This window comes from Tursiops truncatus, chromosome 16 (genome assembly GCF_011762595.2).
Source record: "Tursiops truncatus isolate mTurTru1 chromosome 16, mTurTru1.mat.Y, whole genome shotgun sequence".
In the NCBI taxonomy this organism is placed as follows: domain Eukaryota; kingdom Metazoa; phylum Chordata; class Mammalia; order Artiodactyla; family Delphinidae; genus Tursiops; species Tursiops truncatus.
Genome location: NC_047049.1, coordinates 80,601,274 through 80,714,545, shown reverse-complemented (window position 1 = coordinate 80,714,545; position 113,272 = coordinate 80,601,274). Strand labels below are relative to the sequence as shown.

Below are 113,272 nucleotides of genomic sequence, written 5' to 3'. Positions count from 1 at the left end.
ACACCCGGTTTGGTTACTTGTTCTCTTCTCATGCCATGAATATATGTGTTGAAGACTAAGGTGACTTTTATCTACTTTGAGACCTGTTTGTAATGCGTTTCAGGTTTGGGGACAAAGACCTTGGAGTTTGGGGTGCACGTGGCTATAGACTTGTCTCCTGGCCAGCTCTGGCATCAGAACCACACAAGCAAGCAGACAGGAGAGGTAGGAAAACGGGGTGCAGCCCAAAGCAGATGAGGCCTTGCAGCAGAGGGAGACAGCTGTGGGAGGTGGCGGGGGCACTTTTCCCCTCTAGTCTCCTCAGACCCTCCCAAGTCACCCAAGTCAACCTAAAGTCTCAGTCAAAGAACAGCACGCTTCATATGCTGTCAGAGCTTCAAAGCGTGCATCCTGTGCCCTGCCGCACAGGAGCTCCTGCACACACCGCAGTTACAAGCCACACCGCTGTCCCTAAGGCCTTCGCCTCCACACCCCCGCCCGACCTATAGATTCTGGAGCTGCCCCTGCTTCGAAGCAAGTAAAAAGAAAGACCCTTAGCATCTGGTTTTCCAGGACAGTCTCCCATCCAAACAGTATAATGTAGCAGCTAAGAATGCAGGGTCCAAAGCCCAACTGGCTATGAAATCCAACTCTGCCGTACAGTAGCCCTGTGTTATGTGTGATTTGCTTAGACTCTCAGAGCCTCGGTTTCCTTATGCATAAAATGGGGATGATGCTAATACCTCTTGAGTTGTGAGAAACGTGTGTCAGTGAAATGTTTCAAAGAGTCCTTGGCAGCAAGTGTAACCTGTTATTACTGCTACTCCTGACTGGGACAAGCCCTCCTTGGCTTCTCAGAGTAAATGAGATTGGGTGCTTCTGGAGTGGTCATTATGGCCATAGGCACTCGCATCCCTGACTTAGAGCAGGTCTCAGCCCAGCTGTTCAGCCCAACAGCATTATGGGGTGGTGCATTGCTCCATCCCTCTCTCTCGTCTCTCTCTCTCTCTCCTCTCTCTCTCTCCCTCCCTCCCCCCTCCTCTCTCTCTCTCCTCTCTCTCTCTCTCTCTCCCTCTCTCTCTCTCTCTCCCCTCTCTCTCTCCTCTCTCTCTCTCTCTCTCTCTCCCTCTCCCTCCCTCCCCCCTCCTCTCTCTCTCTCCTCTCTCTCCCCTCTCTCTCTCTCTCTCCTCTCTCTCTCTCTCTCCTCTCTCTCTCTCTCTCTCTCTCCCTCTCCCTCCCTCCCCCCTCCTCTCTCTCTCTCCTCTCTCTCCCCTCTCTCTCTCTCTCTCTCTTTCTCTTTCTCGATATCTCTCTCCGCTCTCTCTCTCTCCTCTCTCTCTCTCTCTCTCTCTCCCTCTCCCTCCTCTCCCCCCTCCTCTCTCTCTCTCTCCTCTCTCTCTCTCTTTCTCCTCTCTCTCTCCTCTCTCTCTCCTCTCTCTCTCTCTCTCTCTCTCGTTCTTTATTTAAAATCACCATCCTGGTGAGACCCGGTATATATATGTGCTATATACACATGTGGATGAATATTTCTCGATGTTTTAGTTTTTCTCCTTATGTGTTTTTCTTTTCCTTTTTCACCGCTCAAATAATCAAGCTTCATTTTCCTTGTCTTGGGGGAAGTTAGCAGCGGGGTGGAAGGCAAAAACATCACCCACAAAATGTCTCCCTCTTAGGCTTTTTGGCTTTTGTTTTCACTGATTTAAACCCAAGGCAGAAAATGGGATTTTCAGGAAGAAGCAGGGCCCCAGGAAAGGAGCAGGGGGGAGAGATGCCTGCTTCCTGCCCACTGCCTCTCGCCTCCTGCACCTGGCCCTGAAGTTCTTCAGAAAGAAAGAAGGTCTTGGGGCCGGGGGAGTTGGGAGCGGTTTGTCCTGAGGGACTCCATCTACTGTTGAGTCCAGAAATCGACGCTGGGTAGGGGCCGAGGGCGGCAGGCGGGGTAGGGTGGGGAGAGCCAGCATGGAGAACCCAGCCCCTGGGGTTTGCCCGAGGGCCACCTTCATAGTGACAACAAGGAAACCACATATTCTTAATAGCCTCCACGCGATAAAAGATACTCTGTAAACGGGACAGTCAGACAAAAAGAGAGCTCAGGGAAAATAAACATGAAAACGGGAAATGAAAAACTCAGTAGAAGGTTGGAAGATGAAGACATTTCTCACAAATTAGGGCAAAAATAGATGCTGAGATTCATTTGATAATTCAACATGCATTCCTGACCTAAAAAAATTAAAACCACAACTCTTAGTTAACTGGAAGAGATGATCACTTCCTTAACATAATGATCAAAAGCCAACATCAGGCTCTGAGGGAAAAAAAACAGGAAAAACACTTCTAGTAGATACATAGCTGGTATAATTTCTAATTCCTTGATATTAATATCAAGCAAAAACTATGATTTAACATAGTTTTGGATGTTCAACTTAATATAGGATATGAAGAGAACTCCATAAGATGTATAAAAATTTGAGAGGCAAAATTATCCTTATTTGGGTGATGTGATTATATACTGGAAAACTCTTCAAGATTTCATTCACAAAAGCATTACAGATGAAGTACCAAGGAATAAGCTCACCAAGAAACGTGCAAGATCTACCTGAAGAAAATGTGAAAATGCTGCTGAAATATGAAAGTACACGTGCATAAATAAATAGGAAGATTCAAAATTATAAAGGTGTCAAATTTCCTTAAATTAATCTACATTCGATATGATTTCAATCAAAATGCCAACTCTTTTGGAGGATGGTAAGGAGTGTCATTAAATTATTCAAAATGCAATTTGAATAACAAACATGTAAGAATACTTAGGAAAATACTGAAACAGCAGAAGAATGAGACCGGTCCTACCAGTTATTAAATTATAAATCTACAATTAAAACAGGTTGATAATGGCACAGAAATCAAAATATCAGTGAAACAGAACATAGAGCCAAAAATGTACCCAGATGCACATCTAGTACAACTATAATAAATTATTAAAATGGCATTTCAGGGCTTCCCTGGTGGCGCAGTGGTTGAGTCTGCCTGCCAGTGCAGGGGACGCGGGTTTGTGCCCCGGTCCGGGAGGATCCCGCGTGCCGCGGAGCGGTTGGGCCCGTGGGCCGTGGCCGCTGGGCCTGCGCGTCCGGAGCCTGTGCTCTGCAACGGGAAAGGCCGCGGCAGTGAGAGGCCCGCGTACTGCCAAAAAAAAAAAATGGCACTTCAAGTAAGGGGGGGAAAAAGAAGGATGATTCAAAATTACTGCAGCAATTTGCTAATTATTGATAGTTGTGGGAAAATGGGATTCTTACATCATTCTTTAAAACAAATTACAGACGGAGCAAAATTTCAAATACTACAATATACCAAATTGCTAGAAGAAAAGCATGAATGTTTTTGGAATCCAAAAGCGAGTAAGGCCTTTCAAAGTCTGACCGAAAACATAGGAATCACACAGAAAAAACACAGATAAGTCTGGCTTCATAACAGATTAACATATACTGTACTCCAAAAATAAATAGATAAATGAATAAATGACAAACGAGGGGAAAAATATCTGTAACACTTAGTACACATGAAAAATTAATTTCCTAAATATACTATAAACTACAAAATCATAAGACCAAGATCATCTAAGAAAAGAATGGCAAAGGACAGACGTAGGGAGCTTAATAAAAAAAATACAAGGTTGCTGAATGTCACTCATAAAAATTACAAGCAAAACTTGGTAAGTTTTTTTCACAGATGAGTAAATCTTATTACAATCGGAATATTCTGGAGGCCGCAGTCCCGGTCCTGGGTCCTGGCTTCGGGCCCAGCGCCACCATGAGGACGCTCGCTGAACTGCTGGCCGCCCTCCTGGCCACGGCCTCGGGCTGCGTCGTCAGCATCGGCGGGCATGCCAAGGAGTGCTTCTTCCAGCGGGTCACCTCGGGCACCGAGATGGGCCTCATCTTGGAGGTGGCCAAGGGCAGCTTCCTGGACATCGACGTGGAGATTACAGGGCCTGATAATACAGGAATTTATAAAGGAGACCGGGAGTCCAGTGGGGAAATACACATTTGCTGCTTACATGGATGGAACATAATAAGTTTTGTTTTAGCAATAGGATGTCCACTGTGACCCCCAAGACAAAGTGATATTCACAGTGGTAGTGGGGAGGCTCCAAAAGGACAGGACATGGAAACAGAAACTCAACAGAACAAGGCAGACGAAATGATTAATGAGCTCACAGTGGCGACGATGGCTGTAAAGCGTGAACAGGAATACATGGAAGTTTGGGAGAGAATACACAGAGCGATCAATGACAACACAGAGAGCAGAGTGGTCCTTTGGTCCCTCTTTGAAGTTCTTGTTCTAGTTGCTATGACACTGGGACAGATCTACTACCTGAAGAGATTTTCTGAAGTCCAGAGGGTTGTTTAAAAAGCCTTTTCCTCAAGATCCCAAATTCATAATTCACTGTTTACCAAACATCCTGGTCATAATAATGTCATTAGTTTCTCCGTTTTTATTTTCTGAACTGTACATTCACAGCTTCTGTTTCTTTGTGATTAACAGATATTGGGGGAAAACACTTTTTTGGGAAAGTTATAGTGAAAATTTGACATGTGATTGGCATGATTTCACATTTGAATTCTTCCTTCATTATACAGGTCCTTCCAGAACTCAAACACTGTGAGTGGAATATAGGTGTATAGTCCTTACTATATCTTCTTTCCTTTTGTTTTCATCATAAAGTGCAGTTTGTTCAGGATAGTACTTTACTGATAGCACTTTACTAAAAATGACTACATTCTTGGGATCCCTTATCCTGCAGTTCAAGTCATTAAAGATTCCTTTTGTTGAGTCCTTACCAGAAACAACAATCTGAATCTTGACATTTTCTATCCAGCCTAACCTTTTTCCCCTTTAAAGTTTTACTTTGAACCTTAGAACTCAATCACCTCCACTTAAAATTGTTGACACAAGCAGCTAATAACCATTTTTTGGTTTCTGCCTAACCTTGTGAGAAGTCTCTGTTAAAGCCGGTTCTCTGGGTGGTGCAGTGAACGGTGGTTCTTTTTCTTTCTATGACGGCACATACACTTTCTCTATTCTTGGCACGTAGGAGGTATGCATTCACGTAATTGGAAAAATTTGGATTTCTGATGCCAAAGGGTTAAAAGCCTCTTGGATTTCTTTGCCACTATTTTATTTTTGATCGGTGGCATTTTGGCCACTAATTAGTGTACTGAACGTTACTGTCAGTACTAGGGTTTTTGTTTCTGTTTTTTTTTTTGGCTCTTTCTCTTTCGGCACATGTGAATCTTGTTTTGTATGAAACGAAATGATGTTCTCTTGGTCTCTGATGATGGGTTTAAAATTAAAGGATCATCCAGTTTTGGTGTGGGGTGATCCAGGACCATGTTGTGACTGATGTATATTAGTTATTTGGACATTTTCTTTTTGGATCTTTGCAAGGGGAAAACTACAAGTAACGAGTTTTATATAATTAATTTAAATTTGTTACAGGTTTTCACGTTCAGGATAAACAATTTTTCAACCTTGGGTGAAAATACTTGCAACAGTTTTAAGGTGACTGTGTTTTACCTTGGGACAACTGTTGCATGCCAATTTGTGTGCGTGTGTGTGTGTGTGTGTGTGTGTGTGAAAACACTTCAAAATTGAGTTAAAAGATGTAAATTATTTGCTCCGAGGCATGTGGGATCTTCCTGGACCAGGGCTCTAACCCGTGTCCCCTGCATTGGCAGGCAGATTCTTAACCACTGCACCACCAGGGAAGTCCCATTTACCTAAATTTAAAATGTACGGTTTGGCCGAGCAATTTCTAGAAATGTGTCCTAAGACACAGTCGCACAGGTAAGCAAAGATACATGCACAGAGAGCTTTTTTCGGGATTTTTGGCAATCCTGGAAAAAACCTGAAGACAGCAAAGTAATTGGAAAGCGCGCAATCCTGACAGATCCATTCATTGTGATTGAGTGCTCTTCAATCACAGAAAAATCCAGCCCGGTGAGGTACTGATGTGAGCAGTTCTGAGAAATATTGAACTGGGGGCACTCGAGTAGGAGCAAGAGGCTCAACAGTAGGTGCCGTACAGTCCAATTTCTGGGGAAAAGATGTATGAGAAACTCTTACAAGTGGCACCTATGCTGAGGGGGTCACCGGGGGCTCAGGCAGGATGACGTGGACTTTTTACCTCCTGCCCTCTGCATGATGGAAGCTTCCTTAGTAGGGATGAGTTACAGACACAGCGTTCCTCTCCTCAAATCTCTAGCACATCTGCAACGGCGCTGTGACAGTGACATTACTCCACAAGACTGTCCCAAGCACGCACGCGCTCCTGCCGCATGTCTTTGCTCACGCTTGCACGCCCATCTTCCTTGCACACCTAAATCTCTTCCCCTCTTCCAGGACCTGCTCCAAGGCCAACAATTCCACAAGGCCTTTCCAAACTCCTCAGAATAACACTGCTCTCATCCTTCTCAGCATTCCCATGGGACTTAAACTGCGACACGCAGGTTTTTTGGTCGTTTTTTTTTTCCCAACACGGTTTGCAATTATTCAATTATTTATTGATAAACGAATTAATTTTGCTGAATTTAATTTGCAACAGTTTTGCCTTTAATTTGCTAATTTATTTTTTCCAAGTTTTTATTCTCTATTTTCACCAATTTTTAAGCATATTAAGTGAAAGCATGCTTAACTTTCTTTTGTCCTCCCCACCCGCATTTTAGTCAATGTGAGGCATAGCATTCGTTAAATACTGTTAAATCAATTATACATGATAGTTCCCGCAATATCCACGTATTATTTAAAAAAAAAAAAAAAAAGAAGATCCTTGTCATTTATGATCCTAGTTCCTAGGTCATATAGCCCACATTATATTTTCTTCACTTAAAGATGTGCAGATGGTATGAAACCCACTTTTTATATTTTTATTTTTACTTATTTATTTATTTTTGGCTGTGCCCCGTGGCGTGCGGGATCTCAGTTCCTTGACCAGGGATCAAACCCACGCCCCCCGCATTGGAAGCGTGGAGTCTTAACCACTGGACCGCCAGGGAAGTCCCTAACACCCAGTTTTTAGAGTAAATTCACATTTTGTACATCTGAAATCTCCCACTCAAGGGAATCCTAAAAAGTTGCCATCTGACTTAATTCACTTAATTCTGATAGTAGCAGAACACTTACTTAAATAAGCTAACAGTTTTGTACCTATTACTCCTCATATAGAAAAACAAAAACTAGAAAACAACCTAGGCTTTTAAAACATTTCAGTAACATGAACATAACAATATTAAATCCTCATTAAAGAAAATAAATAAATATAACATTGTAATATCAATCGATTTTATCCAGTGTAAGAAAAATGTTCAGCTTTATTTTGGTAAAACATCTCAGATTCCCTCAGATCACAGCATACCAATAAGCAAAATGTACACATACTGATTTTATAGTACACGTCAAGTCCCGAATTCCCAATCCCAGGAAAGCAAGTTGCAAAGTACAAGTGCTGATGACAATGATAGGTAGTGTTTTAAACAAAAATAAGTGAGTTTTCAGCACTTAAGTGAAATGAGGCTTTTATCGAAAACAGACTTAATTCCACAGGGCATCTTTCTTCAACACTAATTAATTCAATCAAGTCTGATTTCAAGCTCAAGTGACAGTGTTATCTTCAAAGCAACCGAGACAAGGCAATCAACACTTAAGTGGTATAATACCGTATGTACGATATTTTTGGGCAATCTCTAACCGCATTCCATTTTCAGACCTTGTTTTGGTGTCTAACTAAAGAGAACTAGAGAGAAGAGCTCTGACCCCACTTGGAGGAAATGCAGCGAAATGCTCTGTCCTGGCACAAAGGCACGTTGCAACATCGATGGTCTTTAATCAACTTCCCACACGAACTGATTCACCAACAGCTTAATTCCTCCCGCTACAACTTTGATTAAGGAGCACACAACTTTTAACAGAAGAAAGTTCTGTACTTCCAGTTTTAAAAAGCAGACAGTTCTGTGAAAAGGCTACCATTTAAATAGCATCTGAGAGCATACGCACTGAGGTTTTTAACACTTCATGCCGTAAGAGACGTTTTCATTTCAGAAGTATCATTTCATGGACCCAGCATCAAATATTGACACAATACATGTTTCATACAATATAATTTTGGAAACTTTAAGTGGCACAAAATAATCATAAAATTTTTATCAAATTCAAGTTTCCAGTGATCTTAAAAAACAAAAAGGCAGATTATAGCTGTTTTTGTTCAACTGAGATATCCAGTTATGGTTATTATCTAGCAAATGCTAAAGTTATGTGAAAAAAAGGTCAAAGAAAATCTTTAACTTTGATAATGTTCAACCTTTTAGATATGCACAGCTAAATATAAAATGAGAGGCTCGTCTGGCATATGAGTAATTAAGTCAAGGAGCTTTACAACCCTAGCCTGCTATTAGAAGCTATTTTAGGTTTTACATAATTCCCAGAGTCTTAATACCACTATTTTCCTTCAGATAAAAGAAACGACCTTTTGAAGTCATCAGCATCAGAAATGACACTTAGGGACAAGAATCACAACCAGAGTTAGGGGAAAAACGGGTCTTAGCAGTTTCTCTCCCAGTATGAGGAAGGCCAGATAATCAAGATACAATGGATGCAAGTTTAGAAACCTAGGGAAGCTCAAATTTCTTTATTTTTGTTTACTAAACAATCTGAAGTAAGCATTATATTCAGTTTGAAAAACAAATAAAATTTAAAAATAAAACAAGAAATATGCAGCCTGGAGCATTTTAGGAGTCACCAAAGGTTTTTCCCCTCCTTCCTTTGGGCACACTGTCTCACTTATCTGTGAGACGAAAAAACACTTACCCTTAGCCATGAAAAGCTATCCACTTAGCCACGAAAAAACAAAAACAAATCTCTGCTCAAAGCAGTCATACTTAAGAACACCGTGGGGTCTGCATAGGATTTTCCCTAATTTCCCACCCACCCAGACCCTGAAATCTGAAAACTTTTCTTCCACTTGCATGAAGTCTGCGCCACTATGTGTAACCCACACAAAAAGCGCTGTCAGGTTCTTCAATGTGTCTTGTTTATTTTTTTTAATATGATAAAAGGGAACTTCAGACAACTCAGAAATATGTTTAAAAAAATTTGATGATAGTTCTTAAGATTTTCAAGTAAATGCTCCCAAATCAAGTGTTATCAACCTGCTAATTGGCAGCTAAAAATGCTGAATCATTTAAATTACGTTGGAACTGCGTTTATGACAGCTTCCTCTTGTGCTCTGTAAGGATTGGAGTACTCAAGTCCACACACTAGCTACCTTCATGAAGGAATTCTTTTGACCAAAGTTTACCCTAAAACCAATGTCCTCAACTCCTTTCTTTCCCCCAAATTGTTCAAACACATTTTAAGGTGTGTAAGTATAGGGCACAGGGTGTTTTATACGGCACAGTACCCTTTAAGAAACCTAACATTTTTGTGAACGGGGAGACATTCACAACATACTTAAACTCTGTATTTACAGAAACTGTTTATTGGCGCTGCACAATCTGCACTGTGAGAACGTGTGTCGTGAGTCAAAGGATAAGCTGAAATGCTACAGTGTGACGATATATGCATTAGAGAGCTGCATAATTTAAAAGGAAAGCATATATTTTAATAATTCCAATGTTTTCGTCATATGGCCTTAACATTTTTTTTCTTTCTCCTTGTGATTTTGCACTTCTATCCGAGAGGGCATCTTTTATTTTTAAGACATGTTTGAGACTATAAAGAATACGCTACTGCAACTTAATATAAATAATCCATAAGCAATATACACGGATACACATAAACAGGTCCAGGCATCAGACCACTGACGTTGTACTTTCGGGATTCACACGCATCAGTCTCGATGCATTTCTCAGGTCCTGGAGTTGCTTGGCGGGTTTCCCCACACCCTCCTCAAACCTTTTCTCCACCACGGGGAGGACAGTTTCATACAGAAAGGATGCATTCTGCCTGATAAAAGCCTTCTTCTCTGGATCCTGCTCACATCGAAGACTGTAATCCACGTGCTGAACAGCAACCAAAATGATTTCCACCAGGCTCTCCAAAAGCACCATGTGCAGCTCCGGGAAATACAGCTTCAGGGCCTCTTCCAAGAAGCCCATGGTCTGTTTGGTGAAAGCAACCACCGTGTAACTGAGGTTCACCCAGCAGTCATCCCCCGTGTACTGCTCGAAGTTACCCACTCCACAGCTCTTCATCTCCTCTTTGAGTTTCCCCAGGGCCTCTGGAGTCATCAAGTTCATCCTCCTCCACATCTCCTCGGAGTTGCGATGCTTCGTGGCTTCGATGATGATTTCTTTGTAACTGTGTAGGGCCCCTTGGATGTCTTTCACCAGGAGGGCGTGGATGATGAAGGTGAGGTCTAGTCCGATGTCGCCCAGCTGCTGACAATGCTCCTTTGCCACTTTTACACACTCAGCCGCCGTGGAGAGGCTCTCCTTACTATCAAACACCTGCTTGCTAAAAGCATCCACAAACATGCCCATGGCTGACCTCGCCCAGACCACAAAGGCAGAGTAGCAGCCGCTGTCGGTGCCCGCGAAGTCCGTCTCAAATTCCCTGGCGGTCTCCAGAAGGCTGGTAAAGAAGACGTGGCAGAGCTTATGAATGTAGAGTAAAGTGGCACCTTCAATGCGAAGCTGGCGTATTGCAGTATGCACAGCTGCTGCCCTGTTTCTCAAAAACAGCTCACAAGCCTTCGTGCACTGGCCAAGCCGGATTAGCTGAGAAACCGCCCGGCGGGTAGCCTTGGGACCACCTCTCAGGGACCGATCCGGGGAGAGTTCAAACACTAGCACCTCAGTGAGCTGGCGGACACGCTCATCCACTCTGGCCCTTAGTTCTTTCACAGGAGGTGGGCTGGGCTTATCTTCCAGGTAACGGTTCAATTTATCCAGCAGGTCGACGGCCCCTTCAAAGTCCCTCTGGGCAATACAGACATCCAGGTCTTCAGGCAATTCCTGGATCCATTCCACTGAGAGGTCCACCTTCTCTTCTTCTGCCTCGGGAACAGCTGGTTCGCCGTCGTCTTCGTCCTCAAATGGGTTGCCAGCCTTGGAAGTCACCTGGGGTGGCCCTCGAGGGGCAGCTGCCTCCTCCTGTCCCCTGCGTCTTTTTTCACTGAGGGCCCTCTTGGTTTCCTCCAGCACTTCCAGCCACTCTCGTTTGATTTTTGCGTTTTCCGCTTGAAAAATACGGCTCTCAGGAAACATGAGCAGCTTGAACATGTCCTTCATGGGCGGGTTGTCCTTGACATTGACCACGGCCAAACCATCCAGGGGATAGAGGGCGTTGTAGCGATACATCCCCCGCCGCTGTGGCAGCCAGGTGGCCACCAGCAAACAGTCGTTCATGAGAAAGCCGTGCACCCGCTGCAGCTGGGCCATGTGGTCCGCCTCGTATTCCACCAGGTCCCCGTTGTACACCAGGTACTGTCCCGGCGTCTCCAGCAGGTGCCTGCAGCCTTCCACCTTCTCAAGCAGGGTGGTGAGAGTGCGCTGCTTTCCTTCCTCGCCTGGCCCAGAACTGTCGCGGGAGGCGCCCCCGGGGCTGGGGAAAAAGCCAGCCTGGCCCCGGAGGTGGTCGCGGACCCCCGCGCCGCCTCCCCCCTCCTCCCCTCCGGAGGCGGCGGCGGCCCCCGCGGCGGCGGCAGCCGGCAGCAGGGTAAGCGGGATGCTCTCCAGGCTGCTCTTCTGCTCGGTCAGCAGGTGACTGAGCTGATACATCTCGCTCTCCAGGTAGGAGATCTCGCGGGCCGTCTCTATGAACTGCCGGTAGTTCTGGTAGACGTTGCGCTTCAGGTTCTGCGCCGTCTCCTCCGCCAGCGCCTGGATGCGCTGCCGGTGCTCCTGCAGGTCTCGGTCTCCGTCCGACTGCTGCGAGAGCTGCTTCACGTACAGCCGCGCCTCGAAGCCGCCCGACTCCAGCTGCCGCCGCAGGCGGCTCGCCCCGCTGTCTGACATCGCCATCGCCATTTCCGTCCGGACTCACGCAGTCCCTGTCACTATCGCCGTCGTCCGTGCCGCCGCTGTCGAGGCCCACCCAAGCCGGGTCCAACTCCAGGGCTGCGGAAGCAGGCTGCAAGAGAGACGAGTACGCCTGCGCCCGCGTATGAACTTCAGGCACTGCGCCTACGCAAGAGGCCGGGCGCAGGCGTTGCGCCTGCGCAGCAGCGCCAGCGGCCTAGGGCGCATGCGCCGGAGAAGCTATTGCGGAAGCGAGTGGAGGGCGGGGCAGAGAGACGTAGGTGCTGCGCCAGAACCGAGCGTGACGTTAGTGTTTGACGTTACTCGCGAACCGAGAAGGCGGTAACCAGGTTTCTGAAACCTGCCTCCGGCTCAAGCCCTGGGAACCCAAGTTTTGAGCCCACTGGGACGTGCTGTCATGGTGAGTTCTTTTTTCTTTGAGCCCCAGAAGCTTTACTTCGGCGTCTGGGACAAGTTCCGTTCTCGTTGTCGGGGCAGTTTGTCTGAGTCTCGCGAGATCGGTGGGCTGACCCGTGGGCCGGCATCTCCTAGGAGGAGCTCGACCCGGCCGTCCGAGGCTCCGGTACGTGGAGTCCCCCGGCAGCCATGGATGAGGACCTGGTTTTGGCGCTGCAGCTTCAGGAGGAGTGGAACTTGCAGGTCTTGGAGCGCGATCCGGCCCAGGAGCCTCTGTCTCTGGTGGACGCGTCCTGGGAGCTGGTGGACCCCACCCCCGATATTCAGGCCCTGTTTATGCTGTTCAACGACCGTTTCTTCTGGGGCCATCTGGAGGCGGTCGAGGTGAAGTGGAGCATGCGAATGACGCTGTGAGTCCCGAGCCGCGCCGCGGGCGGGGGGCGCCGGCGGCCTCAGCTGGCGCTGAGGAGCTGGGGGCAGGCGGCCCCTCGGTCCTGTGTCCCTTCCCTGCCCTTCTCTGTCCCGCCCAGACAGCGTCAGGGGAGCCCTGTGGCCCACCCCGCGGCGGTTTGGCTGGTAAGGGGACGTTCCTTGGCGTTAGAACGATGAGCTGACCGTTTTCTGATGGGGCTTACGGGAGCGCTTTAGGAGCCAGGCGGGAGAAGCAGCCGGAAGCTGACCCCGGGAAAGGAGGCCGGGGCCGCGGCTTGCTTTCTTCCCCGGGACGCGTGCAGTCTCTGCTGGGCTCGGCGGCTACCGCCGCTGGGCCGCGAGCTCGCGGGTCAGGGTGGGGAAGGGGCGGCGTTTCCCTACTTCTGGGTCCAGGGGATCTTCGGGGCGGGGGACGGCGGGGTGCGTCTCAAAGCAGCCCTTTCCGGCACGCCGAGTCCGGGAAATGCCGGCTCCAGGTAACTTGCTGCTGCGTACGAACGGAGTTGAGAAGTTGACAGTGCGGTTCGAGGCCACCGCGCTTGCTCTTGGATGGAGGCGAAGCGCCCTGAAGTAAGAGATGAAGGTACGACACGGAAGTGTGTTTCTAGTGCCATGCTGCTGCGTATGTGGGTTTCCTCGACACTTCTGGACACAGGCTGCTGGAGACCTGGCCGTTACCGCCACCGACGACTGACCGACGGTGGCGTGTAGGGAGGAGGCAGGGAGCGGCAGAACGGGACGGCCTTCTTCGAGCTCTTACGGCCCGGCTGGGGTTCGGGGAGTTCCTGCTGCTCAGGTGCCTCCCTAACTGGCGCGGAAGGCAGGGGCCGCCCCTCCGAGCGGCTGCGCGTGCGCTCTCGAGAGAGAGCCCCTCCCCCGCGCCCGAGAGCCCTCTCAGTCTGGACCGTTGGAGAAGGAACCGGCGGTTGCCCTTTCCCGTCCGCTTCCCTTTCGCGTATCTTTGCTAAGCGACCGTTTTGTGGTGGTTGTTTTCCAGGTGCGCTGGGATATGCAGCTACGAAGGCAGGGGCGGAATGTGTTCCATCCGCCTCAGTGAACCCCTCTTAAAGTTGAGACCAAGAAAGGATCTGGTGGAGGTATTCTTTGCGTGAACCCGATGCTTAGCTCAGTAATTTAGAAACGCTTGTTACTGGTTTAGACTGCTGTAAATTAATTTGTGCACGTGAACAAGAAAAAACCCGTTTTCCCTCACTGCGAACTTTTATTGTGGGGCACATAATAGTGATTACCTTATATTCTTATCGTGTTTCGAAAATAGAGGCTTTCAGGTAAGTCACCCAATGTGATCTTTACGGTAATCCTGTTTATGTTCACGGTGTGTTCTCATTTTATAAATGAGATAATCAAGGTTCAGAGAGGCAAAGTGGTTGGTTTAGAAGCAGAGAAAAACTTAGGATCCAGATCTTTGTATTGAGACACACAGATTCTCCTGTGTTCAGCCACCATGGTGTCCTCCCAGGACGTGTAGCTGACTGGCAGAACAAAGCAGCGTGACGGCACGCTGCGTATCTAGAGCTAGTGGTCACTCCTGCTAGCAAAACGGAGCCGTGGGAGCTGTCCGAGTATGTTTAGTGGAGTCGAATAGTTGCCTGAAGATCCCCAAGACACAGCCAGTGTGAGTGGTCTTGCCCCAATTATATCACCTGCAACATACGCAGTAGAGGGCATAGGTGGTAGAGAAATACCACCTGTGGTATAGGTGGATGGGAAATAAGTTAAAACATGCTTGGAAATATGTTTTTAAGGGTAATAAAAGGTAATGGGTTTCACAACAATGTGAATGTACTTAGCACTACTGAACCGTACAATTAAAATGGTTAAGGTGGTAAATTTTATGTTACTTTTTTTTTACCACACTTTTAAAAAGGTAAATAGCCACTAAATGTAAAATGGTACAACAGAAATAACCCAATTAATAAGAAAGAAAGGAATAAAGGAACAAAGCCCAGATGAAATAAAGAGAAAGGTGGACATAAAAACAGCAGTTATTATGTTAAATGTAAATGGATTAAACACTCCAGTTAAAAACATGAAACGACGTCCTAGATTAACAGAGACATGCTTAAGATAAAGACACACATGTTAAATATAAAAGGATGAGAAAAAGCATATCATCTAAATACTAGACAACAGAAAGCTGCTGTGGCTTTATTAGTATTAGTTTAAAGATTTTAAGGGAGGGAGTTCTACTAGAAAAAAGGGAGACATTTTATAATGATAGAATAATCTATTAAATAAAAACACATAATGACCCTAAAAGTAGTAACATAGCTTTAAACGACATGAAGCATCAATTAGCAGAAACAAAAAGAGAAATAATCAATCCACATAGTTGGAGATGTTAACACAACTCCGTTGGTAATTAAATGAATAAGCAGAAAAAAAAATAGTGAAAATGAAAAAACAAAAGTTGAACAATATGATTAACCAGATCAACCTTACCAGGAGCCCTAATTGGAACAGCCCTAACTGAAAACTGCTTCATGAATATTTGTTGCATAAATGATTAAATTAACACGTGAACAGTTTTTATCTTTTTAAGGTAATGGGCAAGAAGAAAATGGGAAATAGGTGCTAATGCTTCAAGTGAGCATTTGCTGTTGGCAGAAAGTTCTAACATCAGATCAGGAAGGTGGACAGAGGAAGAATAGGGGGACTCTGGCCCGTATTGAAAGTAGCTGCCTACATTATAATCAGTAGGACTCAGAAAAGGAAAAGACTTAAACTGCTTGAGGAGGTCAAGAAAAGCTTCAGAGATGTGGATTTTATTACTAGTAACATCACCACGCCTACTGCGTGCCGGACTACCCTGGTTATTGTAGCGTTCGCCTTTACCACAGCCCTGCAAGATTAGGGTGAGGGGCAAGTGTAACTTGTCCAGGGTCACGTGGATCACGAATACCAGATCCTCGCTTTAGGCTCTGGATTCCCTGGCCCTAAAGCTCTTGTCCTGTCCCCTTAGAACTGTTACCACTGCAAACTAAAACATGGGGGTGAACCTGACAGGACAGGTTGGATTCTCACATGTACACATAGTAGAGGAGACTATCTTGACAGAAGGAACGGGAGTGCTGTGAACAGAAGCGAGGCCACTAAACTTACGGCATGTTTAGGAGCAGAAGTACTTGTTTTTGGCCAGATATAGAACAGTGGTGGGAAATAGAGGTATTTGGGGACCATGCTGTGTAGAGCCTAAATGTGGAAAATGGTAGATATATAAAAATAGAAGTGTTCAGTACAATGCCATGTCCCATTTTCGAGATGTGTTTAAATTGGACCAAAAATCAGGAACCTAAGTAGTTTCTCCTTTCTGAGAATAGTTATCATTATTTTAGAATGTTGAGAGACATCTGAAATGTAGAATGGCCTTTGACTCTAAGTCTCAGTAGAGTGGCATTTTCTTGAAAAGATAGAGTTGATAATTTTAAAGGGATGGTTTCATAATGACCAAGTTAAAATGTTTGATTCTCCCATTTTGCTGTTCAGCATAATTTTGTAAGACTAAAATTCATTAATGCCAGTCTAGTTCTTCTGATGGAAATTCTTTTTTTCACAAAACTATGGAGGATTATGAAAAAGGTATGCTTTTGAAGACCTTTATGATTTTCACTTTTTGTATTCACTTTTTTTTAGAATAAAGTATGAAATAGCAGCCTTAAGTGCTTTTGTTAACTTCGCACCTAAACTGCTGCATCCTTGGTGTGGAATGAGCAGGTTTTACTGTTTGTTTTAAATTTTTACATGATTCAGAATCCCAAAACTATAGAAAGCTGTACACAAAGAAATCTTGATCTCCCCCATCCCTCTATTCTGAACTCTCTACCTACTAAAGGATACTGTTATTAGTTTCTTTTTTCTATCGTTGTTCTGTTTTGCCAATATTTATATCCACTCTTATGCCCTCCCCACCACATAGCATACTTCTTATACAAAATTCTGTGTATACTCTTCTGTACTTTGCCTTTTTTCATTAAAATGATACAGTCTGTAGCCTCCTCCAGATCATTTCATAGAGAAATTTTTCTTTCTTTTTTATGGCCGCATGGAATTCCATTATGTGGCTCTTCTTTCAACAAGGCCCCTATTGCTAAACACTGTTCTCACTCTTTTGCTTTTGTAAGCAGTGCCACCGAGAAAATACCTCATATGTGCGGCCTTTCATTTTAGTCTGGGTATTGCTGAGTTCAACGATAAATGGATTTGTAATTTTGTTAGATGTTATCAAATTCTCCTCCCCAGGGAGAGGAGAATTTGTACCATTTTGCACTCCTACCAGTGATATATGGGAGTGCTTATTTTCCCTTAGCTTTACTAATGGTGTCAAACTTTAGGAGTTTTACCAGTCTTGATAAGCAAGAAGTGGTATACTAATGTATTAATTTGCATTTCTGTTTTTATAAATGACATTGAACGTTTTTCACATGTTTATGGATCATATATGTTTCATTTTCTCTGACCTGTCCGTGACATTTGCCTGTTTTAAAATTGTATTGTTGGTCATTTCCCTGTGGACTTTTAGGAGTTCTTTATATTTTAGGAATTAATAGGCTGTGAGACGGTTGCACATATATTTTTCTGAGTTTCTTTTTTCGCTTTACTTATAAAATTTTTTCCCCATACAGAATTTTAAAATTTTCATGTAGTTGGATTTGTCAGTCTTTTCTACTGGATTTTTATTAATAATTAAAAAGGCTTTCTTTGAACAAGAGTTCTTAGCCTGGGACCTACAGAGCTTTGAATATTATAGAGACAAAGTTTTGTGAATGTGTGCTTATGTAAGTTTTCTAGAAAGATCGTTCATGACTTTGTTCAGTATCTGAACGGAGTCTGTGATCCAAAGAAGGTTAAGACCCCAGGTAGAGTAAGTAAATGCATTTTTATTTTCAAAAGCACCATAACAAATTAATTTGACTGTTCTCTGTTTCAGACCCTCTTGCATGAAATGATACATGCCTATTTATTTGTCACGAATAACGATAAAGATCGGGAAGGGCACGGCCCAGAGTTTTGTAAGCATATGCATCGCATCAATCGCCTGACGGGAGCCAATATAACGGTATATAAAGCCACACACATTTTCAATATTCAGCAGTTACTCATTCAGCACTTCCTGAACATAGAGAACTGGGTAGAAACGAATACTATGTTTGAGGATTTTCCACAGCAAGTGAGAGGCCCAGAGAAGCTGCCTGGCCTGTCGAGGACCACGTAGGCGAAGGGCGGCCGCACCAGCGGTACGCTGGTGCCTCCAGCCCCAGCGAGGGCAGCACGTTGCACAGGGTTGCTGCAGGCCTGCGCACCTCTCTTCTGGACCACTACAGTCCGCTCCTAATTTGGTTGCCTCGTCGTGTCCTCCTCCAGTCTGTCCCATATTCTGCCACCATTTCATATGTCATTCCCTTCTTCAGAAGTCTTGATTCGTGTTTCTGCATGATATTGTAGGAGATGGCAGAGCCTGGGGTCAAAAAAGCAGGAAGAGTCAGGTTGCTTGCGTCCAGACGCTGGTGCCACTGATTCACTGTGGGACCCGCAGATTTCTTCTGCGCTTCAGTTTACTCGCGTGAAAGGAGGGTAGTGACAGCACCTACCTGTTGGGTCCCGTGAGGCTTAGAGGAAGTACGTGCAAAACGTTTTAGCACAGTTTGAGTACTCATTAAATATAGTTGTTTTTGTTATTACTGATGCATTTTTTCAGATAACCTTGCTCTTCCCTTTCTCTTACCTTCTGCAGCCGCCCTGCTTATGTCTTAACGTTTCTAACTGGACTTTGCACCTCCGTGCCTGTCCTCATATACCCTCTTCCTAAAAGATGCCACTTCTCCCATTTTCTGTCAACATGATCTCCATCTTTACAGTGAGATGCAGCTTCTCCCTCCTTGGAACCTGCTCGGCAGATGTTTAACCTTTTACACTCCTTTATTCTGCTTTCACACCTCTCACGGGGCGGCTCTTGCCTGTCCTTACATACCTCTGCATGAGATGTGTAGTGCAGTGTCTCTACAGGCGCTTAGCAAATATGGAATTGAATGGAACCAAACAGAAATATTAATTCCTACAAAGATTAAATGCCTTGGTGTGTTTAGATATTTCCTTCCTTTAAAAGGCAACAAAGGCCAGTGTGATGGAAAGCGAGAAGTGCTGACCCTCCGTGTAGTATTCTCTAGCCGTCAGTTTAATTTTCTAGAGAGCTCATTTAATTACTGGACAGAGTTCCTTCAACATCGGGGAAGTGGCTTGCATTAACACAATCACATAAAATCCAGATTAGCACAAGAATTACGGAGTTGCTAGTGTAAAAGACTTAGTTTCTTCATCAGAATTCACACTTTAAGCAAAATCCTAGTATACTTCCTGTTGTTCAGTTGGAAGAGGATATGCCCTTTTATCTTGGATGTCTGTGTGTTTTCATCTAGGAGGTTTTATCAGGTGGACACCCCTTGCTTTCACGGGTTACATCACATTATAGCACACTCCACAGGGCATCCACATTGAGAACAATTTTATTTTAGTGACTACATTGTTAAAAAGTTACATCCCCAGGCTATAGGAATTACGGAAGCTGCAAGCAAAACAGATCCAGTTCGCTGTGGTCTTTGCCACTGAATTGTTAAGCGGAGTGTTCTCAACATGAGAGAGCGGGCAGGGTCTTACAGGCCTCCTCGCTCCCGGACCCTCTGTCCTTCAGTCTCTTCTGCACCTACCATAATTTGCGTTGTTGGCGTGCTTGCCAAATAATAGAGTTTGTTTGCTTATGATGGAGAGATGGTGATTATGAAACTATTTATCTGTAGAGTTATAGAAAGCTTAGCATTCTTTCCCACAAGGGGACTTTACTAAAGAGTTAAATGCCTTGGTTTAAACAAACAAAACTCATATGCTGTGCTCCTTATATAAACAGTAACGTTTCACTGAGAGGACAGGAGGAAAAGGTGCTTAGTCCTTCAGGAGTATCTGTTTCAGACGGTGCCCTGCTGTCCTCAGTACTCCCGAGGTGGGGGGGCTATAGCCGTCCTGTCTGTCTCCTGCTTAGGTTCTAAGTAAGATTTCATCTAGAGGGTGAAACAGACGGATCCTGTTGAAGGACTGAAAAGCACATTTACAGAGAATTTTATTTGACTTGAAGCTTTTCACTCAGCAAACACTGAGCACCTTCCCTGTGCCAGGCGGTAATAGCCACTAGGGGTACAGGCTGAGAACTTTCAAGTCCTGGAGAGCTTTTCTCCTATAATCAGATAAAATGATAGCCCGAAGCCTTATTATGAAGAAATGGGCGGAGCCGGGCGCATGTGCGGGGCGGGTTTGACAGACGCTGCACGAGGTTTGGGTCCAGCATTTACAGGAAACAGTCCTCAGGACCCTTTGTTTACTTACAGGGGAAGATTTCAGCTTGGCAGTGGGAACAATTCTTATTTATTACAGCATTATATAAAATCTTGTCTTTATCCTAGTTTTTCATCGTTTAGAAATAGGGGTTCTAAAACTTTTAGCATTTATAGAAGCTTTTTGGGTTTTTTTTTAATTTTCTTCTAGTCTCACCTTTTTCTATCTTTACACAGTTTATGAAGCACTAAATTAAGTGCTGCTGTTTCCCATTAAAATGAACTTTTGAAGAGAAGCTAAATATCGTTACTGTCTTTCCCAAAACACAACTTCAGAAAGCTCTGGGAAACTGGAAAGTTGAAAAAGGGGGCGGGGGGCTGCTTATATATTGCTTGTATATTCTCTTACACTTGTTAACCTGCCTGCTTAACGCTGACAACTTCGTCTCGACCCAGGTGTACCATACTTTCCACGACGAGGTGGATGAATACCGGCGACACTGGTGGCGCTGCAATGGGCCGTGTCAGCACAAGAAGCCATATTACGGCTACGTGAAACGCGCCACCAACAGGGCACCCTCTGCCCATGACTACTGGTGGGCTGAGCACCAGAAAACCTGTGGAGGCACCTACATAAAAATCAAGGAACCAGAGAGCTACTCAAAAAAAGGCAAAGGAAAGACAAAACCAGGAAAGCAGCCAGTATCAGAAGCAGAAAATAAAGGTAACTCTGCTTATATGCTCCCAACTTTTCCGCGGCTGTGGCTGTAACGCAGACAGTACTGTCCATCAGGGACCTGGCATTAGGTAAGCTTAAGGATTGTTTCTAGTGTAGACGTTTTCAAGTGTGGACTCAAGGGAAAAAAAAAAATCCCGTTGTCCATGAAATGGTGGTAGAAAACTGTCCTCTGCTGTATACACATGTGAGTAAAAGTAGAAGTAGTTTCCACTGCTGAAATTTGAGGGTGAAGTCCCTTTCCCTGTCCTGACTCACTGGGTCATTAGGATAGAAACAGAAGGCAAAGACTGTCCGAATCAAAACAGTAATTCAGATAACAGTGCCCGGAATAGAAGTCCTAGCTACACCCCTTCCTATCAGTTGGAGTCTATCCAGGTGACTTCTGTTGATGTATGTATTTTCATTGGGAGAATGGGAAAAGGATATGACATGTATTACGCTAGTACTTCATCTTCAGGATTTATCCCTTTCCTGTGCAGTTCAGAGTTACTGCCTTTTTTTTTTTAACTTTTTTTAGCTCTGTAATCTCACTTTTTTTTTAAAGTCTTTATTGAATTTGTTACAATATTGTTTCTGTTTTGTTTTGGTTTTTTGACCTGGAGGCATGTGGGATATTAGCTCCTTGACCAGGGATCGAACCTGCACCTCTTGCATTGGAAGGCGAAGTCTTAACCACTGGACCGCCAGGGAAGCCCCTAGAGTAACTGCCTTTTGAAGGGGTAACAAGGTTACTAAAGTTAATGCTTCTTCCCTTGGGAAGTTGTGGATTTGATGTGATAAGGACTCACAGACATAAGCTATATTTCTCATATCTGAAGTGTTCATTAGTAAGTTGAGAAGCTATAGAAGAATTTATGTGGAGAGATTTTATGCCCTCAATTTTGTGAGTTGGGAAGATAAGAACGTGGTAGCAGATTTTTCGCTTCTGGAATGACACTTAAGAATACTAAAAGCAATTTTCAAGGTAAAAGTTACTTTGCTGTTGATGTTTGTGTGATAGAACTGCTTATCTAAATATGAGAGGGTGTTTTTGTCCTTCATGTTTTCTCAGTACCACAGCTTTCGGACTGCTGAGGATTGTCCGTCTCCCGTCAGTAGATAATTACAACATAGTTCTAATGCAGAACAGAAGTAGTATTTCTTCATTTGGAAAAGCTATCCATTAGCTTATTATTTGTTATGGTATTGATTTTGAGCCAAGGAAGAATCGTATTTGCTTCTTTTGCAGGTAAACCGAACAGAGGGGAGACACAGTTGTTAATCCCTTTCAGTGGGAAAGGGTATGTTCTAGGGGGAACCAGCAATTCGCCTTCATCTGGGAAATGTCTCACTTCACATGCTGTTAAAACCCAGGATCTTTTAAATCAGGACCATTCAGCAAATGCCTTAAGACCCAATTCGAAACCTGAGGTGACATTTGAACAGAACGGCTCAAGTGGGAAAACTTCCTTAGTCTCCGCTGCTCGCAGTTCCAGTCACCAAAGTGTTTTAAGCAACTACTTCTCGAGAGTATCGGTCTCCAAACACAAGGCTTTCAGAAGTGTGAGTGGGTCTCCGATGAAAAGCCTCACGGTTGGTGACATCGCTAAAAACTCGGTCTCTTCTAGCTCTCAAAGGAGGGTGACATCTTCTAAGATATCCCTAAGAAGTCCTCTAAAAACAGTGGAATCGACATCTGTGACTGCACCCCAGGTTGCAGGTGGGCCTGAAGATCAATTCCCAAGTAAACGCCCCAGGCTCGAAGACAGGACTGTTTTCGACAACCTTTTTATCGCGAAAGAGCAAACACAGAGTGGCGGTAACGATCCAAAGTGTGGTTCACGTCCTATAGCTGCAACGCAGAATGCCAACAGTTCATCTAGTCAGAGCAAGATGGTTCACTGTCCTGTTTGTCAGAGTGAAGTTTTGGAGCCTCAGATTAATGAGCACCTGGACTGGTGCCTTGCAGGTGACAGCCTCTAAGTCAAAAGCTGAAAACAATCTCTGAAAACTGAGTGGGTCTCACGCCCCACCCGCATTGCCTCACAGCACAGTGCCAGCCGCTCAGGAGTTCCCGGTTAGTGCTAGGATTTGCAGATTATAACCTAGCTCACCCATATTAGATGTTCTATTTTATATACACATATATGAGATTGTAACTTAAACTGTTTTATGTCTGAGGGTGCTATACTCACTCGTAGGTGTACTGTAGCCCAGAGTTGCTTCTGGGTGCATACATGTATAATTTTTAGATACTTTTGTTCTTTCTTTTAAAAGTATTTAAATCTGTTAATCTTTTTAATTTGCATATTTTCCTTAAAATAGTCAGTGAGGAATCCTGTCAGGTGTTTGGTTAAATTCCTTTATTAATATTAAAACTCATTCCCAGAACTGGTAATATTCATAGTATCGGACATATTGACCAAAAATACAACCTAGTTGTTTTCCGGTACTCAAGGCTTTTGGTTTTTCTTTTTTTTTTCTTCAAAATTTTAACAGGAAATACATTTCCTATATTATAAAGATTTTTATTTCTCTGTTTCACTAAAAGGTGGCAGCAGGTTTAAGGTTAAAGTAGGTAAGCAGAGTAAAATAAATGCCTTTTGGAACATTGCTGGTAACAAATAGCCAGTGGAATTCTGTGGGCCAGGGTTGAGCTTTAGCGAAATGACTGGTTAAAACTCAGTACTAAGTAACGGCGTGTAGAACATAACCAAGTTGCCTAGTTTATGTACAAGTGGACCATCATCTGGAAACAGTATTATGAACCTTAAGCCAAAGTTGAAACCATTTAGGAATACCATTTGTGTATGTAAAAAATTATATTTCTTTTAAAAAGCATTCTTTTCCACGTCCCAGCAAAGGGACAGAGATAGTTTGGTCAGTTTACTTTGTCTCATGGCTCTGCCGCCAGTGTGTTGGCATATTTTCAGGGCCTTAGTTCACAGGTTTTCTTTTTCTTAACTTTGTTGCAACACGACTTTACATCCGTAAGGTGCAGCTGGGTTCCCCGCTGAGTGACCACTACGCAGGTGCAGTTAGAGAGCATTTCAGTTGCCATGAAGTGTCCTTATGGGCAACTCTCGCCAGCCAACACCCACCACCCCAGAGTAACCAATGTTTTCGTCTGTCACCACGGTTAGTTTAGCTTGTTTTTAAACACTATGAAGTAGTACCTTTGTTGCTATGGGTAGCAGAAGTTCAGTCTTTTCATTGCTCTGTAGTATTTGTATGAATGTGCCCGAGTTTATCTATCATTCTGATATTAATGGACATTGCAATTATCTCCAGTTTGGGGCTGGCCATTCTGAATAACGCTGCTAAGAACGTTCTTACTCATTTCTGCTGAGCATATCCCCAGTCGGAATGCAGGGTCACCAGGTGCATTTATGTTTAGCTTTAGTAAATGCTGCCAGTTTACAGTCCTGCCCGCAGTGTATAGAGCTTGTCGCTCAGCAGTCTTAACGCTGTTGTCAGTCCTTTTCATTTTAGCCTGTCTGGTTGAGTGTTTACAAGTTTTGAATTTCTTAAGCATGAAGTTAAACAATAGTATTTAATAAATATTTATAGATAAATGACTTAAAATGTGTATTATGTTGAATATATACCGTTACACTTTCATAGAGGATCATTTTCTCTACTTCAATTTAACAAATTTTGTGCAGTTTAACACGTTTTGGGGGCGGAGGGGTGCAAAACCGTACAAGGTTCTGGGGCTGTGAAGTAAGTAAGAGCCCGAGTCCTCAAGGAGCTTTACAGCCTAGTCGGGGAGTGAGACAAGCAGAGGTGGTTTCAGCGCAGTAAGTGCTCTGACGGGCTTCTGCCGGCGCTGCGGGAACTTAAAGACGATCAGCAGAACAGCCCAGGGCTTCAGGGGACGGAGGGACAAGTTCTGCATCAGGCTGAGTCTCCTAGGGCCAGTCAGGGTCGCCTGGGGTCGGGGTGGGGGATAGAAAGGTCCTTGCAGAGAAGGAACACGAAGGCTTGGAAACAGACCGGCACGTTCGACTGGGAGAACGAAGCTGTTCCAAGTGGACGGAGTGTATGTAAGATGTGAGGGGTAAGATGGCAGGAGAAGGACTGCAGACAGGACAGGTGTACGCAGAGCCTGAGGGCAGAAAGACCCATCCGTCCGTCACGTTCTGCGCTTTACATCCAGTTTGTATGGCCATCTGCTGATTCAGGTAGGGCTGGTGCAGTGAGGGTTGGGAAGGCTTGTAAGCCAGCCAAGAACATTCGAGAAGTGTTTTGACCAGTTCTCCGGGGGCAACAGAGACAGGAGGAAGAAAGGGGGGCAGTGGCAGGGAAGGAGAGAGGATGGGTTCGAGAAATACTCAGGTTGTAAAATCAAGAGCTGGTCAGTTTTAAGGGATGGGAATGTTAGTTGGCAAGAAAACAAGTTAATTTTAAATTTGGGATTAAATAAGCCTTCGCGTCAATCGCTCAGAATGCTGATACTCCCCAATCTGTCATTTATATTAGAAAAATAGTTTTCTGTTCTGTTGGTTTGTTTTTCCCTTTTAAAGCAAGTTTCCTATCCTGATAACAGTCATTTGGGGTCAGCCTTTAAATGTTGTTGCCCTTCATGTTGGAGAGATGGGGTGGGAGAAGGGGAGCAGACTTGACTTCTGTAAAAATTCGGTGTTTTTTAAAGTCAAGGTTATACAATATCTAGCAAAGCAACTTTAGACCTAGAAAGTATAGTAGACTTTCACAGTAGACTGTAAATGCGTGTCCTAACTGGAAATTCTAAGGTGGGTGGGAAATGGGACAGACATCTCGCAGAGTATCCCGTCGTCCTAAAGCGCTGAGCTTGTGGGTTTTTTTTTTTTCTCCCCCAAAGCTTAGAGGAGTTTTAAGTAAATTAGAATGTCAAAGTGAAAGAGGCGCTGCATCTCCCTGCAGATTAGTACCCAGCTGGGATCGCGTGCCTGGGGCACACGCGGTATCTCCTCTCACTGGGCTGCTTGGTGAAAAAGCGGAAGTCTTTTTGCAGTTAGTCCTTATTGAGGGGCAGTGGGTTCCTGTTGTTCTTTGTCTCAATTTTTTGTCCTTGAGGCTATTGGTGCCTTAGCAGTTTGTTGTGTGTGTTGTTGACTAAGTAGCTTATCCACCAAATGAAGTGAAACTCTATTGGACAATTATTATTACAGATTAAATTGCCTGGGGAGTTGAAATTAACAGAAGAGGGTGCAACGTGGAGATCAGCTCTGGTTTTCCTTTATTTTTCTAACATTCCACTAGAATGTTAGAAGTTATGTAATTCCATACACATCATCACACACCTTTTGATATGAAAAGTGAAAGACTTGATCTTCTTAAGTGACTCAGGAATCTCAATATTAAAATTTACACCGTTGTAGACTGTAATACAGAAACAAGCCGCTGTTTGCTTTCTTCAGTTCTGGTGCTAATAAACCTACCAAAAGATTTATACCCTCTGGCTTAACTGAACACCAGATGGCGCTCTTAGTAAATTAAATTTCTCTGAAAAACCGAAGGCAAAAGCAAAGCCAAAAGGATATAAGGGAGAAACTTCAACGGGCATAGTAATTGCTAATTTTGACCCATAAAGGGAAACGGTAGGTTAGGATCTCAAGTCCTGAGAGAGGAGGGGACACAGCATGGCCAAGAGTGTGTGCTTGTTCAGACAAACGAGGACTGATCTACAGGGCACTGTAATCTCCCCAGCCTTGTTTTCATTTCACCTTCCACTCTGAACACTTAACAAACATATGGCAAAGCATGGTACTCCCCAACAGAATGTCTTCCAGACGCGGTGGGACCTATACTTTCTACTGCTTTCAAAATCACAGCACTCTTCCTTTGAATGTCTGGTACTTCTTATTTTGTTGTGTATCATCTAGGTTAGTCTGAAAGCTTCCTAGGACATAATGTCCTTTGCCCCTGTGTCAGAGGTCTAGAAGAAAGAAGAGGGGCCTGTTAAATTCTTGGTGTTTCTCAACTTCCACTGTTACCTGCTTTTGCAAAAACATCTTAATGTAACACTGACTCGTTCCCATACTTCCCTGAAGAATCAAAGTTTGTATTTTCAAGATAGGATATTCTTAAGACCCAAATCATTCCAGGTTATAAGCATGCTTTGCAAACTAAATACATGAAAATCTGCATCTACATGAAAGAAAACTGGATTTTTTTAACAAAAGATTCCTCACAGGGTTCCTTTATGTATTTGTATACATTTAAAATAATTCCACAGGGAAGGTAAGATGCACCCAGACACCTGTTCAGTTGCATTCTTACCATCAGATACTCAAATAGCCACCTCCATAGGATCCCCGAGGGGAGGATGGAGTCTAGCTTCTTGGCATGTCTGTGAGAGCCACCGTGGTTATTTGTAGACTGTTCATTCTCATTGGTATGGCAGGCGTGTATGTGTCCATCCGGCTTTCCAACTCTTTGTGCCTATTTTATTTTGTACTTTGGGCTGCTTTCCTACTTTTTTTTTTTTTTTTAAATGACCATTATATATTCAGTTGAATCTATTCTTCCTGGGGTACCTCACAATTTAATCTTTTTAATTTTGTCATTTTCAATTTCTCTACTGAGTTACATCAGCTCTTGTTTCACAGCTTCCTGAGGAGTCTTTTGGACCATTTTTGTTCTGAGGTTTTGAATTTCGAATTTCAGGTGTTAGTTTTTATTTCCTGCCAAGTTCTGTTGGAGGATATTTAATGCACACCGAATATTGTTGCAGTTTTCTGCCTTATGGTTGAGGGGAGAATTTTCAGCAGCTATACTTCTCGTTTTTTTTCTTCTTATAGATAGTAGTGTTTGTAGGTATTTTCTTCCCTTTTCGGCTCATTTTGAAAGGTATTCTTTTCCTGGACTTGCAGAAACAGTTGGTTCGATGTAGGCAAGGATGAGGGGTTTCTGATTCAAGAGTGTTTTCTTCTGTTGGAACAGTGAAATACGGTATTTCTCAAGAGATGACACTTTTCTTTGTGAGGTGTGTTGGGGCTTGGAGTCTCACCTGATTCTGTAATTTTACTTTTCTAAGACCCTTACTTCCTCCTTTCATTTTATCATCAAGCCTCCAGGAGACATCTCCCCCTGTCCCAGACACGGTACATTCCTCACACAGCCCCCTTCAATCTCATTCAGACTTCCCCTTGATGATCCCGTGGGCAGCGCTGTGAGGCACTGGTGTGAGGCGTCAGCATCCCCATCACTCGTGCTGGGGGCCCTGTGTTCTTGCCCTGTGTACTGCCACAGCTAGGCCCCCTGCCCTTGTCTCTTTACCATATAGTTTCCACCTGACTCTGCCTTCATAGGAATTCTGATGCCGGCTCTAGATGAACTTTTTTCTGTGTCTCACAGTTACGCTGCAGGTATAGGTTATAGGTGACTTTGTTGGGAAGACAGTGAAAGAGATTCAGATTTAGGCAGCAACTACTATTCCTTGGAAAACCAGAAGCTCAGGTACTCCCCCCTTAAATATGAACACACAAGCAAGAACTATCAGACCTGGGAGGAAAGCTTCTAACCTGACAGACAAAAATGAAATCAAACAGAAAACAACGTTCAATACTGTGTCTATTCAACAGAATAGGTTTTTCTATATTTTAAAAATTTAGAGAACATAAAAGAGAGCTCTTGAAAATTAAAAACGTGAGAGCAGACGTGAAACCCTTCCGGGCAGAACTGAAAAAGACACGTCTCCTCGGTAAAGGACAAAGACGCAGAGGAAGCAGACGACAGCAGCTGGCTCAAACCTGAGGTGCACTGTCTGAATGACTCGGGTTCAGAAAGAGCAGAGAGGGTGGAGGGGAGAAACAATTTAAGAAAATGTCCCCGAATGTACGGCACGAATTTACAGCTTGCATACCTAGCGTACTGGCGGAGAACGGGTGACTGTAAAACGGTGGAGCCCTGGGGACAAAGAATTATTCCGTGAGCTTCCACAGAGGAAAAGCAGATGGCATGTAAAGAATTAGAAACAGGAACGGCTTCAGATTTCTCAGCATCCACACTGCGACTTAGAACCTGGACAGTGCCTTCAAAAGTCTGAAGGGTAATTATTTCCAAGCTAGATTTCTAAACTCAGGCAAGTTACCAATTAAATGTGAGGGTCAAAAAAAACCAACAGACATTGGTCTCAGGAAACTGAGCTCTCACATACTCTTTCACAGAACGCGTTGAAGGCCAGGCCCACCAGATTGAGGAACTAAACCAACATGGAGGAAGACATGGGACCCAGGAAATGGGAGACCCAACGGAGAGTGGTGATAGGATCTCCAGAACAATGTGGAAGGAGGTCTAGGGAAGGCAGCTGTGCGCCAGGCACAAAGGGCAACCACTCCAGGTTCCTGCAGGTTAGACGCCACAGGGGAAAACAAAAGATCAAGCAAGACATAAAGAAAAAAGTAAACTGGGAAAGTCATCATGGTTTATTCTGCGTCTCACCTTTGAATTAGCACAAATAGCCTTTCCCCCCTCCCCCCCCCACCGGCTGCGCCGCGCGGCATGCAGGATCCTAGTTCCCCAACCAGGCATCGAACCCGTGCCCCCTGCAGTGGAAGCGCAGAGTCCTAACCACTGGATCACCAGGGAAGGACCGCCAGGGAAGTCCCAGATAGTCTAACATTAATGTGACCTAAGTTACAATGTAATTATGTAAGGAGATCGGGGAGGTGTCGCAGGGGCAGTGGAGGAGGGCTGGAGAGACACCTGTATTCTTACCTTCCATGTGGGGAAGTTAGGAGATAAATGTCGGACAATGAAGAATCAAGAATGTAGCGACGCGGGCTTCCCTGGTGGCGCAGTGGTTGAGAGTCCGCCTGCCGATGCAGGGGACACGGGTTCGTGCCACGGTCCGTGAAGATCCCACATGCCGCGGAGCGGCTGGGCCCGTGAGCCATGGCCGCTGAGCCTGCGCGTCCGGAGGCTGTTGCTCCGCAACGGGAGAGGCCACAACAGTGAGAGGCCCGCGTGACGCAACTGTATTAAGAACCGGGCACACACCCAAAGAATCACTTAGAAGAGGTGAAATCTTTTCTCAGGGGAAGGACACAAGGGGCTGTTTTCCTTAACAACCCCTACAAAACAAGCTGACTTAGCTACGTGTGCATTTATACCTTTGACTTTCTAACTGTAAAGGCATTTTATAGAAAAGCATAGAAATATAACAATTTTGGCAGAAAAAGGCCTAATCTCAATGAAAGAGAGGTCTCATCCAGTAACTCCCTATCCAGTAACCTCTACACCACCTGTTCAGAGCGCAGAAATTATCCATTCGATACGAAGAGCTTTAGCCGCCTGCAGCTGCGTAGGCTCTCCCTGTCTTATGAACTGGTTTATATTTAAGTGTTTTCTACTTGTAAAGCTCTTCCCGGCTCATGAGGCCACGCCCTTTATACATATCATTGGTCCAATGGTCCGTCCTTGAGCACTGCCATGGTTCAGGTGAAATTTACTTGCTGGTCAACATCATGAGAAGACTCTGCCTTAAAATCAACGGCAGAATCTGGAGAACGCATTCCTGGCATTAAGATGTCTAAAAACCTATTCTTGAAGCAGTGGAGACTGGGTACTTCTGAAAGTCCATGTACAATTATATGATCAAATATATGGTATAAATACATATAACTGCCACCCACAGCCGAGATACACTCTCATCCTTGAACCCTGTGTGTCTTGGGAATAACGTGTTTCATTTAGGTCGCGCACGACTCTTAAGATTGGAGCTACTGTGCTTGTTTCAGATGAAAAGGGCTCCGAAGGTCACGCAACTAAGTGGCTGAGCCAGAACTAAACCGATTTGTCAATCCTGGCTGTGCTCTTTTACCACACTACCAAATTTAACTAAGTCTTCATCCCTAGCTCATCTGCCCTCTCCTTTAATCCACGCAGCTATATTTCAGCACAACTGTCCAAATGCCCCAGGATAGGTTGGGATATAACAAAAACACCATACCGAAAAATATTTTAAATAAGAGATAAATGAACTTGTATATTGACCTCATATTGTGAGAGCTCTTCAGTTTCTTGCATACACACATGGGACACCTGTGACGGCCAGCGATAGAACCTAGTGGCCCTTCCTTTTTGCAGCGGAGAGGTGACACAGATATGCTCGACAGCATAAAAATCCTAGTAAAAGGGCAAGAATCCAAATGTTGAGAATCCAGCCAGAGGTCATGGAGCCCGTGGACCCAGTTCAGCTACTCCCAGGATGTTGCTGAAATTGTCGGACTCCCATGTTTACTGTTCTCTCTCTTCCCCGTTATCATTTATAAAAAGCAATACCAAACGCTCTGGACTGAACCAGAGATGTGTGATAGAAAAGCACATTATCTGACGGAAGGGCCCATTAAGAAAGTCAGTGTATGATAAAGGATTAAAAAAAAACAAGACAGGCGGAAAGAAGCATAATTTTTTCAAGAACATTTATACATCTTTTTAATTAGATTAGCTTTACAAGCATCTGGAGAGCTTTTTCATAATGAAACGCCGCTTCTCAAATTACATGACTTTATAGTCTATCTGTAGATGAATCCTCAAATTCTTTGCCTGCTGTGGATAAAGGTCTGTGTTTTACGGCTGGTTAATATGGTGAATGAAAACAGCATTAGAAGCTTTATCTTTAACCAGGATTAAACACATATAGGCCACAAAAAGTTTTAAATTTTGTTTTATATAGAGTCCTGCTTGGTGACAAGTTAACGGTCCCACTAACATGAAATGAACAGATTTTAAATGGATATTAAAGGAATGGCTATCCCGATTTCTCAATCCTTTCACAACAATCTCCAAGAACTTATATAAACTTTTCCAAAAACAAAAAACAAAAAAACACAAAAAACCAAAACTTAAAACCTGTCTGGTGAGCAAAACCCACAGGTAGTAGAATCTGACACTTTGCACAACTGCAGAGAAACACATCTGAATGACACAGGGGCTCCCAGATTAAAAGGCTGTTGCTGTACACCTTCACAGACAAGCCTCCCATCCGCATCATACGATTTCTACTAGACCTAAAAATAACAGCGCTTTTTGAGTTGTGGCCTCAGGCAGCGCACTGCACCGCAGGCCGGGTGGCAAAGACAACTTGCGCTCCGGGAGTGTGGAGGGCAGGGGGCAGAGGCACTTACTGTCGAGACGCTCCGCTGTATTCTATGGAACTAGGAGAGGAAGCGGAACGAAACTGCACGCGGGCGAGGAAAAACAACAGTCAACTGTAATTGTCTCCTGCAAGTTCTCCGGAAGTGAGATCACAATACTGAATATTCAATCCCACCCTAAGTCCACACTGTCAGTTCACTAAACAATTTTTTTTCATGTTTTACATGAACAATAGCAATCTTTTAATAAAAATTACTGAGCTTTCCATAGAAAAGGTCTCTAATTGAGTACAAACTATACAGATGCTAAAACTGTCATAGGTTGAAATATACAGAAATATTTCTGTACACTCACATTATTTTGGCAAAGAAGATTAAGGATAGAGATAGAAAACTGAAGTGGGCAAAGGTCTTACACCCATAATTCACGCAAAATACAGATACCACCCTTAGGGCTTTGCTGAAGAGCCTAGGAAACTGAAGTCTAAGACACCCATCCTAATTCAGGTGTTAAATGACAGAAGTCTGGGAGGCCTTGTGTGATTTTGTAGTATTCCCTCTTTTTTTCCTGAAAAGTGAAAAAGCAAACTCATGAAACATAAAAGTATCTGTTTTTCTGCTTTGTGTTTCGTGTTTGTAAGCTAAACATCCATCTTTCGGTACTGACGAAGAGCGTCATGTCTGGGGAGTGTGTCAGCAGTGGTCTGAGGCGTCACTAACGTTAAGTCTCTACCAACACCGTTCAGTCTGAATGCGCACAGCCTCCCCTTGACGCTACCCAACAGGAACGAGGTGCTGATCTGCTGACCAGATGGGCACAGGAGTAGGAGGAAAACGTTAACAGCAAAATTGAAAGTACAATCAACTTGACGGGAAGCAAAAGGAAAAGTCTTAGGAAAGGGGACAGTATCTTCTACATCTATAGGATATATATACCTGAAAGCATAAGAACGCCCTTTATCTTGGGAACTTGATGCTGAGGATAACCTCAAGTTCATTTAGTGCCAGTCACTTTAGTTTTTTTAAATGTAACTTAAAAGATAAAACCTTTTTACTGTGTATGTTTTCTTACAAAGCATGAACTAAAAGTTATTGGTAGTAAACGGTGATGGTTTTTACTGTTATGTTTCACTACTAACAATGTCAGGAAAACAACAGCAGCAATTTCTAAGAGTCCAAATTAGTGTAAGACAGGACACAAAACAATCGGATTTTTCAGCTGGTGATTAAAGTGCTCCTTTTCTTATTTTAAGTAAAAAGAAAATTAAAGTAATCATTAGTCACTGGCAACAATCATTATAAGAGGCCTCTTAGGGCAAAATTTAATAGTACGAAGAGGTTTACAAAAATAGATTGATGCTATTTGGGGGAATAATACTGTAATTTTTTTCTCAATTCAGTTTTGATAAATTGTACCTGATCATATAAAAATTACTTCAAATTCAAACTTGACTATATAAAAAAGGGAGCGATGCAATGCAGTCAGCTAGACGACAGACCTGGCAAATATAAGAATGAAAAAGTTCCACCTAGGGCACTTATCTCATGTCCAGATGTAAATACCACTTTCAGCTGATAACTTATATTCCTCCCATCACAGGTTTGGAGTCAATCATGCAGTACAAAGCCACACAGTCAAAATCTTCGTTTTGATGCAACACAAAAAAGTTGTTGGTTTCCTTAAATTGCCAACTGGTGGTCTATTTTCTTTGTCCCATTTATTCGTATTCACAAGTTAACAAACAGCGTCAATAATTACTGTAGATGAGTGGGGTATTGCTGGATCAAAGGCTCTATAAGACGTCTTTACTGATTGAATCAGAAGGTTTATTGAGTTCAACCCTCACACCTTTTTCACCTGCAAGGTAAAAAAAAAAATTCATTCATTCAGTAAGCACCAGAGTACTGCTTCCCACTAAGTTCCTAACAGTATGCACAGCGTTTCAGCTTTGCAAACACACATCATCTGAAAATGATCATGCTTGCACTTCCAAAAGTTACCCTCAGGACTGTATTACGAGGCATGCACAGACGCTGAACTAGTAAACCCTCAAAGGGAAAAATCATTCTCTACACAGAGATAATGATTTTTGTCTCCTTTTATTTGAAAAGCAAATCAAACTGCTGTAAGAGCACAGTGTGTTCAGCATCACTGAAAGCACAGTACTAGGCTTCTGTCACAAATAAACTTTAAAAATACACAGAAAATGCGTGAACATTCAATTTTTATAGTTTTATAAAAGGCTGATGTGGGATTATCAACGGGCTCATGAATATACAGCTAGTTAAATCAGTAATATGAACGAACTTGAGCAGGTTTGTGGAGATACAAGGTAGGGTTAAAGACAAGACAGGTCAGTGGTCCATCCGATGGAAACCTCAGACCCAACCGCTCCAGGAGATAACCCGTAACTGGGGGTGACCTATGGACGCCACTGGCAGACGTGGACTCCACGTGCCTGTCTGCTTTACTGGTTTCAGCATGTCAATTCATCCCCTTTGTATTAATTTTCTTCATGTCCACATTTTACATGGCAGACCTGGAGTACTCTTCAGAGCACGTACATCTAACACGGAAAGGATATTATTACCTTTCCTCTGCGGGGAGAATGAGAGGAAGCCAGCCTGTGACTGAAAAGGATTACCACAGAAAAACTCAGCTTGGACTCAAATGATTTTCCCAGACTTCTTTGTCTCAAACTTTCCTCATCTTTGGGCAATTGTGACGGTTCAAGATAACAATGAAGATGACTTAAGAGCAGCCCTCTTCAATAGGGGAATTAAGAATCAGACGGAAACAAGGAGCCAGTCTTCTGGCTCACGGAAAGCCCTGCCTGGCTGCGGGGTCTCTTCCTTCCGGTGTACCCTGGCCCCAGATGTTTACCTGTTAGATATTTTACTTTAGCTCGTGCTCTCTCATCTGCATCAAAATACCAAACAGTTATTGCGTACCTAAAAGAAAATTCAGAATAGGGTAAGAATGATCACACTGGGGAAAACAAAGGGTATTCTGTTGCAAAGGTCTACTAAAACTTGTAACGCCAAAATAATGCCTAACTTGGGGTGACATCAGATGATAAGGGAGCGGAGCAACAGCCCACTCACTTAACCAGTAGTCCCAGTGCTCAGGAGTATGGCAGAGAGCCAGGAGTAGCTAAAATTCATGTTGCAGAGTTGATGAGTTTTTATGACTTTCTTAACACCTACTTAACCTACTTGATTATCTGTTTTGCAAGCCCACAGCAGATCAGAAACAGACAGTAAGAAGGTAAGAGTGGCTGTTACAGAAGAAGCACGCTATCAATAGCACAAGTTCTAAAAGAAAAACAGAGAAAGACTCAAGGCCAGGGGCCCTGTAGAGCAAGGGAGGGCTAAGTCTCCACCACTTCTAAGGACATCACTACACACATACCGGCAAAGAATCGTGATGGGGGTTTACAATTTTACAACCTGGAGTCATCAAGAAAGTTACATTATGCTAAGAATGTTTTAGGATTTTTATCAAAGCAATTATACTTTGTTTTGTTTCATTTTTCTGAAAATTTCATCACTCACTTGGAATATCTCATTTCACAAATACTGAAGAATCTCTGGTTTATTAAATACCACTTAATTACAGCTTTTGGTACCAATAACGTGGGAAACGTGCACACACCACAGGAAGTGGAAGCCCGCTGCACGTGACCAGCGCCTGAGTAGAACGCAGCCATCGGTCAGAGTGTCCTGCGGCTTCTGGCCAGTGTTCGCTGGGGGCAAAGCAACACTGACTGATCAAATGAAGAGCCAGCAAACGTGGCAGAACTAAATCCTGTAACAGGTCGGAAGCAACGAGTCAAAGGCAGAGTAGAGTGGAGGCTGGGAGTCTGGGCAGCGGGGAAGGCCGAAGCCCCAGGCCACTCAGCTGCAAAGGGGCAGAGCTGAGCTCGAGGTCTGGCCTCCCGGCGTCCAGAGCTCCAGCCCCTCCCCTGCCACGCAGCCTCTTCTGTCCTGTCAGGCGGCCGTGGCAATAGGGAAGTGCACGCACAAACACTTCGGTATGTCTTCCGCACCTGCCCTGCACTTTCAGTTACGTAGTCATCAGAGTTCTAACACCTGCCCCAAGGCCTTCCCAGAAGACAGCTGCAGAGCAGCAGGCGTGGCTCTGCTTCCCCTGCCTCTCCCTCCAGCCATCTGTTTAGAGGCCCGTCGTCCCCACGTCCCCCTCTGCTGGGACTTCCACAGCCGCCCCCGCTCCCGGCAGAGGCCGACGCTGCCCTACTCCCTGCTCCCCACACTCCAGGCCCAGTGGTGACACTGGACCCATCGATTCCAATTCAACAGGCCTGTCTCCCTCCTCCAAACCCCTGGAGCACTCCCTAATCGTCTGCCATCTATTTACCACCTAAAATGTCGGTTCTGTCTTCATCTAGAAAGGCTACAACCACACCGTATCCGAGATTCCATAAAAAGCAATGTCTGTGAAGCGGTCTCTAGGGCAGAGACGGGCACCGGGGGCACGGGAGGCGAGGCGGGGATTCAGGACGGCGCGCCGTGTGATGTGACGGGACCCCCGGCCTCCACCCAGGGATTCTTTTGGCCGCTAGCCACACCACTCAGCCGGCACTCACTACGATGAATTACGGCTGAGGCGACATGGCTCGGAGAGAAGCCAGAAGGAGGGACAGGTGACAAAGTCTCCAGAGCTTGAACCTCATCAACTGCTGGCCCGTCTCTAACATCATTATCAAGAGGCAGCTCTTCTCCCAGTGTATCTAAGGGACCTAGGCAAACGCGTGCCAGTGATTCACTACTGTAAGGTTCAAAGTCCCTTCTACAATGAAAAATAGGTATTTAAAAAGTAGCACTTTTTTTTCCCAAATATTCATTTTGATAACAATGTCTGTAACATCTTCCATTTTAATAAACATTTTAATTGGGTCATGGTAAATGGTAAAAGAAATGTTTTTAAGAATACGTTAAACATAATAGGTTTAGAAAACTAAACTTTGTAGGAAGAGAGTGTAACGTAGAAAATAATGCAGAGGAGCGTGTAACAAGCCTCACAGACGCTTACTGTTGAAGCTGAGGGTGAGTTTTCTAACATTAACTCCCAAATACCTCTTCTCCACTTGCCTTTGCTCTACTCTTCTTCCTCTGTATTTCTACTCTCTGGTTATGTGTTTTTCTCTTCTGTATCATTTTTCTACGTCATCCCTCTGCCCCCCACCCCTGCCGGACCACCTTTAACAAAGTTGCCCTTTCCCTTCTCTATCTAATCTTTATTCCCCAAGTGAATACTCTCACCAGATCCGAGAATGGATCATAGTTAAGGGAAGACGGGAGCCCCGTGCTCCCCTGACTGACCCCAGACACGGAGTGGCTGTGCAAAGAGACTCACAAGCATTTGGTACCAACTGTGAATCCATCTTACAGAATTATTCAAATTAAACAGTTACGACCGAGGCCCTCTGATAAAGGCAGGTGAAGAGCAGGAAAGTACGCATTAGAAAATGTCCATGTTCACCCCAGCCACCCCCTCCTACCCTACGTGCTCTTGACCACTTCTTCCTGAAGGGGAGGAGTACTACCTTGTAGCGTATGCTGGCTGCACTTCATGAGGGTTGCGACGGTCGGACCAGAAAAACAGCAGTCTATCAAACCTGGGTTCAATGTCGGCAAACTGGGCCTTGCCTTCCGGGAAAATTCGAAGTATACCTCCACTTACCTAGGAAAAGGGCCAAATATGTAAGCGTGAGTGACCAAGAATGCTACAAAATTAAATTTAGGGGGGAAAAGACCAATTCAGGATATCCGAAGTCTTAAATCAATTATTCACAAACATATCTCGGTTAACGAGGTGGGAAGGTGAGCTGAGATTTCAAGTACATGCACCAATCAATACAAGGAAACATTCGTTCCTTCTTTTAGAGAATTTTGTAAATACTTGATGAGACAGATGTATATTATCTGAACTCAAAAGTCTTAAAATGACACTTGAAAGCCTGGAAGAGTAGTAAGCATTTCTTATTTATGTATGGTGATGATCTGCTTAACCTACTCTTAAAAATGTATCCGTATCTAGTCATGTTGACTAAATTACTACAAATGGTTAAGTATGTCAAAGAACTAGTTCTTTGCCCTTGCCAAATCTAATGCCTCTTATTTAAGGAACTCACTAAATCAGTAGAAAGTGTCATTTATCATCAGCGCTGCAGTCATTATTAGAAACTGTAGCTCTCCCTCCCCAGACTGGGCCTGACACAGGGATGACTCCCTGCCTATACAACTGGACTCCCCTCACAAAGGATCATTACTATTTACCCCAGCAAATACCCTTCTCTGTTTGGACCAGATGGACTTACCTATTCATTCCAATACTGACTGGATGTCTATTGTTCTGGGCCCTGTTCTGGGCCCTGGGAGCAGAGTAGGAAATAATTCAGACAGATGTGGTCCTTGTGGTAATTATAATCTGGGTGGGGGGGCAGTAAAGCGAGGTAAACCCGACCCAAGTGAGTAGCTCTTCACCCTTGGAAAACTCAACTCCTAACAGGTAGACTCTTCAACTGAAAGGCACATTGATACTTGATCAAGACACCATGGAGGCGGAGCCTATTCCTCGGTTCCACTACAGCCAGAGAAGCTGTTTACAGGCTCACTGTCAAGTAAGGTAGATTCAGGCTACCCGGTTCCCTTGCCTTCCTTCCTCAGGTTCCAGCGTTGTTCCGAGCGACTGCCAAAGCACTCGTGCAGACATCTTTTAAAGGAGCTCTAGACTGTGACCGAGAACATGCCTCTTTTCTCTCCCCCTGCCCTCCGCCCTTTCACCGGAGTCGCCGGGAATAGCACAGGCCATCTGCTGAAAATGTTCAGAAACACGTAGTTGAAGCTACCAGTCTTCCTCTGGGAAACGTTCCCTGATCCCTGAATTAGGCGGGCTCCCACGTGTTCCCACAGCAATCTGTCCTGCACTTGGCAGCGCCAACTGTAATCGTCCGTCTACTGATCTGTACCCTCCACTCCAGCCCAAGCTCTAGGAGGGATAGTTCTATTTCTGCTGTTTCCAGCACCCAGAATAACTTCTGCCACAGTGTACATATTCAGTGCAATCTTGCAGTGAAAGTTTTCAGTTTTACATATAAAAATACTGAAGATTTTTTTCTGCTTATATGCTAATTTAAAAACAACGTATTAATGACCTTGGACAGGTCACATAAAAATTAAAAGATCAGCCTAGAAAGAACCTAGATTCTAACAAAATGTAAAATTTAAGAGTTGATCAAACATATTCATAGTTTTCTAGATATTCACAAAATCGGGAAAAAAATTTTAATTCTAACCAAATTTATAGCAATTTGTTTTGTGCGTTGGGCTCAAGGTGAATTACCAATTTTATGTCTCTATTTCAAACTTTAAAAGCTATAACAAAAAACCATGTTTGTTGACATAATGCCTCAAAATATACTTAGCAGTAAAACTTACCTCTACTTTGAACTTGGAGTAGGACAGAGGAAATTCTTTTTTTTTCCCCAGAAAAGTAACATTTTTTACTTTTAACTACTTGTCACACTTCTATAATACTTTCTATTCTTGCATTTGTTTTGTTACTTGCTCTTTTTAATTCTAAACTTTATTCATTTTATTGAGGTATAGTTGATTTACAATATTGTGTTAGTTTTAGATGTACAGCAGAGTGATTCGGTTATACACATATGTGTGCATATCTATATTATTCTTTCTTAAAAATTCTTGTCGATTATAGTTTATTACAAGATACTGGATGCGGTTCCCTGTGCTATACAGTAAATCCTTGTTTCCCGATTCTAGATATAGCGGTGTGCGTCTGTTAATCCCATACTCCCAATTTATCCCTCCCCACTTTCCCCTCTGGTAACCATAAGTTTGTTTTCTATGTCTGAGTCTGTTTCTATTTTGTAAATAAGTTCATTTGTAATATTTTTCAGATTCTACATATAAGTGATATCATATAATATTTGTCTTTCTCTGTCTGACTTACTTCACTTAGCATGATAATCTCTAAGTCCATCCATGTTGCTGCAAATGGCATTATTTTGTTCTTTGTTGTACCTGAGTAGTATTCCATTGTATATATGTACTGCATCTTCTTTATCCATTCCTCTGTCGATAGACCCTTAGGTTGCTTCCATGCCTTGGCTATTGTAAGTAGTGCCGCTATGAACACTGGGGTGCATGTCTCTTTTTGAATTAGAGCTTTTGTCTTTTCCAGATACATGCCCAGGAGTGGGATTGCTGGATCATATGGTAACTCTTTTTAATTTTTTAAGGAACCTCCATACTGTTCTCCATAGTGGCTGCACCAATTTACGTTCCCACCAACAGTGCAAGAGGGTTCCCTTTTCTCCACACCCTCTCCAGCATTTATTATTTGTAGACTTTTTGATGATGGCCATTCTGACCGTTCTGTGAGGTGTTACCTCATTGTACTTTTGATTTGCATTTCTCTGATAATTAGTAATGTTGAGCATCTTTTCCTGTGTCTGTTGGCCATCTGCATGTCTTCTTTGGAGAAATGTCTACTTAGTTCTTCTGCCATTTTCTGACTGGGTTGTTTGTTTGTTTTGTTATTGAATTATATGAGCTATTTGTATATTCTGGAAATTAAGCTTTTGTCGGTCGCACTGTTTGCAAATATTTTCTCCCAGCGCATAGGCTGTCTTTTCTTTTTGTTTATGGTTTCCCTTGCTGTGCAAAAGCTTATAAGTTTGATTAGGTTCCATTTGTTTATTTTTGCTTTTGTTTCTATTGCCTTGGGAGACTGACCTAAGAAAAACATTGGTACGATTTATGTCAGAGGATGTTTTGCCTGCGTTCTCTTCTTGGAGTTTTATGCTGTCATGTCTTATATTTAAGTCTTTAAGCCATTTTGAGTCTATTTTTGTGCATGGTGTGAAGGTGTGTTCTAACTTCACTGATTTACATGTGGCTGTCCAACTTTCCCAGCACCACGTGCTGAAGAGACCGTCTTTTCTCCACTGTATATTCTTGCCTGCTCTGTCAAAGATTAACTGACCGTAGGTGTGTGGGTTTGTTTCTGGGCTCTCTATTCTGCTTCACCGATCCATATGTCTGTTTCTGTGCCAACACCACACTCTTTTGAGTACTGTAGCTTTGGAGTATAGTCTGAAGCCCGGGAGGGCTGTGCCTCCAGCTTTGTTCTTTTTCCTCAGGATCACTTTGGCAATTCTGTTTTTTTTGTGATTCTATATGAATTTTAGGATGATCTGTTCTAGTTATGTGAAAAATGTCATGGCTAATCTGATGGGGATTTCATTAAATCTGTAGACTGCTTTGGGTTATATGGCCATATTTTAACTATATTAATTCTTCCAATCCAAAAGCATGGAATATCTTCCCTTTTCCTTGCATCACCTTTGATTTCCTTTATCAGTGTCTTATAGTTCTCAGCATATAAGTCCTTCACCTCCTTGGTTAGATTTATTCCTAGATATATTCTTTTTATGATGTGATTTTAAACAGAATTTTTTTACTTTCTCTTTCTGGTATTTCATTGTTAGTGTAAAGAAATGCAACAGATTTCTGTATATTAATCTTGTATCCTGCTACCTTGCTGAATTCATTTATCAGTTCTAACAGTTTCTGTGTGGAATCTTTAGGGTTTTCTACATAGAGTATCAAGGACAGAGGAAATTCTTTAAATCAGTATATGATATGGAAAGATGACTGGATCACCGTGAGCATACTCTAAGTTTTAGGATTTGCTTTTAGAACAGGACTAAGTTTTTGTACATTTAAGACCTCATGATTTCCATTTATGTGCGTATGCATGTGGTGGAAGAAGGTGTTTTAAAGGTTATTTGATTTTTTAAAAATTACCTTAGCTACACAAGTGTGTTCACTCTCTGAAAATCCACTGGGCTATACATTATGTTCACTTTTCTATTTAAATATTTTGCTTCATTACATGTAAGTAAAAAGAGATTTTTTACAAAAATCAACCAAAAATTAGTTTATACAACCTCCAGTGCAATAATACATGACACACTTCTAAAGTTTAAATCATTTAAACTTAAGTGAAACTCAGGCTGATGTTAAGGGAATAAATATTTGCAACACGAGAAATTGGATACGCTGCACATTCTAACTGGTTTTACAGGATTTTTCAGTACCGATAAACTAGCTTTTCATAATCCGGGGACAAAGAAATCCTGCCTCCTATATCCCATAGCCCAGTGCCAGACACCACCTCTGCAACAATGCAAAGCACGAAATGCAGGCGCTAAAGAGCAAATAACTTCATAATCATAATACATAATCTCCTGCAAAAGTCATGATAAAACAAACACTCTCAGAAGTGTTTTTATAAAAACTACTAGAAGGGATATTATTTTAATAAAAGATACTTTTGTTAAAGTTAAATTTTGGATATGAATGTTTCAACATCCGAAATAAGGGAATCTACTTTTTGAGCTCTATGAGGATCTGTTTCATGTTAACAAAGACCCACTCCTAATACCTGAGTGAAACATACCTAAGGAGGAATGTTTAACTGTGCCACGTTTTAAAGACAGTCTCACCTATGAGGAGTATGAATCTTAACACTACTTGTGAGGAAAAAATACCTGTAAGAAAAAAAAAATGCTCAATGAGGTGGCATACCTTGGCATCCCAGTCTTTATTAAGATAATATATACATGTCACACATCTTCCATCTCCATTTGGATTATCGACATGACGTACATAACCCGTTCCGTTGCCTGGATAACAAGCAACCATGGCCTGTAATAATAATAATAATAATAATAATAAATTTTAAAGTCCACATATGAATAAAAAGGGAAAACAGCTTACAGCAAAGATCTCTGATTTTTGGCTACTCTGACTTACGCTTAAATTCTTTCTCTAATAAAAATCATGTTTGTAAATAGAAGAGGTAAAAATCTTCTATGTTGACATTAAGAAAAAACACAGGGTAGGCTGGTGAACAATGCAAAGTGCGGTGAATTCTGCCTCACAGCGATGGGAAAAGCTGATGTGGAAGGATGGGAAAGCCTGCAGGACCTCTTTCGTGATCGTCACTCATGCCGATAACCAAGATCAGGTGGGCTTTGTCCTGCTCCACGGGAGATGGCCACCCTCCCCGAGCTCGCCACAGAGCACCTGCGTTACCGTCCGACACTCACACACGTCCTCTGATACCATCTCTGAGTGGTACCAATTTGGATAGACACAATTTAGAAGATCAACTCCAAACACTAACTCATTTAATGTCAGTGATTTTTTAAAAAAGGCTAAATGACAAATTAGCATGTGACGAACCCCTCTTCAAATCAGAAAGTCATTTTTCCACTCAGATTATAACAAGATGTAGTTCAGAAGACTGTTGCGTTTAAGTATGAAGGCGTAAGAGAGGCCCAAAATAAAAAGCACCAAATAACTTGCATGTCCTAGAAATGTAGTACATTATAATGAAGTGAAATTAGTAAGGGTAATTTTTTTTAAATCTCAGGAATTATGAAGAAAGCAAAAACAAAGATGCTCAAGATTACCAGTTATTCTTGAAATTCTTTATTTCTCTAATTTCTCCACGTGTTAAAGTTAATGGATAAGTATTAATGTCAATGAATTAGTATAGTCATCAAACAGTAATTAAATTACATCATTATTTAAGATAAATGGCAAATGCTAATTTTTAAAATTCCTAAGTGAACAAATAACTCTGTTCTATCTCTGAGGTACTAGAAAGCATTTTAAACATGAATGCTTAAAAAAAAAAAAAATCACATTTTCATAGACACCTGGACCTACTGCTCTTTATCAGAAGAAGAATTTTTGGTGAAGATTACTTATGTCTCTATTTTTCGTAATACTAGACAGACTTTAAATCCCTCTTCTTGTGACCTGAGGTTGTAATAAGAGGGAGAATGACATGTTTCTTGCATTTAATAATGCTCAATAAAAGATAAACCCAATTTCCTTGTCATTAGCTGCAAAGGAAAGGCATATGTAGCAGACCTTGAACATTAACTATAAAAAGGTACTAATTTAATAATGCAACTAATCCATATATGATTAATTGAGACAATTATGGTAAATTACTTGATACATTCTTATCAACAAAAAAGGAAAAAGAAAAGAAAAGAAAAGAAAAATCAACCTGAACTCTTCCCTAAGGAGTTTTCATCTCGAGAAAGTTTACTCAGGCCTCCCTCCAACTATCTGGTTTGTAACCTCAGCATTTCTCGGGTAAGAACAAATGGGAAAATCTTTCTTCGATCGTCCACCCCACCCCACCCCACCCCACCCCATCCCTCCATTTACAAACACCTCTTGAGCACCTACTATGTACATGAAAGGGCCTGGGGCTAAAATGATGAACGAAGTCTCTTGCTTTCATTTGTTATGGAACTCAGCATAGTGGGGTAAATAATCAACAAACAGATATATAACGTGATGTTAGGTAGCGATGATTTTCTTCATATCTTATGAAAAGATAACACATTATTGACTGGGGGATTTTCGCAGAAACTAACGTCTGTGGTGTTAATACATCTCCGGTCAATAATGTGTTAAGTTGAAGGATACAGAAAATGACAGAACGATACTCTGACCGCTCTGAGGATCTATCACTGAGCAGAGATGAAAGGAAGGGAGTGGCGAGTCGCGTGTCCGTGTGCGGGGTGAGCACGTCCGGCAGAGGGCCCACGGGCACGGAGGCAGCAGTGGCGTGGCAGGCGGAGGGCAGCAGCAGGACAGCTGCAGGAAAAGGAGCGAGGGCAGAGGATGGTCGGAGGGGGTCCTGCAGGCCATGGTGAGGACTCTGGATACTGCTCTAAAAGTGACAGGAGGCCGATGGAGGACACATCTGATTCATGTCTGAAGGCGGTCAGTTTAGACTCTGTATGAATAAAAAATAACAACTGCAATACCCTCAGTGTCACCCACTACCTAACATTCACTGGATGTTTACTATTTGCCAAGCGCTACTCTAAGTAATTTCCATACAATAACTTATCTGACACAACTGTATGAGGTAACTAGTACCGTCCTCCTCCTCGTCATTTACCTGTTAAGGAAACTGAGGCCCAGAAAGGTTAATTCACGTTCTTAATGACATAGACAGCTGACCCAGGTATGAATGCAGGCAGTCTGGTTTAAGAACCCGTGTAACTGACCACTGTACTAGACTGTGGTGTGTGTGTTGGGGGACTGGGGGTGGAGAGTGAAAAAAGAAGACTGCTAATTGGCTACTGCAGTTTGTTTCTAGGAGAAAAACAAAAAAGAGGCTGACCAGCGTGGCAAGGTGGGATGTATTCTGAAGGCAGAAAAGCAACATGGTGTGCTCAGGGACCGGAAGCGGAGAGTAGGGAAGAGACAAGGATGACTGCAGGTTTCGTTTCAGCCTGTGTAACTGAACGAATGGAGCTAACTATTTACCAAGATGGAAACACTAGGTGAAAGAGTGGTTTTAGTAACATGCACAGGGTAGGAAAGGAGTTTCTCAGCAACAGTCACGATGAGCCAGACATCCCAGAGTAGAACAGGATTGAAGACACCAGGATTATGCCTCAAGATGGCACCTGTTTGTGTCAGTCACTTCTACTCCGCTTTCCTTAGGGTTACTGGAGGTACCTGAGGGTGGCCACCTGTGGCGGGGGGTCCAGTGAAATGAGAAGAGGCCAAACATTTGTTTGGTCTTGCCCCAGCCTTCAACTAGGGGCAGCATTTATCTGTGTCCTTTGAATTCCAAGTGAGACTTTTGGAAAAAATAAAAGATGCAATAAAAGCTTTAAACAATTGTATTAATTAAATTCTGTAATCCCTGATATAGCTCACTCACGCCCACCTAAGTGTATTATCTGAGGTGCCATTACCACTTTAGCCTGGCCTGCTGTCCCCTAGATCCCTTTAGCTCTGCTCTGGTGGCAGGGACGCTACCAAATGTAGAGAAAGGAAGGAAGGAGAAGGGGATCAGTGATACACAGGGCCTGCATTTTATCTGCCAGCTTGACCTGTCAATACCAGCCGCAGGAAAGGCAGCAGTACATTAGGACAACTGTAAAAGGATAAAATGCAAAACACCAGCGTAACCCAGCGAACTAGACGGCCTATCAATAATTACAGCTAACTGCGGCTGGCTATAAAATAAGAGTGATGTGTAAAGGAGAAGGAAGCAAGGCGACCCTGACCCCAGAGCACAGACGAGCCCTTCCGTGCCTATAACTAGAGACTCTAAGAGGAAAAGGGAGAGCCAAGCATACCCAGAAAGAGCAGATCGTCACGGAAAACCTGAGACCCGAAAGAGCCACACTCCTAGAGGTTCTGGGGAAAGATAAATTTTGTAGGAAACATGCAAAGATTTGGAAGGATCATAAATTCATTCAAGTATCTGTGTGGCCTAAAAATGACACAGTGAAACTGCACTTAGCAATTCATGTGTGTCCTGAAACTCCTCCCCACTTGGATTCTAGAAAACATAAAAAGGTATTTCTATAACGTCTCATGAAATCTGGAAGCTGTTATATTTAAAATAAGTATTCATATTTAAATAAAGTTATCCTTAGCTATGGTTTGGATTATCAAAATTTAAAGTTCCTTAAATGTAACATAGTGCTTCCAGGTTTGAAAAAATATTTACACTTTACGTCTTAACTGGTAATTTTGTTTTCCTGGTGTATATATATATTTTTTTTAATTTTTTAAAAAATTTATTTATTCATTTTTGGCTGTGTTGGGTCTTCGCTGTGATGCCTGGGCTTCTCACTGCGGTGGCTTCTCTTGTGGCGGAGCACAGGCTCTAGGCGCGTGAGCTTCAGTAGCTGTGGCTCGTGGGCTCTAGAGCGCAGGCTCAGTAGTTGTGGCACTCGGGGTTAGATGCTCCACAGCATGTGGGATCTTCCCGGACCAGGGATCGAACCTGTGTCCCCTGCACTGGCAGGCAGATTCTTAACCACTGTGCCACCAGGGAAGCCCCTTCCTGGCATATTTTACATGTATTTGTGTAAAAAAGACTCTTGATAGTGCTGTTCTTGTTTTGTTTGTTTTTAATATGCAGATTCTTATTCACAATACTTATAATAAATTCAATTTATTTTCTCTTAATCTCTTGACAAAGCAACTAATAACAACTCATTCGACACCTGATTTCACCTGCTTGAGCATGTTATTAGTCTAGAAGTCATTAGCAGTATTAAAAAATATTTATGGAATACCTACCATATCACACTACAAAAAGGGTCAGTGTGATATCTGTCTGAAAGGACTTAACTGGAAAGAAAGAAAACACCAGGCAACTGGAAAGAAAGAAAACACCGGGCACTTACAAATCAACTGATAAAACTGAGTAGTGCAAATAATAAACAGGAAAATAATTCTGAAAAAAAGGAATTATTCATGTGGGATAAAATAAAGGGACAAGGCTCTGAGCTACACATGACCCCAGCTTATCTTTAAAGGACAGATGTGATTTGGAAAGGTGAAGGGATAAAAAGCAAACAGTATAAGCATGACAAATACAGGAAACAGCTGAGGGGACAGTGGGGTGTTTTTATAACGGTCTGCTCTGTCACTTAATTACTTAAGTAGTAAAGTTAATTTGGTAAAAATAGGATGAAATTTTGAAAATTCAGCAAAGGAAGAAGGACAGGAAAGGTCAGCAGCAGTGAGCCACTGTGGTCCTTGGGTGGGGATGGCCACAGCAAAAGCTTTTAAGAAGGCAGCTTCCGTATTCTGGGATTTATATGAAAGATTATTGTAAGATAATGCACACTGCTATGGTCTGAATGTTTGTGTCCCTTCCTAAATTCACATGTTGAAATTCTAACCCCCAAAGACTTAGGAGGTGGGACCTTTGGGAGGTGCTGAGGTCACAAAGGGGAAGCCCTCATGAATGCAACAGTGCTCTTACAAAGGGGCTCTGGAGGTAACCCTGCCCCTTCCACCATGTGAGGACACAACCAGAAGTCGCTGGCTACGAACCAGTAAAGGGCCCTCACCAGACAGTGACCCGCATGGTCGCCTTGATTTCGGACTTTCCAGCCCCTAGGGCTGTGAGCAATACATTTCTGTGTTAATAAGCTACCCAGTCTGTGGTATTTTGTTATAGCAGCCCACAGGGAGTAAGACACACCTATGAAGGGTAAAACTGTTCCAAGAGATTTACACCGTATGTACTGGTCCTAAGGATAAGGAAAGGCATTAAAGTCGACGAAGAAAAACTGAAGTATCTCTATCCCTAGAGAGTTGTTGGGGATTGGAGCGGTACTCCCTGGTCATCCTTCTGTCCTTTCTGAGGAGCAGCAGACACGACCTCACACTCCTATAAGGGTTGGGCTGGAAGACAGTGGAAGAGTCTAGACATTAGCCTGAAAAAGAAACAATGCGATTGCCTACTATATCATTCTGAGGTACATTCCTAATCTGACATCTCTTTGAGACACCAAGTTGAAATATTTCAGTTTCCCATTAGGAAAAGTCTATTTAAACATAAGCAAAACAATTAAATACTATTTTTTTCCTTTTTGATATGAAACTATACATGATTGAGGACGTTCTTAAGATAAGAAACACCATAAATTTGTTTTTTACTCTAAGAATAAAAGGAAGGGAGAGGTTTGCGATACCTCTTTGGAATCTGAAGACATTTATTTCTGGCACTGGAAGGCTTGTATTCAATATGAAGTTGAACCAGGAAACTTTTTTCCTTTTTCCTTTTTGAACTGAATTGTTTTAAAACATTGATTCAAAGGCAAGAAAAGTAAAATTTTACAGGCTATCAAAGTACTATATTTACCCTGAATGGGGGGAGAAGCTTTACTATCTGAAAATGTATTCTATTAAACTATATTGCCCCAGGGTCGCCAGCCCTCTGCCCTTTGTAGATGTTGACAGTTAACATTCAGTAAGCACTTACCTTGAGCCAGGCAAGGATTACCGTCTCACCGTGTCTTCACAAGTTTATGAGGTTAGGTACAATTAATGTATCCATTTTGGAGATCAGAAAACTGAACTATAACGAGAACAGAAAGCCTGCCAAAGGCCCCAGAGACCTTGAGGGGCCCAGAGGGAAAACCGGCGGCTCTGCAGCCTCCCCAGTTCCTGGCTCCAGTGGGGTCCTGTTCGGCCTGACCGCCTACCTGACACAGCGATACGCACGTGCGTAAGGCTCGGTCCTCCCACGTCCAGATGTGCTTCAGAAGGTTTCCTCCAGCCCTGCAGTTACAGCTTTTAAGTCTCTTCCTCCTTCATTCCCAAAGCACACGCACCCACCACTATTCACTACCTCTGGGGTCCACAAAATCTAGCTCAAATACGGGGAAAACAGGTCATCAAGAGAACTAGACTAACAGCAAGTTGGTATTTACTATAAGAATAATCTAGTTTTTAAAACTGCAGATTTCAATTACACCTGCTTAGTTAATCTCGTTTCCTAAAAGAGACAATTAAAAACTTCATAAAGTTATGAATTTGGTTCACTGCATTAATTAGCATGTTAAAAATAGGGGTAATGAGGAAGGGCAATCCACAGGCATTTAAAATTTTAAGGCTCTTGACTTATTTCCTAAACTTTAATGTTATAAATAACATATCTCACCATAAATAAACAGACTTTGTGTTTGGGGAGGTGAATTTTTCAAATCTATATCATGGAAAAAATAAAACTAGCACAGAGAAAAAGGACAATAGCAATAAGAACCAGGGCAGTCTCTCTTGGCACTAGCCTCTAGTCCACACAGGGCAATAAAGACCATTCAGAAGATCAGTACTGGATAAAACTTACTCAACTAATTCCAGGTAGAAAGAGAAGATTGTAAAAGGAAGTACCAAGACAGTATTAGGACAGATCATGGCAGACTTTAGGGAAGAGGAGGGCACTTCAATTCACAGAGTGAATTAACTAAGGGAAGGTTTAAATGAGAAAATAAAGAACATTACTCAGATTTGCTGAAGTCCAGGGTTCATGAGAAGAGGGAAGAAAACGGAAAAGGTAAGATGGGCCAGACTCAGGAATAAGGGACCTTTATACTACAGGTAGAGGGAAGCCATCATTTTGGGGCAAGGGAGCAACATGATGAGAGGACTGTGCTTCAGAAACACGACAAGTAGAATACAGGGTGGATCTGGGAAAGGGGGCAGGAAGAAAAACGACACGGAGGAGACCAATCATATCACAACTGCAACAGACAAAGAAAAGCAAGGAGAGCCTGACAGAGAGGAGGGAGCTGGTGAAGGGTGGGGAAAGAGGGAGCAGGACAAAGGATCAACAGCATGGGGAGGGGTAGAGACTGAGGAAAGTGAGAGGCCTTAGTATGCGCTCTCACCGATAGAGCAAGGGACAGGCTGGAATCAAAGACGGTTTAAGAGGGTTTGTGTCTGGTTGAGATGAACAGACCACTACTGGAAGTAGGAAATATGGGTTTGGGAAAGATGAGTTCCTTTTTGTGGACATACTGAGTTTGCCATGCTGCTAGGCCATCTGGGTGCAGATGTTCAAAAGGCAGTTGGGAATGCGAGTCTGGAACGTCAAAAAGAGGTCATGGCTGGAGATGCAGGTTAGGCGCCATCTTCACAGGGGACAGGGGAAGCGACGCGGCTGCCACTGAGTGCCACGGAAGGAAGAGCGTGTAGGGAGAAGAGAAGGAACAGAGGACACGTTCTTATGGAATAAACTCATTTAGAGTAAGAACTCATTAAGCTTTGTTGCTGTCCTCATCACAGGAAAACGGTTAAACAACTAGCCAAAGGTTGACCAACTGTAAATGAATTTTGACTAATTATTTCACTTATTCTTTTTTGACTAATTGTAAATGATTAAAGATATATTATAAAACAGGACATACGCGGGCATTTACGTTGTTTCCTTAAAACGTTTTTAAAAACTTTTTGTTATTATAAACAATACTGTGATTGAGAACAGTTTTGGAGCTCTAATCACTGTAAACATCCTCAATAACTCCCTAAAATCAAATTCCTGGAAGTGAAAATATAAATCTTTAAAAACTTTTATTGCCAAAATATCCTTCAGAATCCTATACTTTGTATGAGTACATATATATTCCCACCCATTTGCCAACCCCGGCTGTTAAGTTTCATTCTTTTAAAATAGGTAAAAACTTGTATTATTAATGTTTTAATCACATCTCAATTTATGAGTAAACATTTTTCACATTTTTACTTGCTATTTAATTCTTTTGTTGACTGCTTACTCACATCCTTTATTCACTTTCCTATTGGGTTATTCATCATTTCTCTACTGATTTTTGAGAGCTGTTTATTAATCTTCTATCATATAATACAAGAACAATTTCAACATTTTTACTATGCTCCTATAGAATATTTTAATACCAGCTAGTTATAATTTGTGTAGTAAGGCAGAGTATAACCATAATAATTACTAATATAAGTTAAAGTTTTAAAAAGTCCAAGAGACTCTTCTCTCCATACTCACAGGAATGAAAAATGCAGGGAAAAAAAAGGAAACATAATAAATTGAATTGCTCCAAATTACTCCTCAAATGGCCCAACAATGATGGACTGTTTAATCCAACACCAGACACACTACTTTCCTTATTGGGCCCTAATTCTAGCCCCAAAGAAAAAAAACTTCAATATATATTTAAAAATCCACCTGCTTAAGAGCAATGTCCCAACAGGCAGTGTAATCTAGAGATACATAATGATGCCTTACTGCACTCCTTTTCCCCTTTAGCAAGGAATTGATGAAGTCCTACTGTACAAATCACGAATCGGTCTGGGGGAGCAGTTTATATTTGAGCTGCCTGGCTCTGCTGTCAGAGGAGACCTATAATTTGTTAGCCTCGGCTGCAACCTCACCAGCTCTGCACAACCCTTCCTCAGGTTCCTAAGCTGGGCTCTGTTTATGGCAGTCACCTGCAGCACCCCAAGATGAAACCTGAGGAGGACAGAGCAGCCTCTCTGCACAAGGAGGTGGGGATCCCGGGCAGGCCTCAGCTGGATCTCCAGGAGCGACACGACTGCACTGCATTCCAGCCCATGCAAGGAGGTGCACAGGTAAGACACAGTGTCTGACAGCTATGGCAAACCCGTTTTAGTATTGATAGAACTCTCCGGCAGAGTTTGCAATGTAGCATTCAGACAAACAAACAAACAGAACCCCCAGCCGCTTAACATTACAAACGTGCACTTCGGCACCTCGCTAGGCCTGGGGATACAGAGACGGAAGTTCAACACCTGCTTCCTGAAATTCCAGAGTCTGGAAGAGAGGTGTGATTTAAACTATTTAAATTATTTCAGCATAGAGAGTGCTTATTTGTTTTAACGGACTGGAGGGCTTGGATCAGAGGGTCCTGATATTCATCCTGGATTGTCAGTTAACATTTGCAAAGCCACTCCCGGATAGAGACAGTCATTGGTTAATGCTGAAAGCTTCTAATCAGAAACCTCAGGTAAGCCCAGGATCTTTCTCTCTCTTCAAATCCAGAGAGTTTGGTGATTAGCATAATAGATATTAGAAATGACTACAGTATTAGAAAAGAGTGGTGAGTAAGCTATGTGGTTTGGCTAGATGTCAAACAGGAACCACTGCTCTTACATGAGCACGTACATAGAAGTCTAGTGAACCCAGTGGTCTATACTCTTTGGGATGGTACCCTAGGCCTTAAGGTTCCCGCTGGTTCTGCGATTAGTCCCCTCTAAGGGAATTCTGTTGTCTGATCTCATGTAGGTTAAAATGAATACTAAAACCATATTAGCACTTCTGCCTGGAATAAACCTTTCATAAAAGGTGCTTGTCAGAGTTTCTAAATGAATGGAGAGTAGAGATTCCACCCAGTTTAGAAAACAGTCTCTAAGACTATTTGTGTGTGTGTGGCAGAGATCAGGCTGAGTTTTGTTTTCATAGTAACATGCCATCTGGAAGCTCAGTTTTGGGGGAGCAGATCAACCGTACTCACTTATCTGTAGCTGCAAACGTAAGCAGTGTCTCTCAGAAAGAGCCTAATACCTAAACAACTGAATTGGCTCAGGTGGGTCATAACAGGGAGACAGTCACACAAAGGCATCCGGGACGGCGTACTGAACAAAACAGAGCCTTATATGAGGCATCCAGACAGCAAAGATGATCAATGCGCTCATGGGAATGGGGCGGCAGAAAATACTGTATGGAGAAAGTGACAAATGAGCAGAATTTTGAAGGATAAAAACAGAACTTTTCCAGAGCAGGGGGAGATTCTGAGTAGAGGAAACACAATATTTCGAAAAGGCGGCACCCTGAGAGGGCCACAAACAGGCGAGCACCGCTGGAACACGAAGGGGCGGGGCGGGGCGGGGCGGGGGGGAGATGAGGCAGGATAGACGGGCAGGGGCCGGCAGAAAGGCTCTCAACGACTTGCTCAGGAGTTTGTTTTACAGGCCAGTGAAGCCAAATGTGCTCAGTAAGAATCACGTGGTCTGCTTCGTAGAATATGGCTCCAAACCCCATACCTGAAATCTTGATTTCGTAAGCATGGGATGAGGCCTACGCTCAGAATTCTAAACAAGCGTTCAGCAGGATTCTGATTATCAAGGGCCGAATGTCAAAGCATAGTAGCAGAAGAATCGTATTTCAACTTTCCAAGCACCACTCAGGCTACTCATAGGGGATGGAGTGGAGGACCTGGGATTAGAGGTTACTGACATGCACGTGAGAGATGCGAGCCCGGACGAAGGGCCACAGGACTGGAGAGGACAGGAAAACTAAGGCAAAATTAAGACTGTGAAACAGACAGGATTTGGTGCAGTGACAGAGAAGGAAGAACGCGTTAAAACAACAACAACCACCTTAAAAATATCCACTGTTTGTTCATTCATTCAACAACTGTTTTCTGAGCATTTACTATATGTCAGACACTGTTCTAGATCTTGGGGGTACAATAATGGACAGACAGATTAAAAAAGTGACTGCCTTCAGGGAACATATTCTGTTAGGAGGAGAAAGGACAAACAAAATAATTAAGTCAACACAGAGCACAATAAATAGTACGTGAGAAGATAAGCACTGTGGAAAAAAAAAACAGGAATGGGGAATACAACGCTGGGCTTATAATTATTAATGGGGTGGTCAGGCAGACCTCTCTGAGAAGCTGACGTCTGAGCAAATCTGAAAGAGATGAAGAACTGAATGTTCCAGGCACAGTGTGCCTGGCCTGTCGGAGGGAAAGGAGCGTCAGTGTGCCTGGAGAGGAGAGAGCAAAGCAGGCGACAGTGGGAGATGAGGTCAGAGGTGAAGAGCTGGGGGCTGTAGACATCACTGAAAGGACTAACTAAGAGAGAGGTCGCTGGAGGGCCTTGAGCAATCTGGCTGCCATGTGGAGCAATGGCTGGAAAACTGCCGCCCACTGCCCGTTTCTGTGAGTCAAGTTTTATTGGAACACTCATTTGTTTACATATTACCATCTGTGGCATGGCTGTGTTCATGCCACGACAGGACTGAGTCGCTGCGACACAGACTGTTTGGTCCACAAAGCCTAAAACGTTTACCATCTGGCCCTTTGCAGAAAGTCTGCAACCCCTGATGTGGAAAATAGACTGAAGGCTGGCAAGAGTGGAGGGCAGGAGGTGAGTTCAAAGGCTACTGCAGTAACAGGTGAAGTGCGCTGACGGCCTGGATCACGGCGCTAAGAAGTGGCTGGACTCTCCTTCTGTTTTGAAGGCAGCACAAGCAGAATCCCCAGAGGGACTGGTACGGGGTAGAACATGACTCTAAGGTTCTGGCTTGAGAAGCTGGAAAACTGTAACTATCCTAAATGAACGGAGACAACAGGTGGCATGGGCTTAGGGCAGGGGCTGCAGGAGATGAGGAGGCCAATTTTGGACACGCTGAGACTTAGGGTTCACGAGACGCTGGTAGGAAGACAGTCCCTGCTCCTGAAGAACTTGCAGTCCAGAGGAATCAAAAGGAAAACTAATCATTTCAACACAACCAACAATTAAAATGACCAGACTAGGCACTAAGCATTATCCCACGGGGGGAAGTTGGGATCAGGGAAAGCTTCTTGATAAATGTGTCTTGAAAGAAGAATACAAATTAGCTAGGCAAAGAGGAGAGGGAGAACATTCCAGGAAAAGAAAAAGTCACAAACGAAGACAAGGAACAGCACGGTGTTACGGGCTCAGGCGTGTGCTGTGTGTAAACGGCAAGTGGGGGAGCCAAAGTGTGAGCACGAGGCTGGACACGTGCAAAGCCCCTTCCTGGAAGGTGAGTGCTCCTTGATAATGAACTTGATTTTATCTGGTGGGTAATAGGGAGCCACCGAAGAGCTCTGAGCTAGGAAGTGATACAATCAGCTCTGAGTTTTCATTCACTTGAGTAGGTGATAGAGTAGCACCAAAGCATAGCTGCAAAGTAATGAGTCTGCTTTTCTTACTGGAGCTGGCAAACAGCTAGCTGTTTCCTCTTTTGGGTCACTCTATAGAGGAAAAAATGATGGGTGGTTTTTTTTTTTTTCCTTTGGCTGCGTTGGGTCTTCGTTGCTGCGCGCGGGCTTTCTCTAGTTGCGGCGAGCAGGGGCTACTCTTCATTGTGGTGCGCGGGCTTCTCATTGCGGTGGCTTTTCTCATTGTGGAGCACGGGCTCTAGGCGCGTGGGCTTCAGTAGTTGTGGCTCGCGGGCTCAGTAGTTGTGGCTTGTGGGCTCTAGAGCGCAGGCTCAGTAGTTGTGGTGCACGGGCTTAGTTGCTCCGCGGCATGTGGGATCTTCCCGGACCAGGGCTTGAACCTGTGTCCCCTGCATTGGCAGGCGGATTCTTAACCACCGCGCCACCAGGGGAGTCCCTGGGTTGTTTTTTCTGTTTTGTTTTGTTTTGCGATTCCAAATCCTGTGTTTTTTTTGAATTGAAGTGTAGTTGATTTACAATGTTGTGCCACTCTCTGCTGTACAGCAAAGTGACTCAGTTATACACGTACAGACATTCTTTTTTTATATTCTTTTCCATAATGGTTTATCAAAATGCTTGTTTTTTATTTTTAATTTTCTTGATGTAGAATCAATGCAACAGTAACAACAAAAGTCATATTTTTAAAAATATTCCCAAAATGAATGGGTTCAAATGCATTACTTAAAAGTTTAAACTTAGCCCTAGCCTCAATGCTTGGAGAGAAATTCAGTAGTCACTAAAATGCTTTTTTCATTAAGATTTAATAGACAAAGTCAGCACTCTTTCTTAGTTCATAAGAACATATAACTCATGGTCATATAACTCAAGACTCTTAAGAAATCAATAATTCCAATAATGAGCTGATTCTTTTTTTTTTTCCAATAATAATAGCACAACTCTCTTTGTAGGCAGAGAACCAAGCACTTCTGAAAAGCTTTTGTGGCGTGACTGACAGAGATTCAAGTCGCAGCATTTGTGAGAGGACGAGTTTACTGGGAGAGAACTCCAGTTTACAGGACTTGCATACAGTGCATCTCATTTCAGTCCTGCAACGGCTCCATGAGTCATGCAGGAAAGCGACTATCTACATTTTACAAATAAACCTATCTGGGCCTTGTTTTAAGTGCTGAAGGGTTTCATATGCTTCTCCATACCACTGCACGGGAATGTAATCAATCTTATAAGAGCCAGATCTGGTCTTAGAAAATAATTATGGCCCGGTTCAAATAAAGTTAACCTCTCCTCTACTTTTATCACTTTGAGTGAGCTTAATGCGCTTTTAACGTTCTTTGCTTTTCACATCATCCTTAAGGTACTTGCTTAACTATAAATTGCCATATCTAGACACCTTTATAATACTTACTTTATGGGTTTTCCGATCAGATTTTGGACTCCTACAGGGCATGAACCAGGCTTTACTAATCTGTGCCAAACACAAGTGCTCAACTATGTGCCGAATGAATCAATTAATGACTAAGGGGGGAGGCTGGGAATAATGTAAACAACTTTAATACATTTAAAATAGAAGCTGAGTTTTACTAAAGGTTGACAGAAGTATTATTAGGTCATAAGAAATAAATTTGAAGTTCAACAGCTTTCTACTTGCAAGGGATGACAAAAATAACATACACACCACACACACCACACACACACACACCACACACACACACACACACACACACACACACAGGCAGGGTTACTAAATTAAGCCTACAGACTGGTTTTCATTCAGTACCATGTGACTTTATTTTGGCCCTAGGCGTAGCTTATTTTTAAGAATGTTCAAGTGTACCTAGCGAGTGGTTTAGAAAAACGGTCTAAAAGGAGTACAAGATTTCCATAACAACTATTAAGAACTCAAGTTCTCTAAACCCTTACGCCTAGTGACTTCCAGGCATATTGCCAGTAACTAAGTACTGACATCCAGAATTTCCAACCCTTGTTCCCACTGCCCTCCAGAACAAGCATCTGTGCCACTCTGCTGCTTCTCCCCTATGCCTCAGAGCCACCTATTTCTTTGAGCTACAGTTTTCTGCTGGCCCAGGTTAATCTTATGTCACAATGTTTACTGAATCCTGTTAATAACAGATCCATCCAGCTCATCTGATCAACATCATTATGTGTAAATCTACTGTAGGCAGAATTTTACCAACTGTTATTCAATATTATCTCTACATACGCTGCTGATGAAAGAGGAAGTTTTGTTTTGGTTCTGGAGGGTGATGGGGCCCAGTGACTCTAACCAAAGTGACTGATGGGCTATGAGGTGGGCCACTGCTATAAGGATGTGATTAATGTGCAGAGAATGTTGCAAGAAGTCTTAAGGTGAGGCTCCACTTTTGTATACAATTTGAGAGAATTTTAAGTAAATTAATTATGAAGAACCAACCAGATACACCTTGAAAACATTCTCATATATTTGATTGATAAGATGGTGAAACAGGAGCTGGACAAACTAACAGGTTGCTTCTCTATAAATCCCACATCTGGCCCCTGTCTGCCTGGAGATTCTATTCTGTCTTTAGCCTCTACCTAATCTACCTTTTCATCAATTTTTTTTTTTTTTTTGGTGTAAACATCTCATATCTTAAAAGGCTTTGCAGAGGATAGTATTGCAACAATACAAACTTTTCTTCTCCCAAACACTTAACATGCAAACCAAACCACAATGGTTAAAATTACCTAACAGAATTTAAAACAAACAGCAGAAGCGTGAGAATAGTTTATATGATTCTCAAACGTTACTTCCCACTCTACAACCCTTCCCTAAACTTAACTTCAATTACATTTATTTCTACCCAAATGTAGCCACTCAGCATCCTGACCACAAATTTTGATCACTACCAATGATCTTGAATCACAAAAATAGAAGAATCTATCAGTGTAACTTTTCTGAAGGGGAAGAGTTTAGATAAATAAATATAACAGGAAAACAACCACCATTTATTGAGGTATTACTACGTGCCAGTCACTGTGGCAAGAACTTTATACTCATTCTTTCATTTAATTCTCACAACTCCTGGGGGGCAGAGTAAACTATAAAACGGGGATAAGACAGTTTAGAGAACAGATATCTTAAAAAACAAAAAACTCCCCAAATCTAGGAGTTTGGGTTGACCATAAACTTAAACGAGCCACTGTGTTACTAAAAAGCTACTGCGACATTAAGCAACATTAAACAGTTCCTAGATTCTGTACTACTCAGGCCATACCTGAAGCCTGTATCCATTTCTGGGGACACATTAGAGGAAGCATACTGACAAGCTGGAGTATTTATTAAGAAAAAAAAAAAATGGCCAAACAACGTCCAGTAAGTAACAGTGGTAGAAGTGAGCAGGTTTAGCATGGAGAAGACACATCCCCAGTGGACTGTCATCTCCAGAGTGCAGGGCCCAAGTCAGATAAAATAGCACCCCATCTTACGTAGTGCTTTCCAGTTTGCAACATGGCTTTTACATCCCCAAAAGGCCACATGAAATAAAGGAAGGACACAGACACTGCCTGCACTGTATGTGCTGGGTCACTGGGGAGGTTATTTAACTTTGCTGTGCCTGATTTCTCTTGTCTATAAAGTGAAAATAACAACGGTATACCTGACCTGCATGGCAAATAAGACAGGACACAAAAAGTGCTTAAAACACAGCCTGGGAAACAGAGAGCGTTAGCCGTGTTAGCTACTACCAACAGCTACGGGGCGTGGGAGAAGTCTCAAACCTTCAGAGCTGTCTCCTCATTTGAGAAATTAGAATTAGCACTATTTCACACGAGGATGTGAGCTAAACAAGACAACAAAGGAAAGAGTTCTGTACATCTTAATTCCTTTCTTCCCTCATGAACGCCTTCATTATAATCTCTACAAGAGCCTACTATGCACCAGGCACCTTGCGAAATATTGATATAATCTTTATTATCTCATTTAATCCTTACAACAGTTGTATAGAATGCTAATGTCCTCATTTTACAGACAAGGCCACTGAGATGTGGAATGGCTAGCTTACCTGAGGCCACAGAACTAAGCAGCCAGCTAGACTGTGAACCCAGGTTTGCTGGACTCCACAGCCCAGTTTTGAGACTCCACACTATGTGCCTTTTCATGCACATTCCCTCGTTTATGCATCTTGGCAGCTAGCAACATGCCTAATAAAATGTTTCTTTAATCAAATAAACGCATGCTAGCTGTGCTCCCCTTGGCACAACTGTTCTGAGGAAAGAGGAGTGCAGAGCAGCAGAGGCAGAAACCCCCCTTCCCTGCTGCATCTGCCGCTGAGTGGCGGAGCTCATGGACCACGTTGTCTAGCCAGCTTTCTCTGGCTCTGAAACGAGGAACCTGGACTACATAACCTTCCAATCTAGCTCGAAGACTATACGTTCCATCTGGCAGTACTTCAGATATAGCAGAAATTGAAAGTAGAAACTCTAGAATTTTAAAACTGGAAGAGACCATAAAGGTCTGGCCCAAACTCTTCAGTTAAGAGACCCCTCCAACTAGAGATCCAAAGGACAAAAATCTGGGTCTCCCAATTTCTAATCCTACACTGCTTCCTTTATAATGACACAGAGCAGACATTTCAAACCGACAGGATTAGCAGAAATATAACTGGCGTCACAACGCATGTAATAACAGACGCCAAAATTATACAGTACTTGGTAACTTTTATTGGTCTAAAAACTCAAACTTTATTAGTCAGCCCAGAACACTCACTGCTTAAAATAAACATCTCAAATGAGGACACATTAAGATATCGGCTCAGTTTTGTGAATATCCAATTCTAATAAATAAACGGGGTGACCTCAATAAATTACTCTGATGACAAAAGCCTTGCAGAAGCACTATTAGCTTTATTTTGTTTTGTTTTCTTGAAAAAAAATTTACAGAAATACTGGGTAAGATTCTGAAACTACTGTTATAAAGGCTCAACCAAGATTAACAAAAAAATTTTCATAATCTCTAGAGACACAGTAAAATGCAATAATTCAACTAGAATTTTACATATTCAAGGATGGTATAAAAAGTCTTAGAAAAAAAGAAAGTGTTCTGTGGCTAAATATAAAAAGCCACTTGTGAGATTAAAATATAAAGCACAGGGAATTCCCTGGCGGTCCAGTGGTTAGGACTCTGCGCTTTCACTGCCGAGGGCCTGGGTTCAATCCCTGGTTGGGGAACTAAGATTCCACAAGCTGCGCGGCATAGCCCAAATAAATAAATGGCGCAAAACATTTAAAAGGAGAAAAATGAGAATTTAATTTTTAAAATAACAAAGAATTTCCACTATAACATTTAAGGTAAATGTTATTTAAGTCACATTAACAAATGCTTATTAAATGCATATTATATAGAACAAATGGTAACCTAGGTCTGATTCACTATGCTCTAAACCGCTGTAACTCCCCAACTATAATAGACAAACTGTGAAAAATACAATGAAAAAAACACAAATAAAATGTTATGGCGGGTACTTCCCTGCTGGTGCAGTGGTTAAGAATCTGCCTGCCAATGCAGGGAACACGGGTTCGGTCCCTGGTCTGGGAAGACCCCACATGCCGCGGAGCAGCTGGGCCCGTGAGCCATGGCCGCTGAGCCTGCGCTCTGGAACCTGCAAGCCACAACTGCTGATCCCGCGCGCCTGGAGCCCACGCTCCGCAATGGGAGAGGCTGCCGCAATGAGCAGCCCGCGCACCGCAGCGAAGAGTAGCCCCCGCTCGCCACAACTAGAGAAAGCCCGTGCACAGCAACGAAGACCCAAAGCAGCCAAAAATAAGATAAATAAAATAAAAATAAATAAATAAAAGGCCCTTAAAAAAATGTTATGGTGGTATAGAAATGTTATGGTGGTACAGAGGAGATAAAGCAACTTATAGTACAATGGTTAAGTAAGTATATTAAGATTTGCAGCTGGCCAGCCTGGATTATAATTTCAGCTCTGCTACTTACTAGCTACGTGTGGGGATACCTACAGTACAGCTGTCCCGCAGTATCCACGGGGATTTGTTACTTGGATACCAAAATCCATGGAAGCTCAAGTTCCTTATATAAAATAGCACAGTATGTGATAATAACCTACACACATTCTCCATATATTTAAAATCATCTCTAGATTACTTATAATACCTAATACAATGTAAATGCTATGTGAATATAGCTGAGCCTTGAACAGGGGTTGGGGTACTGACCTGCCACGCAGCCAAACACCTGAGTATAACTTATAGTTGGCCCTCTGTATCTGAGGTTCCTTCAGATCTGTAGTTCCGCATCCACAGATTCAACCAACTGCCGATAGTACAGTACTGCAGTATTTGCTAATGCAAAAAATGTGCATATAAGTGGACCTGTGTTGTTCAACTTGTGTTGTTTGGGGGTCAACTGTAGCTGCCAGCATTGCAGCAAATTTAAGTTTTGCTTTTTGGAACTTCCTGAATATTTTTCCAATATTTCTGATCCACAGTTGGTTGAATCCATGTATGCGGAATCCACGGATAAGGAGGGTGGACTGTATGTATCTCAAAGGGCTACTGTGAGGATTAAAAAGAGAATGCATATAAAGGGCTAGCATTGCACGTGGTACCCAGTAAGCATCCAATTAATGTTAGCTATTACCATCATTCCTGGTACACTCCTCACACAGTCACAGGGGGACTGCAACCCTGCCCGTGTGTGGACATCTGCTTTGGTTTGCGCAGCATCCATTCCCCCTCTTCTCGTTCCAGCAGCCTCATTTCCTAGGGCAATGCTGATCTGTCATCCTCAGTGCCTATGTCTGGGTGAGGCTCACTCTTTACCCTCCAGGTTCAGCACATGGTTCAAGCCTGGCCAGAGACTGGTTCACAAATAAGCACACAGGCCAAGCCAATTTCTGTCAGAGCCCCTGGTAAACAGAAGCTCTCTTTCTATGTACAGCTGACCCTTGAACAATGCCGGGGTTAGGGACAACACCCCTCCGAGCAATCAAAACTCCAAGTATAAATTATAGTCTGTCCTTTGTATACACAGTTCCTTCATATCTGTGGTTCAGCATCTGGGGATTCAACCAAAAGCAGATCACGCTGTATTTACTTTGAAAAAAATCCTATAAGTGGACCCCCCTGCAGTTCAAACCCCTGCTGTTCAAGGGTCAACTGTGTATCTCCAGGATGTAAGGCTGAAACTACTGGCGAGAGAAGAGGATGAAGAGAGCTTACAAGAGAATAACTAATATAGAAAACAAGGGCTGAGAGATCAAGTTTTGATGATACCGCTTGCGCCCTTGGTTCCAACTGTGCGCCAGAAGGTCAATTACTAGACCTAGAGTTCTGGGAAGCAATGCATTTCTCTTTCGGCTTGCTTAAGCCCATCTGAGGAAGTTTTCATTTTCTTTTGTCATTTACACCTGGTATCAATCACCTCCCAGAATGCAGTAGAAGGGCGTGGATTTGGTTCTGCCACTTACTAGCTGTGTGACCATGGACATTTGTGTAAGCCTACTTGATGAGAGGGTGAATGTGATAACGCATATAAACTGCTCAGTCTGCTGCCTAACAGTGAGCAAACACTCAATTAGTAGAAGCTATTATTATACCACTGACTCCCAAATTGACCTTCATACTTGACCTCTCTCGAGTAGCATGTCTATATTACCAGTGGGCTAGCCATCTCCACCTAGATAGTCCCCTATCCAGCCTCAAATCTGACATTTCCAAATCAGATCTTACCCTGCCTCCACACTTCCCATCTACAACAAAACAAAACCCCCACAGGAGATCAATTCCTCACTGATTAATAATGTACTCTAAGCAGTCTCTAAAACCAGAATTCTAGGAGTCATTCTAGACTGAGCCTTCTTCCCTGTTAGCCAGTCAATCACTAAGTCCTGGTAAATCTCTACAGCCTGACAAAAAAGAATTTTCCTCTTCCTGGTAGATAAGAACAAGGGCAGAACTCCTCCAGATCAAGGATGTGTGACCTCATAGGCTTTCAAGAAGACCTCCAATCCTTCTACCCCTCCTTCTCATATTCCTCCTTGTGGCTTCATTTCTTTCTTTATCCAGGATAGAGTTTTTGTTAGCCCTCTCATTTTTCCCTTAACCTCACCCTGCAAACTAACAAATTTACAGCCAAGCTACTCAGCACTGCTGGAAAAAGTTATTACCATGCAGACTAACACCTAAACAACTGAAAGTGGTCTCTGACCTCAGCTGGAACTTCAGATTTGCTTGGCAATTTCATCCTAGTCAATTTATTTGTACTCCTCAAAACGATTATTCCAAACCTCCATCACTCACCTCTTCCAGCCATTATTTCAGCTCCAACTCTTTAATTCAATAGATGGAGATGTTTCCTACTTCTCTGAGGTAATTAAGGCAATCGGGTAGAAACTTCTTCAACTTCTTACTCTCAGAACTCTTAATGTATCTAAGCTATAGGCCTCATCACCTCATTTCCCTCAATCGGAACGGCTGGCGCGTACAAGATTACACAACACAGTGACGGAATAAACAAAAGGGGCATTCTTTCTCCTATGGAGGGATAATCCTGCCTATACAGTGCTTCTGAAATTTTAACACACATTTATAATCACCTGGGAATCTTACTGAAAATCCACATTCTGATTCAGGAGGTCTGCAGTGGGATGTGAGATTCTGCACTTCCTTCCAGCAAACCAATGCTGCGGGTTTGCAGCAAGGTTTGGAAAAGCAGGGTCTAGATTCCATCCTGTCTCATCTCCTCAGAGACCTCTCACTCTAAGTCAACACCTTTATCTGCCATATCTTCACATCTGTTTCTCTCTCAGCTGTTCCCTCCCCCAGCATGTAACATACCTGTCTTTTCTACTTTAAAATAAGCCCTTTCTCAGTTACCATCCAATCTTCTCGGCCGCTTTGCTCCACAGGTAAGTTTCTATGAAGAACAGTTATGCCAATGGTTCCCAGACTTTCTTGGTTCACACAGTAATTAGTGTCACAGTAGTTTTTTCATGGCACTCCTAGGCCAAAAGAAATACCTGATTGTTCACTTTATTAAGTCGTATGGGCCAAACCACTTGGCAAGTATTTAAATCCTAATAGTTTAGCGTCTGTTGGGCACTGCATAACTTTTCAAACCTTGGAATCGGCCTCATTTCTGTTTCACACTGATTTTTAGGAAGTACTTGGTTTTTTTTTTTTTTTTTTGCGGTACGCGGGCCTCTCACTGTTGTGGCCTCTCCCGTTGCGGAGCACAGGCTCTGGACGCGCAGGCTCAGCGGCCATGGCTCACGGGCTCAGCCGCTCCGCGGCATGTGGGATCTTCCCGGACCGGGGCACGAACCCGTGTTCCCTGCATCGGCAGGCGGACTCTCAACAACTGCGCCACCAGGGAAGCCCAGTACTTGCTTTTCTAAAAAAATCAGAGTAAGCACTGAAAACCCAGCTTCACAAAGGTATGACATCACCAAAAGGAATACAGTGACCTAATGGTGTGGTGTCCAAGAGATGTTGCTGTATTTCCCTTGAAATTTTTAAAATATTCATGGCACCCCTGTGAGTTTGCTACAGTGCCCTGGGCTGCCTTAACGCACAATTTGATAACCGTGGGGGGTCTACATAGTTCTCAGAATAGCAGCGTTCGCTGCTCGGAAGGTTGTTGAAAATGCAGAATCTTGGAATTCACCCCAGGCTTACTGACTCAGAATCTCTACTTTAACAAGATCTTCAAATGACTCCTAGATACCATTAAAGTTTGGGCGAAGTCCCAAACTATGCCCGCCCCACTTTTCTTTTCTTTTTTTTTTTTTTTTGCGGTACGCAGGCCTCTCACTGCTGTGGCCTCCCCCACTGCGGAGCACAGGCTCCGGACGCGCAGGCTCAACGGCCATGGCTCACGGGCCCAGCTGCTCCGCGGCATGTGGGATCCTCCCGGACCGGGGCACGAACCCGCGTCCCCTGCATCGGCAGGCGTCCCCTGCATCGGCAGGCGGACTCTCAACCACTGCGCCACTAGGGAAGCCCCGCCCCACCTTTTTAATAAAAGCAATATATGTCTCAAGTTCTAATCCTAATTAACCCTCTCTGCTGTGGTTGATACTATTGATCTTCTTGCACCTCTATTCTCCTTGGTTAAAACACCACTGTCCTTTGGTTTCCTTCTTTTTCTTTGAATATGTTTTCCTCCCATGCCCTTTCTCCACCAATGAAGTTTTCTTTCCCATAGGGCTTCTGTAATTAGCACTACCGTTGCTATGCAAAATTCCTTCTCCAGGCGACGGCACTCAATCCTGTGGCTTCAGCTATGATCTATATGCTGACCACCATAGTCCAGATGGCTCTCTGCAGCCTTAGACCTATAAAACCAATTTCCACTTGTACATACACAGGCATATTAAACTCAACGATTCCACAACAACTTATTTGCCTGTCATCCCTGGTCTTCAAGTTGCTGTTCTTCATATATTCTTTCCTTTACCAAGTGGCAACCTTGGTCAATTTCCCTAGAGAAGCTTAGAAATCATCCTCGACTTACCCTTCTCCACTTCCCTTGCCCTATACAATCAATCAGATCAAATATCCCTTGCTATGTATGCCTGGATCTCTACAGCGCTAGTACTTCTATCTTAAAAGAGGTCCTTATCTTTTCCTTGGATTCCTAGTAACAGCCTCCTGACCCCTCTCCCCGCCTCCAGGACTGCCATGCCCTGCTCCAAACCATTCTCTGTACTCCATGCAAGTTAACTTTCTAAAATCAAAATCTGATGTCCCTGCCTTCCTCCGATCCTTCAATGGCTCCGAACGCCTAGCAGTGCTTTTCAAAGTTTTCCAGCAAACAGTAGAAGGGTCTGCAGATACACATCTAAGAAGCTCCCTATACACACGACATCTCTTGCAAGGCTCAGTTTTATCTTCAATAGTCATTTCAATTTTACATTCTATTCCATGGTTAGCCACTGATGTTATGGCAGATTCGAGTAGTTGCAACAGAGACCATGTAGCCCACAAAGCCTAAAATAACTACTACCTGGCCCTTTGGGGAAAAGTCTGCTGACCCCTGCATTACACCATGAGTACTGTGAAGGCTAGGATCGTGTTTTACTTGTCTTTACGTCCCCAGCACGTGCCTAGAGAAAGTACTAAAAAGTACTAACTTAAGGAATTAGAATGCTGCTAGGAAGAGCTCCAAGGGCTCATAAGGGAGCTCCAAGGGGCTCACGTGTCCACCAGGTTGATACAGAATGTCCCCAAGCCCTAGGGAAGATATACAGCATCCAACAGAGATTTTCTTCAGTAAAGGGACAAATCAACATCATGTGCTTCCTGGTAAGAGGCACTGAGAAGGACACAGCAACACTTGAGCGATATTCCTGACAAAGTCAAATAACCCTAATCTAATGGTTAAACAATGTCAGACAAACCCAAACTCAAGGACATTCTACAAAATAATTGGCCTGTACGCTTCAAAAATGTAGGTGTCATAAAACACAGGCGATCTGAGGAACTGGTTCAGATTAATGGAAACTTCAGAGACATGATAACTGAATGCAATGTATGATCCAAGATTTTCATTTGTTATAAAAGACATTATTGGAATAACTTGCCATATCAGGATAAGATCTGTATATTAGATAACAGAATTATCAGTGTTAATTTTCTGATTTTGATTATTGTTGTGTGATTATATAAAACAATGTACTAAGGTAGCTAGTGGTAACGGGTGTCATGCTTGTAATTTATTTTCAAATATTTCAGAATACATATTGAGAGACAGGAAAAAAAATGAAGCAAATGCACTAAAATGTTAACATTTGGGAAATCTGGATGCAGAGCATTCAGGAATTCTTTGTAATAATATCGCAACTTCTCTGGAAGTTGTAAATTAAAAAAAAATTTTTTAAGAAAAAAATATAATAGAGATGTTCCTTCATCACTCAGTGAGATCGGAAAGGCTGAGATGAGATAGGAGAAATAGAATACTACTATACAGAGGTCAAAACAGGTTCTGAAGAAACTGCCACTAAGCCCATCAGACCTAAAGCTATTTTCCCAAAGAACTTCCATGTACCACGGCATCACTCACACATGCGTCCAGAATGGCTAAGAAAGTGTTAGGAACTACCATTCAGAGCAACTGGTATGAGAATTAATACTTCTGGAACCTTGGAATTGCATCATATTTTGCTTCTCCAAATGGTGAGAAGTAGAACACTTAAAACCAAAATACTTTAGATAAGAATAGGAAAGCGGGGTGCTAGGAAAACTGTTCCACCTGGCAGTCAGTATTTTAAAAAGGGAATTATTTCAAGAAATACTATGAGAAGTGGTAATTTAGAAGGAAGAGAGGGAGGGAGGAAAATTAAAAAGCACACACAGAGTGCTTACTCTAAAACCTTAACCAACAAAAGAACCATGAGATTGCCCTAATAAAGTATGGCGTGTCCGAAGAACAGGAGGTAGTTTCATTTGCTAGAATAAACAACGTATGACAAGGGAAATAAAGCTAACTCGAGGCAGACCTCAAATACTATGCTAAGGAATTCAGACTCATTTTTCAAGCTACAGAATGCCTGAAGTCATATAAGCAAGCATTGACAATAATCTGAGCTGCCATTTAGGACAGCAGTCAGCAAACCCTGACCTGTGGGCCAAAGCTAGCTCACCTCCTGTTTTTGTAAATAAAGTTTTATTGGAACACAGCCATGCTCATTCATTTACACATTGCTATGGCTGCTTTCCCGTTACAACAGCAGAGTTCAGTAACTACAACAAAGAATGTTGGACCTCCAAAGCCTAAAACACTTAGCCCTTTGGGAAAAATCTACTAACCCCCCCGCCCCAACTTTAGGAAGATGAACGTAAAGTTGAATGTAAAGGATAGACTAGGGAGAACAAGGAATACTGGAAGCAGGGAGATGACATTCATGGCTATCAGGAGAAAGCACACAAAAAAAGATAGTGGGAACTGAAAGCCAAAGATGGGTGTTTGAGCCTCAGTGTTGGTGAGAATGGAACCCTTGCTGAGAGAGGAAGCAGAGACAGACTGAAAGACAGCATGAATCAACCCAATGCTAAGGTACCATGTCTGGGAGGATGTCAAGAGCAAGGATTAAAAAATGGAACACACAGTAAAGAGCAAGTTTCAGAGGGAAGATGATAGAGGATTAATTTGATATCAGATATGAAAACTCTAAAATACCAGTAAGAAATAGAGAAAGCGCACCTTAACAGGGAGAGAAGAAAATGCAACTTGGGAAACAGAACTAAGAATCAACAGTTCGGGACTTCCCCGGTGGCCCAGTGGATAAGAATCCACCTGCTGATGCAGGGGAAACAGGTTCAATCCCTGGTCCGGGAAGATCCCACATGCCGCGGTGCAACTAAGCCCGTGCGCCACAACTACTGAGCCTGCGCGCTAGAGCCCGCAAGCCACAACTACTGAGCTCGCGTGCCACAATTACTGAAGCCCGCGTGCCTAGAGCCCATGCTCCACAACAAGAGAAGCCACTGCAATGAGAAGCTTGTGCACCGCAACGAAGAGTAGCCCTTGCTCGCCGCAACTAAAGAAAGCACGCGCGCAGCAACGAAGACCCAACGCAGCCTAAAATAAATACATAAATAAATAAAATACACATTAAAAAAAAAGAATCAACAGTTCAGTGATGTATCTGAAGATACAGAACTGGATGAGATCAAGTGGATGACACAAGCTAGAAATGACAGCAGGAGCAGAGGATCCCATTCACTCAGCAACTAGTGTGCCAGACCCTATACTGGGCATTCTGTTATCTCTAACCCTCCCAACAATCCGGAAGAAAGGAACCGCCTCTATTTTACAGATCAGACACCTGAGCTTGGAAAGGATTCAGGTTAAAATCTGAGGTCATTCAGCTAACATGCAGCAGGGCTAGAACTGAAACCAGGTCTGCTTGATCTCAAAGCCAGTGGCCCATCTCCATATTACGGGTAAAGAGAAGAATGCTGATGCCAAAGGGAGGGAAATACCTACACTTAGAAGAAAGGAAGCCAACAGAGAAGGAATGGTTTGAGAGATTACAGAAAGCCAGGGCAGTGCAGTATCACGTTAGCTGAGGAAGGAGAAAGGAAAAGGGAGGGGTGAATAACAACAAGTGGGAATTCTGCTAGCTTACTACATGCCAGCTACAATGCTTGTCATACATTAGCCAATTTAGTCCTCTCCACAATCATGACATAAGTACTCTTTTTATCCCGTGAAACAAATGTGAACACAAGGCAGGTAACTTGCTAGCATCACACAACTAGCCAATGGCACAGCCAGGCTTAGGATCCAGGCATTCTGACTCTGAATCCTACACTCTTCACCAATACAACATACTACCTCCAATCAAGTGCTACAGAGTGACAGGAGAAAAAAGGCAGCAGAAAGAAAAGGACAGGTCCTCTTATAACAGGGGAATAATACCTTTCAAAAGATTAGCTTCAAAACAGCACTTGAACGCACACATCATGTTGTAAGTAGGTTAAGGAATAAATAAGTGATGACCAAGTGAAGGCAGATGGTATCGCCTACTTGTATAGAAGCCTTGGGGAAGAAAGATGAGAGAGCATTAATTTATGGGATTCATATAATCAAGAAAATGTAACCAGCTGTTTTCATTAATAAAAGATTTCTTCCTTGCCAACTTATTGGTTGTTAAGAGGTATTTAGAATAGTTAATAAATGTCCTTTGGATATCTGAGATACCAGATGTCACATTTTTTATATCCCTATCGATTAAGAATACACCTTATACCAGTTTTCTCAGACCCAAATATGAACTAGGATCTCTATTAAGTTTTAAGAAGTTGTCTGGCCTTCTCCTGGGATTCAAAATCTGATTCAGAAGATCTACAGTGGGCCCCTGACATTAACGTGATTCTAATGCAAAGCTTACACACTTAAAGGAACTACAACACGCTGTGCATATACAGCCTATTTGAAAATCGTTACAGGTTAATATGAACTTTACTACTTGACCAATACCTTTTATGATCTATGTGAAAAAACGAACCTGTTCAAAGAATTGTACACTATATTTGTATACTATCAAAAGACTGTTCCTTTAAGTGAACAGTTTGTATTTTTCGAGTATGACTTTGTCTATGTTGACATTAAACAACATTCCAATAGTGCATTTCTGAAATTATTTCAGTAAGGAAAGAGAAAGACTCTCTTGATAAATATTTGGCTTATCCCCAATGTTTTAAAATTAAGAAATTTCTATAATGCATTGAACAAGATCAAGTAGGAAACATAAAAGTAAATAAACTCCCCTAAAACATGCATAAATAGAAACATACTTCACATGTCTTACCTAGGACGTCAAGCTCTGGAGTCAGCCTATCCTGGTTTGTGCCCCGGCTCCGTAAGTCCCTAATTGTGTGATCTGGAACAAGTTTTTTTAAAACAAATCTGTGCCTCAGTTTCCTCAACTGTAAAATGAGGAAGATAATAGTATCTACCCCTCATATGGTTGCTGTGAGAACTAAACAAGATAATCTGGGTAGAAGGAGTATTTATAATAGTGGTTGGTACATAATAAGCATTGAGTAAATGTTAGCAATATAAGTATATAAAATTCTTCAATCCAGCAATTCTACTTCAAGAAATTTTTCTCATAAAAACCTTACTAAAGGGCTTCCCTGGTGGCGCAGTGGTTGGGAGTCCGCCTGCCAGTGCAGAGGACACGGGTTCGAGCCCTGGTCCGGGAGGATCCCACATGCCGCGGAGCGGCTAAGCCCGTGCGCCACAACTGCCGAGCCTGCGCTCTAGAGCCCATGAGTCACAGCTGCTGAAGCCCGAGTGCCTAGAGCCTGTGCTCCGCAACAAGAGAAGCCACCGCAATGAGAAGCCCGCACACTGCAGCAAAGAGTGGTCCCCACTCGCTGCAACTAGAGAGGGCCTGCATGCAGCAGCGAAGACCCAACGCAGCCAAAAATAAATAAATAAAAATTGAAAAAAAAAAACCTTACTAAAATGCACAAGATTCACCTTCAAGAATATCCGATGCAGAATTATTTGTCAGAGCAAAAAATTAGAAATAACCCAAACTTCCAACACAAGGAGCTGAATAATTTATGGTACACTCTTTCACTGAGCACAGTGCTTCTGAGATTCATTCATATTGCTGAATAAAAGAGTAGTTCATTTTATTGCTGAAGAGTATCCCACTGTATGATGTACCATATTTTATTTATCTAGTCACCGGATGATGGACATTTGGGTTGTTTCCTATTTTTGAGGAAATGAGTAATACTCAAGTCTTTATCTGGACATGTTTTTATTTCTCTTAGTAGATACTTAGGAGTAGAATACTTAAGATACTTAGGGTCATATGATGAGTCTATATGTATTTAACTTTCTGGGCAGTGGCTGACCTGTTTCCCAAAGTAACCGTACGACTCTGCATCCCCACAAGTGATGAAGGAATGTATCAGCGTGTAAGGATTCCAGTTGTTCTACATCCTTGCCCAAAAGGTGGTATTGTCAGTATGCTAAATTTTAGCCATTTTAGCATATATACGGTGGTTTTTCATTGTGCTTTTAATTTTCATTTCCCTAATAACCAATGATGTTGAGAATCTTTTCACGTACATGGTCATTCACATATCTTCTTTTGTGAAATATCTGTTCAAATCTTTTGCCCTTTTTTCTGTTGGGTTGTTTCCCTTCTTATTATTGAGTTAGAAGAAAGCTTTCTATATTCCAGATAAAAGTCTTTTGTCAGATATGTTTTGCAAATATTTTCTCCTAAAAGGGTCTTTTTTTTTAATGGTGTTTTTTTAATGGTGTTTAATGTTTAAAGTCCAATTTGTCATTTTTTTTTTCCTTCATCGTTCATCTTTTTTTTTTTTTTGGTCCTAAGAAATCTTTGCCTATCTTAAGATGATAAAAATTTTCTCTTCTTTTTTTTAAAAAATGTTTATGGTTTTAGGTCTTATATTTAGGTCAGTGATCCACTCTGAATTAATTTCTTCTGTATGAAGTGAGGTAAGGGTCATGTTTACTTTTTCCATATAGATATCCACCTATTCCAAAACCATTTATTTAAAAATAAAATAAAAACCTATCCTGCAATGAATTAGCTTAGTCTCTGTAAACAAACAAAAACTCAATTGATGTTTTGAACGTGGGTCTATTTCTGGATTCTTATTCCTGCCCATTGACCTCTACGTCTATATCTATTATTATTATTATTATTTTTTGCAGTACACGGGCCTCTCACTGTTGCGGCCTCTCCCGTTGCGGAGCACAAGCTCCGGACGCGCAGGCTCAGCGGCCATGGCTCACGGGCCCCGCCGCTCCGCGGCATGTGGGATCCTCCTGGACCGGGGCACCTGCATCAGCAGGCGAACTCTTCAACCACTGCGCCATCAGGGAAGCCCTCTATTACTTCCTTGACATTATTTAGGAATGTGTTTTTCAATTTCTGCATATATGGGATTTGCAAGATTTCTTCCTATTATTTACTTCTAATTTAATTCCACTGTGGTCTGAGAACGGCCTCTAAATGATTTCAGTCCTTTAAGTCCATTGAGACCTGTTTTATGGCTCAGCATAGGGTCTATTCCCCATGTGTGCTTCCAAAAAGTGTATTTTATTCTGTTATTTCGACGAGCGTTCAACAGATGTCAATTAGGTCAAGTTGGTTGACAGTGTTCAAATCTTTCATACACCCTTGTTGATTTTCTGCCTGCTTCGTTCTAACAATTACTGGAACGAAGTACTGAAATCTCTACCTGTAATTTTTAATTTGTCTATTGCCCCTTCCTATTCTGTCAGTTTTGGCTTCATGGATTTTGAAGCACTGGATTATTTTTATTATCAGAAAACATATAAAGTCACAAACAAAGGAGCAATCTCTCTTCCCATATGTAAGATCTTTACAGTTAACATATACATGCAATTCCCAAGCTGAAAAGATAGCAAGCACGAAAATTACCACGTATATAATCTATATTATTAAAAGTATTGTATAATTCAAAGAAATTACTCTTCCATATCTCGATAGCATATATTTCTGTAAGAAAAATACAGATATGGATACATGTAGTTTAACTTCGCTTTCCTCTCAATTCTTTATTTTCAAATAAGCTTTATTTTCTTTGTAAACAACTAAAATAATTTTGTCCCGTGTCAACATAAAAAAGCTACTTCCTATAATATGTAAGTAGAGTAGTTCACATCTTACTGGTTTCAATTGTTAAAAATGACCAATTTTAGGAAAAATGTGGAAGCTACAAGCAATTTCTTATATCAAGGACAACGTGAGCTTCTTAAAATGCATTTTTCACTAGAATCACAACTATTATTATTATGAATTGAATTCAACAGTGCAGGCACCAAAGGAATGCTATGAAATGGTAACAGCCACAAGACGATACTACTAAGAGTAAAAAAGACATAAAGCATGACTGAACAGTAGCTAACCCCAAACACCCCCCCATTATTTTAGGGAAGGAAGAATTAACCTCTCAGATTTTGTTTTAAAAGCCTATTAACTTACAGCCTACATGGCAAATAAGGTAAATACTAATATCAACAAATCACCAAACAATCTAATCTATGTTTATATCAATAAAAACTATGAAATAAGTATAAACTCATTTGTGTGAGATTTGATCTGATCATTTTATAGGTACTAGCTCATCTGTACACACAACTAGCTCTTAAAAGTAATTAACGTCCAAAGGTTTCAATTTTTTAAATGCACCTTAAATAATTCAATTCATGATTATAAATAAAATATTTATTGCCATTTGACTTGATTCCGCTAAAGGGGAGAACATGGAGGGAGAAAGAGCCTTTGATCAGGGTGTCCCTCGGACTGAGTTATTTCACTACCCATGATGTAACACAACTTCTGAAATTCAGTTCAAGGTGCCCTTATCAACTGACCAGTTTCTTTTTTCACAGTGCCAAGGCTATGTACCAACCGCCTAAGCAACAACAGATTCCTCTTAATTAAAAATAAGGTTCTGGTATTGCGTTAAAAGCAAGTTAAGAATTCTTCATCTAAAACTGAACTTTACCAACACAACAAACGGGGGCAAAGGTGGAGAGTTAAGGACTGCCAGGGCCGAGGCCTAGTGATTTGAAAGGGCACTGATGAGAGCCAGAATCACCTTTTTGAAAAGCTTCTTATAATAATCAATTATTCAACATATCTTCTGTTAACCAGGTCAACGTCACCCCCATTTCAGAGCCGAGGAGAGTGGGAGGAGCGCTGAGCGTTGTGCTCAGAGCTCGGAGAGGCCGACCGCATGCATCCGAAGTACTGCCAGCAGGTCCTACTCCCACCCCTGGCTTCTGTCAACAATGGCCCCTGACTCCAGACACTCCTGAGATAAAGAAACACCTGCAAGAATCTTTACATCAAAGAACAACCTCACAGTTATTACGCGACACCAAAGCACAGATCCTGAGATGCGCAAGATGGACAAATTATTCTTACACGTATGAAAAATGTTTTCTACCAAAACTACCAAGAGATCCTTCATGTCTAACAGTTACAGCAACTATTTTTAATAAAAACAAAACCAACCAATATGAATTCTAGTTTCATTTTTGTTTTAAAGGCACTCCCCCTGCTCCCCCCCAGCCCTGATGCTCTCTTATTACCAAGGTTTTCATTTTTAAAAAACTTCAGATGAATCTTACTGAAATGTCAGTTACAAGTTAAAAACAAAAAAAAAGCAAAATACACACGCACGCAGGAGCGTGTACAGCGGGAGCAGGAAACAAGACGGTGCAACGGAAAAGGGGAGAAGAGAAAGAACCAGCGTCCAGCGTTATCTACTGGCGATAAAGGATCTCCGTCTTTTATGGCAACACTGCACATCTAGAATTCTAAAGCAAGGATAGCCTAGCAGGCGTACTTGCAGAGGCGTGCCCTCTGGGAGGCATTCTCCCTAAGGTCATGGTTTCCATCCTGGTACACAACAGTTAACTTTGTTTTGTTACATAGCCAGCTTGTACAAGGCAGACATCTTTCAGAAGTCTGCACACCTACACCACTAGATTTAAGTTATAATATATATCCTTTATCTGGGTCTCCGTAACTTAAATTGACTACTATCATGGGGGGAAAAAATTCAAAGCAGAGTTCTGTGGACATGAGGCAAGAACAGCAACTGAATAAATGTAGAAACCTCACTCAACCATAACCAGACATGAAAAGGAAAGGGGGAGACGCGAAAAGCTTAAAATGTTTTTAGTTTTGTCCTGTCCCTTAGAACTCTTCTCATAACAGGGGTTCTTACTGTACGGTCTATGGATGGGCTTTAGTATAAGCAAAACATGCATGTCTGTTCATTTTTAGGGCGAGAAGGTGCATGGCTACAATTAGATTCCTAAAGGGGTCCAGATGCAAAACAAAGTTATGAACCACAAGTGTATATAATTACCTTGAAACAAAAAGTGTAAGCTATGGGAGAGGGGTGCTATTTTATTATCATATGTGATTTTTAGCCAAAATTTTCTTCATTGAAGAAATTTGATTCCAAATACTCTGGACTGTAACAACCCAAAACTGCACCCATTCTTTGCACATAAATTATCTGTGGTAAATACTAAATCTCAAGCTACTTTCCTCCAACTAAAAAACTGTTCTCAGAGAATGAAAACACATTTTAAATACCAAAATCAAGCGAAGTTGGAAAGTGAAATTCTTTTTAAACATAAAAATGTAAATACAACTCCTTCAATGTGATCTAAAATTTTGACTAGATTACCAAATACTAAAACCAAATCAAAACTATGATAATTTTGCTCTTGAAAAATTTTAACTTTGCACGTCAATCCCATGGTATAGAAAACGCTGAGCTTTGTGTCAGCTTGCTAGGCACAAGCTTCTCTCCTGGGTCACAGAGAAGAGTATGTAAGAGGTCACTTTCAACATCGTGTCTATTATGCACCTTTGTTTTGAAGTGACACATGTTCCCTGGGGATTCTCACTGGTGGGGATGAGGGAGGTAAGACATACATGCACTCTGCCCTCGACATTCATGGATGTGCAGGCTTCTACCACAATGCGTAACCTACCAACCGACCGTGGGCCAAGGCCATGGCTAAAACTTCATTTCACTTTCAGACCTTTCTCCCAGTACTTGGAGTTAAAAATAGTTTAGGCCATCTTGGCCTGGGTTATTTTTATCTGGAAAATAGGGACTGGAAATAGCATAGTAAGCATAGAAAGGAGAGTTGACCACAATAGGATGAAAATGCTCACAGACTTTCAAAAGGTCTTACTGTAGTTTTAGAAAATGGATAGAAAGAGGGGAAGCAGAGGTGAGGTACACGGCAGGTTGGTTGAGGGCAATTCACTAAGTGTTAGCATATGAATAATAAATAACCAGAACAACAAAAGGTGCTTTGTGTAAGACCAAAGAGTATATAATACAGCTCCCCTGCTCTTACAACTTTCTGGAGAAGATACTTCAGGAATAAAAGATATACAAAATTTTTGAGAAAAGAGAGATCAATGGAGGTTCAGAGTTCAGGGAGATACGGGGGATGGGACTTAAAAGCTAGATGCTAAGGGACGCACAAGGGATGCATAACATCTGAATCCTGGGAGCATAAACCAGTCAAAGAACTCACAGACGTGCTGGGAGGAGTGAGATGCGAAGCAAAAAGGCAGAAAATAGTCTGGCTGAAATAGTGGCTGTATTTCAAAGAGGGGTAGCAAATAAGGGTGGATAGGTGGGGTGGGCCTAAGTAGCTGGGGAGCATTAAGTGCCTAGGAATCAAATTGTATCCTTTAAATAAACCCCAGAAGACTTTTGAGTAAGATTTTTATAAGTGTTAGTAAACTTATATTAGATAGATGTAGGTAGTACATGGAGAATGAATTAAATAATAATATTGTATAACAGTCCAGGTATAAAGTGATTAAAAATCTCAATTAGGGGGCTTCCCTGGTGGCGCAGTGGTTGAGAGTCTGCCTGCCGATGCAGGGGACGCAGGTTCGTGCCCCGGTCCGGGAAGATCCCACATGCCGCGGAGCGGCTGGGCCCGTGAGCCATGGCCACTGAGCCTGCGCGTCCGGAGCCTGTGCTCCGCAACGGGAGAGGTCACAACAGTGACAGGCCCGTGTACCGCAAAAAAAAAAAAAAAAAAAAGGACACCTTTCCTGGCTTGCAGACCAACCTAGGTCTCCTCTAACATGCTCCCATGGCCTCCAGTACATCTCATGAACATCCATCACACATGGAACTGCAGGTTCAGTGTTATCTTCCCCTCAGACAATAAAACTTGGGAAGGGCAGAGAGAATTACCTTGACCTGGGCATCGCGGTACTCTCAGTGCCTAGCACTGATCCGGGCATATATTAGACACCACAAATAGTTGTTGAAAAAATAAATGGGTTTTGCAAACAGGTTCAGTTTTAAACCTGTTCTCCCATCAGAGAGCCCCACCAACCCTGATCCCCTCCAAGAGGAGACTTCAGTCTTAACCACGCTGGGTTTGCAGTACTTGTAGAACATCCAAGCGGAGCCGTCCATCAGTCCTTTCCAGATGCCGGGGTCAGAGACGGTCAAGGTGTCTTGAAAAAAGCCCAACAGCTGAAGCCACGGCTGCTCCCCTTCTCCTCCTCCTGCTATTACAGTTACAGCTAAAATTAAATGAACACTGATAATCTGCTGGGCATTTCTCATGTATCTCACCTATCTCTGAACAAACCTTATTGAATTAGGTGCCATTATTAACTCCTAATATACTGATGAGAAAGCGATACTTTAATTGTTAGGAAATTTGCCTAAAATCAGAGAGCAATTAAGTAGCAAAACAAGAGCTTGAACACCGGCAAACTAGCTCAAGAACTTGTGCTTCCTCCAGCACATAAGATCACCCAGGGAGAAAAAGATATAGACCAGAGCAAAAGGAGAAAACAAACCACAGATCATTAAAACTATCACTTCAGGGCTTCCCTGGTGGCGCAGTGGTTGAGAATCCGCCTGCCAATGCAGGGCACACGGGTTCGAGCCCTGGTCCAGGAAGATCCCACATGCCGCGGAGCAACTAGAGCCCGCGAGCCACAGCTACTGAGCCTGCGTGCCACAACTACTGAGCCTGCGCGCCTAGAGCCCGCGAGCCACAGCTACCGAGCCCGCGCGCCACAACTCCTGAAGCCTCCGCGCCTAGAGCCCGTGCTCCGCAACAAGAGAAGCTGCTGCAACGAGAAGCCAGCGCACCACAACGAAGAGCAGCTCCCGCTCGCCACAACTAGAGAAAGCTGGCGTGCAGCAACGAAGACACAACGCAGCCAAAAATAAATAAAATAAAAATAAATAAATTTAAAAAAAAACCAGTATCACTTCAGGGGCAAACACTATAAAGGAAGAAGCAATTTAAGAAATGGTATTCACACCCCTGTGTAATTACTTCCCCTTGAGTATGAAATGAACCTAGTGATTTTATCTAACCAAAAAAATACAGCACAGGTGATGGGATGTCACATCTGTGGTTAAGTTACAAAAGTCTGGGACTTCAGTCTCGACAGAGGATTCTTTACTGCCTTTCTGATTCGCATACTTGGATGAAGCAAGCTGCTGTGCTGGAGAGGCCCACGTGGCAAGGAACTGAGGTCCTCAGTCCAACAGCCCACGAGAAACTGAACGCTGCTGATAGCCACTGAGTGAGCCTAGAAGCAGATCCTTCCCCATTTGAGCCTCTGGAGGAGACCACCGCCCCTGGCTGACGCCTTGACTGCAGCCTTGTGAGAGGCAGCGAAGCAGAAGATGCCGCTAGGCTGTGTCCAGGTTCCCGATCTACAGAAACTGAAATAATAAATGGGTGTTATTTTAAGTCACTACGTTTTGGTACAACTTGTTACATTGCTACATAGCAACAGATAACTAATATAAGCTGAGAAGAAAAGTCTAGAAATATAGATGCTTCAAGTTCCCCCTACATGTGTCTTCTCACAGTGCTGAGCAGAAAGCTAAGAACTGAGCTTCAAGAAAAAAGCACAGTTAGAAGCTGAGAAAATAAGGACAATTCTGAAAAATATACTGAGAAAACAACACTTGAAGGCTCAGATCCAGGCTAGTAAATGAGTGATCAAAGATTCTAGAGGTGGGGTGGTCAATAGTGCTACTGAAGCAGCACGAAGACCTGGCCTACGGGGGGAAATCACGCAATTTTCTAATTAAAAAGTAACTTTCAAGGCTGTATTTCAGAGAAGTAATGCTAACAGAAGTCAGTGGAAGACATAATAGAAGGTAAAAAATGCCTAGAGATAGAATAAAGGATAATTACTGACAAAACTATGGACTCAGAACCTCTAGTTACCATCTACAGATGAGAGTACCAATATTAATGAGAAAAAATTCAGATGCGGTCAATCTTTTCATACCCCAAACTCCTGATTAGACTCTTTCAATTAACTGGCCAGATCTGACATTTCCCATGTATACAAAAATCAGGCTGAAACTGATGTTGTTTGCATTAAGTTGAGATCATAAGGTTCCTCAATTCTATAGCTCAAGTTTGACCTTTCAGGTTTTAATTTTTTTTAATCATTTCATATAGAGTATTTTAATGTTTACCCATACTTCTGTGACCCTCCCTTACCCTAAAGTCAAAAGCAAGGTTTCCTATGCTTAAAAGTCCTGGGCACTATATTATAATTTTAACCTTATCACTTCCCATCTGATAGGTGGTACTTTTATTTCTAATTCCAGGGTCAGGCTCCACATCAAGTGGATGACAGCTGTATTTCTCTGCTATCTTTTCGGATCCCTAAAGTATCATACACTTCCCCCTTCTTTTCCTCAGCTATCACAGAGCCGTTTGCATCTATATGTCAGGAATTATTTTTGATATTTTATGGTCATTCTACCTCTTCTCAATTTTCTACAATAGCTTTAACTTCCAACAGCATATTTAAACAAAGATGTTCTATTTCTAATTTTATTTTGAAATTTAATCTAAATCTATGCTTGTCTCTCAGGTTGAACCATTCAATTTTCTCCAGTGTTTCCCTAAATTTCAGAATCTGTGTAATTCTTCTTACATGGATTTGTATCTACAAGCCATCTTAAGTGAGCAGTTCATGTAAGAGAGCACAGACCTACTTGTTGACAGCACCAGAAGTTCAGCAAGACGTCCTGCAGTACTTCCCGCAGGCAGCCCCAGGGGCAGAGCTGATGAGAGCATACTGTGCAAAGAAGCCATAAAGCCTCTGGAGAAGAAAGGATGGCGCTGCGAGGTCAACAGCAGGAGCAGCAAACACGGCCAATTTGAAGGAATGTGGACAAGCAGAGCATGGAACTTTTCTCCTCTGGATTGAGCTGCGAAATAAGTGTCAACAATCTGCTCTAAATGGAAACTGAAGAGCGGGGCCAGAGGAGAAAAGCAGGAGGGTTGGAGCAAGATGAAATAAGAATTATCTCCTTCCAGTTGCTCAAGCCAAAAACCAAGAGACATTCTCAACTCCTTCCTTTCTCGCATTCCTCCGACTAATCCATCAGCAAATCTCACTGACTCTACTTTCAAAATATATCCAGAATCCAACTAGTTCTCCACAGGTCTGCAGCTACTGCTCTAATGTGAGCCACCACCTCCCAGGGCCAAGGCTGCTGGAAGAATTTCCTACCTGGTGCCCCTGCTTCCACCCTTGCTCCCGCACAGCAGCCACAGAGATCTCCTAGAACAAGCTCTCCAGGGGCCTCCTGTGTCGCCTAGGATACAACCCAGGACTCCTGCCGCGGCTCACAGGCGAAATCCTACATGAACTGACCTCACATCCCCACCCCTGCTTTACTGACCCCATCGCCTACCACTCTCGCTCGGTCCCTCCCCTCTGCTCCGCTAGAGACGCAGTGGCCTCCTCCTTGCTGTGTTCTGAACACACCAAGCACATCCCACGTCAGGGCCGCTGTGTGTGCTACTTAATACCTCTACTTGGACTGTTCTTCCCCCACGTACCTCTATAACCCAGGCCCTCACTTCATTCAAGCCTCTACATGAATATCGTAGTACTTTACCAAGCCTGTGTAAAAGAAAACCCCCTGGTCACTCTGTCCTTACCTTGTTTATTTTTTTGTCTTAATATTTACCACCTAATGTGTCATGCACTTACTCATACATCTCTTTATTAACTGTCTCTCCCCGCCCCTCACCTGCCTCAAGTGGAATTTAAGCTCCCTGAGAATGGGGGCATTTTTGTTCTCGTTGTTCAGGTATTCCTAGCTCCTAGGACAGTACCTGTGCATGCAAAGTACTCACTTCATGTCATTTGTTGAATCAACGAACGAATGAAAAGACTATCCAAACAAGACTCAGAGAACACGGTAAGGAGAAGCCAAGAGTGCATGCATTTTGCTTTGATGAAGAAACGGGGTTTGGGGCACTGAATAAAGAAAACGAGAAATCCAAACCCAAGAACACCTTCCGGTGATTTCAGCGAGCAAACAGACAGAGGGTACAGATACTATCCCAGCTCTTCAGAAATAAAACTGTGGCTTGGTTCTGGAAAAATGTGATAATGAAGCACAAAACACTCCAGGAAAGATGGCAGAACAATCCAGAGTCTGGGCTAAGAAATACAGCTGTGAAATAAGCCACTTTAAGGGAAGGCTTTGGTTAATCATCTATCAGGTTTTTTGGTTGTTTCTCTGTTTTGTTCTTTAGAATAGAAAGTTTTGAGCTGGAACAGAAACAGTCAAAGACAAGCCATGAATATGGTTCAAATAATCATCTGAATGCCATCCTGTGGTCACAAACAATGTTTCAGGTGCAGAAACAAGCGCATAGTGGAAAAGGAGGTAGAATGCAAATGCAGCACTAAAACGCATCTATGAAACACTGATCAAGAATGTGTGCAAATGAAAGGGAGACTGAAACATTTGGTGTTGCTTTAAAAGCCTAAAGAGAAAAATTAAATAAAAACAACTAAGCTGATAACATCAATCCAAAAGCATAATGGGAAGGCACAGGCTTCAGAGAACATGCTAGAAGATGAACAAAGACAGACTTCATGCCCGATGGGGGAAAGGGGGGAAAGGAAAACAGAGAATAAACATTTAAATCAGAAACACAGAGCAGAAAGACAGTTCCAACTAAGGAAATAAGAGAGAGTGGGCCTGCTTCAGGGAAAATGGCTTCAACAACAGAGGAAAAAAGGAGGTAAATAAAGAACATCTAGGGAAATTAGGGAGGAATTCTTGAAAGGAGGAAAATTTAAACTAGAATGTCAGATAAGCCAGACTGTAGAGTGACAGGAGTAAAAGGGAGAAGAAAAGGAAGTCATAAATGTTCAAGTGTAGCCTCAAAAATGGCATAAAAGACACCAAAATTAGTTAAGTGGGAACACGTGGTTTTTACACGCGCTGCAGCATTAAGGTGCAGATACAAGAATGAAGTAAATCACTAACCAGCTCTCTGACCTTGAACAAGGCACTTAACCTCTCTGGGACTTATTTCCTCTGTTAAAAAAAAAAAAGTGTGTGTGTGTGTGTGTGTGTGTGTGTGTGTGTGTGTAGTCAAAAATGGGTGATCATTCTAAAGTCTTTTTTCCTCTAGCTTATTAAAGAGGAGAAGCACAGGACTCCTTCAAAGAAAGAAATCAGAAAAGTAGAAAATTTTCTAAATGAGAAGAGTAAGTTAAGGACACTTTTGCATAGCGCTTTACAATTTAAAACGTGCCTTTACATGCAAGATTATATACATTCGTCACAGCAAGCCTGAGAGACAGAAAAGGCAGGCATCATTTAACACCATTTTCCAAATGGAATAACTGAGGCTCAGAAAGCTTAAGCAACTGGCTCAAGGACACGGAAACAGTGGCAGATCCAGAACCCAAGCCAGGTTTCACAGCAGGACAAAGTCCACTATCCTTCTACGTTCAGATGCTCTCCTCCTGTGTGACTAAGGTTTTGCAGGAAATTTTTGTGGCTTATTAGGCGGTAGATAAGGGAAGAGCTATAAACATTTCTGAAAAACCAACAACCTGTTAATTTAAACTAAAATTCCTTTAGAATTAAAGAAGTTACCATATATGTAAACTACACGTACACTAATTCACCGTACAAAATGTTTTCCTACAAAGTTGAACTTGGTTGTCACAACCTATTAAGACTACTCTTTCAGTCCACTTGCTTCTCTTTTAAAACAGTAAAGCGCTATACAAAACTGCTACTATGGAAGTTGTAGTATTTTCAACCTTTCTGAATACAGAATAATTGACTTTGATCTCGACTCTGACGTAGCTATTAAAACATTAAACAAGCTGCTCAATTAGGACATCCTGGGAGCCAAGAGTATAGAGAAAGTGGCAGAAGTAGATTGAGAAGGCAGTTTCGTTTGGTTTTGTTTGTAACATCTAAGAGGACTGACACCACATCTCTATGGTAGTGATAATAAAGGATCAGGACTTTCCTTATCCTACCCTTCGCTCTAAAAGCCATAATCAGCTAGAGCTGCCCAATTAACTGCGGGACTGGTGAAAAATCTCAGGAATAGAATCTGCTGCTTATTGGTCTTATTTTATCGCTCCTTCTCTTTATGTACATTTTAACTGAACAGAGTAAGTTTTAGACAAAATTCCAAAAACATGTATATGATTCTACTAGTTTATTATAACAGGCAAACGTTTTCCTTCAGAGTGGTTAAGAAACTCCATCTGAGGGCTTCCCTGGTGGCGCGGTGGTTAAGAATCTGCCTGCCAATGCAGGGGACACGCGTTTGAGCCCCGGTCCGGGAAGATCCCACATGCCAGAGCGACCGAGCCCGTGCGCCACAACTACTGAGCCTACGCTCTAGAGCCCGCGAGCCACAACTACTGAGCCCACGTGCCACAACTACTGAAGCCCGTGCGCCTAGAGCCTGTGCTCTGCAACAAGAGTAGCCCCCGCTCCCCTGCACGCAGCAACGAAGAACCAACACAGCCAAAAATAAATAAATAAAACAAATAAATTTAAAAAAAAGAAACTCCAACTGAACAGCTGCACATTTTCCCAGGATCTGCACTCCTCTGCATTCTTCTTCCTCTACCAAGTAAAGGCACCTATGATTTCTTACAGCCCACACAAAGCTACTCCTCACAAATCAGCAGGCCGTGACTCCTTCCTCTTGGACATCGCTGCAAGTCTTCTTGATGGAAGAAAGGGTGTGAGAAAGGATAAAGGATCAAAGGGCAGTTTAAGGGCAAAAAGGGGGAAAATCCCAAAAAAGGACCAGAGAAAGTGGAAACTGGAGCTCAGTGGCCACGATCATGTTCCTGTTTTTTTCCTGTATTTCTTCATCTTTCCCTTGTAGTTCCTCTTTTAAAGTAGCTGGACAAACAGTGGCCAGATAAGCGTGCTGGCAGCAGAAATTTGGGAGAAATCCAAGAATATACTGAATGAGCCACAGCCAATTATAAATTATATATCATCTGATTATCAGGCCCTGACATGCACAAAGACCAAACAGAACAGACAGTGTAAATGAAGAACATCAAATCTCGGTCTGAAAGCCTGAATTTAAGTCCTGGCACGCTGCAGGATTTCCAACAAGCGACCTTTCCTGAGGCTCACTTTCCTCATCTGTAAACAGGGATAATACACCAACAACCTAAATATTTTACAGAGTTGCTGTGAAAATCTATGTGAGAAAAATACCACACATTTGAGGCAAGTACCTTTTAAAATCACTACAATGTCGTAAAGGATAATAAAACCCTCAACTGAAGACCCTCTCTGCCATCACATATAGTACCCATATTCTGCCTCTCTTAGGAGTATAAGCATGATCCAGGCAGATAAATTTAACTGGCTTTTCAGTCACTATCAGAAACAAACATTGTAATAAAAGAAGTTTCTACAGTCCAAAGATAAACTACAATTATTCACATACAAGGCTAATGCTCTCACTGTCAACAAAGTATGTATATCAAATCTTAGTCCCAGTAGTGTGCTAAGTAATCTACATCTTCTCATTTAATATCCTACCCACATCCAGGGTAGTAGAAAAAGCACAGGGCTTGATGTCTGAATGACCCTAAGTTTGAATCCCAGCTAGGGTGTCGTAAGTGGCAGGCCTTAGCCAAGTCGGAGCTAAAATATCCTCAAATGTACAGTAAGAATAATGCTACCGATTTCATAGGATTAAAATTACTGTGACCATGTCTGTATTGAGCCTAACCTGGTGCCTAGCATACTGAGGTTGCTCAGTATATGGTGGCTGGTAATCTGACTGCCCTTCCATTCCCCCAAAGCAAGCATCTTTAGTTTCTTTTAGGAATGTTTAAACTACATAATCAAACAAGATTACCAAAACCTCTCTCAACCAAGAAGTACAATGAAAGGGATTCCCTAAAACCATTCACAGATCCTGAAATTGTGTCCCTAAAATTAACATAAGCATAAGATCAAAATCTAAAGAGTTTAAAATCCATACTTCCTTCACATGATCTGTGTAGTCAGGTGATCTAGAACCTCAACGGCCCTTCAACCACTGGCACTCCTGAGGAAAGAGGTGGCTATTCTCTAACAGCCTCCCCATTAGGAGGCCCTTTGGTAAGAGCTAGGCTGACTGCTGTCCCTTCCCCGAGAAGAGCAGTCAAAAACAGGAAGATAGGAGAGAAGAGGATTTAGCTTAACCTGGAAAGCTAAATTAACTAAGGGAAGCAGAGCAAGGAAGATTCAGGACATTGTCTTCTTCACCTGAAGCTTGTGCCCCAACTGTATACATACTTCGGTCAGTCCTGTGCCGTTACATTAATGTGCCTTCAAGCTTTTTCAAGCTTTCTTTCCTCTACGGTTTATGGCTATATTCAGATTTGATCTATAACAAATTTTAAAAATATATATGTATATAAATGAGAATTGCATTAAAGACCGAAGCTGGCGTTTAATCAGGCTCTTTTTTCCTTCCAGCTTAGTGTTAAGCAAGTGTTCACCTTTTTTTTTTTCTTTGGCGACCATATGATATTAAGACACGCGCCTTCATCCAGCAACGAAGCAGCAATGCATAAATTAAGACTTTACATTGTCTTCTCCCACCAAATTTCCCGTTTAGAACTTTCCTCATTGCGTACGCCTAGCCTTTTGGGCAGTCTGAGAGTCACACATAATGACTGTCAAAACAGATGGTCTGACACACACAAAAGAACTACTGGGAAGAATCAGTGTCTGTGTACAAACACCCACGTGTGATAATCTCCTCAACAATCTCCTCAAACTCACAAAATCAGACAGAGATCGATGATGGAGGAGGGTGGAGTAGGGTGGCCTGGAGTGGAGCTGGATACAAAGAAAAGATTAAGATCTGGGGAGTGAAATGGAAAAGAACCACAAGAGAGTACAGAGAAGGAGAGTCTATCATCTACCATACTGAGGAGGGAAGAGCGATCAGACTAGGTAGGAACGGAAGAATCTGTTGGGGAACGACTACAATAGTCAAGAGAAAACAAAGATTTCACCAAACCGAGACTTAAGAGTGAGCCAATTCCATGGGGTTTTTGTTTTCTTTCCAGGAAGCTACAAAACGGTTCTTTTTCAACAGCGGGATTATACTAACAAAAGCAAATAAAGGAAACCTATGCTAAAAATGTAACCTACCTACACTGAGCGGTCTGAAAACGGAAATACTTCTTCCCCCGTTTAGCAGTGGGTTTCAAAACAGCAGGGACAAGGGAGAGGGATGAGAGCTGTAAGAGGGGGAGGGGAACAGGCAGGCTCTTCCTGAACATAAGGAAAGGAGCCTTCGGCCTAAATGCTTATTTTACATGTACCTTTCTGTGGTCAGCTGGCAGGTTCCTCACTGAACACAACATTCGACTGTGGAAGTCGGAAGCTGATGAGAGGTTCAAAGCCCACGGGGAATTTAAGAGCCGCTGCAAACACAAGGCTGATGCAGAACCAGCACTTGCTTCGGGTAGCACTCTAATAATCCCCGTCGGGCGCCTAGAGCTCCAGCGAGGTTTGACCCGACTCACTGTGCAAGGGAAAAAAGAAAACTGCAAAGTTCAAGGAAGAGCCTAAGTTTAGCCAGAAGACCTTGCAATCAGACGCAGAAGTGTGTGAGCCGGCAGGAGGTGGATGCTATCCGTTTGCTCCACCGGGTGCTGCACAAGAAGGAAATCCCTTTTACACACAGACACCGCGTTCCCTCGCCCCGCGCCCACTCCCGGCACACACTTACTTTCGTCCGGCCATTGATCTTGTAGTTGCCCAGCTTCCCGTTACAGTGGCGGATCAGGTCGTCCATGCTGCTCATGAGCAGCCCGATGGTTTCGCAGCCGGGCTCCTTGCCCTCGATCCAGGTGATCTTATCGCCTCGGATGTCCTTGGACGAGTCGCTCTTCTGGCTGACCAGCTGCCCGTCCGTGAACTTGCCGGTGTCGTGCAGGGCGCGCACCTCGTCGCCGATCTGCTGCCCGGTCTCCTTGCCCAGGAAGTCGTCCACCACGCAGATGCCGTGCTTGTTCATGCAGGGCACGATGTACTCCAGCGCCAGCTTCAGCGCCGGCAGCGGCTTCGTCTGCCCGTTGGGCCGCAGGCCCCCGCCGTGGCTCAGCGCCTCGCCCGGCGCGCTGCTCGGCGGGTACAGGTTCGCCTTCTCCTGGTACAGCGACGAGCGGGCCAGCGGCTCCTCCTTCGCGGGCTCCGCCTCGGCGGCAGCCGCCGCCGCCGCCGCCGAGCCCTGGCCGCTGGGCGCCGCGCGAGGCGGGGACGCGGCCACCACGGGGTCGGCCGCCGGCTTGGCCTTCGCCTTCGCCATCGCCGCGTCTCCGGCGGCCCGCGGGCCCGCGGCCTCGGCGACGGCGGCGGCGGCTCTGTCCCGGCGCGGCGCCGCCTTCCTGGCCTCCCTGGCCCCGGCCCCGGCGGCCCTGGGCGGCGGCGCGGGGCCGGGATGCTGGGGCTGGCCCGCTCCGGGGGCGAGGGCGCCCTCGCCGCCCTGGCACACGAGCTTGTGCTTCTTCCAGTCCTGGCGCTGGTGCTCCTTGCTGCAGTAGAAGGAGCTGCGGCAGCGGCTGCAGCGCAGCAGGTTCTCCATCTTCCCGCACAGCTCGCAGTACTGCCGGTCTCGCTCGCTCGGGCTCGGCCCGCCGGGCCCGCCGCTGTCATTGGCCATGGCGGCGGCGGCGGCGGCGGTGGAGGCTGCGGCCGAGCAGGAGGGGTGGCGGCCGGACGGCCTCGCCTGGGGCCGGGGAGCTGGAGGAGCGGCAAGGGCCGTCACTGCGCCATGCACCCGCCGCCCCTCGCCTCGGGAGGCCAGCGCCCCGCGCCCTCGGCCGGGCCGCTTCCTCGTCCTCCGGTCCCGCCGCGCGGCGCCGGCCGCCGCCTCAACGCCTCATCGCCGCGGAGGGCTGAGGGAGCGCGGCCTGCGCGGCGGACGGCGACCTCCGCTCGGGCACACAGGCCCGGCGCGCGAGACCCGCCGCCTCGGCCGCCGCCGCCTCAGCGTCCCAGGCGGGCCGGCTCAGCCCGCGGAGCAGCGCAGGGCGTGCGGGCGCCACTCGCTCTGCGCGCTCTGCACGTACACCACGGCCCCGCGGCGACCCGGGCAGGCGGCGCGCGAGAGCGGGGGGCGGGGCAGGGCGAGGGGTGGGCCGAGGGGGGCGGTGGCCGCGCGCTCGCGCTCGGACGCGGGCGGCGCCCGGGCCGCCTGCGCTCTCCCGCACTCGGCCGGCTGGGCCTCGGAGCCCGGTCTGGCGCCCTCGGCGCCCACGCCAACTGCGTCCGGGGCGGGCCCGGGACGCTGCTGCGGCCCGCCCGGGGACGCCGAGGGGCAGGCCCGAGAGCGGCGGAAGGGAGGGGGCCGCGCCGTCGCCGCCGGGCCCGCGCCCCGGGCGGTACCGACACCTGCTGGGCAGAGCGCGGCGGCGAGGTCGCCGCGGAGCTGGGCGGCCTTAATATGGCTGCTGTTTGTGCGCAGCCGACTGGGTGTGTTCCAGGCGCGCTCCAGACTACGTTGCAAGGTGGCTGCTGCCACCGTCGTGTTGCATCGGAGGAAACGGAAATTCAGAGAAGTAAAGTAACTTGCCCAAGGTCACGCAGAACTGGGACGGAACCCAGAAACCAGACTCTAGGATTCCAAGGCTCCTTTTTCCATTACGCCAATTCAGCCTGTATTTCAGGAAGGCCCGAAATTGTTAAAAACAAAACTAAGTAATTCCTGCGGTCAGTCCAAGCCCCTGTGCCCCGTTTGAGCCAAATTTAAAGGTACTGAAATTCGATGCATTTTTTTTTTTTTTTTTTTTTTTTACCATTTTTAAATCCTGTGAAATCTTGCGGAGTTTAAACCCTCGTGAAAAAATGTTTGGCTACCTAGTCGACTAAGTTAATCAAGGCTCATTTCAGGGTCCACATTCAGGCACTTGAGCTCAAACTGCTGGAACTGCTCCTGAGAAGTGGATCTGGCCGGGGCGCGGGGCGGAGGGAGGGCAAATGGGCATTACTGCATTAACGACTTTTAAGTTTAAACAGAAGTATCTCTTATTATTAGAATTTGTGCTATGCTGATGAGTACAATTCTTTCTTTTATAGTACATAAAAACCTTACCAGAACTAGGCCAAGGGTGTTTCTTTCCGCCCTTTCATTTATTTTTGGAATAAAAAGGGCTGTGACTGCGACGTTCACCATCTTTATTGAGCACCTGCTAATGTGGGAAATGCTGTGCTGGGCTTGTGTACCATCTGAATAGACTGCAGGTAACTTCAGCAGTCCTTGAGATGTTAGCCTTCCAGATTAACAGCACAAGAGCTGAAATGTGTAAGGTTAAAAGCAGAATAATATAGGTACTTATAAACCACTTTGTAAAATATTTTTTAAAAAACTAGCCTGAATCCAAAAACTCTTCATCAACTACACAGAACTTAAAACTGTCATTAAATTCTGCCATATAAATAAACAGTACCCTGGGGATCCAATCTGGTGAAAGAGGACAGTAATTCCAATTAGCCTGGCCTTTGGAAGACAGATAAGTTCCGTGCAGGGGGCGGACGTGTAAACAAATGATGACAACCTAGAGCTCAGAGTAAATGCCCTAAGAGAGGGCGGATAGGATGGGATGGGAAAAGGGAAAAGGAATTGTTAGCCCTGCGCATTGCACTAATCAAGATTTCAAATCGATTAATTTAGAAAGTCTTAAAAATGGCTTAAAAAGTTAGCTTTTAAAACGTTTTGACATATGTAAATTATAAAAGTAAAATATAATTTCAATACAAGTGAAATCTGACTTCCTTGGCCTCCTTTTGCTGTAGTAATGATAACTGATTCTTAAGTATTCTCAAGTTTGCTAGGGAACACTCATTCTACAAACACTTGATTCTTCTAAATTTAGTTATTTGTAGATATTAAAAGTAGTCCAGCAATATCTTTAAAAATTACTATTTAGGTCTGCGGCATGCAAAGAAGTGTATTTACATCTCTCTATGCTTTTTTCATTGATATCTACCTAAAAGATTAGATGTCCGTATCAAAACCTTTATTAGCTTTCATTTTGTTCCAATTAAGTATACAAAATCACAAACTTAACATGTGTATCTTGAAAATACTTAGTCAAATGTGACACTTTCAAATTTTTCATGAATAGAACAAATATAAAATGTTGTTTCAAATACTTCCAAAGATCTATGATTTCAGAATTTTCACTTATTCAGGTTTAATAACCTGTGAACTAATTCCAAATTAGTGAGGTTTCACCAAACTATCTGCTGACCATGCAATAGCCAGTGAATGACAAGTTCACCAAGGAGATTCTAGAACTCCACCGGCATGTAACTGTTGTCATTTATTCAAATGTTATAGAGAAGATCCACACTGTCATGCAGGAATTTATCTTATAAACACTTACAGGGTACTTACTATTATGTGCCAATCTCTGTTCTAAGCATTTTACAAATATTATCTCATTTAATCTTTACAATCACCATGAGGTGGGTACCATTATTATGTCCATTTATAGAAAATGAAACAAGAGTAAGGCAATGAGATGAGTAGCAGTAGGAGTGTTACCTAATACTTTGGGGAGAACAAAGGCTTGTGTCTCCCAAAGCCAGTAATTAGTACAACTTTTTCCCTGCCCCCAACCTAATGAAGATCAACTGTTCTAAAACCTGAAGGATGAATTCAAGGAAAGGTGCTGTCATCTCCATATCACACCAACTTGGAGGAAAGCTAATTGTCCACCTCTTTCACTTTCCTTTGTTCTTCTGGCAATGCTTACTTAAACTATAAAGCAGTAACCACTATGAACTGATGAGAGACTTACAAAAAAATGAGGCAAAATTGAGATTAAATGCAAAGGACAGAATTAAATGAGGAAATGAATTTAGAAATGAATGTGCCGAGTCTTGAGGAAAGCCCGGTGAACAGGCTTTGCCTTCAAGAGACTAGCCCTATTTCTCCTTTAAAAATGTTTAAAATGCACAAGAGAGCGTCTTTTCTGCTCAGGAAATCACACATCTGATTGTTAACTAATGACCTCTTGTTTCCCCATCTGTGGCAATCTTGTTTTAATACATTACAGAGAACAGAAAAATCACAAGTACAACATAGGCATCCCACCAAGATAAACAGGAAGACGATCTTCAAGTTCTGGGAAAAGCAACTAAAAATTTGAGCCATTTTCTAACTATAGTATCGGGACACGCACAAGTAGGTGTCTTGGAAAACAGCACCTGCTCTCTTCTGTACTGGGTGTTCTGCCAGATGCACACATGCGCTGTGCTTCCCCACATACGTCGAACCAGGTTTACTGTCTACCAAGGTGGTTTCCTTATGAAAATAAAATATTTAAATAGACTTTGTATATATTCAGGAAAATTTATCTATCACCCACTTTATCAGCTTATGATTTAAAACTTACCCACTAATCCAGTTAAAAATTGATCCTCTCAAGAAATATAACATGAAACTTTAGAATCATTCCTCATTATAATGATTATTTATTTACATAATGTATATAAATATAATGGGTTAATGTAATTACACTATGAGTTGTTTTTTGTTGTCATTGTTAACAAACATTACCTTAATGTTGAACCCACTTTTAATGTAGTCCCAATTAGTAACTTATACCAACCCAGGTTAAAGACAGCTCAATTTTTTTCTGTAACTCTTTTTTGTGGGGAAAGGTAAACATACACAAAGATAGAGATAGTAGTATAATTAACCTCAACCCTGATTAGGTCAATAATTATCAACTTCAACAATTATCAACATTTTTATGTTCTTGTGCCCCCCCGTTTTGCCTTTTCTTTTTATTTTCCTTTTTTTTTTTTTTTTTTGGCTGCAGGATCTTGGTTTCCTGACCAGGGGATTGAACCCGGGCCCATGGCAGTGAAAGTGCGGAGTCCTAACCACTGGACCGCCAGGGAATTCCCTCCGTTTTGCCTTTTTTTAAATTTATTTTTTATTGAGTTATAATTGACATATAACATTTTATTCATTTTAGGTGTACAACATAATGATTTGATATATGTATATTTTATGAAACAATTACCATAGGAAGTTTACTTAACATTCATCACCTCACACAGTCTTTTTTCCTTGTGATGAGAACTTTTAAGATCTTCTCTCTTAGCAACTTTTTTTTAAATTAATTAATTAATTTATTTATTTATTTTTGGCTCCGTTGGGTCTTCATTGCTGCGCGTGGGCTTTCTCTAGTTGTGGTGAGCGGGGTCTGTTCTTCGTTGCGGCAGGCAGGCTTTTCATTGCGGTGGCTTCTAGGCACGCAGGCTTCAGTAGTTGTGGCATGTGTGCTCAGTAGTTGTGGCTCGTGGGCTCTAGAGCGCAGGTTCAGTAGCTGTAGCGCATGGGCTTAGTTGCTCCGCGGCATGTGGGATCTTCCCGGACCAGGGATTGAACCCGCGTCCCTTGCACTGACAGGCGGATTCTTAACCACTGCTCCACCAGGGAAGCCCCCCTCTCTTAGCAACTTTTAAACCTGCAATACAGTATTGTTAACTATAGTCACTCTTCTGTACATTACGTCTCCCAGACTTACGTATAACTGAAAGTTCGCACTTTTGGACCGTTTCACCACCCCCTCTACCCACTGCCTCTGGCAACCACTAATCTATTCTTGGTATCTATGAGTCAGTTTTTTTATTTTTGTCCTTTAGAAACCACATGTAGGTGTGATCATACAGAATTTGTCTTTCTCTGTCTGACTTATTTCACTCAGCATAATGCCCTTGAGGTTCATCCATGTTGTCGCAAAAGGCAAGATGTACTTCATTTTTGTGGATGGATAATATTCACATATATATACATATATATGTATACACCACATTTTCTTTATCCATTTATCAATCAATGGTCATTTAGGCTGCTTCCATAACTTGGTAATTTTAAGTAATGTTGCAATGAACGTGGTGGTGCAGATATCTTTTCCACGTAGTGTTTTCATTTTCTTCAGGTAAATACCCAGAAGTGGAATTGCTGGATCATATGGTAGTTCTATTTTTAATTTTTTGAGGAACCTCCATACCGTTTTTCACAGTGGCGGCACCAATTTGTACTCCCATCAACATTGCACAAAGGGTTCTCTTTTGACCATATCCTCACCAACATTTATTTCTTGTCTTTTTGATAATAACCATTCTAACAGGTGTGAGGTGATATGGTGGTTTTGATTTACATTTCCCTGATGGTTAGTGATGTTGAGCACCTATTCATGTACCTGTTGACCATCTGTATGTCTTCTTTGGGAAAATGTCTGTTCAGATCCTCTGCCCACTTTTTCATTGAATTGTTTGTTCTTTTTCTGTAATACATATAGTATACCAGATATATGATTTGCAAATATTTTCTCCCTTTCTCTAGAATGCTTTTTATTTTGCTGATGGCTGCTTTTGCTGTACAGATCGTTTTAGTTTGATGTAGTCCCACGTGTTATTTTGCTTCTGTTGCCTTTGCTTTTGGTGTCAAATCCAAAAAATCACTGCCAAGACAGATGTCAAAGAGCTTCACGCCTATGTTTTCTTCCAAGAGTTTTATGGTTTCAGGTCTTACGTTCAAATTTTCAATCCATTTTGAGCTGAGTTTTGGTGTGGTGTAACATAGTGGTCCAGTTTCATTCTTTTGTATGTGACTGTCTAGTTTTCCCAACACCATGTATTGAAGAGAGTATCCTCTTCCCATTATGTTCTTGGCTCCTTTGTCATAAATTAATTGACCATATATGTGTGGATTTATTTCTAGGCTGTCTATTCTGTTCCCTTGATCTATGTGTCTTTTTTACTTTTCCCCAGTTCAATAGCATTCTCATTACTTTTGCTTTGAACTCTTTATCAGATAAATTATTTATCTCTGCTTCATTAAGGTTTTTTCAGGGGGTTTTTATTTCTTTTTCTTTTCTTTGTCTTCTCATTCTGTTTAACTTTGTCTGTATGAAATTAGGTGAAACAGTTACCTATCTGGTCTTGAAGGTGTGCCCTTGTGTGTGAGTGTCCCTGTGCGGTTTGCACGTGTCCAGTGGCTTTGGTGGAAGAGCTGGATTTGAAGTGAGCAGGGCTGCATATGTCGCGGTGGTGTGCTGGCAGTGTTTGCCACGTAGGAGGTAAGGCTGGGGTTGGAAGGACTAAAGCCAGAACTACGTGCAAGCCAGGGCTTCTGCTGTGCTCAGTGGTCATCACAGCCCTCTCAGGTGTGAGGCCAGGAGCAGGTGCCCTGAGGGAGTTAGGTTTTTCCTGGGGGTGAATGGTAGTCTCCACCTTGATTTGGGATGCGGCTGAGGCCTGAGGGCTTAGGGCTGCACTTCTGTGCTGGTTTCCCTTTTTCCCTGGTGTGCAAGCCTTGGTTGGAGGCTGGGTTGGGGCCTGAGGAGTTGCTGCCTCACCACTGGGCTGGCCCCATCCTCTCCCAAGTGTGCACAGGGAAGGGAGCTTTGGAGAACGTGGTCTCTGCCTGGGAGCTAGTTTCACTCCCAAGTGTGGGCACCAAAACGCATGCTAGCAATGGCTGCCTCAGCCCTGGCCAGAGGCATGGGCGGGGTCTGAGTTGCCTCTGCTCCCTCCAATAATACCCATTCTCATTGGAAACAGCGACCTCCGCCTTCGTGGGGAGCAATGCCAGAGCGAGAGGGGCTGGGGCAGGAGCCTGGTGTGAGCTGTGCGGCGTGCACTGGGGGGGGTCCTGGCAGGCAGGCCAGAGCCCCAGGCAGTTTCCAATCTGCTGCGTCCGTGCTGTGCGTGTGTTCAGGAGGCCTGGTTTCTTACAGCACTCCGGTAAGCCCCCCTGTCTTCCGCTTAGCGGGCTTGTCTTCCTGGTGTCAGACCTCAGGGCTGGGGTGTGGCTCAAACGCCTTGCTCCCCAGGGCAGGGATCCCCGAGCCTGTGATATCCTCCTCTTCTAGGGGTGTGGGTCCCAACCATCTCCATTCCTACCACACTCCGTGTGGCTCTCTCTTTACAGCGTTGGTTGTAGAAGAGCTGTTCCGGGAGGCCCCGGGTCAATTTCTGTGAGGGTCAGTCTATGTGCAATTGTAGTTTTGATGTTTTCATGAGGGGAGGGGAGCCCAGCGTCCTTCTACTCTGCCGTCTTGATCTCTGCATCGCACTCTTTCTTTTTTTTCAACATGTTCAAACATTTTGTTTCAAGCTTACTTTTTTAAAATTAATTAATTTATTTATGGCTGCGTTGGGTCTTCGTTGCTGTGCGCGGGTTCTCATTGCGGTGGCTTCTGTTGTTGCGGAGCACGGGCTGTAGGCGCGCGGGCTTCAGTAGCTGCAGCTCGAAGGCTCTAGGGCACAGGCTCAGTAGTTGTGGCGCACGGGCTTAGTTGCTCCGCGGCATGTGGGATCTTCCTGGACCAGGGCTCGAACCCGTGTCAACTGCATTGGCAGGCGGATTCTTAACCACTGCGCCACCAGGGAAGCCCTCAAGCTTCCTTTTTTTATTTCAAAAATAACATAGATGTTTAGCCTATAATTTGGTTTTTAAGAAGCCATTTTATTGACTATTATTAATTCATAAAAAGCTGTACGTGTTTAATGTTTACAAAAGATATCTTTGAATATAAGTATACGTCCATGAATACATCACCACAATCTATGCCATAAAAAATCCATCTCCAGAAGTTTCCTCCTGCCCTAATTATTTATTACTGTTATATTTTGTGATAATAGCACTGAAGATCTACCCTCTTAGCAAATTTTTAATTATACAATACAGCATTGTTGACTACAGTCACTATGCTATACAGTAGATCTCTAGGTCTTATTCATTTTGTATAACTGAAACTTTGTACCCTTTGACTAATACCTCCCTGTTTCCCCCTCCCCTTAACCCCTGGCAACCACCATTCTACTCTCTGCTTCTATGAGTTTAGCTATTTTAGATACTTCATATAAGGGATATCATGTAGTATTTGTCCTTCTGTGTCTGGCTTATTTCAGCTGGCATAATGTCCTCCAGGTTCATCCATGTTGTTGCAAAAGGCAGGATTTCCTTCTTTCCTTAAGGCTGAATAATATTCATTGCATGCTTAGGTCACATTTTCTTTATCCATTCATCCATCCATGCATATTTATTTTCATATCTCAGCTATCGTGACTGAAGCTGCAATGGACATGGGAGTCCCGATATCTCTTCAAGTTTCTGATTTCAATTCTTTTGGATATATACCCAGAAGTGGGATGGCTGGATCTATTTTAATTTTTTTGGCGGACCTCCATAATGTTTTCCATAGTGGTAGCACCATTTTTGATTCCCACCAACACTGTACAAGGGTTATAATTTCTTCACATCCTTGACAGCACTTGTTATTTTTTGTTTTTGCTTTGTTTTGTTTTTTTTATAATATCCATCCTAACAGGTTTGAGTTGATATCTCATTGTGGTTTTGATTTGCATATCCCTGATGATTAGTGATGTGAGCACCTTTTCATGTACCTTTTGGTCATTTGTATGTCTTCATTGGAGAAATGTCCTTTCACATCCTTTGTCCATTTTTTGGGTTATTTGTTTATTTTGCTGTTGAATTGTAGTTGCAGTAGGTCCTTTATGTAAGGATATTAGCACCTTAGATATAGAGTCTGCAAATATTTTCTTCCATTCCATAGGCTGCCTTTTCACTGTTTACGTTTCCTCTGCTGTGCAGAAGCTTTTTAGTGAGATGTAGTGCCACCTGTCTATTTTTGCCTTTGATGCTTATCCTTTATGTGTCATATCCAAGAAATCATTGCCTAAACTAATATTATGACTTTCCCACTATGTTTCCTTCTAGGAGCTTTACAGTTTCAGGTCTTACGTTTAAATTTTTAATACATTTCGAGTTGATTTTTGTGTATGTCATAGATAAGGGTCCATCCAATTTCATTCTTTTGAATGTAAATATACAATTTTTCTAACATCATTTGCCCCATAAAGATAGCATATTCGTGTCGCTCAGCCTAATATGTCCCACACAAAAGTATATTATTAACCATTTATGAATTGGCGTACCTTGTTCACCCTGTCTCCTTTCCTCACAGGAGTTACCTGGATGCTGTGTTTTTAGTTCCCATTCACTTTTTGAGCCCACTGTGATCTGATTTCTATCTCCATCACTACCAAATTGGCAATGATGTTCTAGTTGTTAAATTTAAAAGCCATTTTTATTCCATTCTCAACGTTTTTTTTTTCTTTTATGACATTGACATTTTTGAAGAATATATGTCAGTTGTTTTACAGAATGTTCTTCAGTTTGGATTTGTCGTCCTCGTGATTAGAGCTAGATTCAGATTATACACTCTCTGGCTGAAATACTAAGGAAGTAATGTCGTGTCCTTTTCTGGGTATCACATTTGGAGGTACATGGTGTCCATCTGTCCTTAACTGGTTATATTAATTTTGATCATCTGGTCAAGGTATTGTTTTGTGTCTCCGCTATATAGTTACTGTTCTTCTCTGTGGAATTAATAAGTAATCTGTGGGGAGACACTTTTTAAGACCTCATCAAACTAGATATAACATTCCTTAGCAATTCTTGCCTGAACCAACATAGTGTTTATCCAACTCCACTACTCCCTTCACACTAGTGAGCATTTTACTGAAAGGAAGAGCCTTCCTTTCTTTATTTAATCATCAATATAGACTCACGGATCCTGTTTAATTCAGTGGATTATAATCCGTTGCATCCTTATTTATTTTTGTGCTCGAAGTGTCCCAGACATGGATAGTAGGAGTTCCTTCAAGACTTCTGTGTCTTTTTTCCATGCTACATATATCTTGTTTGTTTGTTTGAGCACTTCTGGTTCAACAAGATGTTCCAGGCTCAAATTATACCTTCCCTGCCTCAACCCTGGGATCAGTCATTTATTCAGTGACCCCTGCATCCTTTTAGTGAGTAATGGTATCTGGAAACCAAGATCTAGATTATAAGTGTGCTTATTGCAACTAGGATATCATTGCTTCTAGACCCTTTCAGCCTACAGAGCTAAGTAATCTTGAGTTCATACTGATACCTCCAATTCCAATCCAATACCACAAGGTTCTTCATTGCCTTCCCCTGTTCTTTATTTGTATCTCCCTTCGTCTGTAGTGTGAACTATGGCTACAGACGTTAACACAATTTGCTACAAGTAAAGTAGTTTCATAATTACCACACACATACTGCTACCACTGCTACAAAACAAAAACAAATATTGAGTTCAAGATTGGTCTGAAGTTCTTTTTTTCTCCTAGATTGAGAATATGTAGTCAAAGTACTCTGTTCAAAAGTAATTGATTTAGTTTTCATTTTTATTCCCTTCAGTGCTGTAGTGTTATGAATTTGCAGTCCAGCTAGTGTTGTTTAGTTGTGTTTGCATTCAGTGTTAGGGCATTCACCCTTCCTCATTGATTTAATTTTTTACATATGTAAAACATTAACATGATTTCAAAGGGAAACTATTAAAAAAGTTACATTCAGAGAAGTATCTATCCCTATTCCTTCCATCCATCCACTTCACCTCCTTGCCTCTGTGAGTAACCAGTCTTCTTCTTATTTTCTGGTTTATCCATCCTGTATTTTTCTTTATTGAAATATAATTGACATATAACATCATGTAAGTTTGAGGCATGCAGCTTGTTAATTTGATACATTTATATATTACAATATGATTAGTGTTCCTGGTACCTTTATCATGTCACAGAACTTTCTTGTTTATGTTGAGGACAACTAAGATGCAGTCTTAACTATGAAGTTTATAATACAGTATTGTTGGCTATAATCAATCTGTTGTGCATTAGAGCTACAGAACTTATTTATTTGCTAGTTGAAAGTTTGTACCCATAAACATTTCTCCAATTTCCCCAGCCCCAGCCCCTGGAAACCACCATTCTACTCACTGTTTTTACGAGTTCAACTTTTTTAGATTCCACATATAAGTGAGATCATACAGTATTTGTCTTTCTCTGTCTGACTTATCTCACTTAGCATAATGCCCTTAAGGTCCATCCATGCTGTTGCAAATGAAAGGATTTTTTCCTTTCTCATGTCTGAATTTTCTATATATATATATAACCCACAACTTCTTTATCTATTCATCGGTTGACAAACAGGTTGTTCTCATATCTTGGCTGCTGGGAAAAATGCTGCAATGAACATGGGTATGCAGATATCTTTGAGATACTGATTTCAATTCCTTCAAATATATACTCAGAAGTGGGATTGTTGGATCCTATGGTAGTTCAATTTAAATTTTTTGAGGAACTGCCATACTGTTTTCCATAATGGCTGTACCAATTTACATTTCCACCAATAGTGTATAAGCGTTCCCTTTTCTGCACATCCTCGCCAACATTTGTTATCTCATGTCTTTTTGATAAAAGCCATCCTAACAGGTGTGAGGTAATATCTCACTGTGGTTTTGATTTTCATTTCCCTGATGATTAATGATATTGAGCAACTTTTCATATACCTATTGGCCATTTGTATGTCTGCTTTGAAAAACCTATTCAGGTCCTTTGCTCAATATATAATTGGATTGTTCACTTTTTTTGCTATTGAGTTATGTGAATTCTTTTTTTTTTTTTTTTTTTTTTGCCGTACGCGGGCCTCTCACTGTTGTGGCCTCTCCCGTTGCGGAGCACAGGCTCGGGACGCGCAGGCTCAGCGGCCATGGCTCACGGACCCAGCCGCTCCACGGCATGTGGGATCTTCCCGGACCGGGGCACGAACCCCTGTCCCCTGCATTGGCAGGCGGACTCTCAACCACTGTGCCACCAGGGAAGCCCCTATGTGAATTCTTTACATATTTTGGCTATTAGTTTTGTATCATGTATGTGGTTTTTGAATATTTTCTCCCATTCTGTAGATTGCCTTTTCAATTTACTGTTTGCCGTGCAGAAGCTCTTTAGTTTAGTGTAGTCCCACTTGTTTATTTTAGTTTGTGTTGCTTGTGCTTTTGGTGACTTATCCAAGAAATCATTGCCTAGACCCATGTCAAGGATCTTTTCCCCTATGTTTTCTTCTAAAAGTTTTACGGTTTCAGGTCTTACATTTGATTTCAGGTTAATTTTTGTTAGTGGTGAAATATAGGTGTCCAGTTTCATTCTTCTGCATGACAATATCCAGTGTTCCCACCATCATTTATTAAAGAGACTGCCCTTGTCCCATCGTGTGTTCTTGACACCCTTCTCAAAAATTAGTTGACCATATATTTACAGGTTTATTTCTAAACTATATTCTGTTCCACTGTTCTGTGTGTCTGTTTTTATGCCAGGACCATATGATTTTGATTACTTTAGCTTTGTAATATAGCTTGAAATCAGGTATTGTGATGGCTCCAGTGTTGTTTGTCTTTCTCTAGGTTGCTTCAGCTATTCGGAGTCTTTTGTGGTTCCATGCAAATATTAGAATTGTTTTTTCTATTTTTGTGAAAATATGCCATTGCAGTTTTGATTGGGATTACACTGAATCTGTGGGTCATTTTTGGTAATATGGACATTACCACATTAATTCTTCCAGGAACATGGAATATCTTTCTATTTGTTTGTATCTCCTTCAACCTCCTTCTTCAATGTCTCATAGTTTTCAGTGTAAAGGTCTTACACCTCCTTGGTTAAATTTATTCCTAAGTATTTTATTGTTTTCAATGCTATTGTAAATGGGATTGCTTTCTTAACTTCTCTTTCAGATAGTCTGTTGTTAGTGTATAGAAATGCAACTGATTTATGTGTGTTGATTTTGCATCCTCCAACTTTACTGAATTAATTTATTAGTTCCAACTATTTTTTGTTGGATCTTTAGGATTGTCTATGTATTAGATCATGTCGTCTGTGAACACAGATAATTTAATTTTTCCTTTCTGCTATGGATGCCCTTTATTGTTTTTTTTCCTTGCCTAATTGCTCTGGCTAGGACTTCCAGTACTATGTCAAACAGAAAAGGTGAGAGTGGGCATTCCTGTCTTGTTCCTGACCTTGAAAGAAAGGATTTAAAATTCTCACCATTGCGTATGATGTTAGCTGTGGTCTTGCCATATTGGCCTTTATTATGCTGAGTGTTTTTATTATGAAAGGATGTTGTATTTTGTCAAATGCTTTCTCATCTATTGGGATGATTATATGATTTTAATATTTCATTTCATTCATACTATTAATGTGGTGTATCACATTTATTGATTTTCATATGTTGAACCATCCTTGCATCTCAGGGATAAATCCCACTTGCTCATGGTGAGTGATCCTTTTAATGTGCTATTAAGTTTGATTTGCTAGTATTTTGTTGGGCATTTTTACATCTATCTTCATCAGGAATACAGGTTTGTAATTTTCTTTTCTTGTAGTGTTTTTGTCTGGCTTTGGTGTCAGGGTATTGCTGGCCACATAAGATAAATTTGGAAGTGTTCCCTCCTCTTCAATTTTTGGGAAAAGTTTGAGAAAGACTGGTGTTAATTCTTCTTTAAATGTTTGGTGGAATTCACCTGTGAAACCATCTGGTCCTGAGCTTTTCTTTCTTGGGAGGTTTTTGATTATTGATTCAATCTCCATGCCCCTTAGTTGTCTGTTCAGGTTTTCTATTTCTTTAGATTTGGTCTTGGTAGGTTTTCTGGTTCTAGAAATTCATCCATTTCTTCTAAGTTATCGAGATTGTTGGCATATGTTTATTCATAGTAGTCTTTCATAATTATTTGTATTTCTGTAGTATCAGCTGTAATGTCTCCTGTATTTCTTTTTATAAGCAGATTTGTGTATGTTTTCTTATTTCCTCTTCTCTTATACACAAAATAGCATATTGCATGTACTGTTCTGCATTTTACTTATTTTACTTAATATATCCTGGAAACCACCACATATCTTGTCCTAGAGTTCTTCCTCATTTTTATTACAACTTCATGGGTCTCCATCATGTGAATATATCATAGTTTATTTAACCAGACTCCTATGTTTGAACATTTAGCTAATTTCCTAATATTGATCATTTGTATTTTCTCTCTTTTTCCCCTCTAATCCATCTAGCTAAAAATTTGTCAGTTTTGTGGTTGGTTTTTTTTGAGGTATAATTGATATACAATAGTATATAAGTTTCAGGACTTGTCAGTTTTGTTTCTCTTAGGAAAGCAATTTTGTTTTCATTGATTTTCTTTATTGTTGTCTGTTCTATTGATTTTGGCTATTGTGTGAATAATTTCCTTTTTCAATTCACTCTGGATTTAATTTGCTGTCTTTTTCTGTTTGTTAAGGTAGAAACTTGAGTCAATGATTGTAGACCTTTCTTCTTTTCTAAGCACTTTGGACATCTGACTTTTAAAAACCAGGAACAGGATTTACAAATTATTCAAAATGAGCTGCATATGTAATACTGACATGGAGTTATTGAGAAAATACTGGTTTTAGTTGTTTCCAGGTAAAGCAGTCTCTAGTAACATGTCAACCAAGAAAATATATGCAATTGCTAGATAGCCTTAGATATACTACACTTTATACACTTAAAGGTATAAATTCCTCTCTAAACATTACATTAGCTGCAATCCATATGTGTTAATATGTTGTGTTTTTATCTTCATTCAGTAAAATACGTTTTTCAGTAATATCTCTTGTTATTTCTTCTTTGACCTATGGCTTATTTAGAAATGTGTTATTTAATTTTCAGATATACGGGATTTCCAGATGTCTTTCTTCCGTTGAATTCTAATTTAGTCCATTTTGATCAGAGAACATATTCTCTATGATTTCAATCCTCTGTCAATTTTGGAGGCTTATTTTATGACCCAGTCTATGGCTTATTCTGGTGAATGGTCTTTGTATGCTTAAAAAGAATGTATTTTCTGCTGTTGCTGAGTCAAGTGTTCTACAGACGTCAGTTAGGTCAAGTTGGTTGATAATGTTCAAATCTTCTGTATTCTTACTTATTTTCTGTGTACTATAAGTTGTTGAGAAAGGATGTTGAAATCTACTGTAGTTATGGGTTGTTCTTATTCTCTCTGTTCTGTGAGGTTTTGCTTTTTTATATTTTAATGCTCTGTTAAATACTCCATTGAAATTGTATGCCTTCTTACTGAACTGATCTTTTTATCATTAGGAAATGTCCCCCTTTATTCCTGCTACTTATACCTTTCCCAAAGCTTACTTTGATATTAATAAGCACTTTATCTTACAATTAGTGTTTGTATGGTATATTATTTTCATTCTTTTGCTCATGTCTCTATGTTTTAAGCACATTTCTTGGAGATAGTATATAATTGGCTCTTGCTTTTATATTCAATCTGATAGTCTCTACCATTTAACTGAAATACATAGACTATGGGTCAGCAAACATTTTCCATAAACAACCAGGTAGTAAACTGGTGTCTTAGGCTTGTAGGAGCAGGAATTCTACTGGAGTTTGGTGTTTATTTCTCTTCTTACAGGTAATTTGATGTTTGAGTTGTTCCCTGTCTCCTACTAATGCTGCAGGCTGGGTAATGTTTGGTTTTATTTGCATTTTGTTGATTTCATGAATTTGGGGGAAGCTGTGTGGACAGGTTCTGATCTGGGCATCTGACATTATGTTCTAGACCTGGATGCTCTATTTGGAATCGCGTCTCTGGTACCAGAATATGGTGATTTGTGAGCATATGGGCCAGAGAAGCTTTGAGCGGGAATCAACATTGTAGTGTGTATCAGGGGTCAGCAAACCTTTTCTGTAAAGGCCCACATATTAAATATTTTAGGCTTTGGGGGGCCACACTCTTTCTGTGGGCCACCAACTCTGCTGTTGTAGCACAAAACAGCAAAAGACAAGTAACTAAATGAATGTGGTTGTGTTCCTATAAACTGTGTCACAGAAACCGACAGTGGGTCAGGTTTGACCCTCAGGTCATAATTTGCCAACCTCCAGCATATAGCAACCCAAACGAAATGGCTTCAAAGCAGGTAAAACAAGTTACAAATGTTATGACACTTGGTTCTGTAGAGAACTTAGAGCCTCTATTACTAAAATAATAATTTAATTTCTCTGGAGTTTCTCATTAAATACAAAAATATTAGCTTGTATCCTCCATTAAATAAGCAAAAGGGTAGAGATTGATCTTAAAAATTTTACAGTGCAACAAGTGTGACCATGGAAGATATTTAATGATGGGAAAATGTTTACAACACATTGTTATATAATGACATATTTCAACATTCAATTAATACTTGTTGAATGAGTAATTCTTTTTTTTAAAAAATAAATTTATTTATTTACTTATTTCTGGCTTCATTGGGTTTGGTTGCTGCGTGCGGGCTTTCTCTAGTTGCGGCGAGCAGGGACTACTCTTCGTTGCGGTGTGTGGGCTTCTCATTGTGGTGGCTTCTCTCGTTGTGGAGCACGAGCTCTAGGCGCACGGGCTTCAGTAGTTGTGGCTCGCAGGCTCAGTAGTTGTGGCTCGCAGGCTCTAGAGCGCAGGCTCAGTAGTTGTGGTGCACAGGCGTAGTTGCTCCACAGCATGTGAGATCTTCCCAGACCAGGGCTCAAACCCATGTCCCCTGCATTGGCAGGCAACTCTTAACCACTGTGCCACCAGGGAAGTCCTGAATGAGTAATTCTTTTTTTTAAAAAAATTATTTATTTATTTTTGCCTGTGTTAGGTCTTCGTTACTGCACTCAGGCTTTCTCTAGTTGCGGCAAGCAGGGTTTACTCTTCCTTGCGGTGCACGGGCTTCTCATTGTGGTGGCTTCTCTTGCTGCGGAGCATGGGCTCTAGGCGCGTGGGCTTCAGTAGTTGTAGCACGTGGGCTCAGTAGTTGTGGCTTGCGGGCTCTAGAGCACAGACTGAGTAATTGTGGCACACGGGCTTAGTTGCTCCGTGGCATGTGGGATCTTCCCGGACCAAGGCTTGAACCCCTGTCCCCTGCATTGGCAAGCGGATGCTTAACCACTGTACCACCAGGGAAGTCCCCCGAATGAGTAATTCGTAAAAGCTGACTATAAAACAGTACTGCAATGGGATGTTTACCAAAATGTTAACAGTGACTACCTTTAAATGGTAGGACATGTAGAGTTTTTTTCCTTCTTTAATCTTTTCTTATTCTGCAGTGATTCTACAATAACTGTGTAAAACATTTGTTAAATACATTTGTTTTGATCTAAAAGAACCAATCAATAATATACTCATTTGTTTGTAATAGAATAACAGTGTTCAAATAATAAAAGGATGAAAGGACTTAAAAACAAAAGATGTTAGTAGGTGGTCACAGAATGAAATTGACAAAGTTACTGGAAGCAATCTGGTGCACTGGCAGAAGGATGGATTTTGGAGAAAGAACCTAATTCGAATTCAAACTCCCTTAATATGTATGTGAGATTTGAAAGTGGGACACCTTCCTGAGTCTCAGTTTGCCCATCTGTAAAGAGCAAATAATACTACCTGCCCCAATCTTGTTGTAAAAGTTAAAAGACACAATTTACGCAGCTAATTCAAAGAGCTCTGTAGAGCACGTTTACACTCCACTACCCTTCCAAACTAATTCCTTAGAGCCACCTTCAAAAATTTGTTTTGAGTTGAGTTTTTGACCCATTTTGTCTTTTCTTCTATAATCGTGTGAAGTCTTTCTCCACATCGTTTTATTCCATGAGTAATTATATATAATCTCAGGGCCATACATTTAAAGAATACCAAGTTAAATCCAGCACCCTTCTGGAAACTGCTACCCACATACTTTCTACAGTCACCATTCTGTGTACGTAATAGAAAGGTATAGTTTTGTGTATTGGAATTTTTTCCACAGAAATGACATTATACTCTTATGTATCCATCTGCAAATTGCTTTTTCACTAGACCCTTTCTTTTCTTTTGCTGTCAGAACCATTGGGACCTTGCAGAACGTCCATCACAGTTTCTTTTCTGTTGATCAAATTTTGCTTATGCATGGCAATTCCAAAAAAATGTAAGAAGGCATCTTTTGCAAACAATGGCCTCTAAAAATATTTCTCAGCATTTGACTCCCGATTGAGTCAATGTTACTATGTAAAGGGAGCTTTCGTTATGGTAATGCCTATGTCAGAGGAAATATTATTAGTATTGTATCCTAGGAATCACTGGCAGGGATGTGGAAAGGATTGAGAAAATGATTAATAACTTTGGTTACTTTCTTACTCACGTTTCCAACGAAGATCCTTCCCTTGTAGTAGCTGCTGCTCTGGATCATTCCTTTGATATTTTTTGCAGATGTACATAGTCTGAAAAGGCCTCAATGAAAATTAAATTGTTTTCTGTACGGAACGAATGCCAATCGGACTTCAAAATGAAGATGCAAAAAGAAACAAGAGACAAATTAATACCAATCACCTGAATATAATAAACAAGTGAAGATGGTGAGAAATTATTGCTGCAGAGAAGACTTACTTCTTGAACAAAGTGTTTAAAATGAAATTTCTAAAGAATTTCCTTTGCTACTTATGTTGAATACATTTTAGAAAATCACTTCTTTATTAATTGGATTTTAAATTTATTTTCAAAATGATCAAAATACTTCAGAACTCTTCAGGAATGTTTATGCCATCAAGATCTGTATGACATCTCCCATGCTCTCTGATGAGTTAAGTTTTATGAACACTTTAACTATTTCAGAGGGAAGTAGAAATAATAGACTTCCTCAAGGGGATCTTAACTAATCCATGAGTAACACTGTAACAATGAAATGACTGTATTTTAGAAATATTTTGTAAAGGTAATCCATATAAAATTTAAATGATCTATAAAGATAATGTCATCTTACATTAAGTGAACCTAATACTAAAAGAGGAAGACCAGCTTCATCAAACAAAATTGCCTTCTGGTCCACTAAGCATTCTAATTATGTTTAACTTACATGAAGAAGCAAATTAAACATCATTTTATAGTTTAGGAGATAATATTAACATCCTAATGCTATAATTTTGAGAAATCTCTAAGTAGGACATAAAGCAATTAATTATTTCAGTGTAATTAGATCTGGAATTAGTAGAGTGGATAGTCATTTTGAGAAACATATTTACAAATATAATACTTTTTTATAATTCCCCTCATGTAGGCCTACTGCTAATGGATATAAGGTTTGAATATACGTGAAATGTTTTTTAAAAAGTTACTTACTTTTTCTTTCATTTATTCAACAGGTATTTGCTGTGTGCCTAGCATATGTGAGATGCTGTTCTAGTCACTAGGGGTACAACAGTGAATAAAACAGAAAAATAATCCTCACTTGTATGTAGCACACAGTGACGAAGAATGAAAAAGGTAAATATAATTATGGCACGTTAGAATCTGATAATGCCAAGCAAGAAAACCAAGGAGATACCAGGAAAAGTTGGAGTATAAATTAAGGGTTGAAGTGCTGGAAAGACCATAACAGAAAAACAGGGTGCAACACACTCTTTTTAAGTATTTTAGACAGGAAGCTTCTGGCTAGGCTTTTACATAGTGTCTGACATGACCTGTGGGCATTTGGCTGAAGGTGCAGAATTCCAAATGGAGAAGACACTATCAGTGCTTCCAGCTGTCTGCCGGAGAGCTACCTTCATGTCCTGCCGGCACTTTGAACTCCAGAAGTTTAAATCAGCTTTCACCCCAGCCTACTCTTGCATTTCAAGGCTCTGCTAATCATGCAGTTGTCTGAGATGGACACATCAGAGTCTCCCCGGCTTCTTCTTCTTATTTCTTATTTCTCTCCACATCTGTTTAGTTGTCAAGTGGGCCCTCCCAGTCATGAATAGTCATGAAAGGTCCTCAGGGCAGCTTCCTGAGTGTCCCCATCACCACTTGTACTGGGTGCAGTGTCGGGACTGCACAGGCAGAAACTGGGAAGGCATTCATAGTCAGCCCCACTTAATCCACAAGGGGAACATGAATATAATACTGATTTAAGAAACAGTGCAGGGTAGTCACGAAATCAAAATGCACTCTGGCTCAGGCAGGAAGGCCAGAAAGATTGAATCCAGTCAGGATCGTGTCTTGAAGAACTAGTCGTCAGGCTACCAAGAGTTCCATCCGCATCCAGTTCTTTCCCGTGCCAGCTGTCCTCACTGGCACGCCAGGTTGGGTCACTCCTGCGGATCACTGGAGCTTTCCCTTCAGTGTTTCAAGGATGCCGTGAGCTGAGACACAACTCACCTTCCCCAGCTCTCCCTAGATTATTGTAGCCATCTCCTGACTGGTCTCCCTGCTGCCAGTACCTATCCCAGCTATCAATCCACCTTCCAAAACCACTAGTTCAGAATTATCTTTCTCAACATGGAAACCGCGTGCTGCTCCTGTGGGGGGTTTCGTTTATTTGTTTGTTTGTTTTAAGATGGATTGATTGATTTTATTTATTTTTGGCTGCATCGGGTCTCAGTTGCAGCACGCAGGATCTTCGTTGAGGCATGCAGGATCTTTCGATGCGGTACGTGGGATCTTCGTTGTGGTACACAGGCTTCTCTCTAGTTGTGGCGTGCGGGTTTTCTCTTCTCTAGGTGTGGCGCGTGGGCTCCAGGGCACGTGGGCTCTGTAGTTTGCGACACGCAGGCTCACTAGTTGTGGTGCGTGGGCTTAGTTGCCAATGGCATGTGGGATCTTAGTTCCCTGACAAGGGATAAAACCCACGTCCCCTGCATCAGAAGGTGGATACTTTACCACTGGACCACCAGGGAAGCCCCTGCTCCTGTGTTGAAACAAACAAACTTAGATGCTTCCCCATTCAGCATGATAAGTCAGACTCCTGGGGGACCATATTGGACCCTCCATACACTGGCTCCACCCCGCTTTTCCAGCCCCAGCTCCTGCCACCTCTCCCATTTTACCCATATGAGTTCTTCCACAGATAAGTGCAGTTCTCTCATGCCTGTGTCTTTGGTTACATTCTTTCTTCTGCCTGGGATTCCCTTCACTTTTTCTTCTGTCTGGGAGAGAAAGACAGAAACAGAGAGATATTCATTACTTAAATAAGAGTTTCTATGCAGTAAAAAATGAGGACTCCATGGAAAACAAAAATATTCAGCCTTACTGATGAGCCTAACAGAATTCTACTATGCATGTCATGAGGACGTGAAGAAATTCATAGATAGAGAAAATCAGTCAACTCAGAATAATCAGTAACCTGATTATTCTGCCTCTACAGGGGTAAAGAAAAAGTAGTCCCGTGAAACCATTGCTTATAATAAAGACATCTCATGTTGACAAATTGACTGTAAGTCAGGTCAAGAAATACACTGATTCTCAACATTCCTTCTGATCAAGTCATGCTACACACCATAGGACCAAGGTTACATTTTGTCCAGGGAGAAATTCTAGCCAACAATGTGGGAAATAACCTGGACAAGAACTTCAGTTCTTTAAAGACAAACGTACTGGATGTAGTGAAAAAAATTTGAAACTCCAGAATATTTGAAAGGCAAGATCTGGGGGTTTGATTAAAATTCTGGAGACAAATTTTAAAAAGATGAACTGTTAAGAGTAAACAAATATTTGGAGAAACCAATAGACAAAAATACAAATATCTCTAATGGAGGGATTGGCATTAAAGGTATAATCCTTGGGCTTGAAGAGGACAGAGAAAACAAAAGAATATTATGTAAGGAAGTGGGATAAAATATTGAAAAGATAGAAATCTATACAGATGTTATAAGTATTTATAAAATTTATTTATCAAGAGAAACTATTCCTTAGCCCAGATATTACTAGTTCATAGTTTCATAGTTCAGGAACACAGGTAAGTGACAAACTTCCATGGAACTCAACCCAAACTCTAAAAGGAACTCTAAAATTTTTTTCAAAAATATAAAAAATAGGGCTTCCCTGGTGGGACAGTGGTTAAGAATCTGCCTGCCAATGCAAGAGAAACAGGTTCGAGCCCTGACCCGGGAAGATCCCACATGCTGTGGAGCAACTAAGCCCGTGCGCCACAACTACTGAGCCTGAGTTCTAGAGCCCGTGAGCCACAACTACTGAGCCCACGTGCCACAACTACTGAAGCCTGCACACCTAGAGCCCATGCTCCCCAACAAGAGAAGCCACGACAATGAGAAGCCCGCGCACCGAAAGGAAGAGTAGCCCCTGCTCACTGCAGCTAGAGAAAGCCCGCATGCAGCAACAAAGACCCAACACAGCCAAAAATTAAAATAATTAAAAATATATATATATATATGTATATATAAATATCCCCAATGAAGTAGAGGCAATGAAGAGAAGGTAAAGTTTAAAGTCCTGCTTTCTACTGAAGAAGAAATACAAGCCTGGAGAGGAGCATGGAGGAGGAAGCAGCAGCCTGGAGTTCAGAACTTACCAGAAGGACAAACCTAAGTAATTCAGAAGTCTCCGAAAGACACAGAAGGACTCTTGTGTACAAGGGAAATGAAACTAAACATTTTAATCATTGCATCATGCAACTGAAATAGCCAGATCTTCATTCTGAATCAGGTGGCAAATACAATATAACAAAAGAGAAAATGAAAGGTGTAAATCAGTGAATGGACAACAGGTAGATCTTTGGAATGAGGTGCTAAGAGATCAGAAAAGAGATGATTTATGTCCTGTGTGCAAAAACAGTTACTGAACGCGAGTTCATGTACCCAACGCACAGTGAGGCCAAATAATACCAAGACATCGGAGTTTGGAGCAGAGAAAGGTTTATTGCAGGACCATGCAAGGCAATGTGGGCTCGTGCCTCCTCGAAGGGTTTCAGCAAATCACTTTTATAGGCAAGGTGAGGGAGGGGCATGGTTAGTTGTTGCAAACTTCTTGGTGTCTGTGCACTGAGGATTTACTACATGAGGTCTGAAACGGTGGTCTCCGTAGTGCATGCATCCCTTCCACGTTTATCTGCTGGCGCTCTTCTTGGGAAGAGCCCTCTTTTCTCCCCTCTTCCCTCTCCTTATTTACATTTGGAAGACTTAATTTTAGAGTCAGTGGTTTCATGGATTCTTTTTTTGTTTTTTGCGGTATGCGGTCTCTCACTGCTGTGGCCTCTCCCGTTGCGGAGCACAGGCTCCCGACGCGCAGGCTCAGCGGTCATGGCTCACGGGCCCAGCCGCTCCGCGGCATGTGGGATCCTCCCGGACCGGGGCACGAACCCGTGTCCCCTGCATCGGCAGGCGGACTCTCAACCACTGTGCCACCAGGGAAGCCCCTCTTTTTTTTTTTTTTTTAATTCAAGGTGTTATCCCTTATGGTCATTACTTACTCCTTGTCCCAAATCTGGTTGGCTCTTTGACAGAGTCCTGTCATTTTTGTTGTTTTAGCATTCTCTATCTGCCATTAACTAGACTCAGGCTCACCTTGTACTTTCCCTGCCCCAGCCCTGGAATCGGCCATTTCCCCCCGGTTCCTTTTAGTGGGGAAGAGTGTTTAGGAACCACGGACTGAGTGCTTGGTGTGCTTGGAGCTACTGGAGTGTCTTTCTCCTACCACTAAACCCTGTAGTTTATCTGTTTATTGAAGGATTACCCAGTGTGTTTAGATAGAAGAAAAAAGAAGGAGAAAAGTTATGACGTGATACTCTCCTTGCTAAGGGGGGACCACAGGGGCCCTGGGTCAGTGCTGCGTCCACCAGGCTGGTGGCTCCAAGTGCTTGTTTTATTATTGCTTCTAAGGTGCATGTAAATGTTTTCTTGCATTATTTTGTGAGTATGCTTTATTTCACAGTAAAAAATTTAAGTTGAACATGCATTAAGAAAAAAAAAAGAAAACTTCTTGGTGTCTGAATCCTTTGTGCTTACAGCTGTCCACGTAGGTCAGGTCACAATGTTCCTGTAAACCTCCAATAAGACAAATGTTACTCTCTGTTCTGCACCTTTTTATCTCTATATGAATGGACCCTTAAAGGTTGGAGCCCTGAGATGAGGCTCTCCTGTATATTTCAGGCTAGAGGCAACATTCTTTTACAAAAGGTGCAGAGCCAGCAGCAGAGCACCAAAGGTTAAAGTAAAAGGAACAAATCTAATATGGAGTCAGATTTGTTCTTGCCTAATACATTTCCCCCCTTTTCTTTGATACTACTCAATTTCGAGGAGAACAGCTGTTGGACAAGAAGGGGAACAATGTTTGGTATAGAGAGGTTAATCATAAACTTGACAGAGGAATTCAGTTTTGGGGGAACTCAATTTCAATCTCCAGTCCCGTCTCATCCTTCCCCAGATCTTTCAGGGAATTGGGCAACAACTGCTCTGGCTACTTCTTGCTGAAATGGGGCATAGCCCTACCTTGATTTGCAGAATGGACACTGAGTTGGAAGTATTCCCAAGTTCCAAGTCCTGGATTCAAGTCTTGTAAGATTAAGACCTCATTCCCTGAGGTATTCAGGAGAATAAACCTGAAAAACAGTCTGGACCTGGCATTTTGGGGAGACTTGTAGCCAGTTGTCTACAAAAGTAGGTTTTAACTTCTGATGTGGTATTAACATATACGTAACAGGAGCTGTCGGCCACTACATGTCTCCTTTTTTTTTTTTCTGCTAACATCTGATCTAAAGCAATTTTATTGTCTAAAAATTTAATACTTACAAGAGGAGACTGTGAAGTCATAACGTTATAGCTACCAGCTGCCAGCAGACACTGCTTTGAGAGTGGCTGGTGGCATCCTGAGTATGATGCAGCTCAGAAAACTAAAGTTCTCAGCAATACAGAAACTTGTCTGAAATC

The 113,272-nt window shown here is 42.5% G+C and overlaps 3 protein-coding genes, 1 long non-coding RNA gene and 1 pseudogene across 15 annotated transcripts; 3 read left to right on the top strand and 2 right to left on the bottom strand.

Annotated features, from left to right (window-relative positions):
- The first annotated feature begins 3,761 nt into the window (after positions 1-3,761).
- On the top strand, positions 3,762-4,740 carry LOC101317298 (transmembrane emp24 domain-containing protein 2 pseudogene; annotated as a pseudogene).
- A 2,585-nt stretch (positions 4,741-7,325) lies between these two features.
- Positions 7,326-12,146, bottom strand: EXOC8 (exocyst complex component 8). The gene has a single exon (XM_004310253.4). The coding sequence runs from the start codon at positions 11,994-11,996 to the stop codon at positions 9,819-9,821; it is 2,178 nt and encodes a 725-aa protein (XP_004310301.2). The 5' UTR covers positions 11,997-12,146; the 3' UTR covers positions 7,326-9,818.
- A 120-nt stretch (positions 12,147-12,266) lies between these two features.
- On the top strand, positions 12,267-36,895 carry SPRTN (SprT-like N-terminal domain). Of its 9 annotated transcripts, none has more exons than XM_019941581.2 (6): positions 12,267-12,408; positions 12,540-12,814; positions 13,834-13,933; positions 17,785-17,913; positions 20,633-20,900; positions 36,388-36,895. In XM_019941581.2, exons 1-6 carry the CDS (start codon positions 12,406-12,408, stop codon positions 36,591-36,593), a joined length of 981 nt encoding a protein of 326 aa, XP_019797140.1. In that variant the 5' UTR covers positions 12,267-12,405; the 3' UTR covers positions 36,594-36,895. The 9 variants fall into 9 exon arrangements, with proteins under 9 accessions (XP_019797140.1, XP_019797141.1, XP_019797142.1 ...); XM_019941582.3 differs by lacking the exon at positions 36,388-36,895 and adding an exon at positions 34,517-35,313; XM_019941583.2 differs by lacking the exon at positions 36,388-36,895 and adding an exon at positions 29,048-31,732.
- EGLN1 (egl-9 family hypoxia inducible factor 1) lies at positions 31,287-88,372 on the bottom strand. Of its 4 annotated transcripts, XM_004310255.4 has the most exons (5): positions 87,440-88,372; positions 42,617-42,736; positions 37,546-37,682; positions 34,863-34,930; positions 31,287-33,836 (listed from the first exon to the last, which is right to left on the bottom strand). In XM_004310255.4, exons 1-5 carry the CDS (start codon positions 88,370-88,372, stop codon positions 33,772-33,774), a joined length of 1,323 nt encoding a protein of 440 aa, XP_004310303.2. In that variant the 3' UTR covers positions 31,287-33,771. The 4 variants fall into 4 exon arrangements, 3 of the variants coding, with proteins under 3 accessions (XP_004310303.2, XP_073649770.1, XP_019797144.1); XM_073793669.1 differs by lacking the exon at positions 34,863-34,930; XM_019941585.3 differs by lacking the exon at positions 42,617-42,736.
- A 6,937-nt stretch (positions 88,373-95,309) lies between these two features.
- Positions 95,310-113,045, top strand: LOC109550930 (uncharacterized). Its single transcript, XR_002177626.3, has 3 exons — positions 95,310-95,478; positions 106,848-106,993; positions 107,777-113,045. It is a non-coding gene; the product is annotated as an uncharacterized lncRNA (long non-coding RNA).
- Positions 113,046-113,272: the final 227 nt, after the last annotated feature.

Excerpts from the sequence above, each read along its gene's own strand:
- EXOC8 (XM_004310253.4), bottom strand. The coding sequence starts at position 11,996 with ATGGCGATGGCGATGTCAGACAGCGGGGCGAGCCGCCTGCGGCGGCAG.
- SPRTN (XM_019941577.3), top strand. Across the intron at positions 12,815-13,833 it reads TGGAGCATGCGAATGACGCT|GTGCGCTGGGATATGCAGCT; the intron begins GTGAGTCCCGAG and ends GTTGTTTTCCAG. Across the intron at positions 17,914-20,632 it reads TGACGGGAGCCAATATAACG|GTGTACCATACTTTCCACGA; the intron begins GTATATAAAGCC and ends GTCTCGACCCAG.
- EGLN1 (XM_004310255.4), bottom strand. The coding sequence starts at position 88,372 with ATGGCCAATGACAGCGGCGGGCCCGGCGGGCCGAGCCCGAGCGAGCGA. Across the intron at positions 42,737-87,439 it reads AGATCAATGGCCGGACGAAA|GCCATGGTTGCTTGTTATCC; the intron begins GTAAGTGTGTGC and ends TTATTATTACAG. Across the intron at positions 34,931-37,545 it reads CAGCCAGCATACGCTACAAG|GTACGCAATAACTGTTTGGT; the intron begins GTAGTACTCCTC and ends ATTTTCTTTTAG.